The 106,739-nt window shown below is 45.6% G+C and overlaps 1 protein-coding gene and 2 long non-coding RNA genes across 7 annotated transcripts; 2 read left to right on the top strand and 1 right to left on the bottom strand.

Annotated features, from left to right (window-relative positions):
* The first annotated feature begins 25,579 nt into the window (after positions 1–25,579).
* Positions 25,580–28,360, top strand: LOC112546516 (uncharacterized). Its single transcript, XR_003090220.2, has 3 exons — positions 25,580–25,718; positions 27,715–27,868; positions 28,252–28,360. It is a non-coding gene; the product is annotated as an uncharacterized LOC112546516 (long non-coding RNA).
* Positions 28,361–36,973: 8,613 nt separating this feature from the next.
* MAPKAPK3 (MAPK activated protein kinase 3) lies at positions 36,974–105,097 on the bottom strand. 4 transcript variants are annotated; one of them, XM_075939451.1, is made up of 11 exons: positions 104,941–105,097; positions 103,317–103,663; positions 58,265–58,404; positions 57,305–57,369; positions 54,028–54,107; positions 49,824–49,950; positions 49,032–49,107; positions 48,655–48,779; positions 43,532–43,617; positions 40,148–40,228; positions 36,974–38,749 (listed from the first exon to the last, which is right to left on the bottom strand). In XM_075939451.1, exons 2-11 carry the CDS (start codon positions 103,539–103,541, stop codon positions 38,591–38,593), a joined length of 1,164 nt encoding a protein of 387 aa, XP_075795566.1. In that variant the 5' UTR covers positions 103,542–103,663; positions 104,941–105,097; the 3' UTR covers positions 36,974–38,590. The 4 variants fall into 4 exon arrangements, with proteins under 4 accessions (XP_075795566.1, XP_075795567.1, XP_075795570.1 ...); XM_075939452.1 differs by lacking the exon at positions 104,941–105,097 and adding an exon at positions 104,820–104,939; XM_075939455.1 differs by lacking the exon at positions 104,941–105,097 and adding an exon at positions 101,479–101,567 and having other exon boundaries at positions 103,317–103,454.
* Positions 75,422–84,510, top strand: LOC142830965 (uncharacterized). 2 transcript variants are annotated; one of them, XR_012906543.1, is made up of 3 exons: positions 75,422–75,521; positions 83,020–83,236; positions 84,336–84,510. It is a non-coding gene; the product is annotated as an uncharacterized LOC142830965 (long non-coding RNA). The 2 variants fall into 2 exon arrangements; XR_012906542.1 differs by lacking the exon at positions 84,336–84,510 and adding an exon at positions 84,192–84,320.
* Positions 105,098–106,739: the final 1,642 nt, after the last annotated feature.

Here is a 106,739-nt window from a genome sequence, read left to right as displayed (position 1 = left end):
AGACAGAGTTGCCTGTTTGAAAATAAAAGATCTGTCACCTTCCCCTTGTAATATACTAAAACCTTGATTTCCATGCTGAAGATTAACACTGCTTAGATTCTAACAAGGGAACACAGTTTGTATACTATGGGATTTATGTATTTGTTAACACTATCTAAAAAATATTGAGCATTTAAAGAACAATAATCACTTCAGTATCTGTCCTTTAAGGGTATGTTTACACTGCAATATTATTTTGAAATAACTAGCGTTATTTCGAAATATCTTAGTCCACGTCTACACAGCAGGCAGTTAATTTGAAATAATGACAAAATACTATCAAGCTGGACGACTTCTTACTCCAACTCCATTGTATGAGTAGTAAGGGAAATCGGAAAAAGAGTGCTCTATTTAGAAATAAGTGCTATGTAGACACTCCCAATTTCAATTTTGAAATAAGCTATGCAATTGACATAGCTCAATTTGCATAGTGTATTTCAAATTAAGCCCTGTTGTGTAGATGCACCCTAAAAGAGCACTTGTTCCTGGTAGTAGTGTGTCTGAGTGGGCAAATCAGCAAGACAGGTTCTCCTCCATCTGCCTTTTTACTGTATAGAGGTCATGAATTTCTCCAGCACATGAGCAATACAGAGCTAGCAGAAATGGTGCTATGTTGCTCCACTTACAAGCTCTGAAACAGTGAGCAGGTTGCAGGGGGGAGGAGGAGATTTGGATGGTCACTTTGACTTTCCAGAGATTCTTGGCTGACTCTAATCTTTAGAGTGCTATCATAAATTAGATTAGCCACTGGGTGCCATAATTTACCAACAGAGACTATGACAGTGCTCAGAGCAGTCCCCAGTTTCCTAGAGGCACAGCACAGAATTGGACCTTGTGTATGTACAACGAGATAGATGCTGAGCTCAGAAGCTCCAGAGTACTCCACACCTAGAAACTAGCTATGATAATGTGAGTGGTCCCCTGGTTATGGAGAACTTTGAACAATATTCTATTTATTTCTTCCTCCCTCTGCTACACTTGATTTTTCAGTTTTAGTTTTCAGAATATACATGCTTTTGTATGGGCCTGACTTCGGTGCACAAATCTACTAGTGTATGTATTGTAAATGTTAGGAGTGGGTGCAGATTTTCCGTGAAATATGAAAAAGTGATATTAGGAGAGAAGGAGATTTTCCTGAAGCTTTCCTTCCTTGACCGATTGCTTTTCTACACTTTTGCCAAGGACCCATACATTCCCTGTTGGGGCTCTCTTCACCCAGTAGAGCAGGAACCATTTTGTTGGATGTTTTCTGTAATTAAGTAGTTATTTATGTGTCTTGCTTTTCTTTGCTGAAAAGAGGGCCTTTTTGAATATGTCTTATTCCCTGTTTATTCTTGAGCTATTTAAAAATAATGAACTGTCAGTTACAGAAGACATTAGACAAGAAAGAGGAAATCTCCCTCCCCCCCCGCAAATCATATTCTTCTTTGGCCAGAGCAGCACTGGCTGCAGCAAGTCATATTCTTAGCTGATATAAGTTAGTGTAACTCCACTGAAGTTAATACTAGCTGAGAATCTACTCCAGTATGTTCTATATATAAATTGCCTTCAAATATAATGTTTATCTGTGTTTCCTTCAATACAAGCTTTACAGTCTTATTGCAATGAATCTGAAACTGAATCAGCTCATTTAGTTCTAAGTTGTTTTTTAAAATCAAAGAGCATTACATAAATCAGAAGGAAAACATCTGAATTGCAATCATAGTATGAAATTTCAATTACTCACTGGAGTCCCTGCAGGATAATACTTTGTTTCATTGCAAAATTGAAATGATTGAAAATAGGGTCAAGTCATGTCTCATCAGAATTTTAGAATTGTTAGAAAGCTATGTAAATCGATTTGCACAACCGTCTCTTCATTATTGGAAACCGCACATGAACAACAACAAAGATCAATTTTTAACACAGGCAAAGCTATTAGAATGCCCAGTAAGCCTCTTCCATGAGATATTTCTGACTTTTCCTTATATTGCAACTCATTTATTCTTTCTGTATTATTTAAGAATAGAGCTATGACTACAAATTTGACTGTCTGCAGGGGCGCATCTACACAGCAGTGTTATTTTGAAATAGTGAGCATCTACACAGTAAGCCTGTTATTTAGAAATAATTTCAAAATAACGGGAGTCTTATTCCAAATTCTTTAAACCTAATTTTATGAGGAATAACACCTGTTCTGAAATAGTTAATTCGAAATAGGGTGTATGTAGACGCAGTTGTGGTTATTTTGAAATAAGTGGCCTCCAGGGTTGCCCACAGGTGCCCTGCTGGCCACTCTGGCCACACTCATCAGGACTCTATAGTTCGTCAAGTGATGTCCCCGTGGGTGCTCCACTGTAGGTGACGGTTCACCCTGAGCCGCAGATTGGAACCTTGCAAAGCAGTTTCCCCCGTTGAGCCGCACATGTGCAGGAGACGTCTCACGCTGCTCCCACCCATTGTCACCCTCCCAGAGGGTAGGCCTGCAACCAAGGAGGAAGAGGACAAGCAGGCCATGGGTCCATGATGCCTGCCAGCCAGGATCTCACCCTGCCCCTGGGGCCGGTATTACCCTCCCAGGATGTTGCTCAGGGATCGGACGAAGCTGAAGAAGACCCATCAGGTGAGCTCTATGGACACCTGGGAGGAGGCAGTTGGCGGTAAGGGGCTGAGCACTCCTCGTTCAGCCTTCTTGCACTGGGCATTGCACATTAGCCTCTGCACATTGGTGCACATGGAGCACCAATCCAGAGCACTCAGCCCGAGGAGGCTGCTATAGAGGACCCTTTTGCTCCTGCTCACAGCGTTCCTGCATGGGCCTGCCTTAGTCCTGACCCCATGGCAAGCGGTATCTGCCACTCACACACACACCTTCCTCCAAACTCCCCCTCTCCTCCAGTGGGCAGGGATACAAATGTTCTCCCCTGCGGGATGCCACCACTGCTAGTCCCGATATTTGTGTGGCACAGAAGGAAGCTGAGCCATCCTGTTGTCCCACTCCTGCCCTTAGGTTCCCGGCCTGGCTGGCACCTTCCTTTTCAAATTCTTAAACTAGTTTCTGACATCCCATACTGTCACATTGACGGAGTAGTGGGGCCAATCGTCTGTGCAGTCTCCCTTGTACAGCCAGTGAAACGTAAGCTTTATAGTAAGGGTGGTGATTGGTTGCATTATTTTTGATGTCACAATGGATTAAAACCAGTTACAAAAATATAGTATAGATACATGCCTTTCTGTCACCTAGCTGTAAGAACTTAAACTGGATGGTAGCTGTAGCATTAGATAAATATAAAAGGATTACATTAGCTTGTCTAAAAAAGAGAGAGCTATGACTTGGTTGGTAACTAGCAGTTGTGGATTGGTCTTGAAAGATGGCATGCTTGATTAGAAATAGCAGTCTTGGAATGTGGCTATGAGTGTGTGTACCCCTATGTCCACCTGTTACGTTTTATACAAAGCAGACTGTGCAAACTATTTGAAATTTCAAGTAGGAATAAGAGATCCTCCGGAAAAGGCTTTATTTTCTGGAGAATCACGTCTAGACTGGCACTTTTCTCCGGCTTATCTCCAAGCCGGAAAAAAGCGGCAGCCATGTTAATGTTAATGCAATGGATTTGCCTATTCCAAAGTGCTACATTAGCATCCCTTTTCCGGAAGGGATGCCAGTGTAGACACAGCCCTAGTGAAATAGTTTTTCCTAATATCCAACCTCAACCTCCCCAGCTGCAACTTGAGACAGTTGCTCCTGAGACCAGCATCAATCCATCCTCTTTGGAACCCCCCCCCCCTTCAGGTAGTTTGAAGGCTGCTATCAAATCCCCCCCCCCCCCATATTCTTCTCTTCTGAAGAAATAAGCCCAGTTCCCTCAGCCTCTCTTCATAAATCATGTGCCTTAGCCCCCTAATCATTTTTGTTTCTCTCTGCTGGGCTCTCCAATTTGTCCACATACCTTATGTAATGGGGAGCCCAAATCTGGACACAATACTCCAGATATGGCCTCACCAGTGCTGAATAGAGGGGACTAATCACCTCCCTTGATGTGCTGGCAATGCTTCTACTAATGCAGTTCAATATGCCATTAGCCTTCTTGGTATTAAGGGTACACTGTTGACTCATATCTAGCTCCTCATCTACTGTAATCCCCAGATCCTTTTCTGCATAACTGTACCCTAGCCAGTCAGTCCCCAGCCTGCAGCAATGTATGGAGTTCTTCCATCCTAAATGCAAGATTCTGTACTTGTCCTTGTTGAATCTCATCAGATTTCTTTTGGCCCAGTCCTCCAATTTGTCTAGGTCACTCTGTACCCTATCTTTACCCTCCAGCTTATCTACCTTTCTTCCCAGCTTAGTGTCATCTATGAGCAGACAGAGGGTGCAAACTAACCCATCATCCAAATCATTAATGAAGTTGTTGAACGGAACCAGTCCCAAGACCAACCTCTAGGGTATGCCTCAATACCAGCTGCCAACTAGATATTCATCCGTTCATCACTATTCGTTGAGCCTGATGAAATAACCCGCTTTCTATCCACCTTGTTCATTCTGTTCACCTTATTCAGTCCATTCCTCCAAGCCATACTTCTTTTAAACTTGCTGGCAAGAATACTGTGGGAGACTGTCTCAAAAGCTTTGCTAAAATCAATGCATGTCACAACCACCACTTTCACAGAATCCACATAGCCAGTTAGATCATCATAGAAGGCAATCAGGTTGGGCAGGCAAGACTTGCCTTTGATGAATCCAAGTTGACAGTTCCTGATCACCTTCCTCTCCTCCAAGTGTTTTAAAATGGATTCCCTGAGGACCTGCTCCATGATATTTCCAGAGACTGAGGAGAGACTGACCAGTCTATAGTTCCCCAGATCATCCTCCTCCTGCTTTTGAAGATGGGCATTACATTTTGAAGATGGACATTACGTTTGCTTTTTTTCCAATCGTCTGAAACCTCCCGCAATTGCCAAGAGTTTTCAAAGATAACGGCCAGCGTCTCTGCAATCACATCAGCCAACTCTCTCAGCACCCTTGGATGCATTAGATCCAACCCCACGGACTTATGCATGTCCAGCTTTTCTAAAAAGTTCTTAACCTGTACTTTCACTACCAAGGGCTGCTCACTTCCTCCCCATATTGTGCTGTCCAGTGCAGCAATCTGGGAGCTGATTTTGTGAAGACCGAGTCAAAAAACGCATTGAGTATTTCAGTTTTTTTCCACATTATCTGTCCACTAGGTTCCTTCCCCATTCAGTTGCAGGAAAAGTATGGGGAATGACCACCTTCTTGTTCCTACCATACCTGTAGACATCCTTCTTGTTGTCCTTCACATCCCTTCCTAGTTGCAACACCAGTTGCACTTTGGCCTTCCTGATTACACCCCTTCATGCTTGAGCAGTGCTTCTCTATTCCTAACTAGGCATCAGTCCAAGTTTCCACTTCTTGTAAGTTTCTTTTTTGTGTTTCAGCTCAATGAAGATTTCTCTGTTAAGCCAAGCTGGTTCCTGCCATATATGCTATTCTTTTTACACCTTGGGATGATTTGTTCCTTTACCCCCAGTAAAGCTTCTTTGAAATATTGCCAGCTCTCCAGGACTCCTTTCCCACTCATATTAGCCTCCCAGTGGATCCCACCCATCAGTTCCCTGAGGGTATGTCTAGACTGCAGAGTTAATTCGAAATAACAGACATTATTCCAAATTAACTTTAATAGCTGTCTACACATACAAACCGCTATTTTGAAATAAATTCGAAATAGTGGAGCCCTTATTTTGAATTAGGTAAACCTCATTCTACGAGGATAACACCTAATTCGAAATAGTTAATTCGATACAAGTGCTGTGTAGACACTTATTTCGAATTAGGAGGCCTCCAGCCCTTCCCAGTTCCCCCTGGTGGCCACTCTGGGCCAAACCAGGAAAACTCCTCTCCTCTCCTCTCCCCCAGCCCCGGGGCCCCTAAAGGGGCAGACTCCGGCCACTGGGCACATGCAAGAGCCAGGCCTGCCAGCAGCTGCAGACCCTCAGCAAGGTGGCCACAGGATGGCAGCCAGCGGCAGCCAGCTCTCCCCCTCCCAGTCTCCCAGCACCCAGGGATCAGCCAGGGGCTGTAGACGCACGTGCCCTCATGGACTAGTGTGGAGATCATGGACCTCATTGAGGTTTGGGGGAAGGCCCCCAACTTCCATGATCTCCGCATTAGGCAGAGGAATGCGGCCGTTTACGGCCACCATGGCCAGGAAAGGCCACAGGCGCACCCAAAAGCAGGTACTCCTGAAGGTGAAAGAGCTACGGCAGGCATACACCAGGGCCACCAGGGGCGGCGCCGCAGCAGGGGCTGACACCTGCCCCTACTTCCCCACCCTCGACCGACTCTTGGGGGGGGGGGGGTCCACACCAGCCCGGGAGGCAGCGAGCCGGGACCAGAGGGCCCTGACATGGGCACACCAGAGGGGCCACCGCTAGCTGTTCCGGCACCGGAGTCAGCCGGGTCATCCAGGGAAGCCAATACCAGGTAAGTGCCAGCACTGTCTTCTACCCAAAGGGAAGGCGGAGAGGGAGACAAGGGACCATGGATGTGGGCCATGCCTCCCACGGATCACACAGCCACCTGTGCACGTGTGAGCATGTGCCATGTCACCCTTGGGCAGGTGGCTCCAGCTGCGTGACACCCAGGGGCCGTGGCTCAATGGGCACATGCATGTGTGAAGAGACCTGACACGCTTCCGACCCCAGAGCAGGACCCAGCAGGATGCTCTCCCTTCACACGCCCCCTCTACACAGAGGCAGGGAACATTCCCCCTCTCACCCTCTCCCTCCGCCCCAGCCACACTATACACAGCACAGGGGCATGTGTGCGGTCTTGGGGCAGCTCCCAGTTCTGGGGCGAGCCAGACATCCTGACCATGGCCTCTGTGCAAGCACCTCGGCTCTGACGGTGCAGGGCACTGTCATCCACACCTTGCAGAGAGGGTTGGGCATTATCTGTGTCCCCAGGGAGAACTGACCACTTCTCTTCTTTCTCTACAGCTGCACCAACTGCTCGTGCAGGGCGCACCACCCCGCCCGGGACATGCTTCCGCACCCGCGGCCTGCTCCAGACCACCAGCACACGGCAGGAGTACCAGGACCAGCACCTGGGGGCCCTGTGAGCCTTGCACCGCACCATCCAGACCTGGATGCTGGAGAACCTGCAGCTCCACCGGGAGCAGCTTGCTGAGGACCGAGCCATGAACTGTAACCTGCAGGCCCTGCTGCAGAGCATGCTACCCCGTGCCAGTCCTGTGCCTGCTGCCCCCCCAACTACTGTTCCTCCTCCCACTCCTGCCCCCCCACCTCTTCCTCCTCAACCTCCACACCCTCCTCCTCAATGTCCACACCCCCCACCTCAACCGCTGCACCCTCCTCCCCATCCCCCTGGCTGCTCCTTGGTACATCCCCTCCGGCTGCTCCCTGATACTCTGAAGCTGAAGAACTCTTCAGCATGCATAGCTGTTTCCATCACTTCCCACTCACTCAGACATTCTAGGCTTCAGAGTAACAACCAGAATAACAATCCTAGAATATTATATAGATTGCAACTTCTGCTTTTTATTAGGTTTTTTTTTTATAGTTTACCATCAGTTTTCAAGTATACAATTATTGATATTTAAAACAAAAGTATAAATAAAATGTTAAAAATACATAATAGAGCAAGGTAAAAACACTTTATTTATATAGTCCCTATTATCAGACAACCCTGAAGTCATGCCCTATAATTATAGAATTAAAAAATATTATAAAGGAAGGTGTAACTGTACAATGAGAAATACAGGATGTAATAGGCTAACAGTAAGGGAAAACTGAAAGACTTCTCTGTGGAAAAAATTTCATAGAAGAAACATATGGATGGTACATATGCAGAAAATTCAAAACTCTATTAGTAGAACCTGTGCAAAATACAATATTAGAGTCGAAGTGCTGCAGAGGAGCAGGGAAATGGAGTACAGGCAGTCCCTGGGTTACGTACAAGATAGGGACTGTAGGTTTGTTCTTAAGTTGAATTTGTATGTAAGTCAGAACTGGTACATATTGTAGGGGAAACTCTAGCCAAACATTTTCCAGAGCTCAGTTTTATTCTCCCACACCTCACTTCCCTCAGTCCTTTATTCTCAAGCTGAGGTGTCTGCTGAGAAAAGCCGCTCCGCGTCTCCCTGGTCTGCTGGAGGGGGGGCACTAGCTTCGCGTCTCCCTGGTCTGCTGGGGGAAAGCAGCTAGTGCGGGGTTGCCTCACCCCGTTTGTAAGTAGGGATCCGATGTAAGTCGGATCCATGTAACCAGGGGACTGCCTGTATACACGGTGATTCATTGCCAGCAGCCATCCCACGAGGCCTCAATACACAGCCCACCTACAGGTTTTTTTTCCAACCATGACATTGTGCCTGAGTCATTTTATTTATCCAGAAAGAAGGATAGAAAACAAATGAACAAACACCCTGTTTCACAGCCATCTGCTTGCACTATTTACTTCTCTGTTAATGAATGAACAGCTAACGCAGCTAAACCATATTCATGTTTTGTTAGTCTTTAAGGTGCTACAAGACCATTCATTGTTTTTTAAGTTTTTCTAGATACCGACTAACGCAGTTACCCCTCTGAACTAAAACAGAATTATTCTGACAGCAGCGTCAAAGGGCATTATCTGTTCTATATCAATAGTTGCTGCATGGATCCTTTCAAGGATTGTACTGTATTGTCAGGAGATGATATTTAATAGCTCACAACCATAGGCAGTATTAACTCTGAAATTTTTCCAAGGAAATCAGGATGAGGAAACATATCAAGTCAAGGAATAGAGGGTAGATAATGCAGCTTCCCAAATTACATCCATAGGCACCAACTTCCCCACTTCCTGGTCTAAAGCTCAGATTTTCTGAATAGAGAAGTGATTTGAGTCTTAAAAGCAAAAAAAGAGGTTGCATTTAATGCTTATAACACGATTAAGAGATTTACTTGTAAATTTTGGAAAAATTCATTCTGTACTCAGTAAATGCTGTAACTTTGGAGAGTAGAAATTATGCATAACAAAGGTCTAATTCCTATTTAGAGTGCAAATCTTACTGTGGAGCTGCTATTGCATTGCCATAATAAATCCTGAGGAATTATTAAAACCATGTTTCCAAAGGAATGAGAGCTAATATATCTTGCATAATAAGTGAGTGGGTACCTACCAGAAGAGTTGAGGTGAAAGCCATTCATTACAATTAAGAATAATCTTGCATTGACAGAAGAATGGCCCCTGTATAATGTAGCAAGCCTTTTAAAACACTGACTAGATTCTACCATTCTGATCAATAAGAATATCCTGGAATATTTGAAACTCATCTCTACTATTCATTCCTCGAGAGAGACAGTTGCAAAGGACCTACTAGCAAAATGCAACTTATGTAGCCATCTTCTCACCTTCTTCCACACACACACACACACACACACACACACACACACACACACACACACACACTAAGAATGAACGGGGGCTTCACATTTTTACATTTTAGACAACATTCTGAAATTAAGCTTTTTATTCAACAGAGTTGCTTCCTGTATGCACTTAATTATCTGCTTTACTGTGTCCCTGCACTACTCTTACTTAGCTAAGTGAAAGTGAGAGGAGTTTATTCCTTCACTTGCATCATCATCAGCATTTGTTCAAAGTTCCTGTCAGTTACAGCTATAAAAACTCACCAAAAGCAATGGAACTGCAGGGTCTTTCGTGTGTATAATTTAAAGGCAATGAAACTTTAGAAAAGTGAAAGCTGAAGTTTCCCCCCAAAACCTTTGTTATTAGTGTTGGTGCAGGAAAAAGGAAGACCTGAGCCTTACTTTGAAAATCCCAGTTCCTTTTTGGCTTGACAGTGCTATTCTCTCTTAAAACTACAAACCAAACTTTCTACTTCTAAATTGAACACATTTAGGCCACATTCCTGCACAGAATTTCACATGTGCTTACATGGAAATCAGTAAAAACAACAAGGAGTCCTGTGGCACCTAAGGGCATTTCTACACTAGAGAGGATCAACCCTCCGAGGTCAATCTTTTAGCGTTCAATTTAGCGGGTCTAATGTAGACCTGTAAATCGAATGCTGAGGGCAGCCCCCGTCGGCATCCAGTATTCTTTATACCGTGAGGAGTAAGGTAAATCGACAGGATTGCATAATCCCATCAGCTTCCTGCAATGTGTGTGTCGCAGCATCTTGGCTTAACGTGAACTGAATCCAGCTACGCATTTTGCATAGCTGGAGCCATCTGCCTTAAGCCAAACTGCCTGGTCTACTCTAGACTAGGCCTTAGAAACTAGCAGATTTATTAGGGCATAAGCTTCTGTGGGTAAAACCCACTTCATCAGATGAATTGGAATGGAGATTACAGGGGCAGTGGTACATATATTATATTATTTAGGATCTTTATTCAGTCCTAAATCAGTGATACAAAAACATAGGATCTTGGAGTGTCAATTTTACAAAGACACATTGTGGAGCAGATCAATACTTTTGTGCAATAAAGGTTTGTTTTATGACTAAATTTTGTGTTAGTAAGAGGAGGCACTTAATTTAACAAAACGAACATAGTTTAACAATGCACTTGGCTGTCTAGCAGGAGTTACATATTCAGCAACACCTCTTTTTCAGTAAGTTTGATCCAGTATAGGTTGCAAACCAACTTTCAGTTTAACCTTAAAGTGAGTGGAAATTGTTTTCTGGATTGGGTATATATTGCTGTATACTGAATAAAGAAGCGTTTGAAGGAGTCCTCCAGAGGAGAAACAATCCTTTTTAGTCTGGAGTAAAAGACTAACTCACTTTCCTATAACAATTATGTTGAGTTCTCATACCAATAATGAAACTTTGGAATTAAGAATGGAATTGTGGTAAAGCAGCTTTTTGGGAAGTAGGAACTCAAGCGTAGTTAAGAGGCAAAGTAAAACCCTGTCAGGCAAAAAGTTTCATAATTTGAGATGAAGGAGGTCTCATATCTCCAGATGACAAGAAAGCAATTGCCTCCAGCATCTGATGAGTATTAAATTACTAGTTGTTCTTGGATACTTAAGGAATGGCTAAGGAATTCTGTAAGCAAGAATGACAAATTAATCAAGAAAATATGTGATGGCTCTATAAAGTCAGAAATGACTACATTTGGGGTAGATATAGTCTATTATGTGACAAGGATTTATACCTAACAGAACCACTTTAAAGCAGAAAATTCAATCCCTCCCTCCAGTTTGGTATGGTGTATGTATTTTATATTGCTATGAGACTTTCACACGTAAACAAAAGTTTAATTAAAACTCTGACAAGATTATTTCTATAATTTACTAAGAAAAGGTTCATATGTATTTATTTTAAAAGAGTTCACACACTAACATTGGTGAAAGCTTTACCCATCCTGCTTGATCTCCTGGATCATAGAACCATAGGGCCGGAAGAGACCTCAGGAGGTCACAAATCCATTCTCTGCCCCAAGTAGGACCAACCCCAACTAAATCATCCCAGATAGGACTTTGTCAACCGAGACTTAAAACCCCTAGGGATGGATGGAGATTCCACTACCTCCCTAGGTAACCCATTCCAGTACTTCATCACCCTCCTAGGGAAATAGTTTTTCCTAATATCCAACCTAGACCTCCTCCACTGTAACTTGCTCCTTGTTCTGCCATCCCTCACTACTGAGAACAGCCTTTCTCCATCCTCTTTGGAACCTCCCTTCAGGAAATTGAAGGCTGCTATCAAATCCCCCCTCACTCTTCTTTTCTGCAGATTAAAACAAACCCAAATCCCTCAGTCTCTCCTCATAGATCATGTGCTCCAGCCCCCTAATCATTTTGGTTGCCCTCTGCTGGACCCTCTCCAATGTGTCCACATCCTTTCTATAGTGGGGGGAGGGAGGAGCCCAGAGCTGGACATAATACTCCAGATGTGGCCTCACCAGTGCCAAATAAAGTGGAATAATCACTTCTCTAGATCTGCTGGCAATGCTCCTCCTAATGCACGCTAATATGCCATTTGCCTTCTTGGCTGCAATGGCACACTGTTGACTCATATCACAGCTTCTCATCCACTGTAATCCTCACGGCCTTTTCTGTTGAACTGCTACCTAGCCAGTCAGTTACCAGCATGTAACAATGCTTTCGATTCTTCTGTCCCAAGTGCAGGACTCTGCACTTGTCCTTGCTGAACCTCATCAGATTTCTTTTGGCCCAATCCTCTAATCTGTCTAGGTCACTCTGGACCCTATCCCTGCCCTCCAACATATCTACCTCTCCCCTTTGCTTAGTGTCATCTGCAGACTTGCTGAGGGTGCAATCCATCCCCTCATCCAGGTCATTAATGAAGATGTTGAACAAAACCAGCCCTAGAACCAATCCTTGGGGCACTCCATTTGAAACTGACCACCAATCAGACATCGAGCCATTGATCTCTACCCATTCAACCCAATAATCTAGCCAGCTTTCTATCCACCTTACAGTGTATTTATCCAATCCATATTTCCTTAACTTCCTGGCAAGCATATTGTGGGAGAACATATCAAAAGCTTTGCTAAAGACAAGGCATATCATATTCATGGACTTCCCCATGTCCACAGAGCCAGTTACCTCATCATAGAAGCTAATCAGAGTGGTCAGGGATGACTTGCCCTTGGTAAATCCATGTTGACTATTCCTGATCCCATTCCCCTCTTCCAAAGTGCTTCAAAATGGATTCCTTGAGGATCCCCTCCATGATTTTTCTGAGGACTGAGCTGAGGCTGACTGGTATGTAGGTCCCTGGATTGTCCTCCTTCCCTTTTTTAAAGATGGGCATTACATTTGCCTTTTTCCAATCATCCAGGATCTCTCCTGATCTCCACGAGTTTTAAAATATAATGGGTAAAGACTCTGCAATGACATTTGCCAACTCCCTCAATATCCTTGGATGCATTAAATCCAGACCCATAGATTTGTGTATGTCTAACTTTTCTAAATAATTCTTAACCTGTTCTTTCTCCACTGAGGGCTGTCCACCTCCTTCCCAGTCTGTGTTCCCTAGTGCAGTAGTCTGAGTAGGGGTGGGAAAATTTTTACATGACTAGCTAAAGAGGTGACACTAGAGAACACTAGTTGAAAGGGGCAAATATTTGGCAGAATGGTTTGCCAATGGGAGAGGGGGGAACAAGAGTTTTAGAAAAAGATTCCATATATAGACTAGCAGATGTATGCAGCATTCAGGCCCTTAACTGTAGTAATGGTGTGTTTTTTTAAATGAAAAGGAAAATGTACATGATGTATGTAAATGATTATATATAGGACAGGGAGCCGGGAGGGTGCAGAAGTCAGGGCAAGGGGCAGGGGGCTTAGGGTGGGGAGTGGGAGATGGGCAGGAGGTCCAGGGCTTAGGAACGGGGGGAGGGGGCTCACCAGGGCTGTGCTGCTCCAGTAACGGCAGTTTCCTGAAGCACCCGAGCCATGTTCCTCCCAAGGGTGGTCCAGGGGTTACCGTGCCAGGCTGGGGAGGAGACCAGGGCTCTGTTGCCCAGCCATGGTCTGCAGCTTTTCTGCAGGCAGTGGGGGCACAGGGTTGGTCTGCATGGCCCTGGCTGCCGGCTTCTCCCACGCAGATGGTAGTGCTGCACTGCACAGCCTCAGCCTGTGGCTCCTCCCGTGATGGGGTGACTTGGAAAAATCACCTTAGAAATGTTACCAACCCTAGGAGGATGTGTTTTGCGGGTTGGGGAATAGTAACGGGTGATTTTTGTTGCTGAGAGAGCTGCTATATGGAAGCACTACCCCCCCCCCCATAGTGTTCTAACCTGAGCCATGTCCTACAGCGATGGATTGCCCCTGCTTCCAGCTGAGAGCTATGACTGACAACCACATTGTTTCCAGAACTGAACAGTGGAACAAAGTTTTAGAGGGAGCTGTAGCTTATGGTTTCTCAGTATTAGTATGATAGAAATCAGTCTCTAGAGAACAAACAACGTATATGTTGCTAGGCTAATGGGAGCTGCAGTAAGTTCCTACTCATTACTCTCCCCATTCCATGGACTCAGTCTGGTCAAGTGTACTACTTCTTAACCTGTTCTTAACCTCTCTGGAAATGCTGCCTGCCACAGGCAAAATGGATTCTGTTGACTGCTCCTTTTGGCAGTATACTCTCCCACCCCTCTCCACCCCGGGCTTGCTGGGTTTGCAGGGTATCCAAAATAGCTTCAAACTGAGCAAGCCCAAGCCTCAAAAGCTGGTAATTTTCGCACTCAACAGTCCACTAAAGATGGCAGCTTCTGGTGCAGCATCATGCTGGGGTTTGCTAGTCGATGTACACTACATCCACTGGATCAATGTACTTGGATTTTCAGAAAACCTTTGAGAACATCCCTCACCAAAGGCTTTTAAAGCAAAGCAAGCAGTAATGAGATAACTGCAAAGGTCCTCTCGGGGATCAGTAACTGGTTAAAAGGAAACAGAGTAGGAATAAGTGATCAGTTTTCACTATGGAGAGAAATAAACAGCAGGATCCCCCCCAAGGACTGGTCCTCGGATCTGTGCTGGACAATGTATTTATACATTGTCTGGGAAAAGGGGTAAATAGTGAGGTGGCAAAATTCGCAGATGATGCAAAATTACTCAAGATCGTTACGTACAAAACAGATTGTGAAGAGTTCTGTGAGATCCTTTTGTAACTGAGTCATTGGAAACACAATGGCAGATGATATAGAAGGATATAGCATGTTGGTAAGTGTAAAATAATGCTTAATATATTGCTGACTATACATACAAAATGTTGGGGTCTAAAGTAGCTGTTACCACCGAAGAATATTTTGGATTCAGTGTGGATAGTTCTCTCAAAAACTTCTGTTTAACATGCAGCAGAAGTAAAAAAGTGTCAGCAGAATAGTAGTAACCATTATTTCCATAAAGTTATATTGGAAAAGTAAAGAGATGAATAGCAAAAATTATTAGTAGTGGTTTCCATATGAAGAGTGATTAAAAAGACTTGGACTGTTCATCTTAAAAAGGAGACAACTAGAGGGACTATAATAAAGGTCTATACAATCATGAATGGTGTGGAGAAAGTGTTATTTATACTTTTACATAACACAAAAACCAAGAGTTCCCCCAATGAAATTAATTAGTATCAGGTATAAAAATAAACACAAGGAAGCACCTCTTCACACACACAGTCAACCTGTAGAACTCATTGCCAAGGAATTTTGTGATGGCCAGAAGCATAATTGGGTTCAAAAGATAGTTACGTTCATGAACACCCACCTACAAGGTCCTTCAGTGGCTACTAGCCAATGATGACTATTGCCCTATGTTCTGGGTGTCTCTAAACCTCTGACTACCAGATGATAGGACTAGAGAACAGGGGATGGATCATTCAATAATTGTTCTGTTCTGTTCATTCCCTCTGAAGCATCTAGCACTAGCCACTGTCAGAAGATGGGATACTGGATTAGATGAACCGCTGCTCTGACCCAATATGGGCATTCTTATGTTCTTAAGAGTGACAGAGACTGTGAGAGGGATGTGGCACCATTGTTTATAGTATAAGCAGTGTAAAAAAGACACCTTTTTATTATTTGAGAGTCAGACAACTGCAAAGTGTCACCAAAACCGCTTCCACTCCCTCTTTAAATCTTTCAGGGCAGGGGGCAGGTTTTCTGAGGCGAAATCAATTAAGATATCATGTTTCACAGAAGCCCAGAACATCTGGGGAGAGTGGGGGAGGATGGAAGGGCAGAGATGCACAATAGCTGGCAATTATTGCTGCCTTTCACCAAAGATGCAAGTTCACAGCCTCATTCAAAAGCTGAGCCTGGCACTAAACAGAGAACTGCTGCTGACACTGTGATGTCAAATGGGTCATCTGAAATAATCTGAAGCCATGTGCAATCTGATCGGCAAAAGATGACATACAGAAATGTGACAGGCACACTGACAGTCAATCCAAGCACACAATACCCTGAAATGACATTTTTCCACCAAAAGTCAAAATGATACAATAAAATAAAAATAAACAGGAGAAAGTCCAAACAGAAAGAGAATGAAATTGTGAAGTTGAAACAAAATATTCCATTGTCATTCAAATCATGTCAACTTCTCCTTAAAATAGATGTGTTCCTATGAAACATTTTGATGAATATCAGTTTGTCAGAAAGTGTTCTATCAAGAGTTTTCAACCAGCTCTATTGATTTATGCATGTGTTATTGCAGCTGCTTGTCCTCTCATGAAATATATCCACCTGTGTAAAAACCATGGACATGAGACACTCAACTCACCAGTGCCAGGATCTTTCATATAGAGGCCTTGTACTTCCACTATTTCTTTACCTTTTCCTGCCTCCATAGTCCATTGGTTGCCTTCAGCTTTGCAGCATTACCTATATTTATGTACCACGAACTTGGGTTTCTTAGAGAAAAATAGTTGCTGATGTGGGGCAACATTCTTACAGGATAACCCTGAGGGAGCCGCCACTGAGGAACCTTCCCTCACACTTACAATACCCAGAGTTCTAACGAAGTAGTCTTCATTGGAAGTGTTGTCCTTTTCTGGGCTTGGTGTGCAAATGCAGGGGAATTTGGCCTGGCACAGGGATGCATCTTCCATTCCTACATATTTTGGGCTTTTCCTCCTCGCTGTCTTCCATATAATAGAAGGTCCTATTTTACAAGTTTCCTACCAAACAACAGTTCCTTAATATTTCCATCACTCTACATTAGGTATGTAAGGGTATGTCTACACTACAAAGTTAGTTCGAACTAACGGACGTTAGTTCGAACTAACTTTAATAGGTGCTACACTAGCGCTCCGCTAGTTCGAATTTGAATCGAACTAGCGGAGCGCTTAGTTCGAACTAGGTAAACCTCATTTTACGAGGACTAACGCCTAGTTCGAACTAGCTAGTTCGAACTAAGGGCTGTGTAGCCCTTTAGTTCGAACTAGTGGGAGGCTAGCCCTCCCCAGGTTTCCCTGGTGGCCACTCTGGCCAACACCAGGGAAACTCTATGCCCCCCTCCCGGCCCCGGACCCCTTAAAGGGGCACGGGCTGGCTACGGTGCCCGTGCCAGGTGCAAGCCTGCCAGCACCCAGCTAGCAGACCCTGCACCTGGCACGGCACAGAGCCACCCACCCGATGCCCCCCAGCCCACCTCCTCTTGCCGGGACCAGGCTGGCGGCTCCCGGGAGTTTGCCCTGGACCGCAAGAGGCGGGCACCTTCCTGGGCTAGTGCGGACATCGTGGACCTCGTCCACGATCTCCGCACTAGGCACAGGAAAGTGGCCGTCTAGGGCAGGAGAGCTGTCAGCCTGGCCACCCAGGACCAGGTGTGCATGAAAATCAAGGGGGTCCACTGAGACCCCCGACACTGAGCCCTGAGCTTACAATGGCCGTCCTGGGTCAGACCAAAGGTCCATCTAGCCCAGTAGCCTGTCTGCCAACAGCGGCCAACCCTAGGGACCCTGGAGGGGATGGACCGAAGACAATGACCAAGCCATTTGTCTCGTGCCATCCCTCTCCAGCCTTCCACAAACTTTGGGCAGGGACACCACTCCTACCCTCTGGCTAATACCACTCCATGGACCCAACCTCCATGACTTGATCTCACTTCCCTTTAAACTCTGTTCTAGTTGTAGCCTTCACAGCCTCCTGCAGCAAGGAGTTCCACAGGTTAACTATTTGCTTTGTCAAGAACAACAACTTTCTCTTACTAGTTTCAAGCCTGCTACCCATTCCTTTCCTTTGGTGTCCTCTAGTCCTTCTTTATGGGAACTCAGGAAGAACTTTTCTGAATGCACCCTCTCCACCCAACCCCTTCTTTTAGAGACCTCTATCCTGTCCCCTCTCCGTCTCCTCTTTTCTAAGCTGAACAGTCCCAGTCTCTGTAGCCTTTCTTCATCTGGGACCTGTTCCCAACCCCTGATCATGTTAGTTGCCCTCCCCTCTCCCAGCCTCTCTCTTCCCCTCTCCCACCTCCTTTTCCCAGTCCCCCCCAGTTTTGTTCAATAAAGACAGAGTCAATGTTGGAAGAAACGTTATCTTTATTTTGTACATCAATAAGAAGGGGGGCTAGGGAAGGGTAAGTGGAAGGAGGTGAGGGAGGAATGGGGTACGAGCCCCCGATGGGGAGGACTGGGCTGGCTCTGCGGGCTTCTGGGGGTGGAAGCTCTCCTGCAGCCCCCCAATTACTCCCTCTCCCCAGATGGCAGCCTGCGGCAAGTGCAGCCGGGCTGATGGCCGAGTGCTGTGATGTGCCCAGTGTGGGCACTCAGGGCACTCCAAGCCAGAACTTCTTTGCAAGCGGGGCACCCCTTAGAACTGTGTGTCCGGGGTGGGGGTCGGGACCTTTTAAGCGCAGCCCTCGGCTAGCCTGAGACAGCATCTCCATGCTCTAAGTCCTCCTTTTATGCCCTGCCGGCACTGCTTCCGGCCATCCTTAAGCCCTGTCCAGAGTCCACTCAATGTGGACTTACTAGTTCGAACTAGCAAAACGCTAGTTCGAACTAGTTTTTAGTTCTAGATGCGTTAGTTCGAACTAGCTTAGTTCGAATTAACTAATTCGAACTAAGTTAGTTCGAACTAGCGCTGTAGTGTAGACGTACCCTAAGTGACTACCTGAGTAGTCAAGTCACTACTCAACTACTTGCTCCCTCCCCCCCCCCATCTCTGTATCAGAGGCCTCAAAGGGGGGGAAGGACTAAGCAGGAGTCAGTGCAGCAGGGAGCTTGCTTAAAAGTTCAGTTTCCTCCAGCACCAGCTCTGCGGTGCAGGGAAAGGGGTAGGGGAGGCAGTGCCACAGTGGTCCCGGAGCTGGCACAAGCCAGGACTGATGAGTTCCAGTTCACGCCATCCCCAGGAGCTTATCAACTAATCGATTAGTCAATGGAAAGTCCATTGACTACTCGATTAGCTAATTAACCACTACTTAGCATCCCTATTCTACATGATTACTAGAGGTTTAAAAATGAGAGAGGAGATTGAATGGAAGGAAGCATTTGCATTGAAACAGAGAAAGATCACAGTACAGATCTCAGGCTTGAGGTAAACTACATAAATCTTCATCCAGGTCAGAAATGTGCAAGGTTGACAAAGGATTACTTAAAAAAAAAAAAAAAAAAGGGAAAGTATGCTTTACCTGATCATATATCTATCTTTCTTTAAAAGAGAGACCAGCCAAGTAGCTCTAGGACAATGGGACTTATCTAATAACTGAACAAATGCACTGTCCATGTGTTATCAGCCGCTCTAAATATTAAGCTTGATTATTAAGTAAAGAAAGAAATTTACTCAAAGAACTCATTCATATCCATAAAGGTATAGCTTCACATTAGAATTCTCCAGAAATAGGCAGAATACATTTTGTACCTGCCTTTGGGATGATTTAAATTACTTCTAAATTCAGGAACTCCTCTGAGATGAGGCTAATATCCTAACCAAAGTTGTCCTGGTTCATTACTGAAGCAATAAATTTTGGATTAAAAAAAAAAATCTGAGCCACCTTCCAACACATTTCATTCTTATTTCAATCTTTTAAGAAGTTTTTCTTCCCAATCTACCCACCCTTTTTCACTTTTAAATAATATTCAGTTTCAGAAAGCTTCATTTTAGCAGGTGTTCTAGTAGCTAAGCAATAAAAATGTCTCCTGAGAACAGTTTTCCAAGCTTCTCAAATCGTTAAGCAAGGAAATTTCTGGAGAGCAATTATAGTACAAATAACCATCCCATTTAATTGCAAGGACCTAAATAAAACTGATGAAACAAAAAATGAGGGAGCATAATCTGTTAATGAATAAAGTGACCAGAAACGGTTGTGTAACAAAACACAACACATTGGAATTCAGTACAAGTCAATTCTATAAGGAAGCCAGGTAACACCCACTTTTTGGATTCTTTATGCTTCATGCAGTTCATGATTAGCAGTTACTTTATGGAGTTCAATTGTATGGCCCAAGGTAACAATGAAAAATAAAACCCCATCCACTTGACAGATATTACTAACAATGTTGAGTTTTGCTTCATGCCAGCCTTAGAAGGGGGAGGGGAGCAGGGCAGAGGTATATATCTATACCATTCTTGAATTCCACCTCTCCTTTGATTAGCTAGAGGATACATTGTCTTATGGTGATTCTTACAGCTATTTCAGGGCTACTTTTCATGCCTGACCAGCTATAGCACCAATGGGCCATTCTGGGGCCCAAGGATTGCTAGACTGTAATAGCATTCCCATCTTGCTTATCTCTTCCCCTATAAAATAGGTTGTGGTATGGGGAATGCCACTTATGCTGCCTGGGGATTCTCTCACGCCAGAGGAATCCACAGTTGGATGGCTAAGTTGGCTTTATGGCCAGGCCATTTATGCAACTGGAACATGTAAAGAGCAATGATCTGAAAACATGAGGTATCATAAAAACACCTAGGCTATGTCTACACTACAGGGTTTTTGCGCAAAAACCCGCAGAGCATCCAAACCTCAAGTATGTTTCTGCACAATAAAATCTACCATCAATCAGAACAGAGGGCTTTCTGTGGTGTAGGTATATCTCCTTCTACAAGGCATAACTCCTTTTTGTGCAAGAGTTCTTGAGCAAAAAGGTGCATGTGGACGCTCAACAGGGGTTTCTTGCACAAAAAGAGCCTATCACAAAAAGCACAGATGCACTGATGGCCATTTTGTGAATGGCAATCAGAACTTTCTTGCACAAGAGTGTCCATGCAGTATGGACGCTCTCTTGCGCAAAAGCACATCACTTTTGCAATGTGCTTTAGAGGTGCGGACGCACTTTTGCTCAAGATGATTTTGCAGAAGATCTCTTCCGCAAAAAGCTTCTTGCACAAAAACCCTGCAATGTAGACAGAGCCCTAGGGGAATACAAACAGAATAATAATATAATAATAATAAAAAACTACCTGGAGTTACCCGGCGTTGCTCGGGAAAGTGGAGGAACTGAGACCAACTGGAGTTACCCAGTGTTGAGCGGTCTGGCTCCCCACTGGCCGATACGCTTCCCCCTCCCTGCCAGCCCTACTTCCTGCTGGCCGGTTCTCCTCCTCCTGATCTCCCCTGGCCAGCCCCAATCCTGTCGGCCACTCCCCACCCTGATCTCCCCCGCACAGCTCTGCTTTGCACCGACCGCCAACCCCCCCCCCCCATCTCCCCTGGCCAGCCCTGCTGCCAGACCCCTCCCCCCGACTAGCTCTGCTTCCTGCCAGCCACCCCTCCCCCCGACTAGCTCTGCTTCCCGCCAGCCACCCCTCCCCCGGCCAGCCCCACTGCCCCCGACTTCCCCCCCCTGCCAGCTCTGCTTCCCACCAGCCGCCCCTCCCCCGATCTCCCCCAGCCAGCCCCAGTGCCCCCAACCAGCTCTGCTTCCTGGTCCTCCCCCTTCCTCCCAGCCAGCCCCACTCCCCTCCTGGCCAGTTCCTCCCCCATCATCCCCGATCAAGTGTTGTTTTTTTTAAGACTACCTGGTAACTGTAGCCGCGGGGAGGCAGGACGGGTGCCCAAGCCGTTGTGCACGTGGGGTGGGTGAGTCCCGGACAGTGCTAGGGGACACAGGTGGTGGGCATGTGACCTAGAGTGGGCAGGGCTGCCCCTGCAGCACAGTGTGGCAGGTTATTTTTTATTTTTACAGGTTGAGATCGGGCCCGATCGGGTCCAAAAAATACCTTAAAACCTTCTCCTGGAGGAAAGGTTATCCCATGCAAAGTTTGGTTGCGGTAGCTCATATAGTGTCCAAATTATTAGTGCACAAACATACAAACATTCTCCTTTATATATTAGACTAGAAGTCACGGTTGTCCCTATCTGCATTCCACATATAAATGCACCATGCACCAGAGTCTAGAATTTCCTACAAGCAATATGGCCTACACATGCCCAGTAGCACTTCTTGTGCTCCTAACAGAGGGCATATAGTGCAGTACAAACCAATACCTCACCAGTTTCCCTGTAATGAATCCACAGCAGGGAGGACAGAGGGTGTGTAGTGAAATACAGAGACACCAGACATCCCAAAGACATCTCCATTTAAAGGTATGTAATCTCAATTTCTTCTTTGAATGACAGTCTTTGTAAGTATTCCACATGATTAACAAGCAATAGTCAAACAGAGGGTGTGAGAGAAAGGATGCAGAACTGATAGCTCTGTGTAGTACTGCTGTCCCCACAGCTGTATCAACTGTTGCTGACAAGACCAGGGCATACCATCTCCAAAGTAGCTGCCCTACCTATCTTTAGGACAAGTACAGGTACATCTCCCAGAAATGCATCTGAAGTAGCTTGACCCTGGTGGAAGCTGGAAAGGATGGGAAATAGAGTCCAGATAGCTAGTAACAAAAGGCAATACAATCTGAAATCCATTTCAGAAGTCTCCGCTTTGATATATCCTCTTGATTGACATACTATGGAGACAAATAGTTTAGGTATCTTTCTAACATACTTTGAAGATAAAAGGCCAATGCCCGCTGGATATCCAGAGATTAGGGATGTTAGATACCAGGTAACAGAATAGTCAACTATCCAAATGAATTCTTAGCAGTTAGTTGACCATTCTATAGTCCCCGCAGGCAGGGCCAGCAGCCTCTGCACACCAGCCCCATTCCTAGAGAGCCTCCTGCCACCCTGTGCTGCTGCCTCTATCAGAGGAATCAATGCGGGATACAATGTGAGGGGAGTTTAAAAACAGCTCCCCTCGCGGACCAGCTGCCTTCTGCCCAAAGCTGCTGCCTCTGACACAAAGGCCGCAGCATGTGGTGGCAGCAGCCCCCGTCCGTGGGGGGTCTGAGCACCCTGTGGACAGAAGCTGCTTGGAAGGGGAGGCTGCCATGAAGCAGCCTCTGTCCACAGTAGAGGCAGCAGTATGTGTGGTGGGGGGCAGCACTGTGGAGTCGGTGGTGGGGGGGGGGGCGGGCAGAACCAGCTTTTAAACCAGCTTCCCCCAGCCCTGCTCCTGCTCCCCCCCCTTAGGTTTATCAGTTAATCATCTAGACCATTACTCATTGACATCCCTACCAGAGATGTGGTCTTCTCTCTACTTCTATACATGTGCTTTAGGGGAAAAAATAAGTAAGATGACGTGACTCGACTGAAACTTGGAAACTATCTTGGGTCTAAATCTGGGGATGGGGTATAGGAAGCCCTTTTGTCTATAGAAGGTATTAGCTGGACTTACCCAGCGTTGCCTGGGAAACCAGAGGAACAAAATTTAGAAAAACAGAAGCTGGTCCTGACAGCCTCCAGCCATACCGCAGCTGCCAATATCTGACATCTGGCCATTATGGCAGACCCCCATGCTTTTCTACTGCTGCATAAAGCAAAATCTCTTACTCAAAAAAGAGGCGTTGAGAATCAGAGCTATTTGACTTGGCAAACTTAGATACAAAACTCACAATAGAAACTATGTCTCTGTTTTCTTCCCATATCATGAGTCCTGGAGCCATTAAAAGCACAGTGGAAGGGAGAGCCCCCAAATCACCATGGCTTGTTTCCCTACCATTGCTGAAAGCCCCTCTTCAAGAGTGCAATGTTTTGCTTCCTATCAGATGGTATTTTTGCTAGTTATCCTTGCAGAGGCTAATTTTTTTTTGGTAGGGAAGTAGGGGATAGGCATGCTGGGTCTGAAAATTTTTATCCAAGAGCTGAGTATAGGGATGTCTCAATCAATGGGGCTGGCCCTGCTGAATCTGAGGGTACGTCTACACTTGCTCCCTAGTTCGAGCTAGGGATGCAAATGTAGGCGACCAAAATTGCTAATGAAGCGGGGATTTAAATATCCCGCGCTTCATTAGCATGATCTCGCCAGCGCGTGATTCTGCTTCAAATTAATGTTACTCCAAAACCAAGGGGTTTGGTTCGAGGTAATGCATCCCAGTGCACACTTTCACTTTCGAAACAGCTGTTGAGTGGAATAATGCACCAGCGAGATCATGCTAATGAAGCACAGGATATTTAAAATCCCCACTTCATTAGCAACTTCGGTCACCTACTTTTGCATCCCTAGCTCGAACCAGGGAGCAAGTGTAGACGTACTTTGAGAGATTTCAAGGTGACACCTCAAACTCTTTTCCCATCTTTTTTGATGAAACTATGAGTCAACTACCTGAGCCTGCCTGGCACCTCTATAGTCCCTCCTCCACCACCACCCCCTTGACCAGCTGCCCTTCCCATGGACTGCATCTCTCACACTGCCTCCCACCCCCCAGGATTGTCCAGTATCAAACCCAGGACCAGAGCCCAGATTTGAGAGATTCCCCCCCCCCTCCCCCCCGCTGCTTTGGATTAATTTCTTACCCACGCAGCATCATCCAGTGCTGCCCCTTGGGCCAGTGCCTCAAAGGAGACCCCCCCCCCGCCATGGGCTTCGTTTCTCACTCCCTGCAGGATTGTCCAGCCCCACTTCCTTTACCCTCCTACAATCCTGCCCTCCCCCCACTCGCTCCCAATGGTCCAGCCCCCCCAGACCAGCCTGTCCCCCAATGATCCAGCCTCCCAATCCTGCCCTACCACCCACTTGCCCCCAACAGTCCAGCTCCCGCCATTCATTCCCTCCCCCGCCCTCACCTCTGGGTCCCTGATGCGCCTCCTTCTGGACATTTTTTCAAAGTGGCAGCTAAGTGGTAACAGCAACCCCGCCCCCTCCGTCTAGAGTAAGCCCTGGCAGTAACCTGCCTGCACATTGGTTGGCCGCCAGGTCCCGAGCCGATCGCAGTATTGAAAAGGGGCCTCCATATGCTTCCAGCAATGGCGGGGAAGCCACTTCTCCCTGCACTGCCACACTCCATGCAGCCCCGGGGAGAGGCATCGGTCTCTCGTCAATTCCCTCCACAGTCTCTTAAAAGAGGAAGATTGGAAGGACAAGCAGAACTGCACTGGGAATGGACAAAAGCACCTGGATTGAAACTCCAAGGAATGTCTCAGATACAAGGAAGACAGAAGGAAACTTCCCCACAAAATAATAGCACTTCATCCAACTGTCAGGGTAATCTTCCTCCACTTGTATATTTAGAGTATACTGGATTTGGAAGGTGTTAGTGCAGTTATATTCCAAACTCTGGAGAATGCTGGGTACATGAATGCAAAGCGGGCATCTAACTTCTTGAATGGATCTGAAAGTTCTCTACCTCTGAAAGCTGCTGGGCAGGTGTGATGGACTCCACCCCTCCCCCCCCCACACACACGCTTTATGAAATGGATTTATGGACACAAATATGCATAATTTAAACATGCTTGGGACAAATTGCCTTATGTAACCTATCAATCTTAATGTCTGACTTTGCTGGATCTGTATATCTTATTTTGGTGTATTCTCGTGTGTAAAGTTAGCTATATGGCGTATGGAATGCTTTATGGTTTTAAATGTCCAAATGAAATCAACAAGGATGTTTCTAGTGCAGTGACACCTCGATGTCTAGGTAATCACCTGTTAACAGTCTCTTTTGTCCTTTGAGTCCAAGCAGTGGCTGCTCTTACGAAGTCACATGACTACCCCAACTGGTAGGGTCTGACCAAGTAATGTTCCATGTAAGAATGGAATATCAAAACAGAATTCCTTCCCAGGGTGGAATCTATAAAACAAAGGGAGGCTAACAGTTTCTTTTTCTTAGGAGTGCCATGCCAGCCAAAGACAATTAGCCAAAGATCCCAGGGAGAGGGGACTTCCCTCATTTGAAGGCTTAGCTGGAATAAGAACAGTTTTAGGGTAAGTTTGTAATAGGTTGATAAGTAATCTACTTTGCTCTGCCTGTTCTCACAACTACTTAAATCCTACTGCTTGTATTTAATCACCACTTATTTACTATCAAGCCCAGTGTAAATAATTGTTACTGGGGAGAGCAATCAGTGTGTACAGTCTTTCCCTGTTAAAGGGGGCTTCCCTAAATAATTCATTTGGAGTTTTGACCCCATTTAGGGAGTGGTATCCTAGGAAGCTGGGCCCAAAATGGTATTTTCCTCAGACCTGAAGAGTTTCATTATCTGTAACTCTGCTTTCATTGATCTGAGCTCTGCTCCTTGGCCGGGGGAGACCAGATGAGCTGGCCCAGCAGGACAGGATAGCGAGAAGCCCCCAGAGAGCAATGAGACGAGTGTCAGTGGCCTCCTCACCCCATCACAGCAGGTTTGGAAATAACATTAAGATTTTCCAAGTCAGAACGTATCTGCTGGAAAGGGGCATAACACATCACTTAAGATAGGAATGTGTCCACATGTGTGCAAGGCTCTTGGATCATTAGCAAGATGTGCATGTACAGACCATGGAGTAGAGTAGACTAGGATTTTACATAACGAGGTTGCTCAGGATTCAGGATGCTATTTCTTGCAGAAAATTGTTACACCAAATGCCTAGTTACCTTCAGGGAGGTCAGTACATAAGTGGCTGTTACACTTCCATCTATTTTCCAGGTCCTCAATCTTGTCCCTCAAGACCAGTACCTTTTACATTATAAATCTTTTGTATGAGGATGACTATATCGTCTAAAGAAGCCACGTTGGCTTCCAGTTGCTTGAGTCTTTAACTTCCAAATTGCTTGCTTAACTGTCCACAGCTATGGATACATTTAGATTTTAGTAGCAATGTTCTCAGAACAATCAAGCCAGTCAGCCACTAGGCATTAGCATTAAAACAGGATAATAAAACATGCCTGGGATACTGCACAGCTCTCATGATACTAGACATTTTTCAGTTCTTACCCCCCTTTCACCATGATATCCCACTCCTTTTAACTTCTCTTAACAATCCAATGGATAAGACAGTTTCATTATTAATACTGCATTTCATTCACAGAAAGGGCTTTTCTTTCTAATGAAAATAATATATTTTGTCATCTTATTTTAATAGCTGGGATTGACCAGTTGAAATGTTTCAATACATTTGCTCCTTTGGCTAACCACTGTCCCCCAGGACCTTTTGCTTAAAACCACTTCTTTCTATCAGGTTTCTCCACTGAGCTCCTTTCCTGAGGATTCCAACAGCTTCTTCCAGGAATCTCTCAGATTCTTACAATCCTTCCCTCAGAGCCTTGCTACAGGAGCCAGACCTGTTCAATATAAATCTCTCTAGCCTGCCTTTCACCAACCCTCTGTGAAGAGGTCACTTTCCTACCTCTTTTCTGGAGCTCCTTCCTCTGACTGGGCTTTTCTCTTTCTACAAGTATTTTCCCCTATTTCTTGATATAGGCCACTCTTTCCCTTTCACAGATGGAATCACTAATGGTAATAAAATTACCAGAGCAGGACCAGCTGGGGGTTAACTGATAGGTCTTGGACAAGCTTGAGCCTGATTTCACCTTGACAGGCTTGATGCCCTAGGATGGTTCCTCTTCAAACATCTTAAACAAGGAGCTTGCTCTGCAAACTAGAGTAAGAAAGGTGAAGAGGGAAAGAACAAAGATTTAGCAGAAAGAGGAGTTTTGTTCTCATCAGAGAAAAAAACTGGGTTTTTTTTGAAGGCGTTAGATCCCCTAAGTGCATAATTATATTCCTTTCTCTATTCGGACACTGTTCTGGTTTTTAAGCACGGTCTGAAAGAGCAGTAATGAATGAATAGGGGTTGGTGGGTAGGGGAAGTATCTGTGAAGACAATGGCAGCAAGTTCATAGAAATGTTGGCAAAAGGGGGGAACCTAAAATGAATGGGGAGCAGTTTGTGTGTGTGTGGAGGGGGGGGAAGGGTGATGGCACAATCCTTCTTTCTCCCAGATACAAAGTACAGAGTGGCATTCTGCACAAGATGGTGTCTGGAAAACCAGGGTACAGGCTTTACTTGATGGAATTGCAATAGTCAAAGTGAAAGGAGATAAAGGCATGGAAAAGAAGATGCAAAGATGAAACAAACATATTACTGAGATTGCAGGTATGAGAGTGGCAGAAAAGTAGAAAGGGTGGTTTACAGTTTGAAAATGAGCCTCTCAATTCAAGAATTAATTTTCCCCCCACTGGATGCAGAATAATTTCCTGGGGCTGTATGTATGCATGAATCCTGTGTGTATGTATGTGAGAGATGCAATTTGGGGTGGATTAACACCACCTTCTCACCCCTTTACAGATGTTTAAAAACAACTTCAAAAGTATACCTGCAAGGCTTCTAACTCTTTATCCCACCATATGCCCCTCTTCTCAAAGCATCACAGTTTGAATTTGGTCATATATTGGCCAAAAAAATCCCAATTTCATTGAAATTAGAACAGGAAATTAGATCAAACTGAGTATGTAGTGCCTTACTTTTCTTGATTTCAGGCAAATCAAGAGCTGGACAGCTTCCAAACCCTGGACAATGAAGAGTTAAGACACACAGACCCAAGACTACATGCTGTGTTTTCTCAGGAGACCTCAGGAGACCGGGGAGTAGAACAATGGCTTACAATTAAAATTAGTTTTGAAGTGGTGTATTTTAAATAAGGTTCATTACTATGTCCATTTGATCAAAGACAAGAAGGTAGTCAGACGTAATACAGGGGGTGGGGAGGAATTACTGTGTCTCTGTGTAAGAGTGCACACATGAGAGGAAGAGAGAGCAGTTGCAGAGACACACAGGGGAAGTGACAACCCATAAACAATCATTATTAAAAGAAACGGGTGGGGAATTGTGCACACAGTTCTTATTGAGTTCTGCCTAAAAGGTTTTTTTTGTTTGTTTCTTTTAAAAATTTATGGGTTTTTTTTGCAGCCCATCTTTTGGCCATTCACTTCTTTCTCTTCCTAACTATGTCACTTCATCCATATGCCTGATGAACATGCAAATGAATCAGCTTTACAACAGTCTGTCCTCTTTAAAAACAGGCGATAAATCTGGACCCCAAGGAGGAAGTTCCAAAGAAGCTATTATACCAAATGGAGGGAGTGTAAGAGAGCAAGGATAGAGTTCATAGAGATGAGATCAAAGTAACATAGCTAATAATGTGAGCACTTTATGGTATGTGCAAATGTTGTGATGGCTATTTTGTTTAACTGAGCTACAAACTGCAAGAGGTTTCTGTGAAACGTGAGAAGCCACAGAATAAAGAGCACCATTCATGCCTTGTTTTGCAAACCTCTTCCATGGCAGAGTAACCTAAATTAAGGTTGTATTCCTTTTGGTATATATGGTCATGCCAATTCTCTTCCAGAATATGATCTGAAGAAATGGGTCTGGCCCACAAAAGCTCATCACCTATTAAACCATCTTGTTAGTCTTTAAAGTGCTACATAGTTTTTCCTTTTGTTTTAGTAAGATCAGACTAACATGGCTACCTCTCTATTACTAAATTAAGGTAAACACTTAAAAAAAATCACTGAACTTTCACAAGAGCGACAAAAAGTTGCAACATTTCAGTACCAATACAAAAATCTTTAGTGGGTGTAGCATCCACACACTAAAAGCCGTTTTATTTATTCATGTCAATCTTTACTTGCTTCTTACTGATTAATAACATGAGCTTTCGTGGGCACAGCCCACTTCCAGTCATCTGAAGAAGAGGGCTGTGCCCATGAAAGCTACCATCGTTTTGTTAGTCTATAAAGTGCTACCAGACCATTTGTTGTTGTTTTTTCTGTAACAGACTAACTCGGCTATCCCCTGAAGTTCTTATTGATAGAGACTCTTACTCTTTTTTAATGCTGTAACAAGTGCAATGATTCTAAAGGACCAGCAGGTGGCTCCACATCCACAAAAAAACTTTGAAATGAGACACCTTTGTTTTCCAAGGCTTTGTCTAAGCTACCTCCTTAGCCATGTAGGGTGGTTTGGGGGGAGGGTTTCAACATAATTATTCCATTTGGTGACAAAACACCTGCACATTTCAATGAGGGGGACATTAACCACATGCTCAAACCCTACTGAAATCTTTAATGTATCCAAGGATTTGGTGTGGCTTAGTGACATAGCTAAAACAAAGCTTGTCTATATTGTAAATGGAACCAGGCTGTAACACAGCCATGTTGTAGCCTGTTTCTCCCTTATGGTTGAAGTTGTAGCAAAGTTGGGTTTAAAAGCTGGACACAAATTGCATGGCATTTACCTCACATGTTCCTCTCTCCCTCATTAGAAGTGCCAACTTCTACTGTCCAGGGACCGGAATTTGAGTACCTAGGGACCTGACTCACCACTTTGTCACTCTTATTTTACAGTGGTGTAACTCTTGATTTCAAGGGAATCACACTGCTGTAAACCTGGAGTAATGGCGCGATGAATCAATGGCCCTTTGGAGTTGTCCACCAGAAAAAGAACGGTTACTTACCTGTAACTGTTGTTCTTCGAGATGTGTTGCTCATGTCCATTTGAATGAGGTGTGCCCATGCACGGTTCTCAAAGTGTTTTCCATAGCGGTATCCATGGTGCCGGCAAGTCGACCCCTGGAATGGCACCGCTATAGCAGAGCATAAGAACCCCTGCCGGCGCTCCCCTTCCTCAGTTCCTTCTTGCCGGCAACTCTGACAAAGGGGAGGTAGGGAGGAAATCAAATGGACATGAGCAACCCATCTCGAACAACAACAGTTACAGGTAAGTAACCATTCTTTTCTTCTTCGAGTGGTTGCTCATGTCCATTTGAATGAAGTGGCTCCCAAGCTGAAAACCCCTATGAAGGTGGGGTCGGAGACAAACTCCTAACCAGATGCAACACAAGAGTATAAACAACAACCAGAAATTTATTCAACCTAAAAATGCAGCCTAATAATAAAGGAACGTATGTGAGGTATTAACAATAACCATACAAAATATTAACCTCTTTAACTCCCCTTTTTTTTTCTTTAACAGGACCGAGCTGAGAACAGCAGAACCCAAGGCAGCATCATCCCTGGCCTGTTGGGTAAGCGCATAATGCGCTGTAAACGTGTGGACAGAGGACCTCGTGGCAGCTCTACAAATCTCAAGAATCAGAACCTGCGCTCCAAAAGTTGTGGAGGACACATGCGCTCTGGTGGAGTGTGCCTTAACTTGGGACAGCTCCCTATGCGCTAAAATGTAACACTCCCTGATACACGAAGAGATCCAGGCAGACAACCTTTGGGCTGAAACAGGCAAGCCTTTACTTCTTTCCGTAAAAGCACTAAACAGCTGAGATGACTTACGAAAGTGTCTTGTTCTGTCTATGTAAAAAGCCAACGTGCGTTTAGCATCGAGGGAATGTAACACTTGCTCCTTAGGGGAGCAGTGTGGCTTAGGAAAGAAAACGGGCAAATACATATCCTGAGACACAAAAAACTGAGACTACCTTAGGTAGGAAGGCTGGGTGGGGGCACTGCCTGACCCTATCCACCGAAAACACTAAATACGGCGGCTGCACCGTTAGGATACGAAGCTCAGACACACGTCGTGCCGAGGTAATGGCTACAATGAACGCCACCTTAAGGGACAAGTACTTTAGGGAACATGTGGCCAATAGCTCAAAGGAGGGGAGGGGGACATGAGCCTTCTAAGTACCAAATTCAGATCTCACTGGGGTACAGGTGCCCTCACATGAGGGATTTGCCCCCAATACCCTTGTGGAAGGCTGACAGGGAAGCTAAGTGCACTTTAATGGAAGAGGTAGACAGGCCCTTCCACCGCAACTCAAATAGGTAGTCCAGAACCACCGGGACGGGGGCCAAAGATGGATCTAAGCCCTTTCTGGACACCCATAAGGAGAACCTCTTCCACTTAGCGGCGTAGGACTTCCTGGTAGATGGCTTTCTGCTACCTAGCAGAACCATCTGTACCTCCTCAGAACAAGCCTTCTCTGACTGTGTTAGCCACAGATAAGCCAAACTGTCAGATGGAGGGACCTAAGGTGCAGGTGGATGAGGAGACCCCCTTCCCAGGGTTACATGACAAGATCCGGGACCATGGGTAGGAGCTGTGGCTCTGCACGTGTCATGGTCAGCAATATGGGGAGCCAGTACTGTCTCAGCCAGTTCAGAGCTATCAGAATGATCTGGGACTTGAACCTTCTGACTCTGGTCAGGACCTTGGGGACTAGCGGAAACAGGGGAAATGCATACAAAAGGCCCCATGGCGAGGCAGTATTCAGAGCATCCACCATTGACTCTGCGCCCAGGCCCAAGAACAAAAAGTACTGGGGGCACTTCTTGTTCTCCTGGGTGGCGAAGAGGTCCACTCGGAGACAACCCCACTTGTGGAAAACCGGTAGGAGGACCTCCTCCTTCAGGCACCACTCGTGGGCTCCGAAGGACCTGCTCAGAGAATCTGCCAACAAGTTCTTGCAACCTGGCAGGTACTCCGCCTGCAGCTGAATATTGTGCATTATGCATAGTTCCCACAGAAGAACTGCTTCTTGGCATGGTGGGGATGACCAAGCCCCACCGTTTGTCTATATAAAACACGGTGGCCGTGTTGTCCAACTGCACCAGCACTGACTGCCGGTTAGGAATACCTCGCACATCCTCCTGACCTCTCTCAGCTCCCTTACATTTATATGTAGGACCCCCTCGTGGGGGGCCCACACCCCTTACATCCTGTAGCAGTTTAGGTGTGCACCCCAACTGACGTCAGAAGCATCTGTAACTAACGTTACCAAGAGGAGCTCGACCTGAAACGGCACCCCACTGCACACTACATCCTCCTGAGTACATCACCTTCTGAGGCACAGTGCAAACTAGCCTGGTCGAACACCCTCGCCAGCCATGCCTGCAAGGCCGGTGTCTTAGCCTGGCATGGCGGATGACATACGTACATGCCACCATGTGTCCAAGCAGCTTCATACAGGTACGAGCCATCGTAAGGGGGGAGAGCGTCAGGTTGCATACCATGGACACCATAGTGCGGAACCTGGCCCTGGGGAGGTAAGCCAGCCCCGTCCAGGCATCCAGATAGGCCCCCACAAATTCTGTGTCCTGATGGGGAGTCAACATTAACTTTTCCTTGTTTTGCATGAGCCCAAACTTTTGGAAAGAGGGCTCTCGTAAAGGCTATATGCACTACCACCTGGTCTCAGGAGCGCCCACAAATGAGCCAGTCGTCCAGGTAGGGGAAGACCTGGATCCCGTGTGTCCTGAGAAATGCCGCCACTACTGCCATACACTTTGTAAAGACCCTGGGGACTGTAGAGAGCCCAAAGGGGAGTGCAGTAAATTGGAAGTGGCTGTGGGACACCATGAAGTGGAGAAATCTCATAACTCAGTCTTATTGCCACATGGAAATAGGCATCTTTGAGGTTGAGGGCCACGTACCAATCCCCTAGTTCCAGAACCAGGATAATGGAGGCCAGGGTCACCATCCTGAACTTTGCCTTTTTTATCCCCCTGTTAAGGTTCCTGAGATTTAGAATAGGCCAAAGCCCACCTTTTGGCTTGGGAATGATCGGGAATAAAACCCCTTGCCCTCTAGATGCGAGGGGGCTCTTTCTACCGCTCCCTTCTCCAGAAGCGAGAGGACCTCCTGACGAAGAAGGACCTTGTGAGATGGGTCCCTGAAAAGTGACTGGGAGGGGGGAGAGAAGAGGGATAGCCCAGAAAGGGGATGGAATAACCCATCCTTACCAGGCCGACCTGGGACCAGGCCTGGACGAAATGGGACAACCTGTCCCCAAACAACGAGGGGACACCGGGGGTTGGTACACGGTCCTCAAGCACACCTTAAAAATGGTTGTTTAAGATAGTGGGAGAGGGGCTGGGCAACTCCCCTAATGGTATCCATCTGTGGAAAGCGACGCTTCGTACGGGTGGAAGCAGCACCTGCCGCACTACCCGTACATCCACTGGGAGCACAAGGCCGACGCCTCCGGTAGTCTCACCTGGAGGACTAGAACTGCACTCTCCCTGATTTGCCTAAGGCACATGACCACATCAGAAGCCATGGTTCTTGCTGCTGAGTCCACCGCATCCAGGGAGGCCTGTAGGGCTGTTTGTGCTATGGTCCTGCCCTCCGTGGCCATAGCTGCGAACTCTTGCCTCGCGTCAGAGGGCAGCTTGTCCCGGAATTTGTCCATCGCCTGCCAGGTATTATAGGCATAGTAACTAAGCATCACCTGCTGATTTGCAATGCGTAGCTGCACCCCACCCATCGCATACACCTTGCGCCCCACAAGTCCAGACACTTAGGATCCCTGGCCGTTGGTGTTGGCTCCGGCTGCACCTGCCTCTCCTCCTGAGCTGCTGCCTGGACCACCAATGAACCAGGAATGGGGTAGAAGTAGAGGTGCTCATGTCCCGACTGTGAAACATAATAACGTTTCTCTACCCCCTTCAGGGTAGAGCTTATCAATACCAGAGTTTGCCACAAGGCATTTGTGATCTTAGCCACCGTTTTATTAAGTGGCAGGGCCAACTTGGCACAGGCATCCTCAGAGAGAATGTCAACCATCGGGTCGGAGACCTCCGGCACTGGTTCCACCGGAACCCCCAAATTAGCTACCAAGCGACGGAGCAGCTCCTGATGGGACCTGGCATCCATCACTGGCATAGAAGGAGCAGGGTCCACCAGGGCCTCATTGGGGGGTGACGAGGATTCCCGAACGGGCCCTGGGTCAACCAGCACTTCCAGAAGACAAGCCAGCTGAAGAGGCTCTCCACAGACTGGGTGCGCAACAACACCAGAGGGTGCTTGCTCTGAGTCCTCTATCTGGGGACAGTTTCCCGCGGATGGTGGCGGGGGCCTGGAAAGCGAGGCGGATGGGGTGCTGCATCAGTGGGAGATAGTGGACGCCCAGGAGGGTGGCATAGGGCCTTGCCACTGATAAGCTCAAGGGGTCCAAAACGGCCAGGGTGGTTGGGACTGTGGGGGCCACGTTTGCTGAAATTCCTGCGGTATCGGGTGGTGCCGAGAACGGGAGCAGAATCTTGAGGAAGCCCTAGACAACCCCGCGGAGCAGAATGACTCTGCCTCACATTCCAAGGAGTAGTCCGAAGCAGACCAGGGTGATGCTGTGGAGGAGTGTCCAGGAGCCACACGAGGCATGAGCTTGTCCATAGACTCTGGTTTTCCCACATGGGTCCACACAGGAAGTCGTAAAAGCTCCGGTGCCGGAACCCAGGTACCAGGAATCTGTTGCACCGAGCTGGGAGCAGAGGCTGGAACTGGCAACGGTGCCAAAGTCGCCGGTGTCGACGGCAAAGGTGCTGGTGCAGTCATATGAGCCAGTGCTGATGAAAGCGGTGCCGATGCGGCTATAGGCAGTGCCGACTGTGGTGCCAATAACGGTGCCGAGGTGCTAGACGGAGCCAGTATCGACCCTGGAACTGGTACCAAACACATCAGTGGAGCGGCAGGGGGTGCCCAATGCGCACAAGACACAGACGCTATTGGTGCTGAGCAGTCACGATGCACCTGCTGGGAATCTGCCAACCCCAGAGCCCGCTGCAGAGGCACTGCCAGTGCTGAAGACAACCTCAATGCCATCTGCGAGGCCACTGAAGATGCCGGTGCCGACCAAGCACCCAGTGTGAAAGAGGTGACAGGTGCCGACATGGCCCCCAGTGTCACCAGCCCAGACCATTCTAAGTACAGGGACGACGGAGGTGAGGCCATCAAATCAAGGAGATCGTGCGCTGCCTCAAACATCTCTGGTGTGGAGAGTCAGTACGCTGGCATTGGGACTGGGCTATACGCACAAAGCAGGTCGCCGCTCCTCATCTGCATTCCCGTATCACCAGTACCAGGGGAGTCCCGGCCTGAGGAACGATTATGACGGTGCCGACCCACATGGGACTTACGGCCTGGTGATCTCACCCTGGAGCCTCTTTTCCTCTGCGGAGTCAGAGACTGCAACTGGTCCTTGGTGCTACTGACTTTGGCATCGAGTTGTTTGAGGGCCCCAGTTGTGCTTCCCACACTGACACCGGTGCACTGTGCACCGTGGCCTCAGGAGCTGGGTGAAGAGCCGCCTCCATCAGGGGTAGTTTTAACTGGGACTCTCTCTCATGCTTCATACACTCTGCTTAAAATCCCTGCAGATTTTACAAGCGTCTGAGAGGTGAGACTCTCCCAGACACTTTAAACAGGCGTCTTGGGGGTCTCCCTTAGGCATGAATTTTGCACAGGACACACAAGGCTTAAAGCCGTGCAGGCCTGTCATTCCCCACCCCCAAAGGGGAAAAACTACAAAAACCTAAGTACAGCCGCTCTCCAAGTTACGAACAAGTTACGGACCAACAGTTGGTCCGTAACTCGAAGTGTTCGTAACTCGGGTCCCAGAGTTACATGGCGACTGCGCTGTTTGTAAGCGCAGCTCGCCGTACGTAACTCGGATCTGCATTTACAACCACTTTGGTCGTAAGTGCGGATGGTTGTAAGTGGAGGTAGTCGTTAGTTCTGTTAACTGTTACTCCTTCTGGAATGAGGTGTAACAGTTAATTCGAACTAAGGACTCAGTTCGAATTGCCGTTTCACTGCCGCATGTAGCCGCGGGCAGTTACTTCAGGCTAGTGGAATTTCAAAATGGCGACCGGACGGGAACATGCAAATAAAGCCCGGGATATTTAAATCACGGGCTTCATTTGCAACTTCAAATGCCTACATTAGCCTCCCTAGTTCGAACTAGGGGGCTAGTGTAGACATACCCTCAGACAACTGTAATGACGTGGTAAGTAACATCCGAAAACTGATGAAGTCTTGGGAAGAAGGATGGATGATCCTGTGGTAAAGGCACTGAACTGGGACTAAAGAGATCAATTCCTAACTCTGTCACAGACCTTATCCACGCGACCATTGGCTTATCAGTTAATCTCCCTTTGCCTTATTTTCCCCATTTTATAGGTATGGGACTAATGTTTTTCTATCACACAGGTGCATGATGAGGATACATCAATTTATGTGATATGTACAATTGCCATGGACGTAGCTAGACTAATAACATGAAATAAACTTTACAAGTTTACATCTATACAGAGAATGTTACTTAAAAACAAAGCATTGAGAGCAAAAAGATGTTCAGATAACTTAAGATGGACATTCTGAGTGCAGGTGGTATTTTTGCTTTTCAAACTTTTCCTTTCCTGCAAAAACTTCATGACACTTCAATAAAAACATGGACTACTGTACAAAGAGTGTTGGAACATGATCATGATTTATTAAAATCATTTTGGAAAATCCTAAGAATATCACACAAAGAAAAGTGGATGGTTGGTAGGGATAGCCAATGCTTCCTACATGATACCAGAGCCCATTTGCAAGTTTGAAACATCAAGCAAATCTTCAGTGGAAAGGTGACAAATTCAGTGTGGCTTTCAGATATATTGGAAGATCCAGACATTTGGTTGGCAGGATTTCTTTGCCTCTTGTATGCCTCTGTCCTCTTGCCTGAAACATTCAGCCCCTCATTTCCCATGTTACAATGTGTGCGTGTTTGCACCGCTGGAAACAATTTCACCTTAAAAACAAAACATTCTTGCTGATATTTTGTTCAGCTCAAATAAAACCCATAATGAAGTAAGAGGAAACAATCTGAAAATAAAGCGGAAGAACAGATTAACAAACAACATCCTAATACTGTAAAATGGGAGTTTGAGTTAGGAAAAAACCCCACCAATGGCTGAATATTCATGATGTGACTCTGGATCCAGGGCTATTGCTGCGATAGGTTTACACTGTCTAGTGTAAGAATGGGTAAAAAATACTCCCCAAGGTTTCAGTTTGCTTCTATAACATAGCAGATAAAGAAGCAAAAATAACCTGGCAGAAATAAGCACCTAGACTGGATGAAGTAAGACAATGGGATTTCCTACAGAGAACAATTCTTCCCATCTCTTTGTGGACTTCAGATGCCCCTCTTTGGGGCAGTGTTCTGTATATGATAGTTATCCAGTTGTGTTCATGGAAGGTTCACAGACTCAAAACGATGTGCTAATGAAAAATAAACAGCTTTTTGTAAAATACTGTTGTAGATTTTAAAAAAGCACGAGAGATATGCTAACAAATTAGACATGTCATCATAGTAAATGTAGAAAATGAACAAGCTATTAAATTAGAAAAGTGCTAAAAAATCTGAATTTCATAAGACTAAGGACCTGTATGAATAAGGAAATGCAAGAAGAAACCCTTTCTCCATCCATTAGCTGCACGGGAAGGACAATGCTTCCCTGTTCAGATAATGATATGCAGCTGTAGCAGTTAAACCTGGAAAACACTCATTCTTCTCACCAGTGCTAGCATGAGCTGCCATTCAGATGCATCAGCAACACCAAGAGCTGAGACTGCGCTGGTTGTGTGAAGAGAGCAGTGATGTTCCACTTCATTCTCTATACCCATGTTTGAGCTTGTGAACCTCTCCTAGCAGAACCTCTTTGGCCTTCCCCTCCACAAAATTAAAATTACAGTAGAAGTCACTCCCAGAGGCTGTGGTTAGAGCCTTTGTGCATGAGTTTCTTCAGACTTGAACTCCTGTATCCTCTGCTACCCTAGAACAGCTAAAGCTGTATAAAGTCCCACACTTTTTGGTACTGCTAGGTATCCCTAGCAAAATGCAAAAATGATGTGGCAAGAATAAATCCCCCTTAAAAAGCAAAGCCCCAATAAAATTCTAGAATGATGTAGTCTTTAACATTTCCCCTTTTGCAAGCCAGGTTCCTCTTTTTCTCCCTTTGTGGTATAGTGTGAGCTGACCCTGCTCATTTTTATTTGTTCCTTTTAATTTTAACCCTCAAGTCCTCAGCCTCTCCTTTAATCTCATTGGTTGTTACATCCTGGGGCTGCAGAAGAGGTGCCTGCCTGTTTCTGTTTCTTGCGGCGTTTGTTGAGGAGGCGGTTGTTGGATGTTTTTAAGTCTTTGATTTTCACTTGGTCATAGTCCACTCTCATGGTAGCCAAAGCACTCGTCATCTCTTCCTGAAACCACATTCAACAACTGTGAAAACTCAAGACATAAGCAACACAGCCATTCCGTCCTACTTGCAAGGCTCTATCTGACAGAATGGAGGCCCGTTACACATTATATTACAATCAAGAATAAATCAGACTTTTCTGTTGCCTGGATGAGTCTGAAAGTAGTATTGCCTGCTAACAAGGCAAGGGAGCAAAAATCTTACTCCCACTCACTATAAGCTGCCTCGGTGAGTGTCAATGAATTTTGCAAACAGAAAATAGTTCAAGTTTACAAGAGAATGCATCACACTAGAACCTCAAAGAGGCCTGAACAAAATGTATACAAGCAAATAGAGGACATGAGACCGAGAAATCATAAATTAAACTCTCACCTCAATCCCTTTAAAACAGGGGTCTCAAACTCCCAGCCAGTTGGAGCAATCGCACAATCCAGCCCAGGATTCCTACAGGCTGAGGGGGGAGGCCTCCAAGTCCTGCCCCTTCCCCCCATTGCCTTGCCTTCTTTCTCCATGACACTCCGTCCCTGAGGACGCAGCATTGGGAATAACTGGGGGGGAGGGAGGGCTACTGCTGTGCAGTGGCAGTGGTTGCACTCCCTCACACTCCCTGTGTGCAGCAGGAGCTGTGGGGAAGCGGAGCAAGTGCACCTTGCCCAGTGTGCTCTGCTTTCCCCGCCGCTCCTGCCGCCGCTGGGAAAGGAGGAGTGACTCCCACAGCACAGCACCAGCCCCTCCCCCCCAGTGATTCCCAAAGCTGCATCCTTGGGGGCCAGTAACAGACAGCCCCTCTCCCCCAGCCTGCCGGGAGTCCCAGGTCAGACTATGCATTCGCTCCAGCCAGGGACGGCTTGTGGGCCAGGAGTTTGAGACCCTGTTTTAAAAAGACATTTTATATGAGAGTCTTGTCCTAGCCTTAACTCAGTTCCCAGAGACAATTCCATCTTAATTTATTTTAAAGTTTGAGAGAATATGGGTAATTTAGGTTAAAATACATTGCAGAGATGTTGCAATTATCCAAAATCCAAGCATTATAAAATACAGGAAATCCAAAGTTAAAGTTAACCTTAAAATAAATGCAAATATGTTAAGATATGAAAGCACAGAGAACCCAAACAACCTTAAGTCTGTCCTATGATCAAAGCATAACAGTGTTTGAAGTCCCAGATTAGATTAAAATGATTTTTTAAAAAGACAAGATCTTTTCACTCTTTCCTCACGGTGTCTCAGGGTAGAGTTATGGTTGTTTGAGTGCCCATAATGGCCATTTCCATACCTTAGTATATTTGGATTTCTTTCATTCCAAGCAAAGAAAGGCCTCTCCATCCTCCTATCAAATCCCATTTTGGGAAGAATCCCCAATAAGAAAAAAACTAATAATTCATGCAGGTGTTCTTTGACTGACCTTCACTTCATCCCAATGGTCTTTATCCTCTTGCAAGACACGTGCAGTATGAAGAGGGGTTGGCGGTACCACCATTGATTTCTAAGGAAATCAGTAAAACCAGAAAGAAGCATTCTACAAAGCTATCTGCATGAAATGATCACATACTCTCATGAATATATGTGAGGCAGAACATTTATCTACCGTATTCAGATGGCCTCCCATTACCTTAGAATCTGAGTGCTCAACAATCAAATGCACTTATTTTTCTTTCAGCCAGTAATGTAGAAAAGTACTACTATCCCCCTAAAATAATATCACCAAGATGAAGAGGAGGTTCCACCGTTCGAGGTTCTTTTCTTTTCTAGTTTTGTGTATTCCTACTATGCTTTGTTTTTAGCAACTGTTCATTCACTATGTATCCCATTCAAAGCAGTTCATTCTTCTAGCTTTTGTGGCAGGGGAAATTTCACTCTGCACACATAGTACTACTGACTATGCTCTCATCAGACCTTAAATGTAGGGAGGGACACTGTAATACTCCAACAGGAAACCTTTCAGGAAAAGCGAGGTTTGTGTGATTTGGGAGGTGGAAATGCAATCCAATGTTTAAAACAGGTGACTAGGAATTTGGTCATTTGGGTTCTATTCCCAGGTCTGCTCAGCATTTACAATGTGAAGTTGGGCAAATACCCAAGTTATTTTCTGCCTCAGTTTTCCTATCAGGAAAATGAGAACAATGATAGTGACCTCCTTTTGTAAAGCACTTTGAGATCTACTGATGTAAAGTGCTATATATGAGTGAAGGATTATTATTCGCCCAAATACAAAATAGGTACAAAATACCTCACAGGAAAAGGTTGGGAGGCTCAATTAATGTATGAAAAACACAGAGATCTTTAGCTGAAAGGCACTACAGAAGAGCAAGAATGGTATTATCATCGGCTGTGTCTAGACTGCATCCCTTTTCCGTAAAAGGGATGCAAATTAGACACATCGCAATTGCAAATGAAGCGGGGATTTAAATCCCTCCCACTTCATTTGCATAAACATGGCTGCCGCTTTTTGTCCGGCTCTGACCTGTGCCAGAAAAAAGCACCATTCTAGACGTGGATCTTTTGGAAAATAAAGATTTTTCCGAAAGATCCCTTATTCCTCTTAAAATAAGGAATAAGGGATCTTTTGGAAAAATCTTTATTTTCCGAAAGCTCCGCATCTAGACTGGTGCTTTTTTCCGGCAAAGCTCTGAGCCGGAAAAAAGCGGCAGCCATGTTTATGCAAATGAAGCAGGGGGGATTTAAATCCCTGCTTCATTTGCAATTGCGATGTGTCTAATTTGCATCCCTTTTACGGAAAAGGGATGCAGTCTAGACACAGCCATCCTGAATAAATACACATTCAGTGCCCCAGTAATTGTTTTGCTTGAGATGTTCTTTAAAACAAGACATAAGACAGGTCCATGATCTTTTGTCAATAAAAGGTCTTGTAGATCTTTTTGGTAGAGTACGGTTATTAGTTCAATCTCCATGCTAAATTCCAGCTGAGCAATGAGACTATGCTTCTCTATAGCTCACGCTGTAGTCTCAGCTGGGAACAGAATTCTCCTCCACCTTCTGTCCTAAATAGTTGTGGAGTACTGTTGCATTCCATCCCAAAGCATTACATTTGTATTACAGCAAAGGTTGAAGAGATGCCTGTGCATGTTATCATCATTTAACATTTACATTGTAGTAGTGTCTATAGGCCACCCTGCTCTAGGTGATTGGCAAGGGGAAGCCAAAAGAACTTCTCTAGGTGCCTTCTCTAGATAAGGTCTCCTGCTTGCCAAGGCATGATTTGTCCAGGATAGGCTGGGGAGCAAGGAATGAAAGGAAAATTGTCACCATGGAGTGCATTTTTAGTTTCTCTGAGCAGGACCTGAATGTGTCCCACCTGCTGATATTTACTCCTTCATGACTACCAAACTCCATACCAACTGACTGGAGGGGAACATGCTCCTCCTAAAGTACATCTTCTTGCTCCCAAGATGCATGGGCTACAATGAAAATGTCTTCATCCAGGCGTCAAACACAAAACCGGGACGCTCACCTGCTTCACAGGGGGCTAATGAGGTTACATTTAATTAAGTTTGTAAAGGGCTTTGAGATCTTCAGATGAAAGGCATTTCAGAAGTACAGGCTTATCTTCAGCAATGAATAAAATATGACACTATATGAAGTTATGTTGCTGTTTGTATCTCTTCCTGCTGTGATGACCAAAGACAAGGAAGTTCCTTAGAACAGCCACCCCTGGGAAAAAGGATTATCCAGGATAAACATTCTGTTTCCTTTGAGTTTATTTTCAGGGGAGTGAGAAATAAGATATGATCCATGTTAGGCACGAACGTCAAAAATATATATTATTATTCCCAGTGACACCTACAGAGCAAAGATGATATCCTAAAAGCCTTTGTGCTTGACTAATCCTGATAGCACTTTAGAGCCCTAGCAGAAATTTACTTTCTGCTTGAGATAATAAACATTACTTTAAATGAGATAGATACATCTGCTCAAATTTTGGAGAAAAAAAAAAGCCACAATTCAAGACTTGGACTGGATCCCTCAATAGCATCATGTATACCAGTTTCTGTTGTGTTGCTATAGGATATAGTGCATAAATCTTTGCCTCTTTCCAGGTATTTTCAGATCTGTATGTGCAAAATGAAATGTCCCTCATCATAAATGCTAGAGAAGAATGAACTGCTTTGAATGGATACTTAGAGCATGAACAGTTTTTAAAAACTAAGTATAATAAGAATACACAATATATGGTTTAAAAAAAACTAGAAAGGAAAAATAAACAAATGAAATGCCAGATTGTGGCTTCTACATCCTCCTCGTCATGTTGGTGATACTATTTTGAGGGATAATAGCACTTCTCTACCTTACAGGGTGAAAGAAGGATATTTGATTGTTGGGCACTCAGATTCCATTCTTAGGTAATGGAAGGCTATCTGAAGGATTAAAATTCCATTAGCTTGAGGTTCTGAATTCATACCAACCTAGCCATGCCTGGGACTTCTAAGAATAGCTCTTCATAAATTCTGCAACAATGAAGTACCAGGGCTTTTTTAAAGATCAGAGGGTGGTGCACACTACAATCAGTAGCAGCTTCTGGCTGAAAGTAGGTAGGAATATAGTTGTCTCTTGCTCACAAGAACTGTTAAGTGTGTCCCCTGCTATGACAATGAGGAACTATGTCTTTGCAGACAGGCATCCTTTTACAACGAGCACAATGGGCAGAGTTTTTGTCAATAAGCCATGAGTAATAACAACGCTCCTCCTTCCTAAACCAGAAGGAGCAGCATTTCAGGCTCTGCATGTAAGAATCCATCCCTCTCCTTTGTAAAAATCACACAGGACTCACGTTAATCCAAGGATGATTCATAAACTGAGAAATTGTCATTCTCTCAGTCGGGTCTGTCTTAAGCAAGTGACGAATCAGATGCTTGGCTGAAAGACAAGAACCAACACGGCACACTGTATTCAGTTATATCCACACAATCTTCAGAATAAAGAACTTGCATTAAGAAAGGTGATTGTATCCAGCTCAAGACACCTACCTGTGTCTGCTCTCATGTTAACAAGCAGTGGAGATGGGAGAGACAAAGAGAGAACATATGTATGTGCATGTTTCCTCCCCCTGCCCTCACCTATTTAAAGAGGAGGAAAGTGGAAACAGGAAAGGTTGTAGGGAGAGGAGACAAAAGGACTAGGGATTCTATGAGCCAGTCTACACCCTGAAACCTACCTGTTGAGGACTACAGATGCCTCTAGTGGGTCCTGCTTGACCAGTGTTGAAAACTGCACACCTGGGCTGTTGTCTAACACAGGGTTTTCTGCAGTTCTTCATTAACATAGTATCTAAACCTTTAATGCCCATGGCATTTACCAGACAAAACCGTTCTCAGTTATTCTTTCTGTAATCAGTTTTGTCCCATGCATACTGGCAGCTAAACAGTTTTCAGCACTGGTTCAAGGTGACCCACTGCTGAGTTTGTTTTGTAGACACAGCTGGATAGGTTGAAATTAGGAGGCAACTACCCTCAGTCACATCCATATGAAAACAAGTTTTCCATATACATTCTCTCTCTCTTCAGCTTCCATGAACATTTTAATAACTGCTAACTTGGGAGCGGACTGGAACAGACTCATCCAGGGGAGAACGACTAATCAACCAGGGACACACAACTGATGCATCCTCCTTTACACTAAATGTGCAGCGGATCACTGCACGCACAGCAATGAGATCCCATAATGGATGGCTATGCCGTATCTCACAGTGTGACGCTATTGGGGTGATACCTGCTTATCACTCAACACATGAAAATTAGGGCCCTCAAATGATTAAAAAATGAATTGCAATTAATGGTGCTGTTATTGTTTAACAGAAAACAATGTATTTAAAATATTTCTGGGTATTTCCTATATTTTCAAATATTTTGTTTTTATTACAACACAGAATATACAAGTGTACAGTGCTTACTATATTTTTATTACAAATATTTGCATTGTAAAAACCAAAAGAAATGGTGTTTTTCAATTAACCTAATACAGGTACAGTAGTATAATCTCTTTATCATGAATACTGAAGTTGCAAATGTAGAATTATGTTAAAAAATAACTGCATTCTAAAATGTTTAAAAAAGAGAAAACTTTAGAACCTACAAATCTTGCACAGCCAATCACTCAGAGAAATAAATTTGTTTACATTTACAGGAGATAATGCAGCCTGCTCCGTGTTTACAATGTCCTCTCAAAGTGAAACCCGGCATTCACGTGGCACTATTATAGCCAGCATCACAAGATATTTATGTGCCAGATATGCTAAAGATTCATATGCCCCTTCATGCTTCAACCACCACTACAGAGGATATGGGTCCATGCTGACAACAAGTTCTGCTATATAATGATCCAAAGCAGAGTGGACCGATGCATGTTCATTTCATCATCTGAGTCAAATGCCACCAGTGGGAAGGTTGATTTTCCTTTTTGGTGGTTTGGGTTCCTTATCAGAGTGACACACTATTTTTAGGCTTCTGAAAGTATTCTCCAAATCTTCTCTCAGATTTTGGAAGATACTTTATATTTTTAAACCTTGTGTTGAGTGCTGTAGCCATCTTTAGAAATTTCACATTGCTACCTTTTTTGCATTTTGTCAAGTCTTCAGTGAAATTTTTCTTAAAATGAAGAACATGTACTAGGTCATCATCTCAGACTACTATACAGGCAGTCCCCGAGTTACGCGGATCCGACTTACGTCGGATCCGCAGTTACGAACGGGGCACTTCCTCTCCCTGGTCTCGAGCAGACCAGGGAGAGGAAGCAAAGCGGCGGCGGAACGCGCGGCCAGCTGACAGCCCAGACGCGTCTGGGCTGTCAGCTGGCCGCGCACTCCGCTCTGCTCCCCCCCCCCCTGCAGACCAGGGGGAGGGGGAGGGGGAGGGGGAGGGGGAGGGGGAAGGGGTAGGGGGAGCAGAGCGGAGCAGAGCAGAGCGGCGGAACGCGCAGCCAGCTGACAGCCCAGACGCGTCTGGGCTGTCAGCTGGCCGCGCGTTCTGCCGCTCTGCTCTGCTCCGCTCCGCTCTGCTCTGCTCCCCCTCCCCCTGGTCTGCAGACCAGGGGGAGGGGGAGCAGAGCGGAGCACGCGGCCAGCTGACAGCCCAGACGCGTCTGGGCTGTCAGCTGGCCGCGAGTTCCGCCGCTCTGCTGTACTCCGCTCTGCTCCCCCTCCCCCTGATCTGCAGGGGGGGGGGAGCAGAGCGGAGCACGCGGCCAGCTGACAGCCCAGACGCGTCTGGGCTGTCAGCTGGCCGCGCGTTCTGCCGCTCTGCTCTGCTCCACTCTGCTCCCCCTCCCCCTGGTCTGCAAACCATGGGGGGGGGGGGGGGGGAAGCAGAGCGGAGCACACGGCCAGCTGACAGCCCAGACGCGTCTGGGCTGTCAGCTGGCCGCGCGTTCTGCTGCTCTGCTCTACTCTGCTCCCCCTCCCCCTGGTCTGCAGACCTGGGGGACGGGGAGCAGAGCAGAGCAAAGCCGCGGAGCCCGAGGGCAGCAGGATAGCCACAGCGCGTCTGGGCTGTCCCGCTGCCCGTGTGTTCCGCCGCTTTGCTCCCCGTCCCCCTGGTCTGCAGACCAGGGGGACGGGGAGCAAAGCAGAGCAAAGCCACGGAGCTCGAGGGCAGCAGGATAGCCACGGCGCGTCTGGGCTGTCCCGCTGCCCCCGTGCTCCGTGGCTTTGCTCCGGACGCCTATGGTACAGCAGCTGGGGCGCTGCCGGTTGGTCCCGTAGCGCCGCTCTGGGTGCCACTGGACCAACCCAGCAGCACCCCAGCTGCTCTGCCCCAGGTGTCCCCTAGTCAGCAGCTGCTGAAAATGACCAGTGGCTGACTACAGGAAGCCTCTGCCCCAGGCTTCCTGGAATCAGCCGCTGATCAGTTTCAGCAGCAGCTGACTTGGGGATGCCTGGGGTTCTTAAGTTGAATCTGTATGTAAGTCAGAACTGGCGTCCAGATTCAGCCACTGTTGAAACTGATCAGTTTCAGCAGCGGCTGAATCTGGACGCCAGTTCCGACTTACATACAGATTCAACTTAAGAACAAACCTACAGTCCCTATCTTGTACGTAACCCGGGGACTGCCTGTAATATGAATGGCAGAATACAGGAAAAATAGCAGGAAACATATTTCTCCCACAAGGAGTTCAGTCATAAATTTAATTAATGCATTTTTGAACGAGTGTTGTCAGCATGAAAGCATGTCCTCTGGAACAGTGGCTGAAGCATGAAGAAGCATACAAATGTTCAGTGTATCTGGCACTTAAATACCTTGCAATGCTGGCTACAACGGTGCCATGTGAATGACTAGTCTCATTTTCAGGTCGCATTCTAAATAAGTAGTGGGCAGCATAATCTCCCATAAATGTAAACAAACTTATTTCTCTTAGTGATTGGCTGAACAAGAAGCAGGACGGAGCAGACTTGTAGACTCAAAAAGTTTTATATTGTCTTGTTTTTTAATGCAGATATGTTACAAACATATACATATATATTGGTGAGTTGCACTTTCACAATAAAGAAACTGCACTACATCTTATTTGTATGAGATGAACAGAAAAATACTATTTTGTTTCTCATTTTTACAGTGCAAATACTTGTAATTAGGGATGCTATATATCGACTAATCGAATAGTTGATTCATTTTGCTGTTGCTATACTTCAAAGGTGAAAGCGCCGTGTGGAACCCAGGATCCCATCTGATCCCGGGCTCCACACAGTGCTGCTGCTTTGAAACACCGCAAGAAGCCTGATGCTGGGCTCAAAGTGGCAGCACTGTGTGGAGCCCAGGGTCAGCTGGGGAGTCCCCAAGTTGATCCCGGGCTCCATGTGGTGCTGCCACTTTGAAATGCCACGTGCAGTCTGGGGACATCCCAGCTGGCCCCAGCTGCACACAGTGTTTCAAAGCAGCAGCACTGCATGGAGTCCGGTTTCTGGCCCCAGGCTCCAAGCAGCGCTGCTGCTTTGAGGTATCTCCTCCAGTACCCCCCATCTGCCTCTTTCTGATAGAGGCAGCGGGGGGGGGGGGGAGGGAACGACTAGATAACTAGTCCTTCACATCTGTACTTGTAATCAGAAATAATAATATGTGCACACTGTGCACTTCTGTGTTGTAATTAAAATGAGAATATTTGAAAATTTAGAAAAACATCAACAATATTTAATAAATTTCAGTTGGTCTTCTACTATTGTTTAACAGTGCAATTAAAACCATGATTAGTTGTGATTAAGTTTTAACCACAATATATTTAATGAATCGCATTAAATATTTGTGATTAATCAACAGTTCTAGTGAAATTTAAAAGTTATCACAGAATAAATCACTTCTTTTCTAACAAGTATTCTATGATTAGAAATATGATCAGAAGCTGCAGAACATTTTTTCCCTGACAGATGCTTTGGCAAGTGAGACTAGATGGTTTAGGAGATTAGTGTAGTAAAGGGAATCAGAACCTTCCACTTCTAGTGTACTAATTTTAATTAATTCAGGTCACCACTAAACAGCTGACTTTGGTCGCTAGTTTATTAACATAGATCACTGACCTCAGTCTAATGTCTGGATGACAAGTGTCCACATCGCAAAATTTATTTTGAGACGTTGGCAGCATCAATAAGGAAGCCAATATCTGACATCTCCCTTGAAGCTCACCTGGCACCACTGCTACCTGTTCTGTGGATTAAAGTCTTCAGTTTCCAGGGATGTATCTCTAGCATCTCTCACCAGCACTCAATAAACTTTTTCTGTTATTTACATTCCACAGTGCTCAGGATACCCCTGTATCATTGATATCCCTGTATAATTTCATAAAAATCTTGATTGAAAGAGCATCACAAAAAGAATGACCCTTAGAAACAGTCTGAAATGTAAGCATATAGCCCTCTTCAGCAGCCAATGTGTATGCATGAGTAACAAAGACACAGGCTAGTTCAGTTACCTTCTTCTGATACTTCAGACCATTCTGGATTGGGAAATCCATATTGTCCCATACGAATTCTCCTTTTCATCCCTGGGGAAATGGCCAGTCCCGTGTTGGAGTAAAATGGAGGAAAGCCACATAGGCTGTAAGAAAGATGCATGGAATAGTTATAACTAGGAAATTCCCCTATTCCTTTGCTCGACATAAAATCAGAAAGCCAATGATTCTTCCAAAGATGGGATGAATATAATCCCAGTGACTAGTCCATTACTTAGTACAAATATCACAGAAAAATTAATGCAGCAATGGTATCTGCGATGGAAGTAGGGCAGTACAAATGGGTTGAGATGGCTTACCCCTTGTCTATTCACCTGTCCCTGTAAGCTCATACTTACAGAATATAAGTAATGACACCAAGAGACCACATGTCACATGATTTGTCATATTTCTCAGGACCAAGGACTTCTGGGGCTGAGGAAAGGAGAAAATCAGAAACAGCTGATTGCCAAATATTTTCTTTACTTCTGAACAGCAAGTAGTACTATAAAGTGACATCACTATTGTAACAATTGCAATGCATATACCAGGAATTGGGACCTCTGAGACTATGGGCCAGATCCAGCCCCCCACTTATTTTGAGCTAGGCCCATGGCAATTCTCTGAGTTTTGGTGGCCCTGCAGGTCTGGAGCGTGAGTTGAGTGTCCCAAAAAAGGTCCCCCAACTCTGGTGTATACCCTAGAATTAGAACATCAAATACAGTATAGTTGGACTTTCAGAACATTGGTACTCACTGCTAGTTGCAAGGAAGGCAACATTTCAGTCAAGAGTAAATGTTATTCTTGGATTACCAATGCCTCCATTTTCCTAGTTTAAAGATGCATCTTTGTAGTTGGGGAATGATCAATCACCCTGTTCTCTCTCACCCTGTTTTTATGCTAAGCAAAGTTTCGCAGAAAAACAGCCCAGTGGTTGTGAAAGCTAGGTTCAGATTATGGATTTTATCATGTCAGGCCACAGAGAAAAAGCCAGCATTACATCTGTGTAGCCATGTTTGCCATTGACCTTGATTGTAAAATTCTAGATTCCTCTTTGTCCTCTCTGCAGGACAGAAGAGGTGCCCTTCACAGCTGAGGAGATTTCCCAAGGCTCACTGGGATGTCTATACATGTGGAAGAACGGGACTTACCCACATAATAGGGCGTATAACAGGGCGTCTGCAGAGCATTCTGTATAGTGGTCTCTTTGGCAAACCCGAAGTCTGTGAGCTTGAGTACTGCATTCTTTTCTTTGGATGTGTAAAGTAGGTTTTCAGGCTGCCATGGCATCAAGAGAAAAGGTAATTCCAACAACACAGGAAAAGGGTCTCAAAATAAATTCTATTGGGCTGTACTCCTAATTCATCCATGGGGCCACCTGTTCCCCACCAAAGAAGTGCGGCATTCTCTCTTCTCACTTCCCCACTCCACACTGAGGATCATTTCCCTTCCACAGTAAAGAGCATCTTTGTCTAAAGCAGGCATCAAAATCCTTCCCAAGCCAATAATCACAGAAAAACGGGCTCAGTCCTGCCTCCCCTGGAGTCAACGGTAACATCATCCACTTCAAACGGTGCAGAACCAGGCTTTCTATGAACCCTTCCTCAGAACATTACACTTTGGGGGATTGTTCTCTCTCACCCACATTGTATCTAATCTGATATAGATATCGGTCCATGCTCTGTGTTTCCACGAGGCATTCAGGCCAGCAGGAACAAGAACCAGGGTATTCAAAATAGATCATCTTGAAAACCAGAATCATGGCCAGTGTCTGACACTGCTCTATTAATACATACACAAAGATACAGCGCTTCTCCCAAAACTGAACGAATTCTGTCCTTACAATCTTGCACAGTTTACTCTGAGAGGAGGATTCTTAAGCACTGAGTAAAAGGGAACTCGGAGTTCAGGTATTAGTTAAGTAAGGACTTTATTTAACTTCACTGGGAGAGAAGAAAAGACTGCAATTACAGTTCTGTGCACAGATATGTTCTCTTCGACATAGGGTTATTTAGAAGGAAGAAACATGTTTTGTGGAAGGACTTGAAGGAGGAGGGAACTGAAGGATGGCAAACTACTTTGTACCATTTCTGCATTCGCCTACTGTGCACGTGGCACATGTTGTGTAGTCAGCCAGCATTAGTTCTTATGCACAAACCCAGCTCCATCAAAATACATGGAATTTTGACCCTAAATTTGTATATCAGTGATGCTGATGGACACTAAATAGCTCAGGGTATAGTTCTACATGGCTCTGTGTAGTGTGAAAACACCTGTCTTGTAAATCTGCATACCACGTGTTGTAACCCTTCATGGGGAGAGAGGTTATTATGTGGGGGCTCGCAAGCTGTCAGGCTACAGCCCAACCCGAAGTAGTGTTAAATATAAAAAAAAGTGTTTTTAATGTATAAAGAGAATCACTCTGAGTTTTGCTGCGTGAAAGGAATCACCAATGCAAAAGTGTGAGAATCACTGGCATATGCAGGCCAGGTATTCTTGCTTCTCTGGACTAGCCCGAGATCCTTACCACTATTCTAAATCAGTATCTGAAATTCAGAATTACTTTCTGGAATAATTCTCTTCAATATTGTGCCACAAATAACTACCATCCTTTTTATAACCTTAACATATCTGAAGACTTATCAGGTTCCCCTCAGTCTTCTCTTCTCAGGACAAAACATTCTCAGGGTATGTCTACACTACCACCCTAGTTCGAACTAGGGTGGTTAATGCAGGCAACCAGACTTGCAAATGAAGCCCGGGATTTGAATTTCCCGGGCTTCATTTGCATATTGCCGGGCGCCGCCATTTTTAAATGTCCGCTAGTTCGGACTCCGTGCCCATGGCTACACGCGGCACGAACTAGGTAGTTCGGATTAGGCTTCCTATTCCGAACTACCGTTACTCCTCGTGGAACGGGGTTTGCTGCCCGTCTCCCTGGTCTGCTGGAGACCAGCACACCAGGGAGACGGGGAGCAAAGCCTCTGAGGATGCCGGCAGCGGGACAGCCGCGGCGCGTCTGGGCTGTCCGCTGCCTGCGTGCTCCCCGGCTTTGCTCCCCGTCTCCCTGGTCTAGGGAGACGTGGAGTAAAGCCGCGGAGCACGCGGGCAGCGGACAGCCCAGACACGCCGCGGCTGTCCCGCTGCCAGCATCCTCAGAGGCTTCGCTTCCCGTCTCCCTGGTGTGCTGGTCTCCAGCAGACCAGGGAGACGGGCATCAAACCCCGTTCATAACTGCGGATGCGACATAAGTCGGATCCGCGTAACTCGGGGACTGCCTGTAGTTGTTAAGCCACATTTTCCTAGTTTGCTTATGAGAATGACATATGGGTCTACGTCAAAAGCTTTTTTAAATCAAAATACAGCGCATTTACTGCTTTCCCCTGCCTTCTAGATCAGTAACTCTGTCCAAGAAGGGATTTAGGTTGGTTCGGCATGATTTGTTCTTCACAAATCTATATTTGCTACAGTTTAGTACCTTATTATTTTCTAGTTGCTTCTAAACTGATTGTTTACTAATTTGTTCCAATATCTTTCCAGGTATCAAATTTAAGCTAACTGGTTACATTTCCCCAGCTCCATTTTGTTCCCCTTTTTAAAAGACATGTTTGCACTTCTCCAGTTCTCTGAGAACTCACGGAGAATGCGCAAAGTCCCAAAGATTATTGCTGACAGTTCTCAGATTGCTTCAGCGAGTTCCGTAAACACCTTAAGATGAATTTCATCAGGTCTTGCCAACTTGAATACATCTAAAATATCAAAATACTCTTTAACCTCTTTTTTCCCCTATTCTGGCTTGTGTTCCTTCCCCTTGTTGTTAATATTAATTATGTTAAGCATCTCTCCACACTGAAACTTTTTTTTAGCAAAGACTGAAACAAAACAAACACCCCAGTCTTCTTGATGTTTTCTATCATTAACTCTTTTCCCCCACTAAACAGTGTGCCTGTGCTTTCAATCATCTTTCTCTTGCTCAGAGGCTACGTCTACACTGGCATGATTTTCTGAAAATGCTTTTAACGGAAAATCATTTTCAGAAAAGCGCGTCTAGATTGGCAGGATGCTTTTCCGCAAAAGCACTTTTGGCGGAAAAGCGTCCGTGGCCAATCTAGACGCGGTTTTCCGCAAAAAAACCCTGATTGCCATTTTTGCGATTGGGGCTTTTTTGCGGAAAACAGTACTGTGCTGTCTACACTGGCCCTTTTGTGCAGAAGTCTTTCAGAAAAAGACTTTTGCCCGAATGGGAGCAGCATAGTATTTCCGGAAAAGCACTGACGATCTTACATGAGATCGTCAGAGCTTTTCCGGAAATTCAAGCGGCCAGTGTAGACAGCTGGCAAGTTTTTCCGGAAAAGCGGCTGATTTTCCGGAAAAACTTGCCAGTCTAGATACAGCCATAATGTATATGTAAAACCTCTTCTTATTGTCTTCTATGTTCCTTGCTTGCTGTAATTCATTTTGTCCCTTAGCCTTTTTGATTTTGTCCCTAACACATTTGCACTGATGTGTTGTATTAATCCTTAACCATTTGTCCATGTTTCCCTGTAGGATTCCTTTTTTATCTTCGGGCCATTAAAGCAGCCTTATTGATTTCTTGCTAGTCCTACTATCACTTCTTTGCAACAGGAAAGTATACTGTTATGCCTTTAATATTATCACTGAAAAACTGCCGGCTCTTCTGAATTCTTTTTTTCTTTAGGTTTTCTTCCCTTAGGACCTTACTTACTAGTTCTGAGTTTGCTGACATCTCCTTTTTTAAAGCCCACTGTCCTTATTCCACGGCTCTCATGCCTTCCTTTTCTTAGAACCATGAAACTGGTCATTTCATGATCAGTTTCACCCAAGTTACCTTCCTCCTTCAGATTTGCAACCTAATACCTCCCTCCTAGTCAAAATCAAGTCGAATATTCATTTCTCTTCCCTCTTCCCAGGGTGTTTAATTTGTATGCAACTGGTTTCACACTTTCCTCTATATAAAGAAAGTTCTCCTTCTATGGGTCTTTTTTGAAAATAGAAATATATGATTTTGAAATTACAAAAACTGACAGGGACCTCAGGTGCAGTATCTGAACCAACACACTGGTTTTTAAATTAACTAGACTTCAAGTTGAATGTCTCTTTAATACCAGTTATGACTACTTTTTATGTTGCATATGTAACTGAAAACAATTGGCCTTGGTGTGGGTGAGTAGATAGAGGCAGAAATGATTGGGTATGAACAGATCCTCCCCACATTGGCATGAAACAGATACACTTTGGCCACTTCATTGTACTCATCAATGTTAAATAAATCACCACTGCCTCCTTGTTGTCAGTGTAACTTTTCTCCCCTGAACAGGTACATTCAGGCCTTACCTTGACATCTCTATGGGCAATGTTCATTGCATGCAGATAATGGATAGCTGTTCCAATGTTTCTCATTATCTCAGAAGCCTCTATAAATATAATTTCAGAGAAAGGTCATATTAACATTCCCACTGTAGCTCAGAGACATGCCTGGGAATTTTTCTCAGTTAGAAGCCAGCTCATCTCTATACAGGGCCAGTGTCAACACTGGAAAAGCTAAAATTAGCCTTAACAGCTGTGTTTTTGTTTTGAAGGCAATCATACTCCACAATCCTCTGGCAGCTCAGCCACTCTCATGAGCAGGCACAGTAACTGGAATAGCTGAGACTCCTGCTCTGTAAATTAATGCTCTGCCATGCTCATCAAAGCAGAGTATTATGGGTACACAAGGGCAATGTATCAATGCACAAGATCATGAAGAAAGTGTCCCAGGTATATTTTTGGGCTACTCAGCAAAGAAGTTTAACGCTGCACCAGAGATGTTAAATATCAGTTAATTGAATAGTCAATGAACCTCATGAATTCTTTTTGGTTACTCATCTATTCTATATTCCCCAAGGGTGGGACTGGCAGCGATAGCATCTTCACTCCTGAGGAGCCCCTGGCCACTCTGTGCTGCTGCCTCTATATCAGAGGAAGCAGCATGTGGTGCCAAGTGGGAACTGGTCCTCAAGGGCAGACAGTTTAAAAATCAGCTCCCCTCATGGACAGGCGGCCTGTCACTATGTGCTGCTGCCTCTGATACATCAGAGGCAACAGTGTGGGGTGGCAGCAGCCCCTATCCAGGGGTGGACAGAGTTCCCAGACCTGGCAAAAGCCAAAACCGAGCCAGGCTGCCCGCCTGGCTCCCAATCACTTTAAATGCAGAGCTGCAGTGGGGGTAGGTCCTGGACCCAGCACGAGCCAAAACTGAGCCAGGCTGCTGGCCAGCCTGCTAAAAAATGTACTGGTGGGCTGGGAGGGAATGCATGTAGTCTATAGAATTGAACTAATAGCTTCTGCTTATCCGTTAATCGACTACACTATTACTTCTTTACTCTTGGTCCTCCTCAGCCTCCAACAGTGTTTCCTCATATAAAAGTGAATTAGCCATTTTATCATGCAAATCATCTCCTAGTATTTGTTTTCACCAGTGTACTTTAAAGTCTAATTTCGGCATTTGATACCTACTCCCACAGAAAATTCTAGTTGCCAGTGAGCTCTCTGTGCCCCCAGCAACAGATTTGTGAAGTGAAAGTGGGGAGAGTTCATTGACTTGGGGCAGCCAGAAGACTTATGTGGGAGGCCATTTCAGAGAAAGAGGTTGTGTCCTCCTCTGGCTCTGTGTGCTAAGCAGCTATTATAGAGCAGGGGCTGGTTTAGGCTTCAATCCCCTATGGTACTTTACCTGCAGTCTCCCCCCCCCCCCCCACCCGCCTATTCCCACTGCTATGCATCGACACTAGCTTAATTCCACAAGTCTGCAGAAATACCAACAGAACCAATGCTCTCTCCATGAATAGGTGTTAGAGTTAATATGTTACACTTGGGCCTTTGTTTCCGTCACAAGTAAGAGCATAACCCAAGTGATGCTCTCAGCTTCAGAGGCTGAGGGGGAAACTGAGATTATTTTACTTGACCCAGGAAAGCCTACTTTATAGAGAATTACCTGGGTATAGAGCAAGTCTCCTGCTTTGGCTAGAGTGTCCATGTTTGGCATGATACAGAAGTGCTCTTGCGTGAGGGCAAAAACTGCCCAGTCAGGCAGGAACAACCAAAGGGAGGAAAAATTCATCCTCTTTGGAAGCTGTGTAAGTTATATCCATGCATACCCTTCTCCTTCGCTATCTAGGTTCTAAGCACTAGGAAGCTGTCTGCTAGGTGGGCAGAGAGTGCGATCTTAGGAGGTCCCTCCAAGAAAGAGGGATATTAATTTCTCAGCGCCTGTTGCGCAAGTGGAGGGTTTTTCTCTTGTAGTCCCAGAGGTCTATAAAGGGGTACCTGGAAGAAAACACTCAGTAAGAGCTAGGACCACCAAATTCAGTATTCAGCTTCTTCTTATCATGGCTTAAAGCAATATAAGGGTTTGGTTGTGCCAGGAAAATGAGATGTGCCTGGAATGGGATTGCTTTGGTGATCCTAGCTCTTACCGTGTAGGATGAGTTCTTGATCAAACAGACAGACAAACTCTCTAAAATACGGAGTAGATTAAATAGAACACTCAAAATACATACATGAAGTAGACAGAAAAGAAAAATGCAGAAAAAGTTTTGTAATCACCGTAGTTTAAAAAAAATAATGGTACATACAGTTTATTTTAAAAACTTAAATTGAGGTTTAAAACAACTTGAGTTATGGACCCAAGCAATGCCGGGTAAATTTGCTAGTAATTCATAAAAGTCATGTTGTTATCAGGGTAAAACTACTTAAAATCACAGCAATACTATTTCCTGCAGGAGTCTTGTGTCTGACAGAGCTACCAGGTACACTCCTCAGACTGCATCCAGTTTGTGTGCTCCACATAAGTTACTCATGCCTCTTGAGGGATTCATCATAGACTAGAGAGTAGCATTGGAAACAGAATCACAAAACATGTCCTCTATACCAACTTTGCACAATGGTCACAATAATTTACAATTCAGGTATAAATTCCATTCACCTCCCCATTTCGTGAGGACAAAAATAATACAACTCTAATATTTTACTTTCCGATACAAGTAATCCACTTCTCTGGCAGTGAGTGCACAAGTAGAATTTTGCAGTCATGTGCATTTATGGCACTGTCCAAATAATAATGATAATTAATAAACAGGCTGTTGTGTTCCAGGTACTCTCAGTGATTCACTGTGGGACCTTAAACAAGTCACATAGCCTTTCTGTACAAAGTCTTTGTTATAATCATTTATTCACAACATAGCTGAACACAAATGATGCTTCTCAAAGGCGGCTCCCAACTGAAACTGCAAGAGAGACTGGACTGTATGTAGGATGGGAGTACAGTGGCAGAGATGTGTGAGGACCAGAATTAGAACAACAGGGATTGCTGCAGCTTGGAACTTACATGTATGGGCAGATGCGTGTAAGGAATTTCTCATCTAGCATTCCACATTATTCCTAACGCTAGCCAATTCTTTTCATGTTCATGACATTAAATTGTTTTAAAGATAGAAAATAGAAATTTAAAACAACAGGAAACAAAACTGAACCCAATAAAGCTTCTGTAATAACAAAGCAAACATTTTCCAATTATTTTGGCTGGGGAGGGAGGATGAAGGGAATAAACCCTCACAAACTCATGACATTTTACCTTTCTCCGTGAAAGCTTGGTCTCCTCGCTCCTGGATCCTGCTGAACAGCTCCCCTCCCTCCATGCTGAAACAGAGAACACATACAAAACAACCTCAGGGGGATGAGCAAAAGAAATCACCACCTCACCATGCATGGACTTGCAATAAGTTAGGGAACCTGCTTGCCTGTCTCTGAGACTTGAACTTGCTAAATAATTTGATCCTAATAGGTCCAGTGCAGATTGCAGACCTGCTCCACATTACATTTAAAAAAAAAACACTCCAAACTGTAGGAGTTTTGAGGCCTGCGATTTAGTATGTAGTGAAGCATTTCCCAGAAAACAGAATCACTGACATTGGTAAGACGTCCAGTCATGTTTCTGAGAGACCGGAAATGACAGGTTGGATGCTGGTTCAGAAGACTGGTAGCACTCCTTGTAGCCTTACTGCATTGCAAACAAGGTCTTTAAGATTTGGAGATGAGGGAAAAAGCAGAAGCAAGCGAGTAAGCAAATGAGTAACTGACAAGACAGATATTAAAGGAGCCCCCCTAGAGGAAGACAACACTGCAGCATTGTCACCAAGAGGGTGGGGGACAGAGGGAAGAATTAGGGTTAAGTGGTAGTCTGGGGGAGACAAACGACCCTATCAGGACAGTCAGCCCCCATGAGAATGTGTCGAGGAAAGTGACAGATGCATGTTTGAATATATGTATTAATTACACCCACGTTTCCATAAAGATACATTTCTCTGAGTGCAAAGGAAGGTTAGTTTCGTGATTAGTCTTCTTGTTCCTCCCACAGACAGGCTGCTTGAGCAGCTGCAGGTTTCCCCATAAATCCTATAAAGAGAGTAGCGCACTAGGCTACTGCCTGGCAAAACTGCGCAGTCAGGACTGCTTCCAGCTCTTACATCCAGCTGTCATGGTCCCACTACTTTCCAGAATGTGGGTAAGTTAGAAGGGACTTCCTGGTTCGTACCATTCCATAATGATGAGGAGACATCTTTTCCCCTGATGTATGTTTTCATACACGTCCAGAATGTGGACAATATGGGGACAGCCTGATGCCCTCCAGTGATGATCCACCTCCTGTCGTGCTTTTGGGCTGTCATACAGGAGCTGTAAGGAGATAGGAGAGAGCAATGACTATCAGTCCAAGCCAGGGGTTCTCAAAAATATAGGGCAGGGCTCCCAAGGGAGACCCTGGAATGTGTCACAGGAAGTGTGAGCTGTGTGCTCCCCCACCCCTTTAAGAGCTCTGTTGGCCCTGGGCAAGGTAAATGCGACAGCCAGAGCCCTGCCACCCAATCTCAGTCTTTTCTCACCCCCAGAACCTCTCACTGGGATGCAGCAGGGCCCTGGCTTTCAGCCCCAGGGCAGCAGCCCAGCAATCAAGTAAGATTGGCAATGGGCCACTATGAAAAATGATATTGGCGAATGTCACTTTTCACACACCTCCCTTACTTCTGAGCCAACAGGCATGGCACTGCCTTCAGAGCTGGGTGGCAGTAAATGTACGTGGAGGAGAGGGGGTGTCAACAGTAACAGACACAAAGAAGGGGGGCCGGACCAAGTAAGTCTGAGAGCCACTGCTCTAAGCTATTTTGCTTAAAACTGGTGTTCAAAGGGCACTTGCACTCAAGACCATGGCAGGGCTCCTCTTTGGCTGCCATCTCAGCTCGCAGGACGCTAGACCATGCTGAGATGTTTTATGCTAACAGGACTGAACAGCTTTCCTGGACTAGCCTTAGGGCAAGGCAAGCAAGGTGGTTGCCTTGGGCCCCGCACCTTCAGAGCCTGCACTACACCAAGCCCAAGTATAAGGGGCTGAGGCTGGAGCTGGCGCTGGACAAGCTGGTCACCTGCATCACCGTGGGACTGCCGCTGCTGCTCATCTTACTGGCCTTCGCACAGGGGATCTCCATAGATACCCGCCCAGTCAGCCCCGCAGCCCAGCACCCTGCCACTGCCCTGGCCGAGTTCCCCTCCTCCCCCTGCAAGTGTCTGGGCTCCAGCCCTGCTGCACTGGTAAGGCTGTGGGAGCTGGCTCAACCCGTATGTGTGTTGACAGCACTAGGCTGTGTTTGGTCCTAGTGAGCCAGGATGCAACCCCAAGCCGCTTGCCTTTCTCCGTCTGCCGCAAATTGTGTATGATCTGTAAGGAGGGGAGAGTCACACAGGTCAGCAGAGAATCCGACCTGGCCAGAGTGTTGTGGAATAAATCCAGTGAGAGACTTGTGCTTCCCCGGCTGGACTCTGTAACCCAAGGATGTGAACCTTTTTTGAGTCAGGGGCCACTGACCCACAGAAAAATTAGTCGGGGGCAGCACGCGAATGAGAAGTGAAAAAAACCCTCTCACTGTGGCCCCTGACTGAGGAAAAAGACTCCCCACATTCCCCTCACACACCAGAGCCTGAGGGGCCCAGCCTAATAGATTTTGTGCACTCAAGCCCCCAGGAGGGTAGCAGGTGGGCTGAAGCACCAGCACGGGCTCCCCAGTGCGGGGGAGAGCCCTGAGCCAGGCCTGAGGTCCCCCACCCATTGTAACCCCTCAACTAGGTTTGACTTAAACTAGAGCATCCACCGGCTGGACCCCGCTGTTAGGATGCCGCCTTGGGCCCCGCAAACTCCTTGGCCAGGCCTGGGGTGACTGTTCCGTGGAGAAGAAACGGCAATAGACGGAGACAGTCTCACCCTACCCACTCCTTGCCAGCAACATCCCCTTCCTCACTGGCTTGCTTGGGACCCTAACACTGCCACACATGTAGAGAAGCCTTGGTGCTCAGAGCAGCAGAGGCAGGAAGGGACTTCTTGGCATGCTGCCCAGAAGCAGCACCCTGCAGAAAGGCTGGTCAGCCAGTGAAGCTGCACAGGTGTGGACAGAATGTGATGCTGCCCATCTGCTGGAGGGAGGGGAGGGCGAGAGAGGGACGGGGGGGTGGGTCTTATTGTGCAGCATTGACTTGGTTCCTGACTCTCGCCGTAGGAAGAGCAGACACACAGCCAGGCTTCTCAGACTGGGGGTGATGATGTGGGTGGTCATGAGCTATCAGCATCCACCACAAACCTATGTAGCCCCTGGTATTAACTATTACAAGAGTGTTTTTAATTTATAAGGAGGGGGTCACACTCAGAGACTTGCTGTAGTACAGGGGCCACCAATAGAAACATTTGGGCTAAAGCTTTTGTGCACACTGGGCTAAAGCTTTAGCAACTAACAGCTGAGAGATTTTCACCACTGTAGGGAGCCTGCATTGCCACCCTGTTCCTAAATTCAGGACTCCCGCCCCAGGCCACAGGGCTTCTTCCAAGACCATCAGTCTGTGGCCTGAGCTCACCCTTGGCAGCCATCCTCCCACCAGCCTTGACGTGGCCTGGTTTCCATGCAATTTGTCAAAGAAAAGTGGGATCCAATTTAGATAGAAAACAAACAAAAACAGCCTATTAGCAAGCCCAAGCGCAGGAACTGTACTTCTTTCAATCATCAGTCCATTCAGCCTGTTCTTTCCCTAACTACCATGATGCAGTAGCTGAGTGGCCCTGTCTATGTGGATTTTCCCTGGTGCCTTTCCTGATTTGGGCTGTTGCCTAAATGTCTAATTAAAAGTTCATTTAGCCACATGTGCAATAGCAAAGCCCAAACATCCTCAGGGCTCTCTCTCTCTAGCCAAGATACTTAGAGCAGCTTCTTAGAGAATACTGAGCTTTCCTGCCCGGATGTTACTGAATTAGTATCATTTCTTTTTTGATGCCTCAAATCCCATTTACCTTTCCTGTGTTTCTGCCCTCTAGATAATCTTCCCCTTAAATATCACAGTTTCAGAAAAGCCCAGGAAGCCACTTGCCTCTTACTGGCATTCTTAGAAGACTATTTCCTGCATAGGTCAGATAATTAAGGTGCAAAGGTTCCTGCCACCCTTCCCTTTTACATAATGTTCCATCAATGCAAGTTCAATTAGCAAATGCCGATACAGTTTAATTTCCTAGTCTCTGAGGGGATTTTGAGGGGTGGGTAGTAAAAGTGGTCAAATGAAATTTCACAGAACAAGGCTAGATCAGGCATTCCGAGGCAGGGCTTCATTAGGGAAAAAATAAAACCCTACACACAATTGCTAACCAAAGATAGAGTCAAAAGACAACAAGCAAGGCTTAAACGAAGCTTGAAGCTCAACCTTCACTACCAGCTACTGGAATGGGAAAGGGTGTTAGGATTTCTACCAGGGTACTGGCCTTGTTCCTGTCATATTGACTGAACCTCTACCTCTGTCCCCAGAACCTTCCTAGCTGTGGCACAGAGATGAGGGGAGGACCAGGTTTCTATTACTTCACACCTCTCCCAGCCTCCATTTTTTGCATCTTCCCATCAAGAGCTCTGGCTTTTGCTTCAGGTGCCTCTTTGAACCAACAGCATGAAAAAACCGACATGATTCTTCTGTTCAGGGTTCTGAAAAGCATCAGTGAAACTGATTCCAGTCTTCTCCATTTCACTTTGCTGTTGTGTGGCAAGGTAATTAGCAGCAGGCGGCCCAGAGCCATCTTTCTACAGACTTAGGAAGATGACACTGCACCAGTTTACACATAGTGCAAATCTGGAAAATTTTCTCTGCAACCATAAAAGCTAGAACCGTTAACAGTTGTTTTTAAATCACAGCCTAAATTTTGCAGCCACTGTCTATAGCCCCTGCATTCACCAAGGAAACCTTCCCTCTTGGGGCAGGTGAGTGGCTTTTCCAAGTTCTATTCCAACGTTTGGTATTAATATCTCATTTCACATTTGAAACCAAAGATTAAATTAATTTTGTAGCTCTCTATATAACCAGTAAAGATGTGACTGTGGAGTGTTAGTATAAATCAAACAGCCCCTAAAAATGTGACTCAAGTCCCCACATTTCTCTTCCTGATTTTTGTGCACACTCTCTCCCTTTCCTACTCCCTCCAGCTGTCATCTTGACACCACCATAGTCAAGTCTGGCACTAGAGAGCACACCTGGGCTACAGGCCAGGACTGAAGAAAGGAGGAGGTACTGCCGTCATTATATGTCAAAATGCCTGCCAAAAGCTTTTTTTAGAGGGTAAAACTCTAGAAAATAACCTTTGTACTACTATATCACCCAATTTCTGGTTTTTAAGGGTACAGTTACATTGCAAAAACTCAGGGCGGCAGCTGTCTCTGAGCCCAGATCAAAATGATTGGGACTCATGACAAGGGTCTAAAAATAGCAGAGCAAACATTTCCACTCCAGGTCCAAAACCCTCCCCTCTCACCAGCTTTTGGAGCCTGGAGTTCAGACTGAAGTCAAACTTGTAGTGTGAGTCAAAGTCAATGGAGAGCGGGTGCTGGGGGCTAAGCTGCAGAGAGCAGCAAATCGGCAGGAGACCAGTAGAATGAAGTAGGCAACTGAAGGCAGAACAGAGCACTGGACTGCTAACCATCTAGAGCAGGGCTACTCAGCCCGCGGGCGGGAGCCAAAACAGAAAAGGAGTCAATATAATGGCCTTCTGTGGATATGCGCTTTAGTAGTTAAATTGCTGGACTGTCATTGCTCATTGCAACTTAGCCTGCCCTATGGTGCTATCCTTCAGCTAACACTCAATCACTCCAAGTCACATCAAGGGGCAGGGAAGAGAGAGGAAGCCGGAGTGATTGAGAAGCACCACACAGTGTTGCAACAACAACCTGCAATGAGTCCTACAAAGTTGGAAACAGATGAGAATGGGCAGGCTGTGGCCACCAAAGAGATGAGGGTCAGGAAAAATTCCATAGAGATTTCAACAAGCTACGGGGCTCATGTTACACCTCTAGCAGACTCACTGACTACAACTTCAGGCATCTACACTTGAACTTAGTGGTCCCCAGCAGCATCTGATTTTACAAGTGGTCCTCTCTAGACTCACTCATTTACTCCTGTTCTCAGCATCTAGTCTCTCTTGCAAACGGAAACTAAGTGTCCTCACCTTTCTGTTATTCATTTTGGCCAGAGGTGGAGCAGTAGAGATGGCACTAAACTAAATGTTCAGATCCTAACACTCAACTGGGAGAAATCTGAATCTGGATCCAAACTTGGTTAGTCTAACCCCCCAAAAAATAGATTGCCGCAAAGTCACCCATCACAAGCAAATGATGGGCATATATGTCTACCTCCATTTACTTCCTTTCCTCTTGCCATGCTGCTTTTATCACCATGTGGGTTAAAAAAACATGCCTCAAAATCAGAACTATGCTCATGGACTTGAACTAACACGAGTTGCTCCACAGCTGTTCCTCTACTCATTCTCTAGTCAAGAGTTGTTGTTGTCACAGAGGCCTGTATAATTATGGATGATTAATGCAGCTTTTGCTCATCTTTCTTCTTCCCTCACCCACAAAATGTCTCTACCACCATTGTTTTGGACCACCTGTTGTTTTGCAGTCAAATCTTTAATTCTACACTACCTCTATAGAAGATATATCTGGATGGTATAATGCATAATGAATGCGGACATGCCGGGGAGACCACTTGTGAGTCATTAGAGTGGAAAGAGGAAAAGAGTCAACCATAAAGGTTTTTAAACAAGATAACTGCACCTCCGTTTCAGTGAAGGTGTGTTCTGATAGCTTTGCTTCACTGGCTAAGTTAAATTCTATTTTTATTAATTCAAGAAATCTTGAAAAGGCCTTTACGGAGACTGAAATCTGGTGACTAAAAGGTATGGCAGGAAGAGGGAATGGAGGAGAGCCCATTGATTAATGCCATTCAATAAGAGATACCACATTGTCTTTCTCTAAGTGCTGTAAATCCCCAGAGAGGATCTTGTTTTGCATTTTGCTTTACTGCTTGCTCTTAGCATTAACAGCTTTTTGACCTTGAAAACTGAAAACTCTATTGGGAAGCTCAGATGTCAGTGAGATGCTGTTTCGCTCACTATTTTTTCAAGATACTTCTCCGCTAGAGAGGGGGTGGGGAACAGATGATTGATAGATGAGAGCAAGCCAGTGCAGAGATGAAAAAATCCCATAGAAGAGCCTCAGTTGGTGGAGAAGGCTCTCTTTTAAATGCGGGGGGGGGGGGGGGGGGGGAAATACAGTAGCTGAATATTACATATCCCTCTGAATAGGTTTCTCTTTTGCTGTCAGTGGTAAACAAAAAGCCCAACATTTCACCATGATTTCTAACAGTCCCTTAGAAATATCAAAGCAGTCCTTTGTGCTACATTCCAGCTGGAGTTGATGTTAACAGGAATGCCTCAGCATCAGTCAGGAGAGATCTAGCAGAAGCACGTTAGCTGTGGCAGTTAAACCAGCAGAGAAAACATACCTGCAAACCCCCATAGGAAAAGTGAGGGTGCTTTTTAAATCATTCAGTGACTGCGGTATATTTAAAAATAACCAGGTGGATTGGATGGATCAGGGGATTGGTGGTGGGTCACCAAACCTCTCACTTCTACATCTCTAAATCAGGGTGTTGTTGACCAAAACTGTTTGGTGGCCTAAAATAAAATGAACCATTAGTCCAGTTCAGGTGGAGAGACCAACCCCCAGAGGTGGTCCCTTCAAGTTAGTAATGATGCTCTATTAGGGTTGCCAGGTGTCCAGTTTTGAACTGGACAGTACATTATTTGAACTTTCTGTTCAGGAAACAAATTGAGAAAATATAAATGAGAAAATCTAAATAAGATGGAATGTAGATTGTGATGTAATGTCAAGTGTGTCTGGTATTTTTGTTGAAACCATCTGGCAACCCTATGCACTATCACTCTGCCTGTGCTATACTTCTACAGAAGGAAGTTCAGTCAAGAGCTGTCATGCACCTTTCATAAGGCTAAACAGGGAGAAAGCCATTAAAATCCTGACCATTGCCAAGTAGTCTAGAACAGTTTTAAAAGATGATTCTGGTTTTGTGCCTACTGAACACAAAATCAAGGGTTTTCTTTGTCTTCTTTAGGGATCTTTCCTCTGCTTCCTGTTTCCATTCTTCCCATTTGTACCCAGCCAATCACAAGGCAAAAGCTGGAAGACTGATATTCTGTGTCCTGGCAGAATAAGACAGAATTAAGGGGACTAAAGAGGATTATTTTGCATGTGGTGTCAGAATAAGGCTGAACTTGTTTACATGCTGACACTCAAACCTTAGACACTGTTCCTTAAAAAGTTTTGAAGAACACATTTAAGAGAAAAACTAAAAGGGGGGGGTGGGGGAAGGAAGGAGACAGAGAAGCAGAAAGAGGCACGATCCTTTACAAATCTGAGCATTTGTGAAACTTGCTTGCTTGCAGGCCAGATGTTAATTTATGCAGTGCACATCTCAGTAAGCAATAACCACATATTTCAGCAGCAATAGAGATGAGAGGCAGTCAGAAGGACAGAAGTTGTAGGTAAAAATTCCTCTGAGTTTAGAATAATATAAGAAGTGTATTTATGGAGAGGATGATTCATTAGCCTTCTGGACACACTATAAAGTCCTATGGTTTTCCCAAGCATTTTGGGATTTAGTGAGGAATTAAGGGGTCCTCTGAGTATAACTGGTTTACTTGGTGGGTAATTTTGGGCAGTCACAGCATACTTTATTGTAGAGGTACCCAGAAGATGGCCTGGATGCCCAGAAATATGAATGTAGAAACTGAAATAAATAAATAAGACATACAGGTATTAACTCTAATTACTCATATTGCTAGCCATTCACTCTGCAAAGGTCAAGTGTCTTTATTCAGAACATCAGCAAAGATGGGGGCAAGGGCAACTGAAATGGAAAAATAACAGCCTGATCTATATTTCAAAAGTGCACATAATGTTAGCAAACAGTAAAGCAAAAAAAGCCATAATTTACATTCGCACAAAATAACAAGCTGTTATATTTAATAGTATGAGTGTGTTTTCCTAACTGAATGATGGTGACCCAAATTCTGAAGCTTCAGAGGGGTAGCCAAGTTAGTCTGTAACAGGAAAAACTTAAAAAACAACAAATAGTCTAGTAGCACTTTAAAGACTAACAAAACATGTAGATGGTATCATGAGCTTTTGTGGGCAAAACCCATCTGAAGAAGTGGGCTGTGCCCACAAAAGCTCATGATACCATCTACATGTTTTGTTAGTCTTTAAAGTGCTACTAGACTATTTGTTGTTTTTTAAGTTTTTCCAACTTCTGAAGTTTGTTTTATACCACATTGCAAATATAATTTGTTTTAAACATCTCATCTGATTTTATTTTTTGTCAAGTCCTGGATATTTGTGTGTTAGCAGCGTACCTGCTTTGCAAGTTGGATAAAGAATTACTTCTGATAAGTGCCATAAGATTATAACTTGCATTCATTTGTAGTGGGCAGAGAGGAAAGGCAGGCCAAGAAGGAGGGCGTGGTCGTAGGATAAGAAAGAATGAGAGAAGGTGACTTCTCAGCTCAAGTGCTCTCATTTCCCAACATTTCAAAATTCAATTGTTGATAAATATTAACCCTCCACTGAAGCCAAAAAGAAGAAGGTGTTCTTGTGCTGTTTGCACAAAGTAATAACCTTGCTCCACCTGTTCCACCAGCTTTTGTTAACATGTTACAACAGAACAAGACTTACGCTACAAGCTACCCACAAGTGGTTCCTATATTATTCTAAACACTGTAACCATATTTGGTTTAAAAAAATCACAGCCACAAACAATTTTTTCCTTCCACAAAATTCTTAGATTGGCAATTTGTTTAGACGGCTCTAGGGCTCCGTTTCCCAGTTTACTATTAGCATGATCTGCTGCCAATGACCAAGCATACAATATTAGCATACCACTAGGCTCAACAGTCATCATCCAACTAGAAGCCTGTCTCACAGCCCTGCCACAGGCAAGTGCCTTTCCATTAACACAATACTAGATATTTAAAGACTGGCTGACGCCAAAGTCTTCTCTTGTCTCCCTACTCTCCACCAGCAGACAGGATGCTGAATGACAGGATAGACCACAAATTCTAGCGTGAAGCTTTGGTGCAGGACGTTTGATCATTCGTCACGGGGGGGGGGGGGGAGTGGGGGTGCCTGCTCCAGCTATATACGAAAAGGAGATTGTCCTGATGACCAAACTCATTTTCACCTGACCAAAGCCAAGATCTGAACTAGCATCTAGAGGTAAAAATCTAGTGTGTTAGATATTTGGCCCGACTGCATCACTGGCCTGACGGCAGCATATTTGCTGGTGGGAAAAGGTGAGTACCTATGTGCAGTAAATTACACTTCTCAATCAAATGACCTCAACTGCTCCCATCTGAGATAATTATACTTTTCACTTATGGTCCTATTCTGGAAATTGAAATAAGTTTTGTCACAGGAAAAGAAATATCACTACTGCCAATGTATAAATCCCCGACCGTAAGGAATCATGCCATACCTCACAAGTAACGACCTGTCCTCTGCTATTCTCCTTGGAGATGGACTAAATCAAAGCAATATATCTGGGCATGAAGGCTAAGGACACTCCAACAGTATCATATTATACTGCAGCATGTCCCCTCCACACTGCAAGCACATCAAACATGTTTTCTGCTCTTTACACGGGTTGCCCCATGAATCAAGTGCAGGTTCAAAGGGGTGCTGGAACAATTTTTATAGTGGGGGCACAGAGAGCCACTGAACTAAACTGTAATTCCTGCCTATGGTGGAAACCACTTCAAGCCAGGGAGTGTTTCAGCCCCACCCCCTGCACCTCTAGCTCCAGCACCTCTGGGGAGGATGCTCTGCCCTTAGCATCTGATAACTAATTTAAACCTACATCATCCTTGTGTATTTGCATCTGTCTTAGATGGCTGCAGAGAATGAGGCACTCAGTGTGGTCCCAGTCTGTCCTTAATAAGTGTTTTCTGGCTTAGATTACGTTTTTTAGATAGCGGTGCCAATAAACCATCTTGTTGGTCTTTAAAGTGCTACATGACTGCTTTAGATATTATCAGTTACACAACTATATGACAGTCCCCAGCGGCAGCGGCAGCAGTCAGTGCCCTCCTGGCCCCACTTCCAGGGAGCCCCTTCCTGCCTCTCTATCAGAGGCCGCAATGTGGGGTGGCAAGCGGGAGCTAGTCCACGAGGAGAGCTAGTTCAAAAAACAGTTTCCCACGTAGACCAACTCCGGCCTGCCACCCTGCGCTGCAGCCTCTGATACAGAGGCAGCACGGTTGGGGGGAAATGCATCTACTCAACTACACGTTGACATCCCTGGCTTAGATCAGGGTTCTTAAAATGGACAGAGCAGTGGCATTTGTGCAGTATCATTCCTTTATTACGGATAACACGGGGCAATACCTCTGTTTAACTGCAGTCTGGGTGTGACAATTATATTCAAGCCTAGTAGATAGATTTTTGAGCAGAAAAGGAGCAGTTTAGCAGATAGTTGAAGAAAACTGCCCTTCATTGCCAGAGCAGTGCATATGTCCAGGAGCAGCAAGGAATCCTGCATGAGCCTGTGGCTTAACAAAATTTTGACTGTCCCTAACCTGATGCTCTCTGTGGGGAGGATAGATTACTAACAACTTCCCTGAAATGTCTCTTTTTTCCTGGAGGGAGACTGACAACCCACTCTTCATCCATCCATCCATCCATCTCTTCTAGGCATCAGGTGGAAGAGGAGACATGCAGCTGAATGCAGCCCATATACAGGTGGCATGGTCCCTGCTATCTCACAGTTTCTATTAGGAGAACTGTAGAATCTTGTGGGACTCCATATAACTGCAGTAAGGTGGAACAGCTGCCCATCATGGCTCTCTGGTATCTGTCCAATTAGCATGACCGGATCCAGTGCAATGCGGCACCATTTTCACCTGCAACATGTCACACGTGAACTGCCTCTCTTGCATCAAGTCTCATCTAAAAAAATCTTTCAGCAATGGCACCTTTACCACTCTGAGCCCATACTAACATATAGGGATGAAAAATGTTAAAGAATATTAACTGTGTAACCGATGGAACCGGCCCATCCATACTCCCCTAGCAGACTTTAAACAGTAACAAGAACCAATAAGCATCAGCTTATTGATTAACTGGTTAAACTCTTACATCCCTAATAGATACTGAAAGGTTTGCACAGTTGCGTTTGTGTGAGCTAGAGCATAAGTGCTTTCAAGTTGAGGTCATGCCTGTCTGCAAGGGTACGTCTAGACTACATGCCTCTGTCGCCAGAGGCATGTAGATTAGGCTACCCGACCCAGTAAAATGAATTGGCGATTTAAATAATCGCCGCTTCATTTAAATTTACATGGCTGCCATGCTGAGCCGACAAACAGCTGATCAGCTGTTTGTCGGCTCAGTGCGATAGTCTGGACGCTCCCCTGCCAACATCAAAGGTATTTGTCGACCACCCAGGTAAACCTCATCCCAGGAGGTTTACCTGGGTGGTCGACAAATACCTTTGATGTCGACACCCGCGCGTCCAGACTATCGCGCTGAGCCGACAAACAGCTGATCAGCTGTTTGTCGATTCAGCGCGGCAGCCATGTAAATTTAAATGAAGCGGCGATTATTTAAATCGCCGCTTCATTTTACTGTGTCAGGTAGCCTAATCTACATGCCTCTGGCGACAGAGGCATGTAGTCTAGACGTACCCCAAGTCACAACCCAGCCTGCAGCAGGGGTAATTCATTAGAGCAGTGGTTCTCAACCCACAGCCCAAGCATTGCAGAGCCGTGGCCTATGAGATATCCTGAGGCCTATATTGTTGGATGTGGACCACACAACACACACAGAGCTGCATATGAGGCCCACAGACAAGATAAATAGGTTGAGAACTGCTGCATTAGAGCAACAATCAAGAGAATCACCTGGATCTGCACACCTTGTGCAAAATATGCTTGTTATAGCAAGGGGTGAAAAGCAGAAGTGTTCCAAATGCAGGTGCCATTTCTGTTTTGCCACTCAGGAGAGCAATTATAAAGAATTAGGGACGACTTTGGTGAAAATATCCCACTCCAAACCTCTTCTTGTGCTTGCTTTCCTGAGTAGGCATCCATCCTTGGCTATTTTAGACCCAAGGAATTTAATAAATGCGAAGAGAAGAAAACAAAAACTCAACTTAAAAAGTCAAGATGTAGACTCCGCTCCTGGGAGTAAACCTAGCAACCAACTCTGAAGGGCTGCTTCTCAGTAGGTGATTACCAAGAATACAATTAATAGGAAGCATCTTGGGCACTGGCCCACCAATGGCGGGGGGGAGGAGAGTGGCAAACGGGGAAGTTTTCCCAGGGCCTGGTGATTCAAAGAGGCCCAAGGTCACTGCCACGGCTGCCACTATTGCAGCAGGAGCCAGGGCCCTGGGCCCTTTAAATTGCCCTTGAAGCCATGCGTGTTACGTTCAAGGTGGCCCTGAAGATCAGCTGCCCCTCCCCCTTCTGCCCAAAGCCCCATTCCTTCCAGGAGTGCGGAGCCATGATCCCCCCACATCTTGCCCAGGGGCCCGGCGAGTCTGTAAGCTCACCCAGTTGTGTGGTGTAAGATTTTACTTCAGGTTGAACCTCTCTAGACTGGCACCCTCGGGCCTTAACCAGTGCCAAAGCAGAGAATTTGCTGAACCATGGGACGGCAATATTGTCTAGCAACATTACGAAACTAAAATCATGCCGGACCACGGAATCTCCATCTCTGGACATGTTTCAGAGCAGGTTAGACAGACACCTATCAGGAGTGGTCAAGACAGTGTTTGGTCCTGCCATGAGGGCAGGGGACTGGACTCAGTGACCTCTCGAGGTCCCTTCCAGTCCTAGTGTTCTAAGATTCTATGATTCTACAGATGTTGTTGCAGTAGAGCGCGCCAGACTAGAGAGGTTTCACCTGTATTAGGACAGAGGAGACTATCAGCACACGTTTTGGTGTATTGTCCCCTCCAATACTTCCCCCTCTCTCAAAGCCCAGGCTTTTGGAAATCTTAATTAGGCCTGGAAAGCATAACATTTAGGAGCTCAGTCAGTCTCTACATTAACCTGCAGTGTACAGAGAAAAGTACAGAGATAGGAAATAAAGCTCAGATCTACAGGATAGCAATTTGGGAATACGCACTTCAGAAGATGGCTTTGTGTGCCTAATAGTACTAAAAATAAATCTGTGTTTTCATGTATTAACACCTTATTAACAAATCATTTACCCTCATCAAATAATCCATTCATTGGGGCTGGTGTTTGGCTATAGATGTAAGCAGTCATCTGATTTTTATGTTAAAGCAACAAACCCTTCACCCTACTGTAAGAAGGTCACAACATTTCTTAAACAAGCACACTGTATTTCTTGCACAATACAGATTTGCCTTGCATTGACATTTGGAATGCATGTGCCTTTTGCCATGTGTCTGGAACCCTTTGCTAGCCGTGTCTGCTGAAGCCATGAGTTCCTTGTGCATGGAATTTATTAGAGGCTATAAACAAGTGTAGCTCCTAACAGTCACCTTGTTTCCTTTTCACGGTCAGCTACTTTCAACAGTACAGAGGCTTGGAGTGAGCGGACAGTCCAGTTGCTCTGTCGCATAGTCCTAGGTATTCAGTTCATTTTAGCTCAGAGTAGCCTTCAAATTCTTTTCACAAGCATACCTTTCCTCGTAGCCTGTTGAGGGTTTTATGCAATACTAGTCTTCAGTATGGCTGAGCTAGAGAAGCATCTGAGCATATAACAATTCAACAACTGAAAGCCCATGTCAGTTACAGCCTATGCTATCAGGGAAAAGGGCATTCTCCAGGATCTAGTCCAGCCCGTAGTGCCTTCTCCTCCATCTTCCAAATGGCTACAATTGGTTCAAGTAGGGAAGAAAAAAGTTCAATCTTGTTCCATCCTCAGTTCCAGATCTCTTTGGATTATCTACTTCAGTCAAAAGACTCTATTTCCTCTATGTCCTTTGCTGAAAGTGCAGATGTGAGCAACATATTACCATGTATCTCTGAAACGTGTGCTCTCTTCTCTGATCCAACACGGATGAGATTCAAAAGGGTCCTTTGCAAGCAGTGAGAGAGGTGACCCAAATTTGAAATCTAAATAGGATGCGCTTGGGAGTATCCACGGGAAGCCCCGTTGCAGTTCTCACTGTTCTACTTTGATTATTAACCCTACATTTCTCGCTGGAATAACACAGGCCAGGCACTCTTGCAGCAGATACTCTATTCACTATCTTCCACTGAGTGGTTCTAAACTCACCATTTCTTTGTAAGGCAGTGTCGGATTTTAACTTGGACATTTGTTTGGGTTTGCCAGTATTCATCGCCACAACTCCATAGCTACCGTGGGGAGGCAGCACACATGAGTGGTTATGAATCTTTCTCCTGTGTCCTTGGGAACCCATCAATGCCAACAGACAAAGGGGCCCCCTCCCACACTGTAACTCACATCAGACTGCTGACACTCACTGCCCCAACACACTGTTGTCATCATATTTTATATATAGCTATAGATGGACAGATTTCAAAGGCATCAAGCAAGATATTTGTGAACTGGTGACAAGCTGGTCCCAAAAATCATTATGTGATGTATTTATGGGCTGCATACAAAGTGATATAAATGTGTGCTGGGAATATGTTCTTAAAATGTGTTTGGGAGGCAAAGCATGAACTCAGCCTGCCCTAAACAAAGGAATGTGTATTTATCCATTTGACCGGCCTGGTTACACATAGAGGACTACAGAAGTGCATTTACATCTGCAAGATAAACAAAATAATTCAAGCTAAATGAGTAGAGGAGAAGACCATTTAACAATCACACAAAAGGAGACAGTCTGAACCCCCCAGGAAGAATTCCTGGCTCTTAAGGCAGAAACAATGGACTCTGAATAATATAAAGAGAGCATAAAGACCTTTCAGGGATCCATCACTGAGGGGATAATAAGGTCAGAACTCTTTGAAGCTTTGAACCTGGATCCTCTTGGTCGAAAAGGCAAGAACTGCTGGAAACTTGATGTGAGAAACCTGCTTTGCCCCCGACTCTAATTTGCTGAGTATCACTTAAATCACTAGTCTTTGCTAACAAACTTATTCTTGTTTTATTACAAAACCACCCTTGCACTGTGTATTATGCAATTCATCAGCTACACCAACTCGCTTGTACATGTTCTATCTCTCTGGAGGCAGCAAACATGATCACTCCTGACAGTCTCACAGTGCGAGGGACTGGACACATCAGAGACATGTCCCTGGGGAATTTGGGTTTGCTCATTCTTACCTGCAAGACAAGGTTTGAACTGGCAAAGTCCAGAAGAGTTTCCCAGCGTGACAGTCTGGTGTGTCAGGGAGCTCTCATGCAGCTTAGCAACAGAAAAACTCTGCCTGGCTGAGGCAGAGAGGGGTAACATAACGGCTCATCATTCTGGGTGACCTGAGCAGGATGTCACAGCACGGTAACATGCTCGGTACACAATGACTCTAGGAAGTGCTCTAGCTGCTTCAACTCTGCTTATCTGAGGAAGTGGGTTTTGCCCACGAAAGCTGATGATACTATATATATATGTATGTTTGTTAGTCTCTAAGGGCACGTTTACACTGCAGTGTTATTTCAAAATCAAGCGTGCGTCTACACAGCAAGCCATTATTTCAAAATAATGGTGAAGTGGAGGTCTTCTTACTCCGATTCCTCATTTCACGAGGAGGAAGAGAAGTCGAAGGGAGAGTGTTCTTCCCTTGACTTCCTGCTACGTAGACAGCCCAAAAGCTGAAGTTAAGCTACTTCGACTTCAGCTACGCAACTGACATAGCCGAAGTTGTGTATCTTAATTCGACTTTTGCCCTGCAGCGTAGATGCACCCAAAGGTGCCACAGGACTACTTGCTTTTAAAGCCTGAAGAGTCCAGCAAGTGGCAGGTCCTTCAGACACCCTCATTGGCTGCTTCCAGAAACACTCTAGTCCCCAGAAAACTGCCACACAACCACCACCCTGACCTAGAACCTTCACAAGCAGGAAGGAAAGGGCAGCAGCAGATCCATACAATGCTCTTTCCTGACCTAAACCAACTCATATTCCTCACACTAGCATTGAGGACATTATCTACAGCTGAGGATTGAGAGAGAGAGAGAGAAAGCGCAGACTTGAAATAGGTCTCTGCAGTAACTAGCTTAGAAAGTACCTTTCTCAGACAAGTGGCGAGAATAAGGAGTGGACAAGGAGACAAGGAGAACAACTGGATTCCTGTATTGGGTGTCCACAGGCTCAAGGTTCCCCCACTGCTTGGCTCCTTTCTCTAGATCAGGGCTACTCAACTTTGGGAGCCCTGGGGAGCCACCATGACACTCACAGCACATGCCATGGGCCACAACTTAAGTGTGGTTGCATACACATGCAAATATCTATGCAAATAGCTTTCCACACTGATGGGCTTGAATATAAAGATTTAGGCAAGACTGCACAACACGCAGGCACCATTTAAGTCAGTTCTGCTGATATTAATAAAATGCAACATTTACCCACTTTCCACCCATATAACAGCACTTTTAATGAGCAATGACAGTCCGGCAATTTAACTACTAAAGCGCATATCAACAGAAGGCCATTATATTGACTCCTTTTCTGTTTTGGCTCCCACCCGCGGGCTGAGTAGTCCTGCTCTAGATGGTTAGCAGTCCAGTGCTTTGTTCTTTCAGTTGCCTACTTCATTCTATTGGTCTCCTGCTCTTTGCAGCTTAGCCTGCCCTATGCTGCTGCTCCTCAGCTAACACTCAATCACTCCAAGTCACATCAAGGGGCAGGGAAGAGAGAGGAAGCCGGAGTGATTGAGAAGCACCACACAGTGTTGCAACGACAACCTGCAATGAGTTCTACAAAGTTGGAAACAGATGAGAATGGGCAGGCTGTGGCCACCAAAGAGATGAGGGTCAGGAAAAATTCCATAGAGCTAGACTTTCAAATCAATACCAAGTCCTCACAATGGAAACTGTGGAAGATATTTCTCAAAGTCCATCTGGTCCAAAAGAATAGAGAGACATCCCTAGGTGGCAGCTGGGTTCAACCTGTAAGAAAACTGACGCTTGCCTACAAAGAGTTCTCCAGCTGTCCAAGGAAGACAGAAGAGCCTTACTGGGGATTCAGAAGATTTGAAAGAACATTCTGCATGAGACAAATGAAAAACAAGGCAATGTGCCAGCTTCCCAGACCTGGGACAAGAGCCATCTCAGATTGGATAGACTTCTGAAGTAGGGAGGAGCCACTGATGATGGTTCATCCCAGCACTAATGATGCTGCGTAACAGGATCTCTCATGATGACTTCAGGGAACTTGGAAGAAAGCAAGCAGAGGGAAACAAAAGGCAAAGGATTCTAGAGGGCAACTGCTGGCTAGGTAAGTGGTGCAGGGTGGAGGGCTCTGTTTTTTTGGAACAGTAAGTCCACTTTCTATGAGGAGAAGGGGCTGCATAGTTTGGATGGCCTCCTCCTCAGAAAAAAGGGAATTAATCTTCTCACACAACAGCTGGTTAGAGTAGCCAAAAGAAGATTATGGTAACAACAAATAGGGAGGGTGAAGAGAGGGGAGGTATGGGTGCTCATTTAGCACAAAAATCAAGATGCTGAGAACAATATTAATTAAGGAACCACAGGACATGAAAAAAAGAAAATGTTAATTGCCTCTACCCCACTGCTTGGGTAACCAGCAAGAGAAATTGGAATTGCTCATTTATGAGCATAAATTCAATCTAGGCGGTATTGCTGAAACCTGATGGGATGATTTGCATGGTTGGAATGTTGCAATCAATGGTTATAACCTATTTAGGAAGGAACAAGTAAGCAAAAGGGGAGGGACAATGGCACTCTATTAAAAATGGCATTACCTGTTCAGAGTCACTCACAACTTGGAAGAACATGATCTTGAATAATTATGGCCAATGTCCTATCAGAGAAAGCACAAGAGAGGGCATTAACCCAAGATAATTAAATCCACAACAGACTACAGAAAGTTGCAAAGGGATCTCACTAAACTGAGTGACTGTGCAGCAAAATGGCAGAAGAAATTCAATGATGGTAAAAGGAAAGTCATGCACATTAGAAAACATAATCGCAACTATACATCTAAATTGTTAGAATCTAAATTAGCCATTACCTCTCGAGAAAGATCTTGGGAGTTATCGTGGATAGTTCTCTGCAAATATCTGCTCAACATGCAGTCAAAAAAGCTAACAGAAAAGGAACCATTTGGAAAGGGATAGATAATAAAACAGAACATATAATACCATTATATACATCCATGGTGTGCTCACACCTGGAATGCTGCATGTACTTCTGGTCACTTATCTCACCAATTAGAAATTGAAAGGATATAGAAAAAGGCAACAAAAAATGATTAGCTTTCATATGAGGACAAACTATAAAAACTGGGATAGTCTGGAAAAGGGACTATGAAGGGGAAATATGATAGAGGGCTATAAAATCATGAATAACATGAAGAAAAAGTGTTATTTTCCCCCTTCACATGATAACACAAAAACCAGAAGTCACGCCATGAAATTAAAAGGCAGCATGATTCAAACAAAGACAAATAAGTACTCCTTTACACAGCACACAGTCAACCTATGGAACTGGTTGCCAGGGGATATTATGAAGATCAAAAGTATAACTGGATTAAAAAAAGAATAAGTTCATGGAGGATGGGTTTATCAATGGCTATTAGCCAAGATGATCATGGATGGATATTGGGTATTCTTAGGCCTCTGGCTGCCAGATGCTGGGACTACACAACCAGGGATGGATCACTTGATAATTCCCCTGTTTTGTTCATTCTCTTTGAAACATCTGACACTGTCAGGAAGTAGGATCTTGGGCTAGATTGATCATTGATCTGACTCAGTAAGGCTGTTCTTAGGTATGGACTTAAGTTTTGGTGCCTACAATTCAAAAAGCTTATTGATTAAATAGAACAGATTCAGAGAAGAGCCACGAGAATGATTAAAGGGGTTAGAAAACATATCTTATAAATCACAGACTCAAGGAAGCAACAATCTGTTTCACACATACAGAATGGGAAGCGACTGTTTAGGAAGGAGTACTGCAGAAAGGGATCTAGGGGTCATAGTGAACCACAAGCTAAATATGAGTCAACAGTGTGACACTGCTGCCAAAAAAAAGCACACACGATTCTGGGTTGTTAGCAAGACAGGAGAAGTCATTCTTCCGCTCTACTCTGCGCTGATTAGGCCTCAGTTGGAGTATTGTGTCCAGTTCTGGGCACCACATTTCAAGAAAGATGTGGAGAAATTGGAGACAGTCCAGAGAAAAGCAACAAAAATGATGAAAGGTCTAGAGAACATGACCTATGATGAAAGACTGAAAGAACTGGGCTTGTTTAGAAAAGAGAAAACTAAGATGGGACATGAAAGCTGTTTTCAAGAATCTAAAAGGGTGTTACAAGGAGGAGGGAGAAAAATTGTTCTCCTTGGCTCTGAGGATAGGACAAGAAGCAATGGGCTTAAATTGCTGCAAGCAGGGTTTAGGTTGAACATTAGGAATAAATTGCCTAAGAAGGCTGTGTAATCTCCATAACTGGAGATATTTAAGAGCAGGTTAGATAGACATCTATCAGGGACGATCTAGACAGTGCTTGATGCTGCTGTGAGAGGGCAGGGGACAGGACTCAATCTCTTGAGGTCCCCGGCAGTTCTAGTATTCTATGATTCAATGTAGCTGCCATTGCTTGGGGGGGACTAGTGTTCCTAGGCTGACAGAAAAAACCTCTTCTGTCAGCATAAACTGGGTCTATAGGATGGGGTTATTCCAGCATGGCTACAGCACCACAGCTATGCTGGTATGGTCTCCATTGTGTAGACGTACCCAAAGAAGTTAAGAGATGACTTGGTCAGTTTGTAAGTACCCGCATATGGAACAAATATTTGAAAATGGGCTCTTCCATCTAGCAGAGAAAGGTACAACATATTCCAATGGCTAGAAGCTGAAGTTAGACAAATTCAGAATGGAAATGAGGTGTAAGTGAGGGTACTTAACCTTTGAAACAACTTACCAAGAGTCATGGAGGATTCCCCATTACAGGCAGTCCCCGAGTTACGCGGATCCGACTTATGTCGGATCCGCAGTTACGAACGGGGATTTCTCGCCCCGGAGAACTAGAGCAGCGGCACGCCTGGTCCCGCCGCCCGCCTTCTCCGGGGCGAGAAAAGCTGCTCCCCGTCTCCCTGGTCTGCTGGCGGAGCCAGCAGACCAGGGAGACGGGAGCAAAGCGGCGGAGCACCGGGGACCAGACCCGCGGCCGCTTCCAGATCAGCTGGAAGCGGCGCGGGTCCTGCCGGGTGCTCCGCCGCTCTGTTCAGTGTCTCCCTGGTCTGCAGACCAGGGAGACGCTGAACAATGCGGCGGAGCACCCGGGGCCAGACCCGCGCCACTTCCAGCTGATCTGGAAGCGGCGCGGGTCCGGCCGGGTGCTCCGCTGCTCTGTTCAGCGTCTCCCTGGTCTGCAGACTTTGGGAGATGCTGAGCAGAGCGGCGGAGCACCCGGCCGGACCCGCGCCACTTCCAGATCAGCTGGAAGCGGCGCGGGTCCGGCCCTGGGTGCTCCGCCGCTTTGTTCAGCGTCTCCCTGGTCTGCAGACCAGGGAGACGCTGAGCAGAGCGGCGGAGGACCTGGGCCGGACCGCGGCGCTGATCTGGAAGCGCCACGGTTCGGCCCGGGTCCTCCGCAGCTTTGCTCCACGTCTCCCTGGTCTGCTGGGAGGGACGGGGACGCAGCTAGTGCCCCCCCAGCAGACCAGGGAGACGTGGAGCAAAGCCGGGGGCCTGTAGTAGAGCAGGTGGGGCACTGCCGGTTGGTCCTGCAGTACCGCTCCTTGGCGCTACTGGACCAACCCGGCAGCACCCCAGCTGCTCTGCCCCAGGCGTCCTGATTCAGCTGCTGATCAGTTTCAGCAGTGGCTGAATCAGGATGCCTGGGGCAGAGCAGCTGGGGTGCTGCTGGGTTGGTCCAGTAGCTCCGAGGAGCGGCCGCGCTACTGGACCAAGCCAGCAGCACCCGAGCTGCTCTGCCCCAGGCGTCCCAAAGTCAGCCGCTGCTGAAACTGACCAGCGGCTGACTACAGGAAGCCCGAGGCAGAGTTGCTCTGCCCTGGGCTTCCTGGAATCAGCTGCTGATCAGTTTCAGCAGCAGCTGACTTGGGGACGCCTGGTGTTCTTACCTTGAATCTGTATGTAAGTGGAACTGGTGTCCAGATTCAGCGGCTGTTGAAACTGATCAATTTCAGCAGCGGCTGATGCCAGTTCCGACTTACATACAGATTCAACTTAAGAACAAACCTACAGTCCCTATCTTGTACGTAACCCAGGGACTGCCTGTACTTGCAAATTTTAAATCAAGACTGAGTGTTTTGGTAAAACATCTATTGTAGAAGTTATTTTGGAGAAGTTATATGATTGGTGGTAAACTAGGGGTCAAACTAGATTATCAAAATGGATCCTTTTGGCCTTAAACCAAATTCTCATCACCTATCAGAATGTAGACATATAGCATACCTCTCAGATCCCCAATCTCCTTTTCAAGCACAGTCTTCAAACCCCACAGGAAAGAAATGTAATGAAAGTTTCCATCCTTGTGATGGTCCTCTGAAGTCTCTCCCTAGCCAAAGTCATGCTGAGAAGGAGGCAGGGGAGGAGTTTTTCCACCCATTCCAAGATCCGTGATCCAATTTTCCAGGCATTAGAAAGAAAGCAATCTGCTTTGCATGCCCTGCTATGGGATTATAGAACTGCACAGAGTCAAATGTAGCAAAGCACGAACAAATGGAAAGAGTCCGTTGTTATAATCAAAAAGGCTTCTTAACGTTCTAAATAGATTTCCATTCCATTCCTCTATTGCAGTGGTTTTCAATGTCTAAGATTTCCAAACAGCCCCACGCCGCCATTTGAAATGTATTCGGGATCTGCAAATGAGAAAAGACTAAAAACTTCTGCTACATAGAATTGCCATGGAATGGCCATGCACATAGAGGAAAGGGAGAAATTCTAAGAATATGTGGAAGACAAATGTTTATTCCACCATTAAACTGGGGGACAGAACAGAGGGGAAAGGGAAAAAGGAAGGCACTGCAAAGGTGGAAAACAAATGATATTTGAGGAGTTTCAACCCTTTCTTAAGCAAGCTGTGAAACACATATCCAATTGCCTCTGACTGGACACTGCCTTCTTTCTGAGTCAGCCTGCAATGCTGGCTCACTTCCAAAAGTCAGTGTGTTTCTAAGATAAAAGGTGTTGGTCTGGGAGAAGGAGAAAGAGTGAAGGAAAGGGAGAAATAGCACTGATCAAAAGTCACCTCCCTTGTTCTAAACCTACCAGGGGCAGCTGCAGCAATAGCTGCTTCATAAAACTGTAAAATGCTTTTTGAAGTGATGGATTTCACTGACATGATGTGCCATCCACTATCATTCCCCTGGACATGATGTGCTGTGGAATAAGGAACACACCCGCATGAAAGCCATGTTAACAGAGGCAGATTGTCCGACTGGTGCAGCTGCAAGCCCCCTTCAACAGAGCTGAGCTAATATTTCACACTAGGGGCAAAAGAAGGAGAAGGAAGCTGCCAGTGAGGTTTATTCTGTCTGCGCACAAGAAGGATCACAGAAACAAGTCAAGTTGAGGGAAGAGAAGAGTCACTGATCAATCACTGTGCAGCACTTCATAAGACTCAGAAATTATCTACCAATTGCAGGTTGAATGGTTCTAAATGGTGGAGGTCATTTTCAACTCTCGTATGTTTCACATCTTATACAAATTTCCTTTATTTACACTGACTGTTAGGAATGTATATGTACCAGCACACAAGACGTCCCCCACTTTTAAAGAGAGACAGAATATCTGTGGGTTTTATGCCACACATAGCCAGGAACATGCCTTTAAAGTCCTGTGATCACAGTGATTGGTCTGTGAGACTGTTAAACAGCACATAAAGGTGTAGAACTGTTATAAAAGTGCCTTTATTCATCAGAAAACAGCAGAGTGAAATGCAATAAAGCACTCCCAACAGCTGGTAAGGGAGGTGCTGATGAAGGGTTACAACTCACTAGTGCATGTAGGTCAAGGGTGGGCAAAAGGGCCTCCGTGGGCTGAATCCGGCCTGCCAAGTGGGTGGATCTGGCCCGCAGAGGCCCTGCTGCTCCCCTGACCCCAGGCCAATTAGGACCTGGGAGTGTGCAAAGCCTCCTCCCGTCCTGCCAGGAACACGCAGCGCTTTGAAGTGCCATGTTCTGCTCGCAGGGCAGGCGCAGAGTGGAGAATGCTTTCCATGCTCCCCCTGCCCCCAGGCCGCAATTGGCCTGGGGGGGTGAGTACATGAAGTCTCCTCCTACGCCAGGGGCATGGGCACCCAGGAGAAACGTGGGGGGGGGGGGAGGCACTCCCTCACCTCCAGACCAATCATTGTCTGGGGATGGGGAACCCAGACGTATCTTGGTCCCGTCCCTTCCACTTGATGCCCCACCCCTCCCTGCGCGGCACTTCAAAAATTTCCAAAGTGGCCCCCGGCAAAAAATGATTGCCCACCTCTGGTATAGTTCCAGGTGGTATAATCAAAGTTGGGAGAAGCAGTGGAGTGCATGGGAAAGTGAGGACTCCCAGGCTACATCTAAACTACACCCCTGTTGGCAGAGGGATGTAAATGAAGCAAGCACTTTGAAAGAGAAAATGAAGCAGGGATTTAAATATCCTGTGCTTTATTTGCATAATCACACCATGGTGCTGTTTCGAACAAGCGCCATTTCAAAACTGAAACCACAGTTTAGATGAGGTTTTTTTGACAATGGGATGCTTTTTTGAAAGATCTTGTACTCCTCATTTTTTATGATGATGCTGTTCTATCCCTGGGGCAGCTGTCAGGCTGCATCCCAGAGTGGGCTTTGAGCCCACCACCCTGTGCTCCTCAGGGGAATGCCCTATCCCCTAGGCCACTCAAGAGCTCACCCCACCTCCCTGATGTCAGGGTGTCCCTTATCCTCTGTTGACTGTCCGGTCACTCCTCGGACGGGTGTACTCCAAGTACAGGATCTTTTGAAAAAGCACCCCATTGTAAAAAAAAACACATCTACACCACCGTTTCAGTTTTGAAATAGTGCTTGTTCGAAACAGCACCATGACGCAATTATGCAAATGAAATGTGGGATATTTAAATCCCCGCTTCATTTGCACTTTCGAAGTGCTTCACTTACATCCCTCTGCCAACAAAGGGGTGTAGTTTAGACACAGCCCCCGAGAGGGAAAAGGAATGTGAAGGAGAAGAAAGAGGGTTTAAAGAAGCAGAATTTTGAATCTGTTGCAGGGGAAAGGGGCAAACATGCTCTGGCTCACTGTGCTGCTTCACCAAACACTTGCAGATCTCACTCTGTTGCTCCATCGCCCTGATAATGTGTTCTGTGGCCTGCCTGAGGAAGGCCTGGTTGTCCTGGCGGTTCCCGAGCTCCCTTTCTAAGTGCTGTTCCCAATGTCTGCACTTATTCACTGACTGATTTACCACTTTGTGAACCAAATCTTCCCTCTTTATTTCTAGGATACGTCCTTATCTATTGCCACCTTTCCAGTGCAGTACATGGCGGGGCCCTCAAGGTCTCTGTTGTTCAGCACAATGCACAAAAAGAAGTCTGTTAACATCGAGTCCTACTTACAAACCCCTTTCCCAACATTTCCACTCACTTTTCCGCTGACCCTTGCAAGAAATGCATCTCAGCAAGCACCATAATCATGCTGAGAGAGAGGGTGAGGGTAGCTGGCAGCTGTGCATATGGACAAAAAAATCCATGTAGGGCTAGAAAATTGTCTTTGCAGGAACACAGTTCTAAGGATACCACTCTTCTCCACAGGCAGGTAACACCCTGCAGGCAGACATCCTCCTGCTTGGGGTAAGCAAGGAAACCAGGACACAACTTCTCCAGACTTGTGGCTTTCCCTGTTCCACATGCAGCCCACCCATGTGCTGGAACCAAAGCGGAACAAGTGACAGACGAACGGTGGGACTGATGTCCTACAATGGAGGACAGGACAAAACTACACTGCCATGGAATCGGTGGCAGAAAATCTGTAAGTATTGCTAAAAAAGTTTCAATAGCCTCTCTCTGCAGCATTGAGATCACAGTGAACATCAACATCCCGCTCGACCATATCGATTGGTTACAGGAGGGGTACATGCTAAGGATGTTAAATTGTCGTTAACTGACTAGTTGAGTAGTCGATGGAATTTCCATCAACTACTCGACTAGTCGATAGGCACTTCCACATTCCTCCTTTGAAATGTACAAGAGCTCCTGCTAGGGCTCTTGTACATTTCAAAGGAGGAATGCGGAACTCCGCATACAGCCCAGGGTCAGTGGGAAGTCCCGCTAACTCCAGGCTGCATGTGGCATGCCAGCTTTGAAATGTACAAGAGTCCCCAGCAGACCCCTAGTTCCCCGCGGTATTTCAGCTGAACCTGGGAACTCCCCAGCTATTCCCGGGTTCCGCTGAAATGCCACACTGAACGGCATTTAAAGGGGCAGCACAGCACAGCTGATCCAGGGCTCCACGTGGCATTTCCCCAGAACCCGGGGTCAGTCCCCAGCTGCTCAGAAATGCTGCTCGGAATCCTGAGTTAGCTGGGGAGTTCCCAGCTGACCCCAGGCTCCACGGTGCTTTGGCATCTTAAAGGAGCAGCGTTGCACAGCTGAGCCATGGATTGACAGCTGCTCCTTTGAAACACTACATTGGGATTTCAAAGCGGCAGTGCTGCACAGCTGATCCCTGGCTCAGCTGTGCATCACTGCTGCTTTGAAGTACCCCTCCCCGCCTTTTGCTGCCTCTCTTTGATAGACGAGCAAGGGGGGGGAAGAGTCGACTAGTCAATAGACTATCCGATAAGCATTTGCTAGTCCTTAACATCCTTAACACATGCAGCTCAGAGAAACACAGCCAGTCTCCCACTTTCCCATGCCTTCAGCCTTGCGCTCCACAAGCCACAGCCACTTACTCTGCATCTCTTTCCCTTCTTCCTTGTCCCCAGAAAGCAGTTGATTATATTGGCCATGTCCATCAGCAGTGGAGAAAAGTTCCTGCTGCCAGACACACTCAGCAACACTGGGGGAGCCCCAGTCCTATCTACCTCAACCACTTCATCTACATTCTACAATTTCATCCTCTGGCTTAGGTCCTCCATGTACTGCCTCTGCACCCGCTGAAGTTTCCCTGGGGCTCTTGGTGATGGAGATGGGGTCACCACCCAGGATGGCATCCAACTCCTTATAGGAATGGCAAGTCTCTAGCAAAACAGGTACTCAGGCAGCAGGAAATGGCATTTAAATTTTGCAGGACTTGCAAGGGGGTGGGACAGGTAGCTGGTCAGCTGGCTGCAGGGCAATGGAGTTCAAACTGCTAACCAGAATGTCAGCTTGGAAATTGTGGGCCATTTCCTGGAGGCCAAAATCAGCAAAAAAAAAAACACTCTGAGGTACCTAGGCTACATGTCTGTAGACAACACAGGGAGGGGAAAAAAACCAAAAGACCCTCCTGGAGCTGGAAGGTTTTTGTCAATGGAAATGTCAGTTTTTCACAACAAACGTCATGTTGCAACGTGAACCTTCTTTTCCTCGACAAAAGCTGCCAGTGCAGAGAAAGCCTCAGAATACTCCAATGCAGGATGCTACACTAACCTGAGAAGGCAGAAATTAGTGTCTTAATTCACTGCTTGTAGTTTCCCCAGACCTGTAACAGAAGCTCCGTGTAGCTCAAAATCTTGTGTATCATCCACAGAAGTTGGTTCAATAAAAGATATTGCCTCCCCTACCTTGTCTCTTTGATTTTCAGGTTCCTACTGAGAAGCAGAGATGGGGTGAAACAGCCATAGGGCAGAACATACACAGTGTTATGGTTTTGTTACAAAATAGATACACTGAATGTCCCCAAAGGTTTGAATTAAAACAGCTTACTGCAACAAACAAACAAAGAGCAAACCAAACACACACAGTTCCCCTCAATCCTTCCAACACTGACAACATCCGCATTTGGAGATCGCAGCACTCGGTACCATTAAATGTGCAAAAACTGACATGTGAGAAACAATACACTCAGCACTCTCACATCCTATTGTTAATGGACTATTCTCACATTACATAGTACTTCTTTTCTAGTGTCCAGTCTTGGACCACTGCTCTTTGCCAAGTCTTCATGTCCTTCCTCAAACTTCTCCTATGCTCTCCACTCCACATTACAGGATACATGCAATTTCCTGGCAAATATATAAAAATCTAGTCAATTAGCCCGTCATAAGATGGGATTTTCAGGTCTCTCCTCCACGTCGGTCTTCTCTCCTGAGCCTCCGGTCTCTCTCTCTCTCTCTCTCCTCTTCCTCCTGCCTCCCTCTCTCTCTCTCAGCTCTTCTCCGCCTCCTGCCTCTCTCTCTCTGTCTCTTTCTTTCTCTTCTCCTCCCTCTTCTGCCTCTCACTGGGGGACCGCGGAGCCCAAACAGCCGTTTGGGGTCTGTGCTCCCCGTGCTGCATGGGGAGTGCGGCGCCCAAACGGTCGCTTGTGCCGCTTGCTCCCACGCGGTGGCCCGGCTGAGTGGCACAAGAAGTCAGCCGAGCGCCACTGTGGAAGGCGAAGGGGGGCAAGGCAGTGATATTCACAGTCAGGGTGTGGGGCCAGGAGCTGCTGTCATGCCACACGTCACTGACCCACCCCCCTTCGCCTCCCGCCGTGCACCGCTCAGCCGGGCCGCCACAGGGGAGCAAGCAGAGCAAGCGGCCATTTGGGCTCCCCCGCAGCGGCCCGGCTGAGTGACGCAGAAGTCAACCGAGCGCCACTGCAGGAGGTGAAGGACGTGACTCAGGCAACAGCGCCGCCTAGAGGCAACAGCCAGCATTTCAACGTTACAGAGTCACAGACATTGGGCTACTATATATATGATTATTTTAAAAAATGATTGAACACTATAAAATGATGAACCCAAATTACCTAGTGCAGTTCTAGAGAGACTAGCAAAGCAGTGCCTTTTATTGGACCAACCTCTATTGCAGAGGTGGGGAACCTAAGAGCCAGGGGCCAGAAACAGCCCCAGCTTGTCTTAATCCACCCCCGAGGCTCAGGGCTCCTCCCAGCATTGGAGCACACAAAATCTACTAGCCTGGGCCCCCCACGCTCTGGTGTGCAAGGGAAATGTGGGGAGTCTTTCTCCTTCTCAGTCTGGGGACACATCTGTAAGGGTGTGGGTGTTTGTTTCTTTTTTTTTGCTTGTCACTTGTGTGCGACCCCCAACTGAATTTTCTCTGTGTCATGATCATGAGGGTTAGCCAGCAGCCTGTGGCCTACGGGGTTAACTATACCTAAGTCAGGTAGAGTTAGCCAATAGGAATGTAGGTAGGAATCTCAAACCAGGACAGAGGAATTTTTGGGTTTCCCGCCTTGGTCCTGAGAGCGTTCCCTCCAGCTGCTGAGGGAGACAGATATGTCTCTCTCTCCCCAAAAAATAATTCTTCACTTTCTGTAAGTAGGGTAAAATTTAGATAAACCCATTAGGTTTTATTATTTTTTGGTTTGGGAAATGGGAACTGATGTTTTGGCTTTCTTTTGTAGGTAAGTTCTAGGCCCATTGAGTTTCTCCATGAGTATTTTATTGGTTACTTTTCCATCTAGTCATTATGCTTGCAACAGGAATATTGTGGTGATAATAAAAGTTTTCTCTGTTCTTTTTATTAACCTGGTATTGGTTAATGGTTGTGTCCTGGTTTGTACTTTAGGGCTGAGATTTCCCAAGTGATCTCTGCCCTGATTTTTCACATCAATACTTGGGTGGTGGCAGCGGAGATTTTATCCCCCAAAATCTGGGGTTTTAAGATGGGGGGGGGAGTTTTATACCAAAGCCTGGTAATAAGGGTTTAGGGTACGTTTGCGGGCCCCAACTTCTGCATTTATCGAGCCTGAGTGGGGAAGGAGCCATAACAGACCCAAAAAAGGTTCCCCGCCCCTGCTCTATTGGAAGACTTGTCTCACCAGACATACACAGCTCGTGACTAACATGGCCACAACTACATTAGTACAACATTGTCACACATCTCAGGGGACGGGAGAGTAGAAGTTGGGGAGATTTTTGTTAAACAAGAGATTTTGATAATGCATCACTGGAAATTTTATTGAACCTGCTACAACTCTGAGCATTTTCGCCATGTTCTTTCTGTGTGAGAATTGGCTTTTGTATAACACTGAAACTGTTTTTGCTGCCCACAACCCGCCACACCAATGATTCAGACAGTTGGGAGGTGAGAAAGGTTCAGTTAATTTCTCTTTTACGCCTTTTATCAATCTTACTATAGATTTTAGAAATGTGCATCTATCTGTCTGTCCATCTGTGAGTTTGTTTTTCAAGAACTCCTCAAACTGTAAGAGCTAAGACCACCAAATTTGGTATGCATCTACCTCTTACCATAACTTAAAACAAGGCAAGGGTTTGCTTGTGCCAGGAGAATGGGATGTGCCTAAAAACTGATTGTTTCTCATAAAAAAGAAAGGGAGGAGTCTGGTAGGAGACACAATTATATTCCAGAATGATCGTGGGGGTAGGACGGGGAAAGGGCCAAAGATGAGGACTGAGACAGTTAGAACAACGATTTAAATGAAGAAAAACAAACCTGATTTCAGTTAAGGCCCCCAACAATGCCACGTAAACCTTCTAGTAATTAATATTATTGTTTTCTTCCCCACCCTATTGCAGCAAGAAGTTAATATTTTCTGATCTTCAGTGTAACACCTATTTTTGAATATCAATAGGCATGCAGCCACAGTACAAGTCAAGGCAGTTACAGCCACCAGCCAAAATAAAAGGTGTGCCTGATGATCAGGATTTCTGAAATGCAGTTGTCTTACAAGTACCTCCAAGTAACTCATTCTCCCCCGCCTCATCTTCAAACGGCCTTTAATCACAAGCATTACCGCAACAAGAGAAAGTTATTACACAGCTGAAATATTATTCCACTCGGTGACAATCCTTCCCCAGCTCACTCACTCTCTGTCCATCTCTCTGTTGCTGGAAATCCTGCTGATTTCCCAATACTGTAAAGTGAAGAACTTAAAGAGACCCAAACCACTTAACCCTACCACAGGTATATCTTGTGAAACAACAAATTCCAGCTTAGCACATGCAAAATAATGCACCGATATTCCTTTTTGCTACACAGTTACTTGGAATAGCATCCTTGTGTGCAGTCGGATTTTACCATATATTTGAAACATATCTATAAATACTTTAAACCAGCTTATTTCCACTCCATTTCAAACTCCTGGTTAAATGTAATTTTAATAGTGCCTACCCAATTGTAGCTTTTTTCTTTTTATTAAAGACATCTACCCAGGGAGCTATTCTGTAATAGCTGATGTGCTTTAAATTCACTTCCTACTTTACCCTGGAATAGCTTCTCTCTATGGACAAGATCTTACACTTGCAGAACTTGATGCATAAGCACTTACAAAATCAGGGCCTAGCTACTTCTTTCTCCTTGGCTAGCAGAACGCTCTACTGGCACAGGCGCTATATTTGGAAGTAGGAAAAGGGAGAGAATCAGCAGTTCCCTGAGGCATGGGTTCTGTCACCACATGTTAGCACGAGGCCTTACACAGCACTTGGTTAGTTTCAACACATGACATTTCATTGAGGTTCATAAACCTGACCCAGTCCCTTTTAAAATCCTGACAGCATTGATCTCTCTGACTTATTGGAGCAGAGAATTCCACTAAATATTAATACATTAACCTACTGTTTAAGGATAGGATTTTCCAAGGGGCCTAAGGGGTTAGGAGTCCCAGTCCTATCCTTAGACTCCTTTGAAAATCCAATGCCCTTTAAGTTCTTTGAGTGTCCTCTTGGTCTCCTATTACAGCACAAGGTGAAGGGATAGATCATTTTTCACACTACCTTCCTACAAGGGCTATGAGCTAAAGCGCAAGAGGACAGCATGTCCGTGTGGCATGTTAGTTAGAAACACAAACCGAGTGCTGCAGGTTCTGTACGTAGGCAAGAGCTTTTGGGTTCACAGAAACTTTATTTTAAACACACAACAGCAGTATCCTTGAGATTAGAGGGTCTGAAAGAACAGGGACGCTTCAGAGTATCAAGCCAATGTCAAGCCCCTGTCACCCTCCTAAGTGTCAAAGTTTGATTGTAAATTGATTGGAAAGGGAAGAGGAGAACAAAATAAAAGGCTTTTACTCCTCATAAAGACAATGGAGACCTTGTACTGTAGTGTGGCTCCAGCAGGGGCTTCTACTGTGGAGAGGCAGCTGAGCCAGAGAAACCCCCCTTCCTCCACCTTCAAGCAATGACATCTTTGATGTTAACAACTCTGTTGCTGTAGCAACCAGACTGCTTTTGACAAAGCCACATTGACTGAAAGCAACATGTGCAAAACCAGAATCCTTATAAAGCCCTGAGAGAAATGCATCCTTACAAAAAAATATTAGGATTTTAAGTTTTTGGTAAAAACAAACAAACCCCCCAAACACACACACAGACTTGCAAACGAGGAGTACATTTTGATCGCTGGGGTTATACTGGGCACTAAACCATGTGAGACTGTGAACAGGGTTTTATGTATCCCACAACAGTAATATCCATTCTTTCATCTACCTTAGAGAGATCCTAGACTTTCATGCAATATGCATAGCACAGTGTGCAAAAAGACACTAGCAGTTCACCATCCAGGCTTTTCCTTCTATAATCTCCCTCAAAAATAGTTATTTAATTGAGAAACAATAACGGTTATAAGTCACTTTTCCTACTCGTGATAATAGAGACATTGAATAGAAGGAGCATCACAGATAGTTCAAAACCAAGCAAATTTCTCTCACCTACCAAAGTCTTGCTATAAAAAAAAATTCAATGGAGAGCAGGCAAAGGGTACCATTCTAGCTACTCTTTGGCTTCCAAACATGGGGATCCCAAGTGTGCATATGTTAATGGTGCAGTCCAACAGAATTCTGCACTTCTCAATTCCACTCCTGAAACAGGCATAATAAATCAGTCTCGGTAGCTAACTGAAATCCCATGAGCAGCTCATAGGCCTGTTACTTAACCATTAGCACACTCAAAACAAGACTTGAAAAGAAAGAATGTGTTTGGGAAAAGGTCTATGGAGAAAAGCCAGATCTGGAAATGATAACAGGTGAGATCCGAGCACAGCCTCCATGCCCGGCTCGTTAGGTGCATGAAACGACATTTAAAAGATGAAACATTCGGACTATTTCATCAAGAGTCTGGCATCATTACAGTTGTTTTGGAATAAAATTAATGTTGCACATTTTGTGTTTGCTCTTTCTCTGGAGGAAGTTTTCAAACGTCTCAGCGTGAAATGCCATATTGTAAAGATTCCGGGAATAGGAAGCCCAAAGCTGATTAGCAGGCTGAACTAGGATTCTTTCCTCCTTTCATTTTTGAGGTATTAAAATGCAAGAGAGTTATAGCTTAATCTCATTTACAGAGCTTTGAATCATCTTAAATACTTAGGAAGGCTGTGTAAAAGAACTACCATCCAGACAATTTGTACACTCTAATCCAGATAGGCTGCTGGTTCCATTGGTTAGGGGAGAGAGAGAAACATTCTCACGGTTTTCCAGTAAAATAGGTCATCTGCTCTAGTCCCATCACTGGACACAGCTACCGGACACATTGCTGTTCAAGAAGGTTTCCATGTGGATTCTTACAGTATTAAAAAAGCATGAAGTGGTTCAAGAAACGCTTATTGTGGAAATAAGGACTGCTAAACAGTACACTGGTACATTACACAAGGCCCTAAACAGTTTAGCTTTTTAAATTAAATACATCTTTAAGTCAGGAAAGGAATGTAGCTATTATCCCATAATATGGAACAATAAAAATTTCATGCAAAAATGTCAGTTTTTCAACAGAAGCTTCAGGGGGTAGCTGAGTTAGTCTGCACAGGATAAACTTAAAACACAACAAATGGTCTGCTAATACTTTATAAACTAACAAAACATATAGATGGTATCATGAGCTTTTGTGGGCACAGCCCACTTCTTCAGACGACCAGACCATGAGTGAAATGTACTTTACAATGGGGATGTAACCGTTTAAACACCAGTTTATCAGCTTCTGTTATGGTTAATGCCGACTCTCTGGGCTCCTGAGAAAATGGGTGCACTGATGGCTATGCAGTACAGAGCTTACATGTAAGCTTTATACGGCAGACCCTGCAGCCCATTTTTAAAGGATTTTTTACATCCCTATTTTACACAGTATTCTAGAATGGAGTGTTGTATAGATGTGAACTGTTCAATAATCAACGTATAATTTACATCTGCTTTAAATGGGTTCACTTAAGATACAATTGAAATGTTAATATGAAACATTCTGTGGATACTAAGCACTTTTATTTATTAAATGCCTTGGGTGCATGTTGGCATAGGGTCCCGATTACTGTAGAACAGGCATGTCCAAAGTCCGGCCCGCGGGCCAAATGCGGCCCGCGGTCGGATTTAATACGGCCCCCCACTTCTCCCAGCTCCCCGGTGCTTTTTTCAACTGGCGCGCGCAGCGCGCTGCTTCGGGCTGCCGCCGCCGTGGTCCCAGACCCTGCCCCTGCACTCCGCTTTGGGGCTGAGAGTGCGGGGACAGCCCCCGCTTCCTCCCCCTCTCCTGGCTCCCCGGCGCTCCTCTGAACTGGCGCCGCTTCCGGCCGCGCCGCCGCCATCCATGGCGGCCGCTGCGGTCCTAAAGTCTGCCCTGTAGGGCACGTCCACAGCCCCGCTCTCCCGCTTGGCTGCGGGTTCGCCCTGCCCCCGGGCCGCCGTGAGGACAGCGTGCCCTGCGCTCTCCGCCCGCCTCTGACCCTGCAGGCCCTCTACCTTGGGGCTGAGAGTGCAGGGACGGACTCCACAGCTGCTGAGATCAGGGATGGACTCCGCAGCTGCTCAATCTCAGTCTCTGTGATTGGCCCTGTGCACTGTCAGCTTTCTGGCGGGCTCAGGCACGTGGAGCTGCGAACACGCCGGAGGTCATCATTAGACACTTTGCCACAAACAGCCACAAAGGCAAGAGAATTCTTGTTGGGCAGTGTATTAGTGCAGTGTATTACTTGGGCAGTGTATTAAACCTCTGGCACTACGCTCACATGATCCCTTCCCCTTCTGGTCAATTTAAAAAAATGGCAACTGTAAATAAGAGAAGGAAAGTTGACAGTGAGGGCCGCCGCTTCCAGGACAGGTGGAAAGTGGAATATTTCTTCACTGAAATACAGAATCACTGTGTTTGTCTGATATGCCAAGAGACTGTGGCTGTTTATAAGGAATTTAATGTCAAGAGACACTACCAGTCGAGACATAGCACATACAACAAGCTTACAGGGCACGACCGCAGTGAAAAGTTGAAGCAACTTGAAACTGTTTTAATGTCACAACAGAAATTTTTCATAAGAGCCGGTGAGTCAAATAAAAATGCCACAAGGGCAAGCTATGAGGTGGCAACGTTAATTGCTAAAAATTGCAAATCTTTTGCTGAGGGTGACTTTATCAAAGAATGCGTTATGAAAATGGTTGAGAATATCTGTCCCGAGAAGAAGCAAGAGTTTGCCAACATTTGCCTGGCTCGTAACACTGTAGCACGGAGAATTGAAGAGATTTCATCAGATATTAAGAGACAGTTGACATCCAAAGGAGTGGATTTTGACTTCTTTTCAATAGCCTGTGATGAAAGCACGGACCTATCTGACACAGCTCAGTTGCTGATTTTTATGAGAGGGGTGGATGATGAAATGAATGTGACTGAAGAGCTACTTGACCTCCAGAGCCTTACGGACCAAACAAGAGGAAAAGATTTATTTGTTTCTGTTAGTTCCGCCATAGATGACATGAAACTGCCTTGGAACAAAGTTACTGGGATTATTACTGATGGGGCACCTGCCATGGTTGGTGAACGAAGTGGATTATCAACCCTAATCTGTAACAAGGTGATCGAAGAAGGAGGCAAAGCTATTAAACTCCATTGTATCAGTCATCAACAAGTTCTCTGTGCTAAACATCTCAAATATGATCATGTTATGAAACCGGTGCTAAAGACTATTAATTTTATTCGCTCTAAAGCCCTGTGCCACCGCCAGTTTAAACAGTTTCTACTGGACATCCAGGCTGAATACGAAGATGTTTTATATCACAACGATGTAAGATGGCTCAGTCGGGGGTCTGCACTGCAGCGTTTCTACTCTCTCAGAAAGGAAATCGGAGAATTCTTGGAAACAAAGGGACAACCAATGCGAGAACTATCTGATCCTATTTGGCTGGCTGATTTGGGATTTCTAGTTGACATAACAAAGCATCTGAATGTACTGAACACGAGTCTTCAGGGGAAAGATGCAGCGGTGAACCAGCTTTATTCACACCTCAAAGCCTTTGGGACAAAGCTGCAACTTTTCATAAGGCAGTTGTCACAAACACAGCCCAATACCATACATTTTTCAGCATTGCAGGAAATAATGAACAGTTTTCCACAGGACAATATCAGTGCGCAAACGAGCAGGTATGCAGCAGACATCGCATCTCTGGCTGGGGAGTTTAAACGGCGCTTTCAGGATTTTGCAGCTATTGAAAAGGAGATCAGCCTTTTCTCCTCTCCATTCTCTGTTGACCCCGATGATGCTCCAGATCAGCTGCAGCTCGAGCTCATTGAGCTGCATTGTGACAGCGAGTTACGCAGTCGTCACCAACAGCTCTCTCTTGTGAACTTTTACCGCCAACTGGATAAGAGCCGGTTTCAAGAGATTCGAACATTGGCTAAGAAAATGCTGAGCTTGTTTGGCTCAACATATATGTGTGAGAATACATTCTCTGCTATGAACTTTAACAAGAACCGCGTGAGGACAAGACTAAGTGACTCTCACCTGCGTGACATTTTGCGCATCAAAACCACTGCCTTTGAACCAGACCTAGCCTATGTGCTGCAGTCCAGATCTCAGTTTCACCCTTCACATTAGTGTAGGCAAGTTTTTTTTTCAATTGAGATGAATACATTGTAAAATCTCAGTTAATGTCAGTTGGTCTAAATCAGTTATAAATATATTTGGACACAACATGTATAGTTGGTGTTATGTTCCTGTTCATATTTTTTTAACTTAAAAGTTGATAATATGTAATGTACTTTACAATGTTCCTGACATATATTTCAGCTTCCTGGATTTTTTTTTCATCTGGCCTTCAGATATGAAAGGCAGAGTGATTTAACACTTGTTTAGATTTGTCATCCATGTGACAAAATGAAAAGTATGCCGTTTGCAATAAACTTTGCATAACATAGTTAATTTGCATTTAATTTTAATGGTTCAAAGAATGTCAGGCAAAATGGTCGGCCCTCACGCATGTTCACTTCATCAAATCTGGCCCTCTTTGAAAAAAGTTTGGACACCCCTGCTGTAGAACATTGCTAATCTGTGTTCCCTTACACTTTAACACAGGAAAATCGGGGGTCTCACCCCATTCTTCGGGGGGGCAGAGATTTAATAGCAGAGGAGGCCTGGAGCCAAACTCACACACACACACATCACCCAGGGCCCAGCGAAGTCTGTCACCAGCACTGACTATGAAGAAGAAACATGAGCCTTGACATTCAGAGGAGGATCTGATTTTCCTTAAATTGCAGAAGGCTAGACGTTGCAATTCAGGCATCCCTCTTCTGCATTAACAGAACTAACTGGGTGCTTACATTAGAGCCAATATGCAAAATCCAGTTATCAGTAACTAGACGCCTAATGTAAATTAATGAGGTTCTACTGTCATCTATACCTAGAACAAAGCTCTCTTAGGTCTGCTGGACAGACAGACAAACATGGCGAGATTGGAATCATTAACAGTTTTTCAAATCTACTTGAAGCCACAGGAACACACCCTGATCTTCCGAAGCTTTGTTACGACTCATGTCTAGCTGAAATTTGGTTCAGCTTGCTGGCACACTGGAAGAGAACATAAAAGGCACAGAGGGAGCTACATTAGAGCTTGTTTTTCCACAGACACCTTAATGGTTTTACACTGCTCTGCATTTCCACTTCTCAGGCTTGACAAGTTAGCGTCCACCTGCCGTGTCATAGCCTAAAGTCGGATGTGATCCTGTTTTTATGGGGTCACCAAAGGTGGTGTTAGGCTTGCTGGGGCCTGCGGCTGAAGCCAAGGCCTGAGCCCTACCACCCAGGGCCGAGGTAGAAGCCCGAGGGCGTTCGCCCTGCATGGCGGAGCTGCAGGCCTTGCACCTGGGCTCTGGCCCTTTGTGTGAGGCAGTGGGGTTCAGGCTTTAACCCCTTCCACACAGGATGTCAACTCTCAGGTGAGGTCAAGCTTGAGTTCTCCCCTTCCTCCCTCTGCCAATGCCTGGGGTCATGTAGTAATTTTTGTTCTCAGAAGGGGGATGTGGTACAAAGAAGTTTGAGAATCCCGGCCCTACTATACACCTCTTCTGTGGTTAGCAATCAGCCCTGGCTGGCAATAAGCACAAGAGACCACTAAACTAACCAACTTATGTCCATCTGTAGAGTGCAAGTCATTTGACAAATGCCACTGATAACCCAGCCCAAACAACCAGACCACGGGATGCAGCCTAGGCCAACTGCAGACAGATAGGGGCTGAAGGATGCTGGCCTTTCCAGTAACCCGTGCTTTGCAAAAAGCTTTTTGGAACAGATAAAATAATCCACTCTCTATCCAACGAATGTTGATTTTAGGGATTTCATACATGTTCTGGACCTGGCATCTAGGAACAAAGTTCAGGGTTCTAGTCTCACACAATCCATATTTCAGAGTCTGTTCCAGTTCAAGTGGAATCTTCCTGTAATGCATTTGTTACACTGAGCATCTGCCTTTTCCCACATCCCGTTACCTCTGTGATGCTGGAGCTTGTTACATGTAATCATTTGTGATAATGATTCTGGGCGTCCTGTACTAATACAACTGACTGAAGTAAACAGATAGCAAGGGCTTTTTTTGTTTGTTTGTTTGTTTGTTTGTTTTTAAAAGCTGAGATAAGATGAACTGTCCTGTAGTTTGAAGTCCTAGAGCTCCACCTACAAAACATAATCACTCTTACACGCTTTACAAAATTCCAACTCTGATCGTTATATTTTGATTCCCCAAATTCCCCTGCAGTTTCAGTATGACACCGTTCTTATTTCCTGTCTGAATTACTGCATAGTGCTGTTTTGCACTGTTAGGCAGTTAAAATTCTTTACTTTAGAGGGTGACTTTAATGGAAAGAGAATCAATACCAACTTTATCAATCAGGAAACTTTATAACATTTCTTGTTCTGTATCTAATCTCAGCTGAAAATCACTACCACATTCTTCAAGAAACTAAGGTATTGATTCTTCACAGGAAAATGGCAATGATACTCAATCATAATGGTTGTCTGCATCTGCCTTTTGAAAATGTTCATTCGCTGACTTGCTCTCGGTCATGGAAATCGCACATTATTTGCACTCTGTAAATGCTCTTGTATGAACTTTGTATTCTCTTTCTCAAACTAATTAACTTGTCAAGTAATAAAAAAGGCACATAAGAAAGCAAAGACTACCTGCAACACAGGTAAGTTTACTGTTTGGTTTCCTGATGCTGAGCTGTTCTGATGTGGATTCAAGGCCTACTTTCTCAGGGTATCTGGCTATAAGCTTATAGAGAGCCATAAACGAGAACATTTTCTGGCTGCTGGAAAAGTTAAGACCCAGTTTAGTGATTAGCCATTGTTTGCATTAGGCTAGCAGGTGAGAGAGAGCAGGTACATTCATGGACCCAACTCATGTTGCCCCAACCAAGAAGATGAGATTGTTTGCATGTATTGTGTATGTGCGGAGGGGGTGCATGTGCACAAAGAAAGACGGTCACAGGAAGCCACTCTATGCCATTTCAATCCTCTTTTGTAGTGTAACAAAAAGTTCAAACCAATACATTTGACCTTTTTGGAAATCTCAGCAGCACTATCCCTGTTCTCCCTGCCACTAGGTCCAGACTAGCTCATAAGGAAAGTGATCCAGGGATCAGTAAAGAGATGAGATGTGTCTTCCTTACTTGTCAGATTGATGGGAGCCATCTATCTAGCAGGGTCAATTTATTGCCTCTAGTATAGAGGAGATATATTGACTGCTGAGCGCTCTCCCACCAACTCCAGTAAGGGGGAATCAGCAGGAGAGTGTTAGCTGTCAACTTACAGCAACAAGGATACCACAGTAAGTAGATCTAAATACATCGACTTCACCTACATGATTCACGTACTTAGATCGACGGCCCACTGACACCCAGATGCTGACTAATATAAAAGTTTCCCACTCACTAGGACACAGTGAGACCCAGCGACAAAAGGAAAGATGAGGCTCTCTCCTGCTGATGTAATCCCTGCACAGCCACGCCCAGTCTGTGGACAGCTGTTTTCTCCCTTCACACAGTGCTTGGTTCCAAAACAAAAGGCAGCAGTGCTCCAAGGATCTGATAGACCAGCTTCTCATCCACTAGCAGCTGCTCATTCCAACCCTGGAACTGAGTGAGCCTTGTGCAAGCAGAGAAGCCTTCTCACTTTTTCTGATCCAGAGCCTCCATCCTATAAACCCAAATCACATCAACCCCAGTTCACCAGAGCTTTGTGGGATATTGTGAGTCGTGGGATGATTTTTTTTTTTACCATTTTCCGAGTCTCGTTCCACAGAAGAAAAAAGAAGCATTGAGAACCACTGGCCTTTTTCAAGAACACAAGTTTCATCATGTTTATCATAGAATCATAGAGCTGGAAGAGACCTCAGGAGGTCATCAAGTCCAGCCCCCTACCCACGACAGGACCAATCCCAACTAAATCAACCCAGCCAGGGCTTTGTCAAGCCAAGACTTAAAAACCTCTAGGGATGGAGATTCCACCCCCTCCCTAGGCAACCCATTCCAGTGCATCTTTGGCCCAGGCAGAAAGCTGGCCCAGATTCCTTTATCCCAATAAGCAGGGGGCATAACAGAAGAGTTTTCAGGCCAACTGTAATGTTGTAATGAGGAGAAGGGAAGTTTCAGTACTTTCTCCAATTCTAGCTCCAAAGGGAAGCAGAACTCTGACGAATGCAGTCAGGATATATAAGGGCAAAAATGCTCATGACATCACCCAAAGTATGGAAATGAAGCTGCCTACCTAGAAGAAAAATAGCTGGATGGACTACTCAGAGTTGCCTTCTGGAAGGCCACTTTCCTGTAGACCAGTGTTTCTCCAAAGGGGTCACAGGCCTGCTTTGGGAAAGCCGCTAGCAGGCCTATACTGCTTTGTTTACCTAAAGGCTCTGTAGCCATGGAGCCTCATGGCTCCCATTGGCGCCAGTTTGCTGTTTCTAGCTGAAGGGAGCCGCAGGAAGCAGTGTGACACAGGACACTGCTTCCTGCAGCTCTCCTTGGCTGGAAATGGCAAACCAGAGCCAATGGAAGTAACGAGGCTCCGTGGCTATGGAGCCTTTAGGTAAACGAAGTGGCGTGGGCCTGCAGTCCACTTTGAGAAACACTGCTGTAGACGAAGGGGCCAACAGTCTTTCCAGGTTCCTGGACAAGGTGTGGGCGGGGCTCTGTGCTCCCAGAAGGGGTGGGGCCTCAACTGGAAAGGGAAGGGCTGGGCGGACAGTTTCAGCTCCACACAGAGCATGTCACACGGTGCTCCAGTGGAGATTTAAGTGGCAGCAGCAGTGTCCAGAAGCCCTTTTGAATCACCAGCCCTCTCTACCCTGTCAGTGGACCTGTCTGTAGACCAGTTTGTTTACTCCTCTCTCCTTATTGTTTGGAAACGCTGCTGTACAGCCAAAGTGTCATTACACATAAGCAAGTAGCCAGATTCGCTTTTCTGAATTGGAGCAGCAGTATGTGTGGCATTTCAGTCTAATGGGAACAAAGGTGACAGCCCTTTTAAAAACTATGTAGCAAACTCTGTGCCAACTGGAATAAATGCAGCCAAATAATACTTCAGAAAAATAAGCAAAGCCACAGTTAGAGTCTCTGCAGTATCTTGGGAGGATGCCTTGTGTTTTCCCGAGCTAAAATGATTAGTGAAACTCTAACTAGCTCCAAATACAGGCATGGACTAAAGGAAACCACAGAGACCTACCCATTACAAAATGTCATGCTTGACTGACACATGGCTCTGTGGATGAATGTTTCTGCCTCTTCAAGCTCTTTTCTCTTGAATACCAGCATGAAAATTTCTTCCATTGAGTGAGCTCTGGACTGGCTTTTTTCCCTTATGAAAGAAAATCTGAAAGCAATGCCATCTGCCAACCAAGAACAGCTTTATAGGAGAGTTTGGCAGCAAAGGAAACCTACTGTTGATAATCTCTACCTTCAACAGCAAGAGGGTTTGGGTTGTTTTTTTTTTTTAATTTTCTTCAGGAGACTTGGTTACAGGGAGCAGAGATTTATGGAGGAAATGTGCGAGTGTTCCTGCACATGCACACATATAAAATACTGCATATTATATTACACACACAAATAAACCCTCAAAATGTCTCTATCACTCTTTTCAGCTTTTGGATTCCTATATAAAAAGGATGTACTACTTACACCCAAGGTAACATTTGTATTTCTCTACTTTTGACATTTACATGTCAAATAGGGATCTTTGTATAACAGCTCATCTGTACCTACTGTTTATCCCCACCACTGTAGAACAATCACATGCAGGAGGGGAATAGAAAGCAGTGATCAACTGAACCCTTGAGCCTATTTTCTTCCAAGAGGAAAACAAACTCTATACTATATAATATAGAAGCAGAGTTTCTTGACAGGACATATTTCCAGAAGGTTTTACACAGCTGTTTTTCCTGGATAGGTTGTTCTGAGAACCCGCGAGGAGCAGGAGAGGGACTTGTACTGCTTGATTCAGGATCTCTGTGAAATAATGACAACACCCTCCCTGAACATTTCCACCTCTGTAGATATCTTCAGGGTTCAATACAAGGTTGTTCTGTTCAGGCTAATTTAATCTGGTCACCAAATAAAATGAACAGGCACCAAGTTGAAAACAAACAAAAGGAGGTATTTCTTCACACCGCGCACAGAGAACCTGTGGAACCCTCTGCCAGAGGATGTTGTAAAAAACAGAACTTTAACGGATTAAAAAAAGAGCTAGATGAATTCAGGGAGGACAGGCCCATCAATGACTATAAGGCAGGATGAGTAGGAATGGTGTCCCTACCCTCTGTATGTCAGAGGCTGGGAATGGGCAACAAGATTGGGATCAGCTGATGATTCCCTGTTCTGTTCATTCCTCTGGGACACCTGTCATTGGCCACTGTCGGAGGACAGGATACTGGGCTTGATGGACCTTTGGTCAGACCCAGTATGGCCACTCTTATGTTCTTATCCATTGTGTCTGTCCTGCCTTAGTTATTTTCTCATTTGCCATTATTTGGGGAATGGCTGCACTCTGAGCCATTAGCAGTTCTATGTAATTTCATATTTAATTTTGTATGCAGCACTCAGACCCAAAGTGATGAAAACTGTACGTGAATAAGTCAGGCATCATCCCCATATCTTTACAAATATCTCATCACCTTTCTGGGTATTTCAGCAGAATAAGGCACATTCCCTGAACTGTAGGCATTGCTCTGGCACATCACAACAGGACTACAACGATACCACATAGGGATGTTAAAGATGAGTCGAATAACCGATAAGAATTTTGACTGGTCGACATCCCCCCCCCTTTATCCCCTCTATGAGATAAAGGCAGGAAGGGGTGGGGGGAAAGGATTACTTCAAAGTGGTAGTGCCACACAGTGGCATTGCCACTTTGAAGCCCCAAAGCAGCCACGTATCAGCTGTGCAGCGGATCAGCTGTGCGGCAGCTGCCCCTTTGAAACGCCACCTCTGCACATTTCAAAGGGGCAGCTGCTGTGGAGCCCAGGGTCAGCTGGGGAGTCCACAGCTGACCCCGGGCTCCTAGTGGCATGCAGTGTAGCATTACAGTCCCCCGCTGACCCTGGGCTCCATGGCTTTGAAATGCACAAGAGCCTCTGCTGGGGACTCTTGTGCATTTCAAAGTAGGCATGCCACCAGCAGCCCGGAGCAAGCGGGACTTCCCACTGGCCCTGGGCTGTATGCGGAGTTCTGCATGCCTCCTTTGAAATGTACAAGAGCCCCAGGAAGGCTGTGGAAGTGCCTATTGACGAGTCAATTAACCGCATTTTAATATCCTTAATACCAGGTACATCAGACGAATATAGTTTACTGGGGGGGGAGAGGTAAGGATGGGTGAAGTTTCTGTGTCTCCTAGGTATGTTAGCACTGAAAGAGTTAACTGATTTTTCAGTACCATTTTTGCTTACAGGGAGCCTCTAAATCAGGTTTCTCAGATCCGTTCCTCTGTCGTTAGTTCTTCCTGCTCTTTAGGCAAATGGAAGCCTGTTAAAAGCACATAATCTTTAATTTCTGACATTCTTCCCTGTAGTTTCATCAGTATTGAGCTAGTAGTTTAAAATTACATCTAAGGTACAGTTTATGATGACGCCACAACCACTGAATTTGCTTTGAAATTCTTCTGTTCCCACAGAGCCATGCACTAAAAAGTAAGCTCACGTTTAAAAAAAAGCTTCACTCTTAAGAGCGGCAACAAAAACCTTGAAAAGGTGAACCAAGTATAAACAAAGATAGGGAGGCCTGAGTTTGCAGATGCTCTGAAACAGCTTTGAATGTTAATTGTTCCCCTCATTTTAATGGGTTAAATCTGAAAATTATATAAGTTAATTATTAACTAATTCACTAAGTCACAGCTACAGCTACGCTGCGTAATTCACTGCTGGTCATTTTAATCAGAAATAACAAGTTAATGAACTTATCCTATAATCTCAAACACCCTCCTATGCCAGTCTCTGTGCCAGAAGCTTCAATGTTCCCCCATCTGCCTTCCAAAACCTGCAGCTCCATCCTAACAAACGTCTCCAGTTCCATTATGCATTGATAATACAGAACTCAGCAGGACAGCAAATTAGTCTCCATGTTGTTCTGCGGCCATACTTCTGTACAAATAGTACTGTATGTTTTCATTTTAATCAATTAAATGTCTCTTTCTTAAAATGTAAATGAAACTGTCCAGGATTTCTGTTCTCCTACCCCAGCGTACTACAGAATGCAAGAACCATGTTGTAAAATTCAGGTCCAACTTGCTAGAGTCAAGGCCTTGCCCATACTTTGACAAGTCATCCAGATTAGTCTCACTCTCTGCCAATTCATTCAGAGTTTAAGGGTGAAGATGGAAAAAGATATCTGGAGACTTCTAAATCTTCACATTATCCCAATTAATGCAAAAGAAACAGTATTAAGCTCTGAGGAAGTTCACACGATTTTGTTGCTTCAGCCTGTTTACAGACTCAGTGAGACAATTGTCTTGGAAGATTAACCCTAAAAGTGACAAACTTAAATCTGTAATTTAAAAAAGAAAGCTTAAATACGGCACATACTCATAGATAAGCCCAACACTCTCATGTGCCTGTTTCCTGCTCTATTTATCTAAACAACACATATTACAGTCACTAATATATTTTCACCACTGGTAAATGGGTAAACACATTTGTCCAACCCTGATATCTCTGATATGTTATCATATGCTCTGCTCTTCTGGAAGTAAATACAAAAAGGGAATTATTCACTTACCCTGCTGTTTGTATTTAGCAACTAGAAACACTCCCTGAAGCCATAAGAAATACTTTATAAGAAATCAAACAGGCAAATATTTGTGTTGAACGCCAGGATCCATATTGTCCCACTAGTTCTTCAAAAAACAAAAAACCAGAAGGCTGGCAATACATGTGAAGGCATCAGGCCCTTGATTCAGACCTGATTCCTGATTGTTGATTGTCTAACATCCGTATTCAAAACCTTGGCTAAACCACTCAGAGGGGAGGGCTTGGGGTTTTTCAGGCCAAGAGGAAAAGCATAGTTATATAAATGATAATTGTTACAGAAACTCACTCAGGAACAGTCTGAAAAAGATCTTTTGATTTTGTATCTACACTAGACTGACTGTCTATATATCCAAGAATCTCTAATGCATCCATCTTTGTATTACCTAGACATTAACAAAAAAGACGGCTTTCTATGGGATTTTGAATGATGACCTTTGGCCCCACAGAATACAAAGAAAAGTCTACATACCTTTAAAGCACATTTCTGCTCTGTCACCTTGTTAAAACACTCCAATACTTTGCCATTAACCCCCAAGCCTAGCACCCGTTTGGAGAGCTTGTAGTCATCTGTAACTGCATGTTTTTTTATTTCTCCCCAGATATGGACAGCTCCCCCAGGCAAGGATTTCACATTGCTCTTGTTGTCCTCCTGGCTCTCTGTCTGGGGCTTCTGCTCAACCGCACTTTGTTCCATAGCAGTGAGAAGTTAGAGGGTACAGAGGTAGACACCCGATCCTCAACAGGATTTCCCCCCAACTCAGCAGATCAAAGGAAGTGCTTCAAGGAGCCCATTTGGTTGCACTGCACCCAGTTTTCCTAAACAAAAATGCAAACAAATATTAGCAATTTACTTGACAGAATCAAATTCTGCTCCTACACAATATTCTCTCTCCTCCCTTCTTCATATTTAGACATTCAGGTTTACGAAAGACTGAAGATGGTTGTTCACTTCAGAAAAGTAACTTGGGCCTATCGGCGTTTAAAAAAAAAACACAAGGTAGCAGTCTATCCCTATTTATCTACACAGTAGCGGAGTGTGAGGCCTAAGTCATGGACCTGGACTTTGTTATGCCAGGCACGGTACAAACGTAACAAAAAGATGGCCCCTGCCCCAAGAAGCACAGACTCTCTAATAACAACGGTTTAATACAGTTGGACTTATGATCTGAATATCAGCCTTACAGCCTTGAATAAAGACTGCAAAGTTCAAAATAACCAATTGATTACTGACCTAAATTAATCTGGTTTCAAATGAGTAACTGATGCACAGACTCAGAAACAGTACAGGGTAGAGAGACAGCAGGAAGCCCTAAATAACAGGTTACCAAGCTGCCCTGCATAGGCTTAAGAAAAAGCAGAGGAAAGAGAGTGTTTCTAGGGCTACTATATTCGAACTTTCAAAAAAGAGGACACTCCTGAGAGGGAGTGTATCTGTATCAGTATCTACCAGTGTCCCTCACTGAGGAGCTACGTGGCTATCCCAACGCACTGGTCAAAAACTGAAAAACTCCCAAGGTACGGAGTTAATTGATCATCCTGGTTGACTGGCAATTCCAAAGCAAGAGAAATCTCCACTTCAAGTCAGGGGGGAGGAGAAAGCCCTCAGGTGAAAGGTCACCTGGCCACTTCAGTGCTGGGTCGGGGAAGGGGTGGGTGATATTCATGTGTACTTCATTTCACCTAAGGATTTACCTAGGTGTCCTGATGAAGAGTTCAGGGGCAGAGGATAAAACATGGGATGAGTTATGTATGTGGCCATCCTGGTGCACGATCACGGCCCTGGAGGAGAAACCCTGCAGGTGAGGGGTTACCCAGCTGCTCTACCACAGAATTCAGGGGGGCAAAGGCCACAGATGAGAAGTACATTCCTAACCCCAATTCAGCACCCAAAGCCGGGGGGGCTGTGCGGGAGAGGTGGCAATGGCTGCCTATGTGGAGACTCACAGGAGCGCGCTGCAAAGCAAGGAATCACCTGGCAAACGGCCTCAGTGGAGGCCACCTCCCTGGGGACCAGCCTGGGGGAGGGGCGGCAGGGCCCGAGAGGGGAGGGTCCAAGAGGGGCCGGTCCCAGGCGAGCTGCCCGGCGCTGTTACCTGCAGGCGCCCGGCGCAGGTGAGTGGCGGGGGCGGCGCAGGGTCCGGCGCGCTCGGTGCCCCCGCCCGGAGAAGCGGCCGCTCGCGTGAGCCCCGGCCCGGCGCGGTCCCGCCTCCTGCCACCGCCGGTCCCGCCGGAGCCACGCGGCCCAGGGGAGGGGCCGAGCACGTGCGCCGGCTGCCGGGGAGCTGCGCCGCGCGGGGGCGGCACGGCCTGGGACCAGCGGGGGGGCAATGGGGACCGGCCGGCCCTGGGGAGTGGGGGGGAGGAGGGGGACACTGGGGACCGGCCGGCCCTGGGGAGTGGGGGGGGAGGGGGACACTGGGGACCGGCCGGCCCGGGGGAGTGGGGGGGGACGGGGACACTGGGGACCGGCCGGCCCTGGGGAGTGGGGGGGGGGACACTGGGGACCGGCCGGCCCTGGGGAGTGGGGGAGGGAGGGGGACACTGGGGACCGGCCGGCCCTGGGGAGTGGGGGGGGAGGGGGACACTGGGGACCGGCCGGCCCTGGGGAGTGGGGGGGGGAGGGGGACACGGGACCGGCCGGCACTAGGGAGTGGGAGGGGAGGGGGACACTGGGGACCGGCCGGCCCTAGGGAGTGGGGGGGGGGGGCGAGGACACTGGGGACCGGCCGGCCCTGGGGAGTGAGGGGGGGACACACTGGGGACCGGCCGGCCCTGGGGAGTCAAGGGGGGGACACACTGGGGACCGGCCGGCCCTGGAGAGTGGGGGGGGAGATGCACAGTACCAGCCAGCCGAGAAGGGCGGAGCACATAGTGTATCAGCCAGCCAGGTAGGAACGGGCATGGCTGAGATACACAGGATACCAAGCAGCTGAGTGGCAATGCACCCAGTAACAACCAGGCAAGAGAGGGGGCACCATACAGGATATGAGCTGGAGAGGAGGGAGCAGGGATGCAGGCACCAGCCTCTCGACTAGGAGGCGTGCAAAGGGCATTAGTTACAGGGGCAGTGCCAGGTCAGAGAGACACAGAGCGACAAGTGGCCAGGGTGTGGGACAAGATGGGGTGGGGGATACAAGGATTATGTGTGTGTTTTAGTTGGATGAGGGGAAATGGAGAAAACAGCTTTGAGGCAAAAAGCACTGAAATGAAATCCTCCCTGGTAGAGACACAGAAACAAAGGATGAGTCAGAGGGCAGGGAAACCTCAGTACTGGGGAGTGAGGCAGGCATGACTAGTAGAGACAGTGGAATAAAAATAAAGACACACACCTACTCTAAAGTCTCCTGCCTACTGTAATATTGTACTGACAAATCTCATGAGGGTTCTGGCCTTAAAATTATTTGCCTTTTTCCCCCAGCAATTGTAATGTCAATAAATTATTGTTCACAGAATGGATAAAGCTATAATCTTCCATGGCAAGCATTATGACTCAGAATTCTCCTTTGCTTTCTTCTACAATGGGAAAGTGAGGTACCGTATTCTCTGCTACTGTAGCTCCCCCAGAGGGAATGATGGTAGAGGGTAGGGAACACACACAACTGGGGTATTTTTACCACTGTTTTCAGTAACCCAGTTCACACCAGGTCTAATCAGTATGTTCAGACAACTGTAGCAGCTCATCCATATAGGTATCCCAACATTTTCACAGCACTGTAGCTGAACTCTGCCGATATTTTTTTAAAAGTTACCCTAGAGAGAATAAGGCCCAAATGTCATGTCTGCCTGTGTACAGGAGCAGGCAATAACAAAAGAGCTATATTTCTTCCTCACTGATAAAGCCAAGGACATGTATCATGCCAACAGGCAGAATCAAACCCTGGACCTCTGTAGC

The sequence above is a fragment of the Pelodiscus sinensis genome, chromosome 11 (assembly GCF_049634645.1).
Source record: "Pelodiscus sinensis isolate JC-2024 chromosome 11, ASM4963464v1, whole genome shotgun sequence".
NCBI classification, from domain to species: domain Eukaryota; kingdom Metazoa; phylum Chordata; order Testudines; family Trionychidae; genus Pelodiscus; species Pelodiscus sinensis.
Note: the sequence above shows the minus strand (reverse complement) of the source record. Positions and strands in the feature narration are given on the sequence as shown.

Coding starts and splice junctions, on each gene's coding strand:
- MAPKAPK3 (XM_075939451.1), bottom strand. CDS start 103,541: ATGGAACAAAGTGCGGTTGAGCAGAAGCCCCAGACAGAGAGCCAGGAG. Junction 58,405..103,316: donor AGCAGAAATGTGCTTTAAAG/GTATGTAGACTT, acceptor ATCTCCTTACAG/CTCCTGTATGACAGCCCAAA. Junction 43,618..48,654: donor GTCTGAAGTATCAGAAGAAG/GTAACTGAACTA, acceptor CTTGTCTTTCAG/CCAAGCATCTGATTCGTCAC.